At 44.3% G+C, this 144,179-nt stretch overlaps 1 protein-coding gene across 4 annotated transcripts; it reads left to right on the top strand.

Annotated features, from left to right (window-relative positions):
* The first annotated feature begins 22,342 nt into the window (after positions 1 to 22,342).
* Lrrc8d (leucine rich repeat containing 8 VRAC subunit D) lies at positions 22,343 to 115,622 on the top strand. 4 transcript variants are annotated; one of them, XM_070007613.1, is made up of 3 exons: positions 22,343 to 22,486; positions 43,777 to 43,918; positions 112,642 to 115,622. In XM_070007613.1, the coding sequence occupies exon 3, from the start codon at positions 112,644 to 112,646 to the stop codon at positions 115,218 to 115,220; it is 2,577 nt and encodes an 858-aa protein (XP_069863714.1). In that variant the 5' UTR covers positions 22,343 to 22,486; positions 43,777 to 43,918; positions 112,642 to 112,643; the 3' UTR covers positions 115,221 to 115,622. The 4 variants fall into 4 exon arrangements, with proteins under 4 accessions (XP_069863714.1, XP_069863713.1, XP_069863716.1 ...); XM_070007612.1 differs by lacking the exon at positions 22,343 to 22,486 and adding an exon at positions 23,061 to 23,362; XM_070007615.1 differs by lacking the exons at positions 22,343 to 22,486; positions 43,777 to 43,918 and adding an exon at positions 23,061 to 23,362.
* The last annotated feature ends 28,557 nt before the right edge of the window (positions 115,623 to 144,179 follow it).

Below are 144,179 nucleotides of genomic sequence, written 5' to 3' on the forward strand. Positions count from 1 at the left end.
CCTAGACAGCGACACAGGTGGAACTAACGCCAGCTCTGTGGACAACACAGAGCAGCAAGTGGAGAATCAAAGCCTCGAGAATCCAGCTACCCAGAGCTCTCAGTACACTCTTCCTGCTTCTAAAATCAATGCACTGAACTTCTGAGTCGGCTGCTCAAGTATACCTGAGTGGCTTCTCAAGCCACTTATGGGCCTTAGCCTGACACTGTCACACAGCAAAGCTCTTCTGATGGTTCTTCAGTTCATATATTCCTAGAATTAAACATGTAGGATACACAGAAGGCCAGTAAAGAATCCCATGCAAGGGTCTAAGAATCTTTGATGACATAAAAAAGTTGCACTTTTCTTTCTTGGCTTTTTCTTTCTTGGCTTCCTTACTCATTAAATGTTTTAACTAGAGAGAAATAATAGCACCCATGTATTGACCCTTGATATGTGTGAGACTGTGTAACTCTTCACTTCTGATTTTTGGAGAGAAGAGTCTCACAGACTTTCCAACACAAGCTGCTTTCAACCTGTGATCCTCAGATCTTAGCCTCCTGAGCAGCTAGGATTACAAGTGTGAGACACCAGTACCCACAACAATGTTGATCTAGTTGCCTGTGTTTTGTGTTCTGTCTACTGAAAAAAATTCAGATGTCTGTTTATCTGACCTACTTCATTAGAAAAAGTTGGTTGGTAAGGACTCTTTAAGGTGGAACCTTACATTGCTAGCACTTTGTAGTTTTCAAATTTTTTTGTCTCATAGGAACTGTGATTAAGACAGAGAAAGTCTTTTTCCATCTTGAAGATGAGAATCAAAGATCTTGACAGGTTAAACAACCAAGATTACAGTACCAATAAATCAGAAACAGCAGCAAGAATTGAGATCTCACAATTCCTACCCAAATAGTAATATGTACTCTCACATCTTGTCTCTATTTAGGCAAAAAAAAATCAGGTGCTAGAAAAGAAGAAAAGAATTTGAAGAAGGTAAGATTTAGAGGAGTTATTTAACTAATTCCAGTAATAATACAGCCCACCACCACTTCCAAAAAACTGAAGACACTGAATAAAATCATAACCATTAAAGAAACACTTTAAGGCTAAGAATGTGACTTAATGGTAGAGTGCGTGCCTAACATGTGTGAAGCCCTGGATTTGATTCCTCAGTAGCACATACACAGAAAAAGCCAGAAGTGGCACTGTGGCTCAAGTGGTAGAGAGGTTCAGGGACAGTGCCCAGGCCCTGAGTTCAAGCCCCAGGACTGGCAAAAACAAACAAAAATACAAAGAAACATTTGAAGAAATATTGTAAGTTGCCTTGGAAGTATGTAAAAGAAGCTTCAGGGAAATCTTCATGTCTCCAACCCACACAATATTTACTAAGCAATTTTACTTCAAGAATAAAATTGCTTGTTGTGGATGTTTGTGGCTATGAAATTACACAGCAATCTTTCTTGGTGTTAGTGTTCAGCTTTACTATCTAAAAATGTTATTTTGGGGGGGGGGTCCGGTCATGGGGTTTGAACTCTGGGCCTGGGCGCTGTCCCTCAGCTCTTCAGCTCAAGGCTAGCGCTCTACCACTTGAGCCACAGCACCACTTCCGGCTTTTTTCTTTTTGCTTATGTGGTGCTGAGGAATCAAACCCAGGGCCTCAGTCATGCAAGGCAAGCACTCTACCCCTGAGCCACCTTCCCAGCCCCAAAATGTTATTTTTATGTAAGTGTCTGGCATAGCTTCCATAAATAAGCTTCACATTGCTTCTCCAAAGGGACAGCTTAAGTCAGAAACCTAGTCCTCACTGTTGGGAGACAGGACGAGTCATGCTGCTCTGGTATTGGACACTAGAGGGCGTTCCATGAGAAGTCTAACTTCATAGATGCCCCCAGGAAGTCTCCAGGAACAGCTGAAAACCTGACAAAGGAAGACCAGACAAGAAGCATGTGGGGAAGCTGGGCACCCGTGGCGCATGCCTGCCATCCGAGCTCCTCAGGAGGCTGAGATCTGAGGACCGCAGTTCAAAGCCAGCCTGAGTAGGAAGTCTGTGAAATGCATCTTCAATTAACCACCAGAAAGCTGGAAGTGGAGTTGTGACTCAAGTGGTAAGAGTTCTATCCTTGAGCAAAAGAAGCTCAGGGATGGCACCCAGGCCCTGAGTTCAAGCCCCAAGACTGGCACCAAAAAAAATAAAATAAAAATAAAAAGGTACAGGTATCACCAGATCAGACTTCACAGGACATACAAAGACCTCTGTATCTCTATGAGGGTGAAGCTCTGTGTGTGTGTGTGTGTGTGTGTGTGTGTGTGTGTGTGTGTTTGATTTTATATATATTAAAACAAGGCTAAGTTTAATATATATATATGTATTATATATTACATATTATATATTTTATAAATATATTATATATATTAAACTTAGCCTTGGTTTAGAATAGGATTGACTTTATACATCCCATCCTCACAACCCTGAAAAGTAGATGTTAAATGATATGCCCATGATCATGAGTACAAAAAGCATTTTACAATTGACTTCCTTCAAATAAATAGCAGTTTCAAAGCAATACAGTTTTTATTGCTATTGCTTAAGTGCCTCTTGTTTGCAGAATTCCTTTCATTAAAACTTTATTATTCCATGGCCTTGCCCTTCTATTGTCTATCTGATATATCTGCCGTCCTGTAAACACACCACTCTGGATCTTCTTGTTGGTTTTGTTCCAGCCTCACTTATTGAAAGCATCCTCCTCCTTCTGCCTCCATGGCCGACACTACCAGGTTTCATGCCTAGTGTCTTTTTTTTTTTTTTTTGCCAGTCCTGGGGCTTGAATTCAGGGTCTGAGCACTGTCTCTGAGCTTCTTTTGCTCAAGGCTAGCATTCTACCACTTAAACCACAGCTTTACTTCCGGCTTTTCCTGTGTATATGGTACTGGGGAATCAAACGCAGGGTTTCATGCATGCTAGGCAAGCACTCTACCACTAAGCCGCATTCCCAGCTCACGCCTAGTGTCTTTATTGCCCTTTCCCAAGCTCTGTTGCCATTCTGACTACAGGGCCTACCTGATCCATAAGAAGCCCTTGATAAATACAGGCCCACAAGGACTCTCAAGTATACATCTGAATCTCCTATGGTGCTTGAACTTGTAGGTGCTCAGCCCCTACCCAACCACAGTGTGACCCCCAAGTCCACAGTCACGTCCTTGTGTATTTATCAGGCACCCCAGAAGATTCTGATGAATGACTGAGAACTTCCTTCTGACTAAATACCTTCCGCTGCATTCATTCAAATGTGTTCACACTCAAGTGTGACACCATCTAATGTGATGTGCGTTTGTCACTGCTGCTTCCAACCTTTTCTCAAGCTGCCTCAATTCTGCAAATGTTTTCCTTCTCAAGAGCGGGGGTTCTCAGAGGACAGAACCCTTCCCTTCTCATCCCTCCCACCCCCCTCTTCGGTAGCCCTAAAGGTGGGCAACTTCCCAACACCTCTCTATATGCAACATATTTTCCTTTCCTATCCCTTCATGAGTTGGGTGCGATGGCTCACACTGAACTTCCTGCCCACCTCCAGAGGAAGCACCACAGATTCCCAAAGCACCCTGGGAGGGAGAACTGCCCTGAGGGGAGAGGTCCCCCCAGAGCTGGGTTCACGGTGCATATCTTCTTATATTTCCTTAGGAACTTTATTCCAACGTTGTCTGCCAGGTACTGGCTGCAACTGGCCTTGTGAGTGCAGAACCATTGGTTTCCTTGTTCATTATTATTTTTGTATCCCAACTCTAAGCATGGAACCTGATAGATAGTTGGCATTTAATGATTATTTGTAGAATAAGGCAATGAATAAACTTATTTGCAAGTCGACTAAGAAAAGGAAACTCTAGGCGTGAGGACACTTGGTTGAGTCACTTCGATCCACACAAGCATGTGTCGTGTGAAGATGACCTCTCTGGGAAGGAGGGACAGCCGGAGGTCGCCCAGAGCCTGTGATGACCTAGTTACTCCACTAACAGCATTTTCTCTTTGGATCTAAGGCAGTTCAATTTCAGTACATGTTTTGGAGGACTGGGCACTGGTGGCTCACATCTGTAATCATAGCTACACACCAGTCTGAGATCTGAGGATTGCAGTTCGAAGCCAGCTGAAGCAGGAAAGTCTGTGAGACTCATCTCCAATTTGCTACCAAAATGCCAAAAATGGAACTCTGGCTCAGGTGATAAAGCACCAACCTTGAGCAAAGAAAGCTAAGAGTACAAGGCCCTGAGTTCAAGTACTGGTGCATACGTGTGCACACACACAGACACACAACACACACACACACACACACACACACACACACATATGTGACAAGTATTATCCTAGACACTAGAGAAACAAAGTGGGTAATAGGGGTTGGGGGATGTAGCATATTTGAGGTCCTAATTGGATCCCAGGACTGAAATATAGGACTGACTAGTGAATAAATAAGACAATACAGATAAAAATCCTGGGTGTGGGGGGAGGTGGCAAATAATAAGCCTTCACTAAATGTTTTCTCATATTCTTTTTTGTGCCAGTCCCAGGGCTTGAACTCAGAGCCTGGGAACTGTCCCTGGACTTTGTAAAACTAGTGCTCTACCACTTAAGCCACAGCTCCACTTCTGGCTTGTTGGTGGTTAATTGCAGATAAGAGTCTCACAGACTTTCTTGCCGTGGTTGGCTTTGAAGCCAACAGTTGCCAGCCTTCTGAGTGGCTAGGATGACAGGTGTGAGCCACTGATGCCCAGCTTACAGTCTTATATACTCCAAAGGTTCACCCCTGGGTTGTGGCTATAGGAAGCAGGTTGTCCTGCATCCATGGCACACACCAGAGACAAGAAAGGAGCCCACTCAGTCACCGGTGCTGCTGCAAGCCCTCTGGTGTGTGGCCTCAGGAGGCATCTACTGCTGGCCTCAACCTGGAGAGCCATAGCTTCATGGAGCTCTGGAGGCTCACAACCCTTCCCACCCCCCTCCACCCTCCACCCCCTACCCCGCTGCCCAGTCAGGCCTGGGGTGCACATCCCTCCTACCACTTCCCTGCCAATCCACTTTGATCTCCCTCTGAAATGTCCCCACCACCTGCTTGGCCTCTCTGCCTGACTTCCAGAAGTTCCCATTGGACACCACTGCTAAGTTCTGTCAGTCAGCCTGTTCAGCTCCACTTGGGGCCTGCCTAGAGTGGAGGTGAACAGCACATCACCCCCACTCTCATCTCTTTTATTTTGTCCCTCTAGGAGATGGGGAGAGGCAGGAAGGGCTTAGAGGTTTGTGAAGCCAACTTAAAGTCAGCAAGCAGGAGCGCCAGCCCCCTAGGCCTTGGGGGTACTGGTGTGGCTGGCATTGCCACATAATCTCAGATCATTGCTGTCAGAGGAGAGCTGACACACAAAGTTAGACATGTACCAACTCAGGCCCACTCAGCCCAAGTTTCCTGGGTTCAAGCTCCTACACAGCAAGAAAGAGAGAGTCTTTCTTGTTGCAGAGCAAAATGCCAAGGGTGTTGCATCCTGAAGGTTCTTTTTCTTGGCCTCAACAGGCCTGTGAATTATAATTGTGACCTCCCCCCCCCCTTAGGCCTCCATCATCATTTCTTCCTAACAGCTCTAAGCCTCTAAGACTTGTGCTTAGGCTATTTTTAACTTGTCTTTTCTTCAAAAAAAAAAAAAAGAAAGAAAAGGAAAAAAATTATACTAGAGGAACTTAATGAGCCCCATTTGGCTTTTTGTAGCAAAAGAAAAATCTATAGACATTAACCAATAATTGCTACAGAACCCTTTGGCTGGCTGGTCCATCTCTTAAATCTAGCTTTTTCCTCTTCCACACAATAGTTCCTTTTTGGGTGGCAGCTTCTGCGCGCGCGCGTGCGCGCGCGCGTGCGCGCGCGCGTGCGCACACACACACACACACACACACACGTGTGCCACATGGTGGCTAATTGTGAACATAGAAGGAGCTAATGGTGTTAGGTGAGAGAGTTGGGAAAAGCACATGGCCTTGAGGAATGCCAGGTGGGTTAGAAGGGAAGAGCACCTGCGTGCTGCGGAGTTGTGGCTGCCTGTGACTGCTGCTGGTCTCTCACCCCTGTGCATTCTTTAACTTTGCTTCCCACAGCCAGCAGCAGCAAAGGATGTAAGTAAGAGGGACTGGGAAGGTGGCTCAGTGGTAGAGTGCTTGCCTTGCATGCATGAGGCCCTGGGTTCAATTCCCCAGCACCACATAAGCAAAAAGGAAAAAGCCGGAAGTGGCACTGTGGCTCAAGTGGTAGAGCGCTAGCCTTGAGCTGAAGAACTGAGGGACAGCGCCCAGGCCCAGAGTTCAGGCTCCACAACAGGACGCCCCCCCCCAAAAAAAAAGGATGTAAGTAAGTGAGAAAAGGCAAATGGTGTTTTGGGTTCTTGCTTATTATCACATAAAACAAACATACCCAAACCACCACCACACCACCAACAAGAAATGAACAAGCCAGGCACCAGTGGCTCGTGCCAGTAATCCCAAATACTCAAGAGCCTGAGATCTGAGGATCAAGGTTCAAAAACAGTCTGGACAGGAAAGGCCATGAGAATCTTATCTCCAATTAGCAACCAAAACACTAGATGTGGAGCTGTAACATCAAGCAAAATAAATAAATAAATAAAAAGATAAAGAGCAACACCCAGACCCTGACTGAGTTCAACCTCTAGGACCAGAAGAAAGAAGGAAAGAAAGAAAGAAAGAAAGAAAGAAAGAAAGAAAGAAAGAAAGAAAGAAAGAAAGGAAGGAAGGAAGGAAGGAAGGAAGAAAGAAAGAAAGAAAGAAAGAAAGAAAGGAAGGAAGAGGAAGGAAGGAAGGTAGAAAAGAGAAAGAAAGAGAGAAAGAGAGAGAAGGAGAAAAGAAGGAAGAAAGAAATAGAACAGAAGAGAGAAAGAAAAGAAAGAAGCACATCAAAGCTCAAGTGTTCCTGCAGGGAAAAAGAAATTATGGCCATCCATTCAATCAAAGTCCAGGTTGAATCTAAGGATGGGTCTAAGTTGGCTCCTTTTCTACGGCCATCCATCCACCCCAGGTTCAGGAGTCAGCCTGGGTCAAAGTTGACCCAGAAAAGGTCCCAGCTGTTGCAACCGTTTCCAGCTGTTGTCTGCCACAAGGTCCGAGTCACAAATTGCTGCCCTCTTTCAGGAGTGCTGGAGCAGCCCGGCTTGCCCATGTGCTTTCTGAACTTTAGCCAAAGTACCCTAGATATCTTTCTAGGTGACAGGAAGGGCTCCCCATCAGCTGGGCTGGTTGTTCCGACATGGGCCATGCCGATGGCTTTATGGCATTTCCATTCTTAGCGAGGACTCAGCCTTGCCTTACTCAATGGAGTCAAAATCAAGGTTCCCTAGCCTACAGTCTCTGAGACAAGCAAATACACACTGCTCTCAGTGTGTCTAAGGTCAGAGGAAGAAGGAAGTATTGAATTTCATCAGAGGAAATGCTTCCTCCTTAGGTAAACAAGCCATTCTCTCTGAACTGTTAGTGTTTGAATGCACTAGGTTGCAGAATTTTCCTTCAGAATTCATGTCATTTTGAGCATTCCAGGCTTACTTAGAAGATAAAGATTCTCTTTCAGAGCAAGATGGAGTACTGTTGTGTTTTGTTTTGTTTTTCCAGAAAAAGAGACTGAGAGATAAAGGAAAAATGTGTAAGCCATAGGAATCATTTTTATAGTTATTACTATAAAAGATAACTGTGTAGTCAAAAGATGTAGAATATAGCTGGGTGTCGGTGGCTCACACCTGTAATCCTAGCTACTCAGGAGGCTGAGATCTGAGGATCTTGGTTCAAAATCAGCCCGGGCAGGAAAGTCCATGAGACTCTTATCTCCAATGAACCACCAGAAAAACAAATGTGGCGCTGTGGCTCAAGTGGTAGAGTGCTTGCCTTGAGCTGAAGAGCTCAGGGACAGGGCCCAGGCCCAGAGTTCAAGCCCCGCACCGACAAAAAAAAAAAAAAAAAGTGGAATATTTATTCCTGCTGTATACCACTTCCATTAATCAAAAGCAGATAGAAGGCTGGGATGTGGCTCAGTGGCAAAGGGCTTACCTAGCAAGTGCAATATCCTGGGTTCTATCCCCAGTATATAAAAAATAAATAAATAAATAAAAGCAGATACAGCAAGAAGAAGAATTGTTCTGAGCTGCCACTCAAATCTAGAGCTCATAATGAACAACAACAAAAAAAATGGTAAGAATCTTGTATTTAGATTTTTGGCAAGAGATTAAAAAGTCACCAAACCCTCATCAACAAAAGCAATTTTCTAAGGTCCTTTTTGTTAATTGTGGGGCTTGAACTCCCACAGTCTGGGCACTGTCTCTGAGCTTTTTTGCTCAAGGTGAGGGTTCTACCACTTTGAGTTACAGCTCTACTTCCAGTTTTCTGGTGGTTAATTGAAGATAAGTTTCACGGCCTTTCCTTTCCAGGCTAGCTTTGAACCACGATCTTTGTATCTCACCTTCCTGAGTAGCTAGGATTACAGGCATGAGCCACTGGTGCCCAGCAACATAGAAGATTTTTGTGATCTCAAATGGATATGGAGTTTCTCCCCACCAGGCAATAAGTGATTAGTCCTGTAAGAAACCCCAGCTAGCTAACTGAACTCAGTTCCCTTGTGACCCTTTTCCAGAATCCTGCAGGTTAGGGCTTAGACTACACTCTGTCTCTCCCCACTTCGGATGTCTCTAAGTTCCAATGTGTGGCCTGGGCTTTTAACTGAGCAACTATAAATTAGGGCTTTCCCAAACCCTTTCTTGGATCAATTAATTAATTTGTTTACAGCAGTTTACAGATCTCAGCAAATCACTTAGAGTAAAGGTAAAGGGATGCACAGAGCAAAGTATGAGATCAGAACCAGGGCATTACCCCACTTCAGGAACCTTCTGTCTTCAGCTCTCTGAACCCTGTCCTGTTAGGTTTTTATGGAGCCTTGATTAAATCATGAATCATCAGGGATCCATTTATAATCTTCTCCCTTCCCCAGAATATCTGCAGGGTTGGGATGAAAGTCCTACCTTGATCATCTCGATGAACAGCCGGCCTCCATCTTGAAGCTACTCAGTTAGGGACTGTCAACCATCTGCTAATACAGTAGCTGAGAAACCAACAGAACATGGATTACGTTGAAAGTCCCAGGGAGGGCTGGGAAGGTGGCTTAGTGGTAGAGCGCTTGCCTTGCATGCATGAGGCCCTGGGTTCGATTCCTCAGCACCACATAAGCAAAAAGAAAAAAGCCAGAAGTGGTGCTGTGGCTCAAGTGATAAAGCACTAGCTTTGAGCTGAAGAGCTGAGGGACAGCGCCCAGGCTCAGAGTTCAGGCCCCATGACCCCCCCCCCCAAAGAAAGTTCCAGGGAGTTGTATGCCAGAAAATGAGATCAAAGACCCAATGTGTGTTTTGACACAGTGGCTTGGAAGGGGCTATCTCACCCATGGATGAGTCAGACTCTCAGCCTGAGCTCTTTAGACAGAGATAGATACAGATATTAAGAACAGATTTCTTGTGGAAATTGGCACATGGAATTCGGGTGGCTGAGAAATCTCCCTGCCTGCCTTCTGCCAATGGAAAACCAGGGAAAACAGTGGTGTGAGTCTATCTGAGCCGAAGGTCTGCGGGCCATGGGGGTGCTGGTTTAAGGCCAAGGCTTGAGGCTGGAGAAATGGTTGTCTCCATCCCAGAAAAGAGCAAATTTCCCTTTTCCTTTCCTCTGAACCCCATGGATGGTGTCAGCCCATGCTGGGTGAAGAGCAGCTTTTCCTTACTCAGGCCATTAACTCAAATGCAAGTTTATTCGAGAAAGAGCCTCTAAGCCACGCCCAAAAATTCTTTCCCAGCTATCTGGGTATCCTTTAACCCAGTCAAGTTTGCCACTTAAAATGAGCCTTCAGACTTGCCCCTGAGGCTGAGGCTCCCTGCCTAACCTGAGCAAGGGCACCGGCTCCTGGAACAATCAGATGCAGGAGCTAGAGTAAAGCCTTGTGGGAGGCCCACGTTGCTGTAGGAGTGGGTCTCATGGAATGTTGATTTTTAATTCTGGGGCTAAACCTGCTTTCCATTTCTAGCTTGCATGGCTCTGAGGAACTGTCAGATGCAAGTTTCAAATCCTGCTCAGCCCCAATAATCCTTTCCACCCAGAAGGTTAGAATTTCACTCTGATGAAGCAAACCCCCAAGGGATGGCTTCACTCTTCCTGCTCCCTGCATTCTCTTTTCCCGCTCCAGCACTTTGCAGCCTCATCTTGACAGTTAAGGCTTCTGGCTGTGCCCATCCTCCCTCCCCTTCCTCCCTCCCCCCCCACCCCCCCAGCCATCCCAACAGAGTGAGTTACCCTGTGGCTTGTTAAACATCAGACTCATCATTTGCAAGCAGGAACTCTTCTCTCATACCATACCACTCAGATTTCTTTGGGAGGCTTTTTTTTTTCTCAAGAAAATTTCCAATTCTTTTTATGGTGATTTTTCTGAGGATTTTTTTTATGGGGGTGAGGACTAGCATTTCAATTTTCGGCTGGTAAAACTATAATTAAGATTCCTACTGGCTATTTTATGTCACATCTGTGTTCTTTCATTCACATGAAACCTTTTATTTGGCCTACATAGCAACCTCCCTGGACAACACGACCATTTGGAAGCAAATAATGTTAGGTGGGGGGAATAAATGTTGAATGTGTTCTAACTTATTCTTTTCACTCTGTGTTACTTTGCTTAGCTATTTTCCTTCGTAAGAATATAATTTAGGACAGTGGAACTTCTGCTTGGCTATTTTGTTTGCTTGTTAGCTCTCATTAGATTATTTTTGCCATCTAGGAGGCCAGCAATATGGTTCCAATCTCCACTAATTTCTCCCCTCACCATATAAAGTACTAGGTGCTAAGTTAGTAACAGGCATGATTTAGAAATTCTGAATATGAATGATTTTTCTCAATGATCAAATACTCAAGAATAGCATGATATGGAAAAATGTCTACTTGCCAAAATGCTTTCTGAGTTTCCTATTGATTAGAAATCTGAAAGAACCTGGGGACATAGCTCAAAATGGTGGAATGCTTGCCTAGCATGTACAAGGCCCTTGGTTCAATCCCAAACACTGCAAAAAAATTAACTTGGGGCTGGAAATGTTACTTAGTGGTACAGTGCTTGTTTAGCATGCGTGAAGCCCTGGGCTTAATTCCTTAGTACCACATAAACAGAGAAAGCCAGAAGTGGTGCTATGGCTCAAGTGGTAGAGTGCTAGCCTTGAGCAAAAGAAGCTCAGGGACAGTGCCCAGGCCCTGAGTAGGACTGGCAAAAAAAAAAAAAACCCAAAAAAACAAAAAACCTATTAACTTGTCCAATGATAAATGTTATAATTATTGAGTCTTTGCTATGTGCCAGATGCTATTCTGAAGACATGAGCTACATCAATGAGCAAAAGAGCTCAAATGTGCTGTGCACAAAGAGCTTACATATGATAGGAGGCAATAAACAATAAATATAGCAAATGACAGGTGGTAAAGGAAAAATAATAAAGCAAGGTCATGAGAGTTGAGGTATGTAGGAAGTAGTGTTCAGTTTGGGAAGCTGGCTGTCAGGGCATGCTTCCCTGTGCAAATGACTTTAGATGGGGTAATTGTGGGAGAACGCCACAAGTGAGTGGAGGCACACTGGCTTAACTCTGGGCAGAATGACAGCCTATCACAGGATTTGGGCAAAGGGGGGAGATATTCAGACTTCCATGTTAAAGGTCTCCTCTGGCAGCTGCTGAGAGAAGACTATAGGAGACAGGAGTAGAAGTGCATAGTTATTTAGGTGACTAAGGAGTTACCGAGATGGCAGCTACACAAGGGTACAAGCCTGTGTTGCCTAATGTTGAGATGCATCCAGAGAAATGAGAAGTTAAATCTAATGTGCCAGCATCAGAGTGTGCTTATGTGACGTGACTGTCTATATAATAATTGTATGGAGCTGCCACTGTTTACATGATCCACTGTTGACCAAAATATTATTATGCAGTGTAGACTGTGTTTGGAAGGTAGAGTAGTGGGGTGGGAAGGTGGCTTAGTGGTAGAGTGCTTGCCTAGCATGCATGAAGTCCTGGGTTCGATTCCTCAGTACCACATACACAGAAAAAGCCAGAAGTGGTGCTGTGGCTCAAGTGGTAGAGTACTAGCCTTGAGCAAAAGAAGCTTGGAAACAGGCCAAGTTCAAGCTCCAGGGTTGGGGGGGGGGAGAAAGAAAGAAAGAAAGAAAGAAAGAAAGAAAGAAAGAAAGAAAGAAAGAAAGAAAGAAAGAAAGAAAGAGGCAGAGAAGTGCCTGCTTTTTTGTTGTTGTTGTTGAGACAAATATCTCAAAGAAGCAATTTAAAGAAGGAAAGATTCCTTTTGGCTCATGGTTTCCCCCAAAGGTTCTAGGCTAGGATGGTTTGGGCCCCATCACTGCAGTCCTGTGGTGAGGCCAAGCATCATGTAGAAAGTGTGTAGAGGACCAGAACTGTTCATTTCACTGCCATGGGAGAAGGAGACTGAGACAGACAGACAGAGGAGAACCAAAAAGGAAGGGGCAAGATATATCCCAAAAGGCAAGCCCCCAGTGATCTTACAGCCCCACTAACCTACTTCCTCCAGCTAGGCTCCGCCTCTTAAAGTCTTCACTGCTTCTCCAAATCAGTGTAGAGTAAGCCTTCCTTCCACACAGGAGCCTTTACTTTAAACCCATCACAAGAACTAACCAGATTTCCTAACTGTTTAAATATGGATCATGAGAGAAAAAGTCAAAGATGACTTCAGAGCTCTTAAGGACAGAATTGCCATTTAGTTGAGGGAGGAAAATAAAAATCTCTGTAGGATACACAGGCTTGCAGGGGAAAGGCGAGAGAAGGGGAGGAAGGAACTGTGAGTTCAATTTTGGTCATTTTAAGTTTGAGATATCTATTCAATGTCCAAGTGGGCAAGCTCACAAGGCAGTTATAAACACAAATTGGGGCTCAAAGAGAAGACTGAGGGCTGCAAATATAAATACAGAGTTGGTGACCCAGAAGGAATTCAAAACCATTTGACAGGATGAGCTCATTGAAGGCCTGAGCTCAAACAGGGGAAGGCAGTATATTAAGAGGTGGGAGGATCCCATGGTGTTTGGTGCCTGTGGAGAGGTCAATTAAGCACCAAGAATGTGGCACTGTATTTAGCCACATGGAAGTCATTGGTTCTATGGCAAGAGCAGTTTCAATGATGTTGAGATGCTGTGGTAGCAAAACTTCTGACTTGACTGAGTTTAAGAGAAGGAATTGGTGACAATGAGTATAGACAATTCTTTTTTTTTCCCCTTCCTTCCTTCCTTCCTTCCTTCCTTCCTTCCTTCCTTCCTTCCTTCCTTCCTTCCTTCCTTCCTTCCTTCCTTCCTTCCTTCCTTCCTGTCTGTCTTTCTTTCCTTCTCCCCTTCTTTTTTTGTTTTTGGTCCGGTTGTGGGGCCTGAACTCTGGGCCTGGGCGCTGTCCCTCAGCTCTTCAGCTCAAGGCTAGCACTCTACCACTTGAGCCACAGCGCCATTTCCGGCTTTTTTTTCTGCTTATGTGGTGCTGAGGAATCGAACCCAGGGCCTCATGCATGCAAGGCAAGCGCTCTACCACTGAACCAACTTCCCAGCCTCTTCTTTCTCCCTTTTTTTCTTTCTTTCTTTCCTTTCTTTCTTTCTTTTTGCCAGTCTTGGGGATTGAACTCAGAGCCTGGGCTCTGACCCTAAGCTTCTTTTGCTCAAGGCTAGTGCTCTACCACTTGAGGCACAGCATCACTTCCAGCTTTTTTCTGAGTAGTTTTAGGACTGGCTTTGAACTGTGATCCTCAGATCTCAGCCTCCTGAGTAGCTAGGATTATAGGTGTGAGCCACCAGCGCCCAGCCTAGACAGTTCTTTTAAGATCTTTGGATGCAGGTGTGAGGAAAGAGATGGGGTAGAGAAATCAGGTACTGGTGGCTCATAAGGTGACAATGAGACTCAGTCTCCAAAATAACTAGCAAGAAAAAAAACAAACCAGGGCTGAAGGCGTGGCTCAAATGAGAGAGCATCAGTCAATAAGCATAAGGCCCAGAATTCAAATCACAAGACTAACTAGCTAACTAAATAAATGGGGTAGAGAGTGTAGACAAGAGAAATTTTATTCCTGAGACTGAGAAAAAATAATGTCATTTAAAAAAATGATGACGCAGCTGGACATCACAGTGGCTCATGTCTGTAATCCCAGCTATTCAGGAGGCTGAGATCTGAGGATCTCAGTTCAGAGTCAGCCTGGGCAGACAAATACATGAGACTCTTATCTCCAGGTATCTAGCAAAAAGTTAGAAGTAGAGGCCTGGTTGGAGTGGTAGAATGCCAGCTGAATAAGGTCAAGGCCCAGAGTGGACACTTCAGTACTGGGGGAAAGGCAACACTAGAGTGTACAGTGAAAAGGGGCAAATCCAAAATCTAGTAAAGAGATGGGCTTTCAATTGGAAGATGGAGGTTGCTCCACAGTGGCATCAGGCAGGAAGGCAGAGATGTGAGCACAGACCTGTAAGCATTTGAATTTGGGGCATCTATCCATTTTCTTATTTATTTATTTCTTGAGGCAATCTTGGATGCTGTTCTTTCAGTTTTTTGTTTTTCAGCTCAAGGCTGGTGCTCTAGCACGTGTGCCACACCTCTACTTCTGGCTTTTTGGTGGTTCATTGCAGATGAATATCATGGACTTTTCTGTCCAGGCTGGCTTCAAACTGAAATCCTCAGATCTCAGCCTCCTGAGTAGCTAGGATTACAAATATGAGCCACTGGTACCTGACTCCATTTAATTGTCTTAATTTGCAGTGAAGGGAATACTTTGTGGCTGTCAATTTAGAAACACTTGCTCACCTAGATAGGCTATGAAGTTTGCTACTCTATGAATCCATTTTAGGATAGGTATAGCTCTGCTTTTCTTTTCATTCCGGTTGATTTAGCCAAGGGCATGAGTTTCAATGCCACCATACCGTTTCTAACTCTAGCAGCCTAGCAATTTCCCTTCCTCTTTAGCCTTCATGGGAAGTTACCATATGGTACCCAATTCTGTTTCCTCCATTCTACTCTGTCAGTTCATTTATATTCTAGTGGCCATCATTTCAATAGCCTCTGCTGAAAGAAGGGAGACAACAGTCCATCTCTTCCTTCCAGGCCTCAGCATTCACACAAAGTCTAAGAAGTGAGACGATTGATATCATCCACAGGAAAGGGAAGGAAAATAGGAGGTTGCAAGGGTCGAAGATGAGAAGGCATCTGCTTTGCTGTTGGCCTAGGCTGAGACATTTAGATGTTTTGAGATGGTTAGATGTAAGAATCAAAATGAGGTAGAGAAATGGGGTACTGGGGGCTCACCGTGTGACTGTGAGACTTTGTCTACAAAAATAACCAGCAAAAAGCAGGGCTGGACGCATGGTACAAGTGGTCGAGTACCAGTGGAGTAAACAAAAGGCCCAGAGTTCAAAACTCAGTAGTACTTAAAGAAATACAGCAATTTAATCCAAAGCAGCCCATCTATAGAGTTCACGCCTCCTTAAACTATGGAGGAACTCTAAAGGTGTATATATTGGCATTGCTATTACAAGACCAAAACACTGAAAATAACTGGACATAATTACAGTAATGCTTAATTATCAATATCTATATTCCTAGGCACTTGGCAAAGCTCTTTGCATATACTGCCTTCCTATTACTGTCTCTATATCAGAAATACAGAGAGAGCCAGAAGCATGGTTCAAGTGAGAGTGGTACCCTTGACCTAAAAACCCAAGTGAGGGCTGGGAATGTGGCTAGTGGTAGACTGTTTGCCTAGCATGCATGAAGCCCTGGGTTCCATTCCTCCGTACCTCATACCAAGAAAAAGCCAGAAGTGGTGCTGTGGCTGAAGTGGTAGAGTGCTAGCCTTGATCAAAAGAAGCTCGGGGATAGTGCCCAGGCCCTAAGTTCAAGCCCCAGGACTGGTGTGCGTGTGGGGACACAGACAGACAGACAGATAGACAGACAGACAGACAGACAGACACACAAATATTATTAAAAAAAAAAAAAAAGCAACAACCCAAGTAAGGGCTTGAGGCCCTGAGTTCAAGTCAAGAGCTGGCAAAAAATAAAATAAATAAAACTAGTCCAGAGCTGGGGGGGGGGGGGGGAGGTAGAGAGAGGGAGGGAGAAGGAGAGAGGGGGGGGAGAACTTAAACCTTTCTTCATTACTGTTTTAAGGCAAATATATTCTGCATCATTTGTGGATAGTTAGACCCTTTCCTCAAGGCTATTTGTCAATTTATAAGGAATTCATCACAATATTATTCATAAACTATCCCAAGTGCATTTGGGGCCAATTTGTACAGTTTGATTTCTGTAACGTTTGTCAAAAATGTTTACAGATTATTGGGACTTACATTGCTTCTCATATGTCAGGCACTCTACGAGATGATGGATAAAGAATGCAAAATCACTCAGCCAAGGAGCTCTGGTTCTTCTCCAGTAGGAAAGTCAATTATTCATTTATTCATCAATAAGTATTTTTGAGAGTTTTCCAGCATGCTAAGTGCCATGGGTTAGGTGAATATAAATCAACATAGAATTAGAACAGTTGGTAAAAGAAGCACAAATAACAGTCCAAGCAGGATAGTTTGTTAAGACTTTTATCTCCAATTATTCAACAAAATGCTGGAAGTGGAGCTGTGACTCTAGTGGTAGAGCACCAGCCTTGAGTAAAAAAGCTAAGGGACAGTGCCCAGGTCCTGAGTTCAAGCCTTAGTGCCAGTACACACACAAACATACATTGTAAATAGTGGCCTTTACCTGGGACTACCTTTGGACAGTGGTCCTCCTATCCACATCTCCTGCTTAGCTGGGATTACTGGTATGTGCCATCACACCCAACAAATAATGACCCATGAACCACTAGAGCTGTTTAACTTAAAAAGGTTAGCCCAGCCACCTAAATGCTGTGTGAGTTTCAACTAGTGACTGAAACTATGAGACTGATAGTCTCATAGGGATACTGCAGACTAAGCGTAATGAGCAGTTTGTAGAGCCGGGCTCAGGTGTGAGTTGGGGAAGCACTAGGGAGCACTAGCTGATGTTATTATTCTGACTCAGATGTACCAAGAGCTGGAACAGTTACTGCTTCCTGCCTTTAACAATTCAGCAGAGGCAGTTAGCATGCTGTACATCTTCGAACAATTTCCTTGGAGCCTGTCTTCCCCATCTCATACCTGTAACACCCTTCTCCACATTTGTTCATTTTGACCCTCATATCAGATCAGTTGTTTCCCATTGCTTGTCCCTGTCCAGTTTTTGCATGGGGAAGGGGTGGGGGGAGGAAGTTGACAAGTTTTTCTATTTTCATTTTTGTTTATATATCCTAAACTAGGAAACTTTTTTTCATTAGTTTTTTTTTTCATTACATTTCAATAGTAGGGTTTTTTTTGCTTGTTTGTTTTTTGTCAGTTGTGGGGCTTGAACTCAGGGCCTGAGCACTGTTCCTGTGCTTTTTCACTCAAGTCTAGCATTCTACTACTTTGAGCCACAGCTCTGCTTCCGGTTTTCTGGTGGTTAATTGGAGATAAAGAGTCTTTGCAGAGCTGGGCACAGGTGGTTCACATCTGTAATCCTAGTTACTCAGGAAGCTGAGATCTGAGGATTGGGTAAACTACCCAGAAAAAGCTACAAGTGGTGCTGTGGCTCAAAGTGGTAAAGTGCTGGCCTTGAGCCTCTTTAGAGGCTCAGGGACAGTGCCTGGACCCTGAGTTCAAGCCCCAGGACTAGCCAAAAAAAAAAGTCTTACAGACTGTCTTTCCCTGGCTGGCTCTGAATCATGATCCCAAATCTCAGCCTCCTGTGTAGCCAGGATTATAGGCATGAGCCACCAGTGCCTGGACCAGTGGGAGTTTTACTGTTATTCTTTCAGCACTAGGGATTGAACTCAGGACCTCATGAATCCTAAACAAGCACTCTACCACTGAGCTATACCAACCCCATGGGTAGAATTCTTAATAATTTTACCTCTGATGTAGTCTAGGTGTTTAAGTACCACCCCTTTCCTGAATGCCTGTTGTATCGAGGGTGATGTATTATGGAAGGCAAGCTGCGATGAAAGGCATTGGGCCCTGGTGAGAGGTATTGAGTCTCTCTCCATCCTTTGATCTTATAAGGACACAGTGCGCTAGCACGTTCTATGAACCAGAGATCTTTACCAGACACTGCACCTACCGGTGCCTTAAGCTTGGATGGCCTAGTCTCCAGAACTGTATGAAACAAGTTTCTGTTTAGGATATTTCTTATAGCAAACTGAGTGGATGAAGACAATCATTTTATATTCTCATTATGCATACAAAATGTGCTCAGTAGAAAAAGAACTCAAACATAAACAACTTGGTAACATAATGAAAGGCTCTGGGCTATGGGTCTTGGCCAGGGCCCATACCCAGAGATATCCACCATTCTTCTAAGCATCAGAGTAAAAATATGTATATGTTTAGTACAAAACCAATGGGATCATAGTGGACATGTCTCCATGCAGATGCAAATGGATTTTATTTTTTGTTAATAATTGCTTAAACTCCCCTGCTGATCTAACATAACTTGCTTTTAGCCAGCTTCTTGTAGGGGTTTTATTATTAAACTTTTACAAAATTTTTTCACTACTATAAGTAGTTTCCATTATTATAAGTAGTACTTGAGTAAATATATATGTGGTGCTGGTCCTGGGGCTTGAACTCAGAGTCTGGGTAGGTATCATCCCTGAGCTGCTTTTTTGCTCAAGGCTAGCACCCTACCACTTGAGCCACAGCTTTACTTCCTTTATTTTGTTGTTGTTGGTGGTGGTTGTGGGGCTTGAACTCTGGTCCTGGGTGCTGTCCCTGAGCTCTCCAGCTTAAGGCAAGGGCTCTACCACTTGAGCTACAGCATCACTTCCGGTTTTCTGGTGGTTAACTGGAGATAAGAGTCTCATGGACTTTCCTGCCTGGGCTGGCTTTGAACCGTAATTCTCAGATCTCAGCTTCCTGAGTAGCTAGTATGACGGGCAGGAGCCACTGGTGCCTGGCTACTTCCACTTTTTGTTGATTAATTGGGTAAAAGTTGCATGGACTTTTCTGCTTATGCTGGCTTCAAACCTCAATATTCAGATCTCTTGAGTAGCTAGGACTATAGGCATGAGCCACTGGTGCCCAGCTTGTAACATACATATTTTTGTACATGTGCATAAATATTCTTGACATATAACATTGCCAAAATCTAAATTTCCAGATATGGAGTTGCCTTTCAAAAAGAATATACATACTTTATCCTAGCATCTCAGGAAACAGACCTGAGGTTTGAAGCAGCCCCAACAGACAAATCCAAGAAAGAGTGTGAATCGTCAAGTTCAAGCCCCAGTACTAGCAAACAAAAAACTTTCTAAATTGTCTTTCCTTATTTCCTTTCCTTTCTTTCTTTGTCAAGGGTCTAACGTTGTTACTCAGCCTCCTTTCTCAGCCTAGAGAGCAGCTGAGATTACAGGTGTGTACAGCAGCACCAGATATATTTGTTTTCTGAGTTATCAATTTTTTTAGTTTCTCAATTTGTACTAATCTCGAAGTCTTTTTTTTTTTTCTTAATCTGGAATCATCCTAAAACCAGGGAGAACTTTTTTTTTTGTCAGTTGTGGGGCTTGAACTCTGGGCCTGGGCACTGTCCCTCAGCTCTTCAACTCAAGGCTAGCACTCTACTTAATCAGGGTCTCTCAGCCTTTCCTGCCCAGGCTGGCTTTGAACTGTGATCCTCAGATCTCAGCCTCCAGAGTAGCTAAGATTACAGGTGTGAGCCACTACGTCCAGCTGCTAGATTTTTTAAAAGTGAAGTACAAGAGCTATTTGACAAAGTAAGCATTCTAAACTGTATGATGTTTTCAATCAAGATATCTTATCACAAGCTAATAGATTTAAAACTGCTCTAACCTCCCAGATCAGCAAACCTGAGACTGTAATTAGATCACTTGCCACACACGTGGTGCCCACACACTTCCTTGTTGGCAGGGCACACGTTATTGGAGAGGCTGCAGGCAGGAAGATTAGGGAAGGGAAGTGAGAAAGCAAGAGGAGAGCACGGGCTCCAAATCTCGCGTCACGTCACCTTGTAACCTGCCTATGGCAATGAGACGTGCATGTGTGTGGACTCTTTCTGCTCACACGCTCCCTGTGTAGGCTGTTTACTTCCAGCGCCTGGTATGGAGGCAGTTCTGTCATCTCTTTTCTGGAACTTTCCTAAAGCTTTAGAAAACATGCTTTATGTTGGGTGCTAGAGGCTCTAGTGATTCTAGCTACTCAGGAGGCTGAGTGCTGAGGATGGAGGTTGAAAGCCACGCCAGACAGGAAAGTTCATGAGACTTTTATCTCCAAATTAAACCAGCAAAAAGTGGGATAGGGCAGCACATAGGCCCTGAGTTCAAGTAGCAGTAAAGGTATGAGTGCCCATGTGTGTGCAAACACACACACACACACAATATAACATTCTTTTTTTTTTTTTTTGTCGGTCGTGGGGCTTGAACTCTGGGCCTGGGCACTGTCCCTCAGCTCTTCAGCTCAAGGCGAGTGCTTTACCACTTGAGCTACAGCGCCACTTCCGGTTTTCTGGTGGTTTATTGGAGATAGGAGTCTCACGGTCTCTCCTGCCCGGGCTGGCTTTGAACCGAGATCCTCAGATCTCAGCCTCCTGAGTAGCTAGGATTACAGGCGTGAGCCACCAGCGCCCGACCAACAATATAACATTCTTTATAAGGCCTTGTGACAAGGTCCCTTTCCTGGGTAGTTGGCGCACTGAGTATGGGTTGAACGTGTACCAACAGGGCGATTTCTTGCAGAAGAGACAAGAGACCCGCCACTGTTTCCCAGCAATAATGGATTCAGATAAGAGGGGGATATTGGAGTGTGGGGCAGGCTCATTTGTTTTGTTTGAAACAAATCATGGCGGAAATCCTGCATGGTTCTGTTTCTCGTCCCAGCCTCTTTTCTCCGGGGGCCAAAAGACTGCAAAGGCAGCTCCATCTTTCAGTGGGACTTCTACCACCTTGGAAAAATATCTTCACACGCAACAACTTTCTCCTCTGCCTGCTTGGTTGGGAAAGGCATCTTCTGTGAAAAGGAATGGTGTGTGTGTGTGTGGGGGGGAGAAGGGTCACATTTTGAAGAAAACAAAATTCTACCGTGCACAGCACAGCCTCCAGGGCAGACCAGCAGCAGCACGGGAACTGCAGCAAAGGCCCAGTGTGCGCCCCGAGTCCGCAGGATGCTCTCTTCCCAGAGCCGGAAGGCAATCTCACATCGCCCCCCCCCCCCAATTCTTAATATCCGACTTGTTCAGTCAGCCCCTGGACCTCTTCTGCAGGCAAGACGGGGCTCCGGGATCAGGACTCCATCCATACAGGCCACCGACGGCTGGGCCCCGGGCCCGTCCTCGTCCCCGTCCCCGTCCCGGGTCGGTGGATCGCTCGCGGCGATTTCTGGACGCCTGGTGCACCTGCTCCGCGTCGGGGTGGCGTCCCGCCACGGGTCCCCGGTCAGGAGCCGCCACACTCGGCCCAGAGCCCCCGGGGACTCCTCCCGGGACCCCTCTCTGCCCCTGCGCACCCCGCGCGGACGCAGCTGGGACCCCCGGCCTGTCCCGCGGGACCTCCGCCGCACTCCTGCCCGCCCTCCAGGACCCCTCTCCGCCCTCCCCCCCCCGCACCCCGGGCCAAGGCAGCTGGGACCCTCGTCCCGCCCCCAGGGACTCCCGCCGCGCCCCTGCCCACCCCCAGGACCCTGGCCCGCCCCCCGGGACCCCTCTCCGCCCCTGCGCACCCCGCGCAGCCGCAGCCCGGACCCCCCGTCCGCCCCCACCCCGACCTCCGCCGCGCCCCTGCCCACCCCCTAGGACCTCCGGCCCGCCCCCCAGGACCCCGGCCGCGCCCCTGCCCACCCCCTAGAGCCCCCGGCCCGCCCCCCCGGGACCCCTCTCCGCCCCTGCGCACCCCGCGCGGGCGCAGGCTGGACCTCCGCCGCGCCTCTGCCCACTCCTCCGGGACCCCCGGCTCGCCCCTGCCTGCCCCCCGCGGACGCCTCCGGGACCCCCGAGGGCGCGGCGGCGCCCGCCCCGCCGGGGCTCGCCGTCACATGGGGGCCCCGGCCCGCCCCATTGGCTGCAGCCGGGCCAGTGGCGGCGCTCGCAGGCGGCGGTTGGTCCCGGAGCGGCGGCGCCGGCTCGGGGCCCGGAGTCCATGTTCCGCTTTGTCTGATTCCCCTCGCTACAGCGTCATGTGCTGCTGCTCCCGCCGCCGCCGCCGCCGCTGCCGCCGCCCGTGGTGCCCCGGCTCCTCCGCCGCGCTCCGAGGTGGCCGCCGCGGGCGGGGCCGCGGGAACCGGGCCCAGGGCCCCGCGCGCCCTCGCCGCCCGCCGCGGGTGATGCCGCCACCCCCCGCCTCGGCCTAAGTCCCGGCTCGGTGGCCGAGCCGCCCCCCAAGGTGGGTGCGCGCCCCTCCGGGCCGGGTCGGAACCCGGGGAGGGGCGGCGGGGCCGGGGCGCAGGTGGAAGCCTCGCCCGGAACGTGCCATCCCGGCGCCCGCGGCCTGCCCGGCTGCGCGCCGCCCGGGGCTCGGGGAGGGCGGCTGGGGATGGGAGGGGGGCGGCCCGGCGGGCCCGGCTCCGGGCCGGGGCTCGGTGCCGCCTTCTGGGTCCGAGCGGCGTGGCGGCCGAGGTCCCCCCCCCCCTCCCCAATCCCCGGGGGCGTGCGCGCCGCGCCCGGCCTTCTCCCGCCCAGCCTGAGGGGGCGGGGAGAGCGGTCCCGGCTGCCCCGGCTTCCCCGGAGGTGGTGCCTGCCGGGCGTCCGGCCTGGGCGGCTCGGGGCCCGGAAGGTGAGCCCGCGAACTTGCCCGGGACCGCCTTCCCCCCCCCGCGCCGGGCGGGCGGCGCGCGGAGCCCGCGGGCCGGGACCGGGGCCGGGGCGGGGGCGGACGGGGAGGCCGCGCTCCGCCCCCCTCCCCGCGCCCGGGGAGGGGCCGGGGCCGCAGGTGCACCCGGGCGCCGCGGGCCATCTCCGGGTTGGGTACCGGTATAATCCGCTTCTAGCTTGTTTGGAAGCGTGGGCTCTTGGGAGCGGGACTTGTGCGCTTTGGATCTCGTGCGTGGGGCTCGGGAAGGAGGACGGTCCGGCGGAGTGCTTTACCGGAGAGCCGGCGCCTCCGTCCGCTGGAGGAGCCCATGGGGGCCGGCCCCGCGCTCCGGCCCCCTGTGATTGGGGGGTCCCTAGCAAGATAAAGACAGCAGGATTGTTTTTATTTGATTTAAAAAAAAAGCCATCCGCAGTGAAGAAGAATTGCCACGGGTCGTGGGGAGGAGAGGTAGGTCCCCGGGTTGAGCCCCCGTGGCCCGCCCGCACTTGTGTGTGTGTGTGTGTGTGTGTGTGTGTGTGTGTGGCCGGAAGAGATTTAAGATTTCGGGAAGAGATAGGATGAAAGACCGAGGTCAGCACGCAGGAGGCCAGGCGAAGAAATGAGGAACGGAGGGTGGGAGGATTCGAACCGATTTGATGGGTCCCACCCGAGCCGGCCCTCCGCTTGGCCCCCTGTTAACTTCAAAAATGTCCTCTCCCTTGACTTTGAAAAGGTTGTGGTCTTAAATTTTATTTTTATTTTATATTTACCCCTTTTGGCAAGCAAGCTGTGAAGCGATGTCTTTGGAAGAGCTAATTTCTGGAAACTTTGCCTTGGCAGCTTGCGTAATGAAATTCCATCTAGGCAGCATTTATTGAGCACCTAGTACATCTTCTGTGCTGGGTTGTTTGTTGGAGGAGTCTCGGCAGGCTGGGGATTCCCGTCCTCAGTAATGCTGAGGGCTTTTTTTTTTTTCCTCTTTCACAAATAATCTGGCCCAGGAAGGGGGTGCCATCCACGTGCCAAGAATGATAGTGATTCAGACCTCCCTCCCCAAAGCTTCTAGAGCCCCACAGACGTGTGGGCCGAATACTGCACCAAAAACTGGTAGACAGGGGTCTTCAGACGGCGTTTTTGTTTTTGTTTTTTTTAAACTGTTCATTAACTGACCCGACACTTTGAGTCAGCCGGGTTAGGATTAGAGTCCTTCTGTCTACACACCAATTGCGAGAACTCCGTTCAAAATCAGAGTGTGACACATTGAAAAATTTTAAGAGTGAGATTAGATAGTTAAAATAAGTCGATTTGACCACTTCCTATTCTTGAAAGGACCCTTCACCAAACGACTAGCTAGCTGTGGAGCTGGACTAGAAAGTTCCAAATTTATTTATACAACTCAACGTTTTACCTTAGATTTGTCCAGGTCTTTTTTTTTTTTTTCTTTCCTTTGAGGGTGTGTGTTTGTGGACTTTGTGGTTGATTAAAACTTAACAGATTAGCGGGTTGGAGAGGAAACTGTCCTCAGATGACCCCGTCCCCTCCCCTCCCCCTCTATTAGCATGCGGAGTATGATGCAACAATGTATTGAGCCATATCTGTATCCTTGCTCTTGGCTCTTTTTTTTCTTTCTTTCCAGCATTTAAAAACTTTGGTGACTACTTAGCCTTCTTGAAAAATTACTATTAAGTTGTACGTTGCATAGAGCTCTTTTATGAATTTCTTTGGAAGATTCTAGGGTGCCTCTTCATGTTCTCCTACTTGAAATGTTTTAGTACCTGTGGTGTTTTTGTTTTACTTTTGTGCCAGTACTGGGGCTTGTACTCAAGGCTTTGCACTCTCCCTTAGCTTTTTCACTTAAGGCTAGTGTTCTACTGTTTGAACCACACCTCCACTTCCAGCTTTTTGTTAGTTAATTGGAAACAAGAGACCCTTGGATTTGTCTGCTCAGGGAAGGCTTCAAACAGAGATCCTCAGATTTCAGCCTCCTGAGTTGCTAGGATTTACAGGCGTGAGCCACCAGCACCTGGCCTGGTACAGATGTGTTTTTGGAAATTAAACTTTCCCAGTACTATAGATAGATTGGCACTGGCCATGCAAAGATCAAAGTTATGTCAGAAGTTTTATTTGTGTGGTCACATGTGGTTTTGAAATGGTAGTTTGAAAGGGACTTCTTTGTAACTGGAGCTGGTGTTTGGCATTCTAAGAAACACCAGGTTAGTATTTATTGAGTGCCAACAGTAAGCAGGGAACTTGGAGTATGTGTTCCAGGACCTTACACAAGCAAGGAGAAGATTCTTAAACTCAGAGAGCAGATGAGACAGGCACATACGAAGACACCTGCAGAAACGAACAGTTACAGATGCTCAGGAGTTCTGGGTGTTTAGAGCTGGGGAAAAATGTATATGTGGGGGGAGGGGAGGGAGTCTGTCTGACTGGACCTCTGACAGTGGTTAGACAGTGGTGGCCATTGGAAGGAGAGAAGGAGTACCAGTAGGGAAAACTTTGAGGGGTGTTCTAGGTTAAGCATAATAAAAGGGCTTGCCCAGCCAGAACAGAATAGAGGACTTACCTAGTTACTGGAGAAGTTAACCACAAGTTAGTGACCATGTTAATCATTTGTCTCAAGACCAGTGTTTTTTTTTTTTTTTTTTTTTTTGCCTCCCAGCAGACACTTGGTATTATTGGGAAATTTTAGCCAGTGGACAGTTGCTATTGGCTTCTAGTGGGCAGAAATTCTGTTTAAACATTCACGTCCTGTCTAGGCTCCTGCTCCTAAAGAATAATACTGTTCACAGTCTTGAGTGCCAAAGTTAAGGAACACTGCTGTGGCCAGCAATTGTGAATGCCACTGTGTGTGTGACATTCTGAGAAGTGAAGTTACATTTCAAAGCAGACCTTTGAGCCCTGCCATAATCATGGTTGTCATCCAAGCTACTCGGGCAGCTGAGATCTGAAGATCAAGGTTCAAATATTGGAGGGAACCAACATAGCTGAGCGGGATCAACCCTTGAATTTTATAGATGAGAATCACCAGCCACAGGTATGAGGCGATAGGAGTTGATGAAGTGTACACATCCAATTACAGAGCAGGCCTTAGAATCTCTCCATCTTGAACACAGAGGCTGAGAGAGTGAAGATTTTTCCTCTGCTCTGAGGTGTGTAAACAGTGAGGTCCCTTGGGTCTTATTTACATAATTGGACCAAAAGAAGAGGCACACAGTGGAATTTCTAGGCTTAAAGACGACAGGAAGTGCTCTGGATTATGAAATACCTAGCCAATAGGGATTTGCTCCAGGGAAACGACAGACACTAGGATGTGTTAGTCATCAGAAGTTTGTACGTAGTTTTCTTTGTGGGCAAATAGGTTGAGTCTACCATAGATTGGTGTTTATTGGGAAAATCCTAGGAAAGGCTCTGAAAATAATTTTACAATGTGGTTCCAATTTACCATTGCTGATAAAAAGGACACCAACTTACTATTGCTGTATTTCATTAAAAAAAAAAAAAAAGGAGCCAGGTGCCGGTGACCCAGCCTGTAATGCTAGCTGCTCAGGAGGCTGAGATCTTAGGGTCTCGGTTCAAAGCCTGCCTGGGCAGGAAAGTCTCTGAGACTCTTATCTCCAATTTACCAGAAAACCAGAAGTGGTGCTGTGGCTCAAGAGTGCTAGCCTTGAGCTGAAGAGCTCAGGGACAGCGCCCAGGCCCAGAGTTCAAGCCCCATGACGATGGGGGGGGGGGGGAAGGAAAAAGGATGGAAAACAGTGTTTTTTTTACTTTATACTGGGTTTTGTTGTAAGTGGTGGTTGCCTCTCCCTAGAAGAGATGCTCCGTGAGGACGGCTCCTTCCTGTACCCATTTCTCTGAGTAAAAAAAAAATTGACATTTCCAGACTTGGAGAGAGATATTATGGAAGCCTGTGAATCCTCTAGAAGAAGCACATAGGAAATCTTTGTTAGTCCCTGGTCGCAGTCACCCTGAGTGTATTTTGGTTGCCTTTTTGTCTCTTTCCTCCTCACTCTGTCCACGTGATGATGGTAAGGATACTTTTTTTTTTTTTTGGTCGGTTGTGGGGCCTGAACTCTGGGCCTGGGCGCTGTCCCTCAGCTCTTCACCTCAAGGCTAGCACTCTACCACTTGAGCCACAGCACCACTTCTGGCTTTTTTTTCTTTTTGCTTATGTGGTGCTGAGGAATCGAATCCAGGGCCTCATGCATGCAAGGCAAGCACTCTACTACTAAGCCACCTTCCCAGCCCAAAACAAAACATTTTTATTTGTTGCCGCCTTTCCCAGTGTGGTGGCTCTGAATCGAGGTGGATTCAGTTTGATAAGTGTCTTTCCTGACCCCAGTGAGTCTGACTCAGAGCCACGGCTGTAAACATGCATCTCACAGAAGGTTGCTTACTGACGAGGACACCTTTGGAAAGGCGTTGAGACATTTGTGACTGACAGCCCTAAGTGGATTATTAGACCAATGAGCTTGAAGGAGACATCAGACTCCTTAAAAGGTGATGGTGATGACCAAGACTGCAGAATGCCACCTGGAGGCTGTTGGTGTGTCCCTGGCATAGGTGCCTGCACGGGAAGGTACCACACACTCTGCTTGAGTGTTTTTTTCCACAGTGGAAAAAAGATAATAAATATGAGCAGCACATGTTTCATTTTCAATATCAGTGTCAGCTTTGGTTGATTTCAAGAAGTTTCTTTTTTTTTTTTTTTTTGCCAGTCCTGGGGCTTGAACTCAGGGTCTGCACACTGTCCCTGAACTGCTTTTGCTCAAGACTAGTGCTCTACCACTCGAACCATAATGCTACTTCTAGCGTTTTCTGCTTATGTGGCACTGAGGAATCGAACCCAGGGCTTCATGCATGCTAGGCAAGCACTCTCCCACTGAGCCACCATCCCAGCCTCAAGAGTTGTTTTTTTTTTTTATTTTTTATTTTTGGTCGTTTTCTACTTACAGTGGATTTATTTTATTACTGTTTTCTTTTTGTTACTTTTGCTTTTGGGTGCTGTTCACTTTGTGGTTAGGTGGCTGGGTTTTATGTTGTTTCTGTTTTCACATAGGATGTTGCTGCCTAGCCGGGGCTGGCCCTGAACTCCTAATGGAATCTAGCATGGCCTCAAATTTGGGATTCTGGGAGCTGGGAAGGTGGCTCAGTTGTAGAGCGCTTGCCTTGCATGCCTGAGGCCCTGGGTTCGATTCCTCAGCACCACATAAGCAAAAAGAAAAAAGCCAGAAGTGGCGCTGTAGCTCAAGTGGTAGAGCGCTAGCCTTGAGCTGAAGAGCTGAGGGACAGTGCCCAGGCCCACAGTTCAGGCCCCACGACCGGACCCCCCCAAAAAAACCCATCAAATTTGGGATTCTGTCTCCCAAGTGCTCAAATGGCAGCTGTGTACCACCATGCCTGGCTCTTGGTCAGGTTTTACGTTGGTCATTTTCTGACAGTCTTTCTTTTGAGTTTTTACTGGCCTATGAAATCCAGTTAGAACTACAACTGCTCTGAAGTTTGAGGATGTTTACATCCTCCCTGAGACCTGGCTAGTCTCACATATGTGCTGTTAGTCCAGTAAGAGCACTTCTTTCTTGAAGATACTTTTCCCCCCTCCTGCTCTGTTTGCTGGTAATAGGAACATTGCCAGAAGTCTTCACTCCTCCAGCAATGCATAAATACCATTTGCTGAATCTTAACATCAGCAGATGAGCAGAGCCATGGTAAGTTCTGACAAGCAGGGAAATATGATGATAAGTAAGATGGCGTCTTCTGGAAAGGATCTGGCTGCCAGAAAGCTATTTCTCTCTACCTCCCTATGAACAACCCATGAGATGAGGTATGAACTTCACTGATGTTCTGTACCCACTTGCATTGGTGGCTCATGCCTGTAATCCTATCTACTTTTGAGGCTGAGATCTTAGGATAGAAGTTTGAAACCAGCCCACACAGAAAAGTCCATGAAACTCGTATCTCCAACTAACCAGCAAAAAACTGGAAGTGGAGGTGTGGCTCAAGTGGTCATCCATAAATGAAAGAGTTAAGGGACAGTAGTTCAAGCCCTAGTATTGGGACAAGAGAGAGACAGATAAACAATATTTTTTTTAAGTCACTGAATTGTTTTGGTATGTGACCCAGCTCTGTGTGTGTGTGTGTGTGTGTGTGTGTGTGTGTCCCAGCTCTGTGTGTGTGTGTGTGTGTGTGTGTGTGTGTGTGTAGTTTGAGCTGGGGTTTGTTCTGGTTTACCTTTTTTGCTCAAGGCAAGCACTCTACCACTTGAGCTACACCTCCACTTTGGGCTTTTTGCTGGTTAATTGGAGATAAGAGTCTCATGGACTTCCCTGTCTGGGCTGGCTTTGAACCAAAATCCTCAGATGTCAGTCTCTAAAGTAGCTAGGATTACAGGTGTGAGCCACTAGTGCTTGGCTTCTGGCCCTGGTCCACATTAAACACCTCCTGCTAAGTAGATCCAACTATGGTAACTATTGTTCATAAATACATTATGTAAAGATGCAGCCATTTGAATGCTATACCCAATCTTTGTTAAATAAATGCTGTAACAAATATATGTAGCAGAAACAGTTTCCTGTGTCCCCAAAGTTAAACATGAATAAATAAGTGCCAATGTATTTATTCTGCTCAAATCAAAATGTAATTTCAGTGCAGTGGATTCATTTGGTTAAATCCTAAACTTTTTTTTTTTTTTTTTTTTTTGGTCCGGTCGTGGGGCCTGAACTCTGGGCCTGGGCGCTATCCCTCAGCTCTTCAGCTCAAGGCTAGCGCTCTACCACTTGAGCCACAGCGCCACTTCCGGCTTTTTTCTTTTTGCTTATGTGGTGCTGAGGAATCGAACCCAGGGCCTCAGGCATGCAAGGCGAGCACTCTACCACTGAGCCACCTTCCCAGCTCAATCCTAAACTTTTAATGGGATTTTTTCCATATTAACATTCAGACAGTATGTAACTGTAATCCCTTTGTACATCACACTGACAATAAAATAAAATTAAAATTAAATTAAATTAAATTAAAAAAGATTAGCTGATAGTTAAGTAGAATTGGGAAGTGGGTTAGTTACACATCTTGCACAAAACACCCCCTTTCTGTACAGAAAGGGTGAACGAGAGACTTCCTCCTTAGCTTGTCTCTGAAAATATTTTCCTGTTGCAAAACATTTATTCTCTTTCGTAGTCCTAAATTATCTTCCTAGTAAATTATTTGTACCTGAGAAATTCTATAACAAACAGAAAGTTTATAATTACATCCACAATTGCTGTACTAATGAGAATGAGTGGGGAATGGAAAGAGACATAGACTAGTTCTAGCCCCTGGGAGAATCTCAGGCAATAGCAAACTGGGCCTGAAGTCAGAGCTTCACATAAGATTACTTATGGCAGCTATACTCAACCTCGGGGAAGGGGAAGGAATTGGAGGAAGTTGGAGTGGACTGGGCTGAAGTAGAAAATAGGCACTGTCTATAAAGAGGGTCTGTTTAGCAGCTGATTTTTGCCCTGTGGAAATGTGAGCCAGTTCTTCTGATTTTTTTTTTTCACTGCAAGCCAGGAATCTGGATTATTATGTAAAATCTAATTTTAAAAGGTTGGCCAATTCAACATTTTAAATAAGAACTTCCTGTAGACTAAACAAAATAGCCTTGTGAGCTGGATAACAGACTGAGCTCAGGCTTTTAGAGATAGATAGCCCTTCAATGGCCAGATAAATGGAAGCATAGAATTTGACTAAAAGTACAGAATACTTGTTAAAAAAAATCAGTTTAAGCTGTGTGTGCTGGTGACTCATACCTGTAATCCTAGTTACTCCAGAGGCTGAGATTTGAGGATTGAGGCTTAAAGCCAGCCTGGGCAGGAAAGTCTGTGAGACTCAACTACAATTAACTACTAGAAAACTGGAAGTGATGTTGTAGCTCAAAGTGGTAGAGTGCTAACCTTGAGCAAAACAGTTCAGGGATAGTGCCCAGGCCCTGAGTCCAAATCCCAGGACTAATAAGACAATCAGTTAAAATAGAATCTACCTAGAGCTTGGGATAGTTTTGTGTCCCCTGCTCCCAACAAACAGAATGAAACAAAACAAACCCTCCCACGTGCAATATTAACTTCTGACCTTTAAATCTGGGGTACTGCACATGTGTGTGAAGAGCCTGGCCTGCGCAGGGACCAGTAGATTCATGGAGAAATAGGTAAGAGGAGGAGATTGGCAGGAGGTGTGGGGAGGGGCAGGAGCTAGTAGACCTGGGAAGGCAAGGGAAGAAGATAGGCTCCTGCTCCTCCTGTCTTGAAGTCGATTTGGGGGCTGTGTGGAAGGAAGAGAGAAATGGGGACCTTTTACACAATGAAGGAAACATGAGTCAACTTTACAGTAACTGCAGTTCACAGTCTTGAACCAGCTAAGTAGGAGGGGCCATTCCTGGTGCATTCAAATTAGCTCTTGTTATGGTCTTGCAGACAAAAATGAGAAGAAAAAGGATTTTTCAGAAATGAGAATATAGAAGGAGGAACAGGGTGCACAGAACAACCAGTAAATGGTAGCAGGTAACCCACAATGCTGAGCATCCTAAAGTATAGCCCGTAGGGCAAGACGGCCTGGCACAGCCGCTTGCTTTGCTGGGGGAAGGGCTGGTGGACACAGTGCCTCTTAGACCAGCTCCTGCTCCCATGTGTGCTGTGCTGGCAGCAGGGTTGCTTCTGTGGGGTACACAGCTTAGAGAACAGCGTCCCAGGGTTTTTAACCTCCCTCTGCTGCTCAGGAAGCAACTTCAGACCCATGTTTTACCCAGCTGGTGCTCCTGTGCTCTGGTTTTAATCTGCTCTAGTGGAAGAGCAAACGTGGTTGAAGTGTAACTCGCCCGTGTGCCCACTTTGAACATAGCGCCAGTGTCTTCATGATCTCTACCACTGGGGTCAAATCGTAGCCTGAGGATGGAATGTTTTCTCTTTCTCAGTCATCTCGTGTACTGGGTGCTTGGGTTCTAGAAAGGCAAAAGTGTTTTCTGAGGAAGAACATTTTTGGATTCGTTGATACTGTTAGCACTGTGTGAAATGAACGGTATCTTTTCAACAGGTTTAAATACAAATACTTCAGTGATGTTTACTCTAAATGCATTTAAAGGGGCGCCCCACATTTGTTAGCTTGTTTAGTGTAGTATCATTCATTCTTCCTTCCTTCCTGTCTGTCTTCTTGTTTGTCTGTCTTTCTTTCCCTCTCTCTCTTTCTTTTCTTTTCTCCTTCCTTCCTTCCTTCCTTCCTTCCTTCCTTCCTTTCTTTCTTTCTTTCTTTCTTTCTTTCTTTCTTTCTTTCTTTCTTTCTTTCTTTCTCTTTCCTTTTTTCCATCCCTCCTTCCCTCTCTTTCTTTCCTTCTTTCTTTGTTTTTTGAGCTCCCGTTTGACTTTCTTGTTCACATCTGGTGCTGTCATACTTCTAGACCAGCATTTTGCTGGTTAACTGGAGATGAAGCTTCATTGATGAACTTAATTGCTAGGACTGGATTCACCCTGCAGTCCTCTAGATCTTAGCCTCCTGAGTAGTGAGGATTATGGGTCTGAGCCACCAACTAGTGCCTGGTGAGGATTCTTTTTTTTTTTGTCCCAGTCATGGGAACCAGCGTTGTGCTGAGAGAATGGGTGCAGGTTTCCTTCCACTGCTGTTAGGAAGAAGAAAATTCTTTAAATTCCACCACGTGGACTATAATCCATAGATGAACTGTTTGGAAGATCCTCTCAGGAAGTGAAACTTGCAGATAATCTTTGTACCAGCATTATGGATTAAAATGTTACACAAGGTGTCTTTTACTTTCTCATAAAGTGTAGTTTAAGAAGAAGAAGAAGAAGAAGAAGAGCCCAGTTCTAGTGCCTGTCTGGAAACGGTTAGAGGAAAAGCTTACCGGGTACGCCCTGTGTCCAGCCCTGGTTTGGAGCACTTGGTGTCTGTATTAGCTCATTGACTCCAAACAGTCCTGGTTTGTAGCAGAGGAAACCAAAGCTAGCTCTCTCATCCCTGTGAACCACTAAGTAATTCAAGGTCACATAGTTTGGTCCTTAAAGTGGCAGAGCTGTGACTGGATCATAAGCTTCTGGATCCAGATACTCTTGCAATAATCACAGATTGGCTTTAGAAATTTCTTGTGTTTTCCATGTCACTTTGTCTTGAAGTTAGCATCAGAGTGTGAATGAAAAAAGGAAAGTCACACACTTTCTTTCATATCTCCTCCCTGAAGGGATAACCAGATGATACCTTGGTGGCAGTCTCCATCTTGGATCAGTTGGAATGCTATCCTGAGATACTGCACCAGCTTGATGCAGGACAGAGAGAAGCCTTATGGCTCTGGCAGCCTTCATCCATGGGCATTGGGATTAGTTTCCAGAGCACAAAACTTGCCTTTTTTACCTTTGCCTTCACAGGTAAATTTGGTGAGCTTCCAAGAGCATTGTTGAAATTGCCTTTTGCAAATAGGAGGCTGTGAGCTGGTCCCAGCATTTCTCTTCCAGCCTGGTGTGATCTTGGTCTTGGGGTTCCTTTCCTGTACATGGGGGAGGGGATAATAATTTTGGCTATATGATTGGTTTGATGAAAATGAGTTATTACATTATTATTTTGGCGTGTGTACTATTTCTGGGGCTGAAACTCAGGCCCTAGGCACTGTTCCTTAGCTTTTTCACTGGACTAGCACTCTGCTCTACCACTTGAGCTACAGCTCCACTTATAGCCTTTTGAAGATTATTTGGAGTCTTGTAGACTTTTTTTTTTTTTGGTCCTGGCTGGCTTTGAACCACAATCTTCAGATTTCAGGCTCCTGAGTAGCTGGGATTACAGGTGTGAGCCACCAGTGCCTGGTGGTGGAGCTATTATTACATATAACAATTTTTTTTTGTTAAAACAGAAGGCACATGTATTGGGCACTGAGCTGACAAAATGTCCTTTGTGAGTCTTGGAATGCGTTTCCCTGGGTGGGAGGGGAAGGGCTGGGAACTCCATTCTTTCCTCTGCTTACCTGAGTTACAGCTTCGACCCTGGTGTGGGTGTGAACCCCATTTCTGGCCCCTTGTTTTTTCCCCCTCCTCCTTTGGGCTGGCCTCCAGTCTCTTGACAAAGTGCTGTTTGTTGTAAGGGTGAAGCAGGCAATTCTCTGGGCTGCGCCACTGGCTGCAGGCAAGGGGAAAAGCCAGGCTGGAGTGGGAGGGGATGCCGACCGGGCTTGTTCCTTAGAATTTTGTACATTGATTTTTGAAGGAAGGGAGGGAAAGGAAGAGATGGGTTCTTAATAAAAATCTTATAAAATGTCCTTCCTAGCAGAACAAAATTGAGTCAGGAGAAAGGGCTTTAAGAAGTCACTATTTATTACTTTGAGAGCAAATCCATTTTCTCTGGGAGGAAACAAGCACATTTTAAACATTTACTCTACAGTGCACTCTAGTAGAAAGTTAATTAGAAATAATAATAACAGCGATCATGTTAGTTCATTTTAGATGGTGTCCAGTCATGTACCATTCCAAAGGTTAGAGTTAAAGGTTGTGTTAAATTGTCCAGTGTCAGTCACGGTGCTAGTTAGTGCCTGGTAGAACCAGGCTTTGAACCTGTCACCTCTCATATACAATATGAAAGATGAGCCAGGGACCAGTGGCTCAGCCCTGTTGTAATCCTAGCTAACTAAAATTCTGAAGTATAAGGATCACAGTTCAAAGCCTGCTTAGGCAGAAAAAATCCACGAGACTCTTACCCTAATTAACCATCCAAAAGATGCAAGTAGAGTTGCGATAGAGTGCCAGCTTTGCGTGAAAAAGGTAAGGGATAGTGCCCAGGCCCTGAGTTCAAGCCCTAGCATCAGCACAAAAGAAAGAGGGGAGGGAAAGAGAGACTGGACACAGAGACAGGTGAGTAGATACAGCTCTGCATTGTGGGAACACCTGGCATGTGACATAGTTTAGTGCAGTCTAGCATCTGAGCCACGCTTTTGGATCATATTCTCAGAGAGATTGAGCTTGACTACAAAGACCAAGGATAGCTGGGTGCTAGTGGTTCATGCCTAGCTATGCAGGAGGCTGAGATCTGAGGATTGTGGTTCAAAGCCACCCTGAGCAATTCTATGAAACTTGTATCTCCAATTAACCATCCAAAAAGCTGAAGTGGAGCTGTGTCTCAAGAGGTAGAATGCTCACCTTAATCAAAAAAGCTAAGGGATGGTGCCCAGGCCCTGAGTTTAAACTCTAGTACTGGTACGTGCGCGCGCGCGCACGCGCGCGCACACACACACACACACACACACACGAAAGAAAGAAAGAAAGAAAGAAAGAAAGAAAGAAAGAAAGAAAGAAAGAAAGAAAGAAAGAGAAAGAAGAAAGAATAAAAAGAAAAAGACCAGGAATACTGAGCAGGGCCTTGAATGAAGAGAAAGATGGTGACAGGAAAAAGAAGGGGAAAGCTGAAGCAGACACAAAAGGAAATAACACATTTGTGTACCAGTGGTGTCAGAGTAAGGGATGGGGGGGCAGTCCCTGAGCTGTTTTGCTCAAGATTGACATTACCATTTGAGCCACACCTTCACTTCTGGATTTTTTTTTGTTGGTTCAGTGGAGACAGACCTCAGATCTCAGCCTCCTGAATAGCTAGGATACAGGAGTGAGTCACAGCTCCCTGTGCATTGTATGGAGGATTTCTAAACCAGGAGAGGAGATTGGTCAGCAAGCCTTGGAAAAAGGTCGGTCTATTTGGGTTTTATGGTTTGCTTTTCCTTCCCTGTAAATAAACAGTAATTGGCAGAAGTTTTTCACATGTGATTTCTCATTCCTCCATAGAGTGTCAAACGGCTCTGGTTATTGTGCTGTCTTTCCTTCTTTGTTTACTTAGGAGGAAATGGAAGATGCAGAGTTTATTGACTGTCTGTTTTCCTTAAGATGCACAGACCATGAGCTGTGGAGTGTGCTGCCTGGAGTTTTAATTCTGCTTGGCCACTGGTTAGGCACAAGACCATGGCTTAACTGGCTAAGATGCAGAGAGAACAGAATTAACCTGCTAGAGTTAGTGGTGAGGATAATTTATGTGAAATGCAGTAGACGAGAGTTCCTTGCATGTATTTAACAGTCAAATGTAGCTACTGCTGCCACTACTGCTGTAACTATACCTGACCAGAATTCCTTCCCAAAGATTGAAAGCTTTTCCTTTAAAAATGACTGTACAGACGGGCAGCCATGGCTCATGCCTGTAATCCTGGCTACTCAAGGAGGCTGAGATCTGAGGATCAAGGTTCAAAGCCAGCCTGGGCAGGAAAGTCCATGAGACTCTTATCTTCAGTAAACTACCAGAAAAGCAGAAGTGGCCCTATGGCTCAAGAGGTAGAGAACTTGCCTTGAGCTGAAGAGCTGAGGGAAAGCACCCAGGCCCAGAGTTCAAGCCCCTCAACACCTCCCCCCCCCAAAAAAAAAAGACTGTACAAATTGTGGTTGAGAGGAACATGGGTGCCTGGAGCAGTTTGAATTAGTGTCCCATTTTTCTCCCTGGGCTTTATGTTTTCTAGAAACATGTTTTTGTCCCAGAAAGAAATGTTAGGTCAGGTGGCTCATGCCTATAATCCTAGCTACTCAGGAGGCTGAGGTCTGAGGATCAAGGTTCAAAGCCAGTCTAGACAGGAAAGTCTGGGAGACTCCTATCTCCAGTTAACATCTGGCTGGTGTTCACTTGCTGGTGGGCACATTTCCTAGGACCCAGCCTGTAAACGGAGACTACTTTAGTCAAATGTTACAGACTTCTCTTGCTCCCAACTGCTAATAAAGTATAATTTTTGCTGGGAAGATAAACAGTTCTATCAAGGGAAAAGCCAGTTCTCAACATTAAAGAAATTAGAAATGATAATTTGTGCTTAGGAAAATAACGTTAGTCCAAGTTTTAGCTTCCCCCCCCTCCCTTTCAGCTGTTCCTTTACCCTACCATGCATTTGCAAACCATTCTCATGACCTTTGTGTATGCGTGCTTGTGTGCATGTGTGTGTGTATGTGTGTGTGATATTTATCATGGGGCCAGATTATACATACACAACTGACTTTGTCATTATATCTCCTCAGTTCAGTCTTTGAAACTTTTGTCTTTGGGTTTTGCTAACCAAGTCTTCATTTTTTTTTCTTGAAAGGGATATTTCCCACAGAACTTTACTGACAGAATATGGAATAATTGGGTTATGGTTTGTGAAGTTCAAATCTTAGATCCTAATGTTTGTTTGTTTTTTAAAATTTTATTGTATAGGGGCTGTACAGAAGGGTTACAATTATATGAGTAAGGCAATGAGTACATTTCTTCTCGAGCATTGTCTTTTTTTTTTTTTTTTGTCAGTCATGGGGCCTGAACTCTGGGCCTGGGCCTTGTCCCTCAGGTCTTCAGCTCAAGGCTAGCGCTCTACCACTTGAGCCATAGAGCCACTTCTGGCTTTTTCTGCTTATGTGGTGCTGAGGAATCAAACCCAGGGCCTCATGCATGCAAGGCAAGCACTGTACCACTGAACCACCCTTCCAGCCCCTATCTGAATGTTTTAAATATACCCAATTTTTCTTTTTTAATCACTACTTGGGCTTGAACTCAGGGCCTGGGCTCTGTCCCTTAATCTTTATGCTCAAGGCAAGCACTCTACCACTTTAGCCACAGCTCCACTTCTGGCTTTTTGGTGGTTAATTGGAGATGAGAGTTTCATGGACTTCCTGTCTGGTTGGCTGTGAACCTTGGTTCTCAGATCTCAGCCTCTTGAGTAGCTAGGATTACAGTGTAAGCCACCAATTTGCTTTTTGTTAGTTCAGTTTATTACTTCAAGTGTAGAGGTGGTTAATTTTGGGTATTCTCTGCCCTTTGTGCAAATTAAAGAGAACACAAAAATACTATTTCTTATTTTCCTTCAGTTCTCTGTAAATTTAACTTAGTCCATGGGCTTGCCATCATTTATCCTTTCCATACCTCCTGAATTGATGTCATGTGCAAATTTGATTATAACGGTGTGAATAATTTCTGAGTTACTTTTGAATACAGACTTAGTACTATTCCTAGTGGCTTTTTTTTCTTCCTCTGGCTGCTAAATGTATCTAGTGATTTTTTTTTTCCTCGCTGAGTAATTGCCATGTGGTTCTTCTCCTAGCCACAGAGTGTCAGTTGATTTAGCCATCCTGAATTCATGGAACACTGTATCAACTGCTTTACAAGATCAAAGTACATGAATTCATTGCATTCTTTCTGCTCCTAATCCAGTAGTTTACTAGCTGGGCCATCTTGTGGCCTGGAAAGCTAGGCTTCTGGTCAAGGCATAGGAAAAGCTCCGTCTCTCTGGTTTTTCCATTCTGCATATATCTTTCTATTCTGTTATTCATTTATTCAGCAGCTGACCTCCAGATTTCTTTCTAGAGCCTCTGTAGCCAGTAGTTACATCGTTAATACAAACAGGAAAATCTCTGAGCCTTTTACGGGACTCCTTTCCTTCTGCTGTATCTATGGCACTATACCCCATTAACTAGGGAGAACAGCCCTCACATACAGGTGTTCTGTTAGTAATGGGTTGTTAAAAAGTAGGCAGTGTGTAGGGTTAGAGGCATGGCTCAGTTGGTAGTGAGTTAGCCAATGAGTAAAAGTGACAGCAGGACCAGGTTCTAGCCCTAGTGTGGGACCCAGAAAAAAAAACAACCAAAACGAAAGTAAACAGTGTGTGGCTAGGTACTGTGGGCTTTACTAGCAGTGACTTTGGGCCAATCACTTAACTCACTTAACATCTCTGTGTCTATTTTCTAATCTGTAACGCTGTAAAATATCTAGGATGTTGTCAGCAGTAAATAAACTAATCCACGAAAAAGTGATAAGCATTTCTTGATCCACATTTTTTTTTTTTTGATACAGTATTCCATGAATTTAGGATGGCTAAATCAACTGACACTCTGTGGCTAGGAGAAGAACTACATGGTAATTACTCAGCCTAGGGGGGAAAAAACACTAGATACATTTAGCAGCCAGAGGAAGAAAAAAGCTACTAGGAATAGTACTAAGTCTGTATTTAAAAGTAACTCAGAAAGTAACTCAGAACTCAGGGCCTTGCTGTTTTTGCTTTATCAAACAAGGCTGGTGCTCTTCCACTTGAGCCAGCTCTACTTCCAGCTTTTTAGTGGTTAATTGGAGATAAGAGTCTCATGGACTTTCCTGGCCAGGCTAGCTTTGAATCTCGATCCTCAGATCTCAACCTCCTAAGAACTAGGATTACAGGTGTAAGCCTCTGGTACCTGGAGTCTTACTTTCTTTATTATGCGCACAAAATTAGCCAGTGTGGTTCACCTTACAAACATATATCTGCTTAACATGTATCAGTTGGCCAGTTCCAAAATATGGGTGTATATTTCACCCAGCTGTGGTTAAGCAGTGAGATAGCATGAGAGAGGCCATTACAAGATGTGTTTCATTTTGTTCTAGTACTAGGGTTTGAATTGGCCTGGACACTGTTCCTTAGCTTTATTGCTCAAGGCTGGCACTCTACCACTGGAGCTACAGCCCTACTTCTGGCTTTTTTGTGGTTAATTGGAGAAAAGAATCTCATAGATTTTCCTGCACAGGCTGGCTTTGAACTATGATCCTCAGAATCTCAGCCTCTGGAATAGCTAAGATTACAGGTATGAGCCACCAATGACTGGCAAAAGATGTGTTCAGAGTGAAGAAATTTTTCTGAGTAAAAGATATGTAGCACAAAATAATAAATCCGCAGCCAGAACACACCCACTCATTTCTGCCCAATTAAAGGAGGAAGTACAGACCCTGGGTGAGATTGAGCTCCATTACCCACTGCATTGTGAAAATAACATCTGTGAATGCCTCACTTCTGCTGTGAGGGGGGTGCTAATCACTCCTCCCTGATGGTTCTGGAGCTCAGTGGGGCAGGGCCTGGGGCCACAGTGTCCTGTGGAACTAGTAGTTCCATACAGGGTGAGTTGGTTCTTGAGCTGTGCTTGGAATCTAAGGCTGCAGAGGACTCTGCTTCTGCCTTGTGGCTGGGTCTTCCAAGTCAGGTGCCAGCACCTCAATAGTAGTGCTTTGCTTTTTGTTCGCTTAAACTCAGAACATTCTGCCTTCAAGGAAGCATCTTGCAAACAGATGTTTTGAAAAGGTGATTTGCAGCCCCTTATGAAATGCTACTCTCTGGCTCCTTGAAGATGGCCAGTACCCCTTTGTGGATAAATGCCAGTTCTCTCTGAGAAAGGCTTCCTTGAATGGCATGTACCAGGTTTTGCAGACGCTTTACAATGTGAGCTTGAGGGCCAGAGACCTTCCCAGAAAATCGGGGTGTGTGTGGTATTCCTGAAGTAAGGGCAGGCAGGGTGGACTGCAGTGAAGGCAATAGCCAAAGACCCCATCTTTAGGAACCACATAGCTGGTCCTTTTTCCTTGTCTTATTTGTAAAGCTCGCTCTGTAATAGTCACCAGGAGTCTTGGTTGGGTTTGAACAAAGATCCTCAGATCTCAGCCTCATGAGTAGCTAGGATTAAAGGTGTAAGTCTCAGGCACCTGGAGACTAGCTGCTTATTCTGATGAATAAGCATCTCAGTTACAGGGAGCCTAACAGGAGATGGGGTTATACTGAACCCCAGACCCTGGGTGAGGATGGGGCAGAGTATCACCCCTGTGTGTAGATATATTTTGTTACCTGTTAAACAATACAAACTGTGTATCATACAATTTTCACTCAGCATAGTACTAGGGAAAAATAGCTATGATTTAATATTGGCTGCTTTTACACTGCTGATTGAATTTTCTAGAGCTAGGAAAGGTTTTTTACATAGTCTAATCTCTATTCCCAAAGATGGCCAGGTCATTTAAACACATTTCTTTTGCTTCCTTTCCCAGTCCTCAAATCTCAGCCTTTCTTTCTTTAGATTCTTTTTCATATAGGGTCTTTGTCTGGCCTGGGTTAGTGGTGCAGCTGGGATTACTGGACCACCACTGGTTTCCTTGGTGAGATGGGTGGAGGTAGTGTATTTTGAGTTTCTAGGATTACAGGTATGTGCCATCACCCCTGGCTTTCCTTTGCCTTTCCTTTTTTTTTTGGTGGGTCATGGGGCCTGAACTCTGGGCCTGGGTGCTGTCCCTCAGCTCTTCAGCTCAAGACAAGCGTCTTGAGCCACAGCGCCACTTCTGGTTTTCTGGTGGTTTATTGGAGATAAGAGTCTTACGGCCTTTCCTGCCCTGGCTGGCTTTGAACTGTGATCCTCAGATCTCAGCCTCCTGAGTAGCTAGGATTACAGGCTTGAGACACTGGCACCTGGTGCTTTTTAAATTTTTATTTTGTCACAGATTATCCTTCTGGACTCTTGAAGTTATAATGAGTAACCGAAATGAAGGCAGGGATACCAAAAAGATAACTTCTAAATGGAATTATGCCTTTAGAAGGTGGTAATTATTGACAAAGCTTTTCAAATGAAAAGTTTTGAGCTGGATGCCTTCCTATGGGCTCCCTCTCTCAAGCTGGGCACCTTGTGGGGAAGAAGTAGTCACTTGGGTGAAGGAACGTTGTCAAGACAGGAGAAATGGACAGGCCCAAAGTAAGAAAGCCAGGGACTGAGAGAAGGTAGCTGGTGGACAGAGTAAGATCAAAAAGGATGTTAAGATTCTTATTACTAATAAGTCCTCATCAGTCTGAGTCTTTGAAAAGTAGGGATGCATGTCACTGATTCTTGGGGCTGCTCTTTCCAGCCAGATGCATGGAGCCCCTTCCCCAGCCTCGGTCACACTTGAAGGCTGTTATCCTTGCATTGATCTCTGTGTGTTGCAAGTCTGGTATGTACTTCTCTAGAGGATGCACTGTAAGGGGTTGGGCAGGTGAGCTCATGTCACTCACTTACTCTGTCTACAAGTATGTGCCGGTATCCTCATTGCCTAGACCCCAAATTGCCTGCTAATGCATGCTCTGTTTCTTAGCCTGTCTGGGCGCTAGTAACTACACGTTACTGCCACTGAGCACAGACTAAATAATGAAGCAAATGGAGAAATGGGAAATCGCCAGCATTTTCACTAAGGGTTGAGACCAGGCCTTTGATTTTGTGGACAACATCTGCCTTCTTTAAAGAGCCCCATTAGAGAATAATGAATTTAGTAAATAAATACAAGCTGGATTGGCTTCTGATCTGGACAGACTTTGTACCTTGGCATCGGAGTGGCTATCCCTGGAACCTCTTGAACTTTTGCCACCAAGTAATTCTGAAAAAGCTGACAGAGCCAGTAATAGATAATGGAAGGAGCATTGTGTCCCCATCACAGTACACGAGGAATTAGTTGGATGATGAAGAGCCTGGGTAGCCCATAAACACCGGTGGATTATGATGCAGGATTGTTCTGACATGGAACCCAGGTGGCCTCTGGGCTTGACTTTCCCTGAGAACTCACTATTGTTTTTAGGAATTTAGCACATGGAGGAAATGGCCCAGATTTTCTACTTAGCAAAGACGGGTATCTTAACTTTCCATTGGGTCGCATTCTAGCTAAGACATTGGGACAGCTGCTTAGCTTCTCTGACCCTGTTTCCTCGTTTTCAGATATGGGAACAGGATTTTGAACAAATCTGTTGGGAAATGTTAAATGTTAAAGGATATGGGATTTAAATGATATGCTTTCTAGCACTGAGCAGGAGTTGCCTGTGTCTCAGTTTCTTCCTACTTCAGTCAACATTTAGCTTTTTGTGTAGAATAGTCACTATGTTCTGTGCTTCCCAGCTGTTTGTAGCTGGGAGATGACCCTCTTGGTGTCTGTTACCTGATAACTTCTGGTGTCGGGACAGGCAGCTTACAAATGCCAACTCCAGGAGTTGGCCCATGTATCCACCAAATGGCAGTCTTTTTTGTGTTTTTGTTGTTGGTGGTGGTGGTCGTGGGGCCTGAACTCTGGGCCTGAAGCTGTCCCTCAGCTCTTCAGCTCAAGGCTAGCACTCTACCACTTGAGCCACAGCACCACTTCCGGCTTTTTCTGCTTATGTGGTGGTGAGGAATTGAACCCAGGGCCTCATGCATGCAAGGCAAGCACTCTACCACCGAGCCACCTTCCCTGCCCCCAACTGGCAGTCCTAAAACCAATGTTTACTTAAAAAAAAGAACAACAACACTTTGACGTTCAACTTAAGTCAGAATTCCGCAAAGATGAACGTGATCCTAGAACTGTGGAACTTGTGTATGATTAGTGTACACAGAAATGCATGCTTTTTTTTGGTTGTTATTTCTGGGACAATGTACCCTTAAGACTGAGCTTGGTGGGGGTTTCGAGGAGGAGGGATAGGTATGTCAGTGTTGGTGAGCTGAGGGGGGACTCTCAGAGGAGCCCAGAAAACCGTGTAGCTCCTCGGGGTGTCTGCCCCACCCCTGGTTGGTGACAGTTCTGCCTACAGCAGTTGCTAATACGCTCTCTTTCCCCCTTGAGTCAGCCAGGCACGAGACAAGTAATTTCCCACCTGGAGTGGATGTGGGGATGTGGTTGCTCACTTAGCGATTTGCATAATTCCAGCCTCCATTCCCCTTGGAAGTCTCTGGTCTCTTTACATCTTTCCCGTTCCCCCCCCCTCCCCGTAATTCCTGCCAGGGGGCTGAGGGGGGAGGGGAGGAGCCGCGGAGAAGGAAGGCAGACTCCTGGGGTCCCCACGATACCCACTGATGAAAGTACCCTGCAGTCGGGGAGAAGCCCGGAGGGGCGGAGCCGTCAGCAGCCCCCGGGCGGTCCGGGAGGCGGTCGGGTGGGTGCCAGGGTGCTGGTTCCCTGGAAGCGATCCCATCCTGTCCGGGTGGTGCAAGTTCGGAGCCTGGGTCCCGCCCGGCGGGGCCTCAGGGCTGCTCCGCGCCCCTCCCGCCATGGTTGGCCAACCCGGGCTGGTCGCCCCTCTCCCCGTGTTCCAACAGGAAGTGCACGGCCGCCCGCCCCGCGCCGGTCCCGGGATGGAGGAGTGAAGTCGCCGCGGTTCCAGCCTTGGAGCGGAGCCGCCCGTCGCCGACGCCACCGACTGTCCCAGCGCCTGAGGACGCGGGTAGCCGCCTGGCCCAGGTGCGCGGGGCGGGGGCGGGGGGCGGTGGATGGGGGACCCCCCTGGGCCGGGCCGGGCAGGAGCCCCAGGCCTTCTCTCCCTCCCTGGCGATCCGCAGTGCCGTCTCCAGGCCCGGCCACTGTCCCCCACGCGCTGCTGCCCGGTGTGCGACTGGCCCGGGCTCTGGGGCTCTGCTGGTCCCCAACTGTCCTCCTCCCCATCTGCTTCCTTCGCTCCCCTTGCTCCTCTCCCTCCCCTCCTCCTGCCCTGCCTGGACCTCTTTGTTCCTCATTCTCAGGGCTCAGTTGTGGGGGGTGCAGCGTGGGGTATGGTTGAGATTGGTGTGAGGGCGCTGCGCAGGGTAGGTGAAGTGGATGGGGTGCAGCCGAGCTCTGGGGGGGGGGCTCGCCTGGCTCTTCTATCACCAAGGAGGGGTGCAGATACCCTCAGTAAAGGTGGGGACCGCAGGTGCCCGGCTCTGCGTGCTGGGGTGTTTGGTCTGGGGTGCTTGCAGAGCAGGACCCTGGCCTGTCCGTGTGTGAAGTTATCTGTCACTAAAGGGACATGGAGAGTGGCTTTTCTCAACTTCAGCAGATGGATGGATGGTAACTTTGTATCCAGGTCTTGCACCATCTCGAATGCTAGAAGAACAAAATGATAGGAAGTGTGGCTGATGCTAGAGACCTTTTTTTTTTTTTTTTTTTTTGCTTCTTCCCGTCCCTGGCTGCTCTGCTGTCTGCACACTAAGTCATATTGACTTCTCCCCAAATAAAGGCCTGGCCTTTGTTTATCTACCTGGTGAAAGGCTGGTTTGGGGGGAGAGGGAAGGAAGTAGAATACACACACACACACACACACACACACACACACACACACACACACACACACACACACACACACACACACACACACACACACACACACACACACACACACACACACACACACACACACACACACACACACACACACACACACACACACACACACACACACACACACTCTCTCTCTCTCTCTCTCTCTCTCTCTCTCTCTCTCTCTCTCGGGCAGTATGCATTTCCTTACTTCTCTGTAGAATACACATACTCTCTCTCTCTCTCTCTCTCTCTCTCTCTCTCTCTCTTTTGGGCAGTATGCATTTCCTTACTTCTCTCTCTCTCTGGAGCAAGCAGGGTGAGGGAGTGAGCAGAGAGGAAGGGTCTTTTTTCTGTACCTACTCCTGTCCTTTACCTGCTTGGGCAGCTGTGATTTGTCTTATAATGAGGTGTACTTACTACTTGATTCATTTTGCTTTGAAAGGAAAATCTTTCCTACTCTGGAAAGCTGATAAATTCCTTCTTTTTGGAGTGAACTCTATGGAGGCAATTGGAGTGATAAGATCCCATTGTTCTGCTTTAGAACTTTAATCTCTTAAAAATGTAGGGGCTTTGAGCTTTGTGATAATATTGGTAATTGGTGTAATTATATTAGCAAAAAGTAGCCCAAGTGTTCTGAACAATTCATCTTATCCTTCCTTAGATAGGTTGATGGGGATTTAAGTTGGAATTTAATTGAGATGTCTGATTCTCTTGCCAAATACATCACAAGAATGGAACCCAGTCATCAAAGATGTGCTTTCTTATTTGAAATCTCCTTACTCTTTCCCTCTTCCCTCCTTTTGCTTCCTCTTCCCTCCATCCCTCTTTCCCTCCTTTAATCCCTCCCTCTCTCCTTTATGCTAGGCAAGTACTCTACACTAACTTCTACCTTCAGCCCCCAGGAGAGATTCTTATAAGACTACTACAGCCATAGTATCTTGTGTCTATTTTTATGTGCTCTATACATCTTGTCCTGGTTTATTAATTTGCTTTAGGACTTTCTTCAGCATTTGTCACTCCGACCTAAGGTCTAGTACAGTAGTTTTTGTGACACTCCAAACCTGTCCCCTGTTTGAGAACGGGGATAATAATGCTGGCCTCTCGATTGTCATTTTGCATTTATAGAGCACATTTCCTGCATCTTGTTTTTGTTGGTTGGTCGTGGGGCTTGAACTCTGGGCCTGAGTGCTGTCCCTCAGCTCTTCAGCTCAAGGATAGGGCCACAGTGCCACTTACCATTTTCTGAGTGGTTTATTGGAGATAAGATTATCACTGGCTTTCCTGCCCTGGCTGGCTTTTAACTAAGAATCTTAGATCTCAGGCTACTGAGAGCTAGGATTATGGGCGTGAGCCACTTGTGCCAGGCTTGTTTTTGTTTAGTAAGTCTGGAAATGGGATTCTTGTACTTCAGTTTGTGAAGACAGATAACTAAGGCTGGTCCAATGTGACTTGCGAAAGGCCAAATTAATAAATGGAGATGCTGGCCCTTATACATGGGTCTGTCCTTTCATGGTCTTCTGTTTCTCTGTCATCTGGGAAGTAGCTGCCTAAGGAAAAGAGCAGTGCCCATTTGAGTGGGCCTTTGCCATTCTGAAAGAGAGCTTGCCAGCAGGCTCGAATGCCCCCTGGTAAGTGTTTGCCCATGTCTCTCCAGGAAGACTTGGCCTGGAGCTCAGAGTTTATTTTTTTTTATTGTGTATGTATGTGTGTGTGTGTGTGTGTGTATGTGTTTGGAATTCACTCTTTTGTGTATAACTAGACTTGGTTGTGTTTGCATGAACATGACTTACTGTCTACCAGGATTCTAATAGCATGTTTTAAATTACAGGTATCTTCCATCATGGCTTAGTGAGAGTGTCTCTTTTCAAGGAAGATACTTTAACTTTTTTTAAAAAAAATATTATTTATTTTTTGCTTATATGGTACTGAAGGAATGGAACCCAGGGCCTCATGCATGCTAGGCAAGTAATCTACCACTAAGCCACATTCCCAGACCATACTTTAATAACTTTTTAATATAACAATAAACTCCCCTCTGGTTTATTCTTAGGAAGTTCATGTCCCAGGAACTAAGTTATCTTCTTGTATATGTATCTCTCTATTACTCCCTCCTCCCATTTCTGTGAGTTATTTTCCTTTCCCTCCCAGATGAGGATAACCAATTACAGAAAAGCGTGGACAGTCATATATAATTTTATGATACATATCTTTGAAATATCCCTTGCATGGCAGTTTCTGTTTTCTTATCTTTTTGCAATGCTTAAAATTGAGGCTCTCTTTAGGGATTTAATGTTGCATTCTGAAGAATATAAATTAAAATTTGGGATACAATTTCACTGGGGAATGCTAGGATGCTTATTTTCTGTCCAATAACCAGCATGTCATTAATGGTCTATGAATATGCTCCTGTATAATTCTGTGTCAGAATGTCATGGGGAAGAGAAGAGAAGAAAGGAGGGAAAGAGAAAATATGGTGTTTTTTTTTTTTTAATAAAAGAGGAACGAAATGATACGTGTATTTTTCCTTGTACCCAACACACTGCCATTTCTGTCTGTGCTGTGTGTTACAGTGCTTCTTACATAGCCATTGTTTCTTCCAGTGAAGAGCAAAAGGGTAAACTAGCTTTGATGTGAAATGCCAAGGAGAAGTTAATGGCCAAGAGAGGTCTAGGAGTGGAGATAAATGTGTGATAAATTTTTCATCTTTTTTTCAAAACCATCTTTTCTTCATGTATATGATAAAATAAAACTGATCTTCTCTATCAGAAAAGCAGTGGTTCTTAACTCACCAGTGGGGAAGCTTTTATTTAAGGCTAAAATATATCAAATATCTTTACTCATTTACAGTCATTTTATCTCTGTTGATTCCACACATTTTGTGGCAAAGGTACTTAATGTCACTTAGCTAGATGAATTATGTATATGATGTGTGTGTGTGCACGCCCGCATGTGTGTATGTGTGTGTATACATGTCTGCATGCTGGTACTGGGGCTTGAACTCGAGGCGTGGGTGCTGTCTCCTAGCTTTTTCACTCAAGGCTGTTGTTCTGCCACTTAAGTCGCAGCTCTCCTTCTGGCTTTTTGGTGGTTAATTAGCCATAAGAGTTTCTTTGACTTCCCTGTCTAGGCTGACTTTGAACCACAATCCTCAGACCTCAGCCTCCAAAGTAGCTAGGATTACAGGCATGAGCCATTGATGCTTGCCTTAGCCTTTTATATATTTTGTAAAGTAGTCGGGCAGGGGTTCTGTATACAAATCTCTCCTTGTTCCTCCAAAGTCTACAGGTTGTAAATAGAGGCTAACATAAAACAGACAGAATAGAATGTTTCTCCATCAGGTTATAAAGATTTTCCAATGGAGCTGGTCATGCTTGCAACATGCCTGTAACTCCCTTTATCCAGAGACAGAGGATCAAGAGTTCAAGTCCAGCCTAGGTTTCCTAGTAAGTTCCAGCCCAACTTGAAGATCTTGTTTCAAATAACATAACATATTCACAGGAGGAATTTTTTTCTTCTTTGTTTTATATTAAATTGATGTGCCAGAGTCCTGACTTTGGATCTCATCGTGTTCCCTGCCTGTTTTTCATGGTAGATTCTGAGGTCTTTACAGTTACTCAGTCATGGATAACAGGATTTCTTCTAAGAGTATCTCTCCTACAGTGCTTCTTCCCTTGCTTGTGTTTGCCAGGATTGTGACCGCAATTACAGACTCACACTGTCATAGCCACTGCTGCCACCACCAGAAAGCTAAAAGAGCTTTCTTCTTCTTCCACTTTGCAGTCTGTGGCGAGTGTGTGGAAGTGTGTTCTCAGTGGGAAAAGGCAAGGTGGAAGCTCATGTTCAGTGAGTCTTCCTGGTCATTGCGACGGCGCAGTGTGTTCTGCTTAGGATGGGCTAAGCTGGGCACTGCAACCTTCTTTCACCAAGTTCCAAAAATCACTTTGTGTTTATCTATAACATCTCAGATTTCCTAGGCACTTACATGGATCTTCTGAGACTCTCTTTGTATTGTTCAGAGTAGGTGATGATCCTGTTTTATCTATAAAACAACAACAACAAAAAAGAAAGTAAGCAGAGATTTAACTGAGGACTAAGTCAGAGAGCCGAGGTCCAGACTTAGATCTAGCTATGTGCGAACCTCAACCTTGAGTCATTTTCCTCCCTGTTTCTCTTGCTTTTCCCTGTCAATGTAACTGAAAAGAAGTATGCTTTATCCAGGTCCTGTGGCTCACCCCTATAATCCTGGCTACTCAGGAGACCGAGATCTGAGGATCTTGGTTCAAAGCCATCCCAGACAAACAAATCTGAGAAGCTCCTATCTAGTTAACCACCAAAATGCTGCAAGTGGAAATGTGGCTCAGGTCGTAGAGTGCCTATCTTGAGGGGAAAAGCTAGGGAAGAGTTCAAGGCCCAGAATTTAAGCCCCAGTACCAGCTCCTCTGTCCACACTTCCCTCCCCCCAAAAAGCCCCCCACAAAACTGATCATAATGTGTGTAGTCTTTTCTACCTTTTCAGCAAAGGGTAAGTTAAACGCATGTGGATATTAGGGGAAAGGAACATGAAAAAATCAAGTTGTTGTGTAAATAGTTCTGCCTTTCATGTAATATACATGTGTTTACTTTTTGATAAGGCACCTGGGGGTATGGAATTTATTGGTTTTCATGAGAGTTTCTTGTGATAGTTGCATATGGCAATATTGCTGGATGTCAGTATACATCAAGTATGTTGTACAGGTTGATCATGAGGTTTTTTATCTTCACCAATACTGCTTAATGACTTCTTTTTTATGAACAAATTTCCTGGCTGCTGCCCACTGGACAGATGTTAATGGAACCTCATAATTTAATTTTGCCTTTCTCTGATTACTGTTGAGGTTCAGAACTCTTCATTTATGTAATTTCCCTTTTCCCATGAATTGTCTCTTTGGACCTTTAGTCTACTGTTTTCTGTTGGTTCTCAATTCTTACCCTTTTTCCTGTAAGAAGTTCCTTGGAGGAATTCTTATGGAGTTCCTTGTATATTCTGTAAATTAGCCTTTTGTTGTTTTTAGTTACTGTGAATATTTTGCAGTGTCTTTCAATTGCAACAGCAGAAATTTTTAAAGTTGTTGAACACATCACCTTTTGCCATTACAGTTTATGCATTTGAGTCCTTTAAGAAATCTTTGCCTGTTACTAGACTTACTTTCTATTTAATAAGATTTCTAGGATTACTTGTATCACTTGGATTTTTAATTTGAGATATTCAGATTTCCAATAATGGTAGTAATTCTAGCACTTGGGAAGCTGAGGCAGGAGGATTGAAAGTGTGTATACCTCTTTATACCTACAAATATATTGACTAGAAATATATTGACTTTTCTGGAAACATTTTGTAATTACCATATTTGACAACAATTTACTTTTATTTATTTATTTATTTATTTATTTATTTATTTTGGGTCCGGTCGTGGGGCCTAAACTCTGGGCCTGGGCGCTGTCCCTCAGCTCTTCAGCTCAAGGCTAACGCTCTACCACTTGCCACAGTGCCACTTCCGGCTTTTTTCTTTATGTGGTGCTGAGGAATCGAACCCAGGGCCTCATGCATGCAAGGCAAGTGCTCTGCCACTGAGCCACCTTCCCAGCCCACAATTTACTTTTATTAACCTAGTATTTCTTTTTCTTTTCAGTACTGGGGCTTGAACTAGGCTCTAATCTTAAGCTTTTTTATTCAAGGCTGACACTCTACCACTTGAGCCACACCTCCATTTCTGACTTTCTGTGATTAATTGGACAGTAAAAAACTCAGGGACTTTACTGCTAGGGCTGGCTTGGAAACCCTTATCCTCAGATCTCAACCTCTTGAGTTGCTAAGAGTACAGGCATGAGCCACCAATGCCTGGCTTACATTCAGACCTCTCTGTAGGGGAGTGATCTTACTTCAAAGGCTCTTCTTTCATCTTCGATGCTCTATATGTGTTTATGTACTTATGATGTGCAATCCTGGTCTGGTTTATGAGGTGTAAGGGTGGAATACACAGGTGCATACTCTTGAACATCTGTTAATTCTTGATGTCTGTTATTGGGGGAAACATCATTAGTTTCAGCTTCATTTGTTTCAGATCTGCTTTAGTCTGGTCTGCTTTTAGTTCTTGGAATTTCATTCCTCCTTCAGACACCACTTGTTTTCATGAAGTGTGCACATATTTAGTGCCTGTGCAAAGTGCAGTATTTATTACAGGACTTTTTATTATAAATTGAGATGACCATGGGAAATGAACTATGGCCCCACAATAGGTATTGCATGATAAGATATGAATATAAGCTGAAGATGCTACCCCGTCTAGATGAAAGATGATAGGCTATAACTTTATTTTTCTTTTGAGTCAATCTTTTTTTTTTCTTTCCCTTTGTGTTGGTACTGGGGCTTGAACTCAGGGCCTGGGATCTCCCTTAGCGTTTTTGCTCGAGGCTTCAGCTTTAACACTTGAGCCACAGCTTCATTTCTGGCTTTTGGGTGGGCAATTGGAGATAAGAGTTTCACAGACTTTCCTGTTCAGGCCGGCTTCGAACCATGATCCTCAGGTCTCAGCCTCCTGAATAGCTAAGATTACAGGCGTGAGCCACTAGTGACTTAGTGTTAGTCTTAAGATGCCTTGTAGATATAAGAAGAGACAATTGTAAGTCTTCAGTTAACTGGAGATCTACTAAGCTTGCCCTAAGCCTGTTGAAATTATAATAGAATGTTCTGAAGTCCAAAACTTGCATAGACATGAAAATCTCTATAAGCTTAGGATTCTTTTTCTTACGTGCTTTAAACAGGGTTTATTAGGTATTTATCTGGGTTTGATTGTAACAGTCCCAGCTAGTGACCTGACAACTTACATACTTCCTGGAGGCCCTTGTGGGTGTGATGTTTTCTGTTTCTCATTCAGAGTCCTGTAGGCTCCCCTCCCCAGCTGCCAGGTTCACCTGTGCTGATGGACTTTTCTGGCTCAGTTATCCTAGTAGAATTGATGGCCACGCTGCCTGGTCCATTCTGTAGACGTTTGCCGAGCTCCAGCTATGAGTTTGTGTTCCCTTCTGTCCTTTACCCTGCCGGCACCAGTCGTGTCATGTTACAGTGCACCGAGCCATTCACTGCCACTTGGAAGTTAGAGCACTGTGTAGAGCTCCATTGGGATAAATAATAGAGAGTAGGGCACAAAGGCAAGAATAATTTGTTCTTTGTGAGGGAAGAATTCCTGAAGGAGGTGATTTTTATGCCGGATGATGAAGGGGTGAGGTTATTTACCAGGGTGGGCAGGAAAATGCATTTTAAGGGCTGGGAATGTGCTTAGTGGTAAGAGTGCTTGCCTAGTGTGTGTGAAGCCCTGGGTTCGATTCCTCAGTACCACATACACAGAAAAAGGAGTGGCGCTGTGGCTCAAGTGGTAGAGCGCTCCCCTTGAGCAAAAGAAGCTCGGAGACAGTGTCCAGGCCCTGAGTTCAAGCCCCAGGACTGGCAAAGAAAAAAGAGAGGAAAAAAAAAAGGAGGAAAACATATTCTAGATGGGCGATGCAGTACAGGTGTGGGGCAGAGGAAAGGAGGAGCGTGCCACTTCTGCGTCACCTGAGGAAAGGAACATGCCACTTCTGCGGCTGGACTCCACCCTGACTGCACTGTGGCATCATCGCAGGCAAAACAATGCCTCCAGTCTTTGTCTTTCGCTATGTGGAAAGAAGCCCAGGTTCTACTATAATCCAGGCAGAGATATGGATGACCTGAGCTAAAGTAATGATAGTGAGAGAACGGATTAGAGGAACATTTAGGAGAACCTAGAGTTCTTCAGATGAGGGAGAGAGTGGGAGGGCTTGGAAGAGGGAAGAGAAGGATGGCTGGAATTTTCTAGTTGGAAAATCACTGTCTGAAGATGTCTTTAGTAAGGCTGGAAAACAAAAGAGGAACAAATTGGGTGAGAGAATAATGATTTCAGCATGCAGTGAACCTGAGGTGTCGTGAGGGTATTAAGAACTGTGGGCCCAGCAGAGAATGCAGGGTATGTGCTGGGGAGTGACTAGAACCCATGAGTATAGCTAGGAATGTAGTTGAGATCCTAACAGACATGCCCAAATAATCAGAGCCTGAGCACCTGAAGAGGAGCTCAGGAGAGTCAAAATCTGGAAACAAAAAAGATTTTGTACATATCCATACCCATCTATGCACACAGATATGTGTGTGTTGTATAATATGTGTATATAGATATAGATGTGTATATATATATATATATATATATATATATATATATATATATACACACACACACACATTTATTTTGTTTCCATATATTATGTCATAAAATCCTTATATCAATCCTCCCTGAAAAGCTCAGGTAAGAAACTTGCCAGCTAGTAGACAGGGAACCATTGTGTCGGGGCAGAGGACAGGAGGGCACTTTAGGATGAAGCGAAAGGGAAAGTCTCTGGCTTTAGCAATCAGGCATTCGCGTGGCGGGTCAGATGAGTGGAAACTGTAAAGCTGGGTTGTCTCTGGTAAGGAAAGTAGGAGAAAGGTGTATACATGTTTGTGAAGGATTATTTTTGTGTGCTGAGAGTAGTGGACAGGAAATGATGAAAAGCGGAAGAACTACTGGAGAGGTTCCAGAAGAGATAAGAGGGCCAAACACGCGCAAAGGAGCTGTCTTAGACTCTTAGAAGGGACTCAGGACATTCATTCTATTGGGACAAAGAGAAGAAAAAGGTAGACATGACTTGTAGATCAATAAGCAGGGGAGGGGACAGATGGGGATGATGTTCATTCCCATCGGCTGGGATATTCCCAGTAAGGGAGAAGACGAAACCTGCTGCCAGTGAGGGGCCTTGAGGAAGGAGCCAGACATTCAGAACAGCTTTCCTAGGAAAGGGGCCTCCTGACTCAGGCTGAGCAAGAGCGGTACATTGTCGAGGGGGTGGGGGTGCGGGTTAGGCAGTGATGGTGGATTTTTGTTTTTATCTTGGTGGATAGATCTTGTGCAGAGTGTGGATAATCTTTGAAGGTACAACACAGGGGCCTTGCCTAAAATGTTTACATAATGACTGAAGGAAGCTTAAGGGTCTAGGGAGGGGAAGAAAAGGAAGACAGAAGGAACAGTCGGTTGATTAGTAGGGAACTTGAGTTTGGTTTTAGATATCTCTGAAGGCCTTTCAAGGCTTTCCTCATCTTCCTCTATCAGTTGGAAGCTAAGTTGTATGTCCTTTCGAGAAGTTCTGAGGACTGGTGCACCATTAGACAAACATATGCGTTCAGGATAATAACATGAGCTGTTTCTCTTCTGTGGGGTCTTCTGAGAGTGGCTCTTGGGCCGCCTCCTTTGGGGAGTTGAAAAAAGACCAAGACAGTCGTCAGATCCCTGTGCTCACATGTCTGCTTTCTGACTGCAGGGCAAGGGAGGGAGGTCACAAGTTGGCACAGGGTATAGATGGGAACAGGAGCTGTGAAGAGAGTTGCACAGGAGTAGCCTGGGGAACTCTGCCCTGCCCTGTATCCCTTCTGCCGTGGATGCAGTTCCCTGGTGAATCACTGTTTGTGGATAACCTGGTCATATCATAAGGGAAGGGATGGCTAGTACACATCTCTGTTGTTCCTTTCTGTAGTTTCTTTTCTTCTCTATCTCTTTGTGTTGGTACTGGTACTGGGCCTTGAACTCAGGGCTTCATGCTCTTGCTTGACTTTTTTATTCAAGGTTAGTGCTCTGCCACTTAAGCTACACCACCACTTCTGGCTTTTTGCTGGTTAATTGGGAAAAAGAGCCTCAGGGACTTTTCTGCCCAGGCAGGTTTTGAACTGTGATCCTCAGATCTCAGCCTCCTAAGTTGCTAGAATTACAGGTGTGAGCCACCAGCATCTGACTACATTTTCTTTTCACTGGGCTGCCCTTTAGTTAAAAATATGGCATCCCAGAAGAGAAATGTCTGGAGAAGTGACGTATGACACTCCCTTACCTTTCTTCATCATCGCCTTTACTGGACCTTGACTTTCTTAATCCATAAAAAAGTCAGATTTGGAAGAATTTTAACCCTTTTTAGTTGGTGTGGCTGACATTAAAAGGTGAATCCAGCCAGGTAAGTGGCTCCAGAGATTATTATAATAATTTAACAAGCCTAAGTAGGTGATAGGACACTCATTTTAAAATTAAGCCTAATCTTTCTCTAGGCTCTTAGAGATTTGAGAGAAACTTGAGCATTTCCTCTTATTCCATTATGCCATTACACAATTTAGTGCTTAGAAAATTGTTTACATGAAGAAAGAAAGAGTATGTTAGAATTAGAGTTTTTATAAAACTCTGTACAGAATTCATCCTTTTAGCTTGATCCTGAGGCTGTCCTCTCCCTCTTCCCTGCTTCTGTAGTTTCTTTCTGAAAAATCTTAAATTCTCCCCATAATTAAATATTCTTCGAAGTGAAACCTTGTTTAACATTAAAACCACTTAAATTTGAAGTTAAGACATAGTCTATAAATGTACCCTCATTTCCTGAGAAGCAACAGGAAGGATTTGCTTTTCCAAAATAAACATAAGGAGCTTGATTATGAACTCAGAACAGTAGAGATGAAAGATTCCAAGCCTTATTCTACAATGGGAAATTGTCCAGTCATTTTTTAACATCAGAAAATCAAGTATAATTTTAGGATTTTAAAAAGTATGTGTATATATACAATATATGTAAAAAGTGTACATACATATATATAATTTCCAAGATGTATTGGTTACTTATAGACATACAAAAATGGAAAAAAAATATCTTTCTCAGGCATTAAGTTTAGGAAGAATAGAGGAAGACTCTTTGACTTTCTGCCCCTTAGGTAGTGTTTAAACTTTGATTTCAAGCCCTCTAGATCAAGAAATTGCTTCAGAGCTGTTCCAGTAGGAAAAGTTTAGTAGCTCAAGCACTGCATTTAAAATGAAATCTGCTATAGTAATTGCACGTTGTTAGGTAGGAAGTACATTGACTAATACTTATCTATTCCAAAGCAAGTTTTGAAGAAAAAAGGTTAATTTAATTAATAATGGCTGGCAGATTCATATTTCTGGGATATAGACAAGATGAATATCATGCAGTCAGTATTCATCTATCACTAATTTGTGTTTAATAATATGAGTAAAATTGATCACAGTTTTGAAATATGATGGACAATAATACTGGAACAACTCTGTATTCAATGGCAATGCTGGAGAATTTTTCAATAGACTGCATATGATTTTGCCTGAATTTGCCGTTCAAGTAAAAAGTGAAGGGATAGAGGATATATAGCTCAGTGGTATGGATGAGTCCTTGGATTCAATCTGTAAACCATATGATCTAAGCCCTTATTTTAAAGTAGGTCTCTTGTAGATATAGGTTTGAGTCTTTTTATTATCCACTGTTGTAGTCTATTCCTTATAATTTGTGTAGTTAGATCATTTACATTTAATGTGATTATAGATAGAAAATTGAATTAATGTCTATCTTGTTTGCATTTGCTTTCTATTTGTTGCATTTGTTTCTGTTTTCCTCCTGTATTCTGTCTCCTATGGTTTTATCCTGATTTTTTTTTTCATTACTGGGATTGAACTCCAGTTGTAGGCAAGCATTCTAACACAGGAGCCACATGCTCAGCCCTTCTTCCTGTGGTTTTATGTAATTCCATTTTATCTTTTATTACATCAGTTATACTTTTTAAAAGCGTATAGTTGTTGCCCTTAGAGTTTACAACTGATAATCAGTTCTTAAAAGGAAATACAATTACGTATGTGTGTATATGTGTAGAAAAGAACTTGGAAGGCTGTACACTAAAGCATTCAGAGTAATAAAATTGAGAGTGATAGTTAGCTTGACTGGAGTACATTATATGCATGTATGGAAATGTCATCATAAACACTCTTCCCCTTGTACAGCTAATGTACGCTAGTAAAAAAAAATCTTAATTTAAAAAAGGAGTAGAAGCGGGCTGGGAAGTTGGCTCAGTGGTAGAGCGCTTGCCTTGCATGCCTGAGGCCCTGGGTTCAATTCCTCAGCACCACATAAGCAAAAAGAAAAAAGCCGGAAGTGGTGCTGTAGCTCAAGTGGTAGAGCGCTAGCCTTGAGCTGAAGAGCTGAGGGACAGCGCCCAGGCCCAGAGTTCAGGCCCCACGACCGGACCAAAAAAAAGGAGTAGAAGCCATAATCCTAGCCACACAGGAGGCTGAGATCTGAGGATCAAGGTTCAAAGCCAGCCCAGGCAGGAAAGTCCGTGAGACTCATCTCCAATAAACCACAAGAAAACTGGAAGTGGCTCTGTGGCTCAAGTGGTAGAGTGCTAGCCGTGAGCTAAAGAGCTGAGGGACAGTGCCCAGGCCCAGAGTTCAAGCCCCATGACTGACAAAGAACAAAAACAAAAAAAACAAAAAAAACAAAAAAACAAAGGAGTAGAAATTTTACATTTTACATTATTTTTACTCTTTTAAAATAACTTTCTGGGACTGGGAATATGGCTTAGTAGTAGTGCTTGCCTAGGATGGGTTCAAAGCCCTGGGTTTGAATCCTCAGTCCCATATAAACAGAAAAAGCCCAAAGTGGGGCTGTGGCTCAAGTGGTTGAGTGTTAACCTTGAGCAAAAAGAAGCTCAGGGACAGTGTGCAGGCCCTGAGTAATAGGGGGTTGAACTCAGAGCTTGAACACTGATGTTCTTACCACCTGAGCCATACCCCAATTTTAATTTTATAATCAGAAAAGATAAAGCTCTTTAAAGTGAAAATAAAACTTCTCTCATTGCTCTAAACTTTTTGCCCTGTCCCTAGTTTGGGGTGCGCACATACCTGCACCACCTGCACTCTATTGACAGGAATAAGACAAGGTTGGATGCTTTTTACCTGCACTGGAAAGATTGTCACCCCTGCCCTATTCCTTCTCAGGCTACACAGTGAGCATGAACACTAAGAATGACTTTGGAATCAGTCCACTTTGTAGTTTTCCATTAAAAAAAAAAGGTTTAACATAAAGTTCATTGGCCCTTTCTCTTCCTATGTATTTGAAGGTTTCTTTTAACCAGAACTTCTTTATATCTTTGTCTTGTCTTTCAAAACCAATAAGCTGAAGAAAAGCACTTAACTAACGTATAGCTTTTCACAGAGAATGTGTGACAATTTTTGAGTTTGTTGGAGAGATGTGAAGGGTGGGCCCTGTTGGAAAAGACAAGGATGATTCAGATGATCTTAAAATACTATTGGATGTTTACTGCTCGTAGTAAACAGAAGACTACTCAGTAACTATGGGAGACAGGGGAGGGAATTTCACTTCTGTTTCTGGGTACAGGGGGCAAGTGGGACGACATGGAAAAGGAGGGCACTGTTAGAGGGGCAGTGGTGGAGATTTGGGGACTGTAACTGTCCTAGCCTGCTTCCTTTGGTCTGTCTTTGACAGGCTGCCCTTGGTCTCTTCCCTGTGTCTTTAACTTGCAGAACTTTGCAGTGTCACATTCTGTCTGCCATATTGCTCCTCAGATACAGCTGTGGTGAACACCAGAAATGGTTTGGGGGCCAAGGACTGTAAATGGAGGAAGGAGGTAATCACCTCATTATTTTCAGTACAGGCAAAGAGGATTATCTGCATCTCCCCCAACCAAAGAACCCAGAGTATAACAGGTGATCTTTGCTTTTATAAATATAAACCATAATGCTTTAATAACTACTCTTAGGAAAGATCAGAAAAGCACTAATTTCAACTTGCCTTTTCATCCATTTGTGACACGAGGACTGGGCTGTGTGTCTACTTACTCATTTGCTCTTTGAAATGAGAAAGAGAATTTGTGCTCCCTCTTGCCACAAATAAATGCCCAGTATGAAATCTAGATATTAGAGAAATGCATTATAAAAAGTGAACTGAAAATTCTAAAATTACTCTGAAAAACAAAAATTACTTTGGCTGTGCCTTAAAGAATAGTGAGCAGCAAAGTGATGTCTACAATGGTTAAATGAATGTCCATTTAATCATTATTCAATGCCATATATAAAATGAGATAATTTAGATATTTGCATGTATAAATTTCTTTGCCTTTTTTACTGTATGTGCATGCACACACATGTACACTGGTACTGGGAATTGAACTCAGGGCCTCTCACTCCTGTTTGGCTTTTTTACTCAAGGCTTTACCACTTGAGCATACATGCACTTCCATCTTTTTTCAGGTTCTTTGGCGATGAGAGTCTCATGGACTTTTCTGCCTAAGCTGATTTTGAACTGTGATCCTCATATATCAGCCTCCTGAGCAGCTATGATTATAGGCATAAGCTACCAATGCCTGGCTTAGTGTTTAATGTTAGATGAGTAATTAGTGCATTTGGAGTACAGGTAGCAACAGCAAGACTCCAAACTACATTTTACAACAATTTCAAACTCCTATTGGCCAAATATTATTCTTCCCATTTTATGGTGCTCAGTAGTTTGAATGGAGGGTCAGTCACCCATTAGAATGACCTCTTGTTCCTGCCGCAGTGCTGGATCAGGAAGCCTGACAGTCTTCTCCTTAAGATAGGGGTCTGCCTTCGGCCATTTCCAGCCAAAAAAGATGTACAATGGAAGCTTCTGGAAGCCAAAAGCCTCTGCACTTGGCCCTCTCTAAGATCAATTCAAAATTTAATTCAAAATTAAAATTCTTATGCCAAGACCTAACAGAAATGTGAACATGCGTTATCCCCCATGAAATAACTAACCAAATGCAGGCTCGCCTTCATCTTCCTCCTTAGTCGCTTTACTCATCCTGGGGCTCTTACACTTCTCCTTACCATCCAGTTGGTGTTCTTTGCAGGATTTTTGTCTTGAGATTTTTCCTTAAGGTTCTTTGAGCATTCTCCATCCATCTCACTTTTTAAAAAACGTAGTCCTCAACGGCTTTGACAGGAAACCTCATTTGGTACAGACGTGGTGGTTTATTGGGGTGAAAGCAGCTAAAATTGCAGGGAGATGAATTTAGCACCGGGTGTCTGAGGACAGATTTCCTTCTGAGCTGGACAAAAGTGCACTTGACTGAAGGGTCCCTGCTGTTGTCTTTTGTTGTTGCTTTCTTTTGGTGATGCTGGGGGTGTGTCTGCTCTTGGGTCATAGTCTGCCTATTTTAGGTTGACTGTTGTAGTTAGGATGACAGGCGTATACCACTATGCTCCAACATCTTTCCATTAAGGTGAAATCTCCTGGGCTTCTCTGCTTGGGCTGGCTTGGAACCATGATCCTCCCATTCTCAGCCTCCTCCCACCTAGCTTTGGATGATAGGGGTGAACCATGTGCCCAACTATGGAATCAGAAGGGTGCACAAACTGTTCTGCCTCTACTAGTCTAGGAACTCAAATCTTCCTATTCTCAGCCTCCCAAATAATAAGGATTACATGCACAAGCCACATGTGCTCTGTATGTATGTATATATATGTGTGTGTGTGTGTGTATGTATGTATGTATGTGTGTATCTATCTTTAACTTGTAGATATCTATATCTATATCTTTAACATATATAATCTCAGGTCCAGATATGATAGGGTTAGAGAAAGCATTTCAGGTCCTTTACAGAGAACATTTAAAATAACTTTAGAAAATGGCTGTGGAGGGCTGGGAATATGGTTTAGTGGTAGAGTGCTTGCCTAGCCTGCATGAAGCCCTGTTTGGGCGATTTGTTTCTCCTGTGAGTATCACTTTTGACCTCTCACTCAGTGTCAGATAGGTTTGTGTTTCTAAGTGGCTTATGCAAGTTACCTCTAGGAGACAGGTCTGACTGGAGACATTTGTTGGGGGAGAAGGCACGCTTGCAATGTATAGCATTTCTCCCAGGTGACAGCTTATAAGGCAAAACTAGATTCCAAGCTGGGTTTTAAGAGCACTTATTGTTGCCACCCTCCATGTCCCCCGACCCCCTTACTCCTTACTGCATGTGTGGGGGGGTATAGGGTACGGGGCTGATGGTACTATTCAGACAGGTGAGCTGGCCAGCATCTGATCTGCTTCCTTGCCTTCCAGCAGATAAGGAGTTTTTTTTCTTCCCCACTATGAATTTGTGGATGAGGTATTTGAGCCCTTGTTTCTGTTTAAATTTGAGTGTGCTGTTGGCAAATCAAAATGGTCTTTTGCTTCTTTTATTACAAAATAAATCCTCACTTAATGAAAATACAAGAATAAAGGAGACAAGTAAAATCACCTTTATGGCTCCAGAGTCAGATGACAAAGAGTAGATTCAAATCTTCGCTGTGTCACTTAGGAGCTATTTGACTTAGGGCAATTTTGGAGCCTTTGCATGCTTCAGCTCCCTGTGTATAAAACAGGAGTCATGACAGTGCCTGCCTCATCTAGTTAGGCGCATTCAGTGGGCTTTTATTTGTGAAACATTTAGAACTTCACGTGGTGAGTATAAGGCAAGTATTGATTAAGACAAATGACCACCCTTGTAAATCGTCTTCTGGTCTATGGCCTTTGGAGAACAGTAGAGGCAGAAGCAGATGCTAGAGTAGATTGGGGTGGTGAGGGGTGCTGGGCTGCGTAGACACAGAGGTTCAAAACCTCTGTCCTGCTTGCTTCTTTAAGTCAATCTAATAGCTTGGGATATTAGTAAAGTTTTTTGTCTCTCATTTCCCCTTTTTCTACCCCTTGCATTTAGGTAGCCCTTAGGTTTTAAATTCTATTTGTTTGAGATTTTTTTCTGTTACAGACAAGGCCAGACATGATTCCTTTCATGTGTTGTTTTCTGTGGCCTGCGTTAGTTTAGCTCTTCTTTTGTTGCATTGTGCTTTGGTGTGAAGAAGATGCCTTGTTTATAAAGAAAGCTTTCCTGTCTTTCATGTGTAATGCATTCCTAAACTAAATCCAATGGCTCTGACCCTTTGAGATTTTAAAATTGCTTTGTTCCGGTTTTTTAAAACATTTCTGGAATATTAAACATGTTCTTGAAGGGTGGGTCATGGGAAAAATTTCCCAGGGTTGTTTGTTCTTAGAAAATGATGGATTTGGGGGAGGTTCTGTGCAGGGTTCAAGTCTGCCAGGTGCATTGTACACCTAAAACTTGAGTTATCTGTGTGTGTGGTAGTTAAATTCCTCTTAAATGTAAATGCCTACTACTCTTACAGCTGTTGCGTTGTCCCATCCAAGAAAGGTCTTAAGGAGTGCTTGCATGGCTTGCATCGGCGCACCATGTCAGTACTGAGGATCAAAGATTTGTCTGTTCTCTGTTTTTTTGTCTTTGAACCAAGACTTTCCAGAAAGAACAGAGACTTGTTTTGAATGCTGCCGCCTCTGGGTGTGAGGAATTAGGCAAGTCAGTAGTATTTTTGTGTTTTTCTGTATTCAAACATTATTCATAATCGATGCAGAGGTATAAAATGGTAAGAAAAACAAAACTTTTTCATGCGCCTCGCACAAAGCAGTCTTTGAGTGCAGGTGGTCCTCAATTTGCAAGGATCTGTAATTCTTCCATCCTGTGGAAGACACTTCCCATGATAAAGAGTCTGTTCATTTAACTCCTACCTAGAATGAATAGCCTAAGCTACTCCATTGCATTTATCTGTTATCTCTGCCTCTCTTCAGTGTGCTAAACTCTACCCTGACCACCATGACATCACGGCCATCCCTGCCTCTGACCTCCAGGGCTCTCTACACCTTAAAGTTTTAGAGGTTGTGATAAAATAGACATGCAGTATGATAGCCCATGGCAGTGACGACTCCTTTTCTTCACGGTTCCTGGATAAGGAGTTTAAACAATTCCATAAGAAAACCCAAAGGCTGTGCTTAAAGAAGCCCCTGCCACTGGCTGTATTCCAGAGCCATTGCTTCTTGTTCCCTGCCTCCCTGCCCTCTGCATGCACTCTGTATGTAGCCTACACAGCCTTTTTTTTCTATGCTTCTGATCTCCTGTGCTTCGTGACTACCAGCTGCGAGCAGGGTGTGTATCTCGTGCCTGGTACCTGTTTGGTTTCTCTGCTTCACTTTTAGCCACATAACTCATTTTTGTTTCTTCCTTTTGTCTTAAATGTCCTATGCTTCAGGAAGCCTTATTTAACCTCTAACCAAGACCTCATAGTGTGCCCTGCTATTTCCACAGTACCTTACACATCTCCCACATTGCAATGTACTATATTATGTTTACTTCTTTCTCCAGTAGATTCCAAGCCCTGGGAGAGGTTAAATATGTCTGTCATGTCCCCCACTGTATTCCAGAGCCTAGCATGCAGTCGGACCTCAATGAATGAACATAATCCAAATCACTCCCGTATTATTGCTTGTAGTAGTATTTTCCAGACAGCCTGTACATGTGTTTCTTTCCTTTAAAAGGAGTTTTTGGCAACCCCCCCTTTTTAAAATTTTGTTTGTTTGCTCGTCATGGGGCTTGAACTCTGAGCCTGAGCACTGTCCCTGAGCTCTTCAGCTCAAGGCAAGCGTTCTACCACTTAAGCCACAGCGCCACTTCTGGTTTTCTGGTGGTTAATTGGAGATAAGAGTCTCATGGACTTTCCTACCTGGGCTGGCTTTGAACTGTGATCCTCAGATCTCAGCCTCCTGAGTAGCTAGGATGGACTTAATACAACTTTAGTTCATTGTACCACATATGTACAAGCATGAAATAGATGTATACTTACAACAGTTTTGCAATACGTAAGAAATAATTGAAAAAAATCACAACTAATTGCAAATAATACTTGTAAAACTTAAATGAATGTAGAATGGTGAGTTCTTTTGCCAAAATGAAATCACTTATATTGGTTTTTTTTTTTTTTAAGATATAAAGTTGTTGCCTTGGTCCCAAACAAGTGTGTAAGACTTGTCTTTTGACCTTGATAATTCTAATGAAGAGAATACTTAAATGCAAAAGCACATTATGAGCAAAAGCTCAGTTAGGACTGCTAGGCTATCAGAGAACAGCTCTGCCAGTGAGCAGTAATTGAGTTACAGTTGTTTTTTGTTGTTGTTGTTGGTGGTGGTCATGGGGTTTGAATTCAGGGCCGGGGCACTGCCCTTGAATTCTTTTGCTCAAGGCTAGCACTCTACCACTTTGAGTCACAGTGCCACTTCAGGTTTTCTGGTGGTTAATTGGAGATAAGAGTCTCACAGGCTTTCCTGTCTGGGCTAGCTGAGATCCTGAGCTCTCAGCCTCCTGAGTAGCTAGGACTACAGGTATGAGCCACCAGCACCCAGCTTGAGTTACAGTTTTAATGTTAATGACTGCTAATTTTCTTGCTAGTGATCTAGTGGTCTTGTTCATCCAAAGATAAGATTAAAACTGGGTAAGGTAATTCCAAGTACTCAGGAGGAAGTTCAAATTCCAGGCCAGCCTGGGCAATTTAGTGAGACCTTATTTCAAAATGAAAGAAATAAAGGGATGGGTGAGGTAGGGGTGACATTGTGGTATAAATCTGTAATCGTAGGTACTTGGCAAGTAGAGATAAGAAAATCTTGATTGGTAGACTTTATCTGAAAAACAAAATAAAAAGCGAAAGGACTTGAAGGTGTGTCTCCAGGAATAGAATAGGCCCTGAGTTCAATCCTAGTTCTGCAAAAAGAACAAAAAAGAAAACATGACATTTTTTTCCCAAAGAAGGCTTGCCTAGCACACTCTGATTCAATCCCTAGTAAGCCCCCCCATATATGAAAGATGAGGTTAACGTTCCAAGGTTACTGCAGTCAGCTATATGTTTTAGCTATTGCTAAGACCAGCAACAGTAATATTGTTGCCTCTCAGTTTGTATGGATGTGGGAAAGTTTTAATGTTTTTGGCGTGCAGCTAAAGTATCAGACTGTTGAAGGAAGTCAATTGATGACAAAAATGACTCATTGACATTATTTTGAAAACAACTTGACATCCCCTTTCACTAGTCTTGTCGATCTGCTCAGCCCTCTTTGAACTGGTAAAACCCTCAGTGACGTCGCTTGACCTTGGTGGGGGTGTGGCTGTGTGGCCTGTGTGTCACCACTGCCTCCCTGTCGCCTTTTGTCCATGGAAGTGAGTGCAGTGGTCACTTCTTTGCTTGCCATGTCGTAGTGCTGTGGAGTCAAGGTTTTGCTTGATGAAGATGTCTTTGACTTTATCGTCATCACGTGTGACAGCCTGGCAGCGGAACAGTCTTCAACGCAGCCCTGAGCAGCATGGTTGGTTCACGTGTCCAGTGTGTATGTCATCAGGTTGTTCTAGGTTAACAGTGAAGTGAAAAGAGAAATGGAAAGGTCACCCTGAGAAGACCCTTGATTGAATGTGTCTTCTCAATCCCAATTTCACAGGTATACATGTACCACCAGATCAATTGTTTCTGGAAGATTCTGTATTACGTGATTCGTTTGTTTCTTTTTCTTTACTCTCCCCTGGTCTCCTTGCCTAGCCCGTCAGCTTTCAAAACCCTTTCTTGGTGAGAGGGGGTGAAGCTGCTTTCTGGTGTCACTGAGGGTACTCAGTTTCTATTGAAGTTTCTCTCTGGCTGTTTCTGGTTACCTAGGTAACCCAGCAGCCCTGCTCCCACAGTAGCATGGAGTCCCGGTGGAGAAAGGCGCACAGCCAGAGCCCTGACAAGCAGCCTGGTTGTATGTCAGCTGTGTCTAACCCTTGTACTTACCATCAAAAGGAAACATTGGTGCTGATGTAGACTCCAGAGCTGAAGGTGAACAGGACATCAGGACTTTGGCCTAAGGACCCACCAATTCAATTTTTTGTTTTTGTTTGTTTTATGTGCTAAACATTGAACTCAGAGCCATGTGCATGCTAGGCAAATGCTCTGCCTCTGAGCTCCATTCCCAGACTGTTATTTGAACCAACTGATTGATAATTCCTATTCCACACAACTGAACCCTGTAAAAGGTACACTTCAATGGTGCTTAATACATTCACCCAGTTGTGGAACAATCACTATAGTTTTAGTACAATCACTACGGTACGCATGGGTACTGATTCCCGGTTCTCCCAGTACCGTCCTTCCCTGGCAGACATTGGTCTTGGAAAATTTATTTTGGACATTTAATATAAGTGGAGTCATACAATTTATACACCTTTTTTTAAAAGTGCAGCAGTGTTGCAGAATGTGTCAATATTTTATTTCTTACAATTGCCATATACTATTCCACTATAAGCCAGGTATTGGTGGCTCACCCTTAGAATCCTAGCTAATTAGGAGGCTGTGTTCTGAAGGTTGAGGTTCAAAGCCAGCTCAGGCAATCAAATCTGAGAGACTCCAATCTCCATTTAACCAGCAAAAATCCAGAAGTGGAAGTGTAGCTAAGTGGTAGAGCACCAGCCTTGAGTAAAGAAAAACTGATCCATAGCACAAGGCCCTAAGTTCTAGCTGCAGTTATACATACATACATACACTTAACAACATCAATAATAATAGTCATATATATATATATATATATATATATATATATATATATATATATGACATTTTAAGCATGTTTTTCAGTAGTCTTGTATAATTCGAATAGGTGGGAAACATCTTCTTATATTGCAAAACATAACGTATCATTTTTATTGATCCATTTTCACTGGTCGGTGGGCACCTTGTGAATCTCACATTTGGCCATTGTGTATAAATATTAGTGCATACGTTTTGAAGAGGGCATGGGTTTTAATTTTTCTTGAATATCTACCAAGGACTAGAATTGATAGGTCACATCTTTAATTCTGTATTTAATGTTCTCAGGAACTATGAAACTATTTTCCAAAATGGCTGTGCCGTCTTACATCCCGCTAGCAATGTATGGCTTTTGTTTGTTCACACTCTTGCCAACACACAGTATCTTTTTGGTTGTAGTTGTATTAGTGGGTGTGAAATGCTATCTCCTTGTGGCTTTTGGTCTGCTTTTATCTAATGACTAAGGATATGGAGCATCTTAAAGCTTGGTTGTACAGTAAGAAGGAAAAAAATGTTTGGAATTTCTAAAGGACATAGCTTGTAGCCTAAGTTACTACAAGAGGATTCCTCAGAACTGAAGTTCATTGTAAGGAAAACAGACTGTTGGAGTCAAGAACCTCGGTTTCCCTCCCAGTTCATGTCATGAGTATTTGATTGATTTTACAGTAGAGCTAGTTTTATTTAGGCTGGACATTGTATTCTTGGAAGATTTAAGTATGAGCTGTTCTATAGGAGACTCCCTACATTTAGCCTAAGCCTAGACTTCAACTTTAAGTAATGCAACTTCAAAGTTGATGTCTGAGATGAGGAATGTAATAATCTAGCAGTGGAATGATACATGCCAAAGTTACTTCCTGTGTTTTCATCTATGCCTGAAGGTTGCAATGTTATGTAAGCTGTTTACAATAAAATACTAGTGAAGGCAAGTTTATTTGCCCATTGCTGGGAGGTACAGATCCAAGCACTGGGGGCGATGACTGTCTGGAGGCTTTTCCAGCAGCTGTCTTAGGTTTGCAAAGTCAACTTATCTTCTCTTTATCTAGGGTTAAGTATCACAGTTCCCTGGGTAATAGAATGTAAGAAAGTTTGTTTTTTGTGCTTTGTTCAAGAATGCCAGTGGATGATTACCTGAGGTTGAATTGGTATTTGGAATCTCATTAATGATTAATTGAAAACACACAGACATACTTTCCTCATGTGTGCTTCTCCATAGTAGTCTTTTGGGGTCCAAATATTCAGGAGACACCATTTTACCACAGTATCTTTTAAATAGATTAGAATAAATATATATGTATACATATATGCATGTATATGCACATTACATTCATGGATGCATATATAAGAATGAATACACAGGAATAGCATAAGAATATAAAGAGTATTGTAGTAAGATTAGTATACTTACTCAAATTGTACATTTAAACAGAATTCAAAGGTTATGATTCTTAGAATGTATTTGTATTAATGTAGATAGAGGAGTATAATTTCTTTATGATAGTGGTAGCGTTTCTTGATTTTCAGTTAACTCTTGATTTTGACAACTGGCAGGAATATTTACAAGGTAACTGAACAATCATCTCAAAAGTTATTGGTTTCTATAAATATATACCTTATTATAAAACTTCTTAGTGACTTATATACAGTTGGAAAATGTTGTCAACCCTTAATTTCCTATCATCCATGATTTAGTACAAGTGAATAAACTGAATATCTCTAGTGTCTTTTTGTTGTTGTTGTTAGTCTTGGGGCTTGAACTCAAGTCCTGGGCGCTATCTCTGAGCTCTTTTTGTTCAAGGCTAGCTCTACCACTTTTAGCCACAGCTCCACTTCTGGTTTTTTTTTTTTTTTTTGGTGGTTAATTGGAGATAATAGTCTCAGAGACTTTCCTGCCTAAGCTTGCTTTGAACCATGATTCTCACATTTCAGCTTCCTGAGTCTCTAGGATCTCAGACTTGAGCCAGCACCTGGCCTCCATTGGAAATCTGATAAAGTACTTTTTATGCTTTTGCCATCTTCTATTTGAACATTATACATTGGCATGTCACTTTCCTGAAAATATATTCTATCTCCAATTTACATGCAAGTTCTTCTGGGACCAGAGTCACGGTTAAATGTCCATTTGTACCACTGCATGGCCCAGACCATGTTGTGCCTTCTCAGGAAGTGCTCATTGGACTGAACTGCCTTGGATACACCATGTACCAACCTTATTAACTGGAAATGGGATGTAGAATGTTCTAGCTGTTGTTAGAAATGTTAACTAATCCAGCTCAGGTTCTACCACTCAGTGCCAAGACAATAAGCTCTAAAAGTAGCCAAAGAGGGAGTAAGAGTTTGGTTAGTGAGTTGTAAATTATTTTTATTTTACTTATTTTTTGTACTGGTTCTGGGACTTGAACTTAGGGCCTGGGTACTGTCTCTGAGCTTTTGTGCTCAAGCACTCTACCACTTGAGCTATATCTCCTTCTAGCTTTTTGCTGGTTAATTAGAGGAAAGAGTCTCACAGATTTTCCTGCTAAGGCTGGCTTTGAACTGTGAACCTCAGGTCTCAGCCCCCTGAGTAGCTGGGATTACAGGCATGAGCCACTGGCACACAGCTGTTAATGCTTTCTTTATGCCTTATGGAAGTCCTTTGGTGGCAACGATCGAGACTTTGCCCAGTTTTGCCACCGGGGAAATGAGGTGTGAACCAGTCCCAGCACATGAATTGTCTCTCGTGCATTGGTTTCTCAATTCCTGATCTTCTAGAGTTTCTTTAAGGATTAAGAAAAATGTCAGAAATAGATTTAATTGCTGACAAAGTACCCATGTTTAGCTATTTGACTTTGCTGCGGGTTCTGTCTGCATACTTCCTGCAGCTGCATTCCCGTAAAGTGAAATTTGGAAAACGAACATTGCAAATCCTACAGGAGATGATTCCAAACTCTGCTATTGGGTTCTTTTTTTTTTTTAACTCAGGGCCTGGGTGCTATCGCCAGCTTCTTTGGCTCAAGGCTAGCACTGTACCACTTGAGCCATAGCACCACGTCCAGCCTTTTCTGTTTATATGGTACTGAGGAATTGAACCCAGGGCTTCATGCATGCTAGTCAAGTGCTCTATACCTATAAGCCACCTTCCCAGCCCTAGCCACTGGGTTCTTAACCAGAGAGTGAGCATAAGCCAGTGAGGTGCACCCTCCACCCTCCCGTGCTGCTGCAGGTAGAGGTAAGTGCTCAGTAAGGCACAGGCAAGCTTCATAAATGAATTCTTTTTAAAAGATTTAGTGCTTAATATTTTGTTTCAATCTCCACAAGTGTGGGAGTGCATTTGAGTAGAATTGCGTTGAACTGATGGGAATAATCGTGACCCAAACTGAATGCTGATTTTTAATAAAAACAGGAAACTTAAAAGATCTCCTTCTTCTGTCCAGACTGTGAACAGTTGTCATGTTCTCTCTCACCAAAGGCAATTTTGCCAAAATGTCCTTAGAAACTGTGTGTAGAACCTTCTGTGATTGTAGAGGAGAGCGCTCATAGAGATCCAAGGGACATGAAGATACTCATTCAACCTGTCCTCTTTGAAAAATAGCCGACCATAGCCTCTGACTCAACACCAGCCTTTCAAACCGGTTGCAAAATCAGAAAGTTCTATGACATAGCCTACTGGAAAGAGGATTCTAGGAGGAAAAAAAATGTTGCTAAAAATAGAGAGTTGCATAGATGCTCTCCGTAGGCTCTTCTTTTGTATGTAAGGACCAAATGTTTGATAAGTTTAGCTCTTACAGACACACAGAACGACCAAACCCATGAAGACTAGTTCTGTATTGAGTCTGCTGGCTTCTTCTCAGGGGCTCCTTCTTAGTAGAAGGCTCCGTGTTCCTGTCCAAGTGGACTGACAGTATTATCATCTTCCAAATATGTTACGGAAATGGTAGACGAGAAACATTATCTATCGTCGTACAAAATAGGACCCTTCCATAAAGTCAAAACTAAACAGCTGAAGCATTAGAATATGACCTACATCTTTGCCATCAGATAGGATTGAAAGTTTCTATAACTTAAACCATTGAATTTGTGTCACAGTTCTCACAATCCTAAATCTTACAGTCCTATCTGTTAAGACTGCTAATAAAGCCCAAGTGGATTCCTTTATGTTCTTAAGATGCATTTTTAAGGTCAGAGTCTCAGCTATATTATGGCAGATGTAGAGTGCCTTTCAATGCTAAATGACTGAATCAGGGTTTGTTGTTTTTGGTTTTTTTTTCCCCCTATGTAGAAAGCTATTTTTCTCATCAGCTATCTAAACTGTTTGAGAAATCATATCTTGTGGGAGTTGTCGTTCACCAGGGAATGCTTGTTCACAGATGTAAGCCAGGCCACACAGAGCAGTAACTATTATTCATCACTATAGAAACCAAACATCACAAATAGGATAGTCTTGAGCATCTTGCTTCTTTTGTGGTAAGTCATAGTCAGATTTGATTTCGTTTGCTCAAATATTTATGGGGCACCTTTTGATCCAAAGGCCTGTGGGCACTTTGTTTAATGATATTTCTTCTACACAAAGCTAAAAAGATCATTAAAGGAAAAAGAAAGTGCTAGTTTACACGGATTCTCCAGCTTGTAAATGTAGACCCCTGAGTGCAAGGCTGAAGACTAGAATTGTTGGTCTGAACTAGACAGAAGCTAGCTGTGTAGTTTGGATAAATCCTATAACTTCTTTTCTTTTATAAAAATACAGTTGGAACCAAGTACTGGTGGCTCAAACCTATAATCCTTGCTACTCCAAAGGCTGAGATCTGAGAATCATGGTTTGAAGTCAGTCTGGGCAGGAAAACCCGTGAGACTTACCTCCAGTTAGTACCAAAATTCAGAAGTGGAGCTGTGGCTCAAGTGGTAGAGAGCTAGCCTTGACCAAAACAGCTCAGGGACAGCCCCCAGGCCCTGAGTTCAAGTAATGAGGTCAAATGAGAACTGCTTCTCTCTGCTAGGTATTCCAGCTTCTAAGGCTTGGGGAGGAGTTACCACTTCCTTCTCCATCTTTTCACTCAGGACGTAAAAGATAGCAGTTTCTAGTACTGTGCTGTACAAACCACCAGAGGTAAAATCCACCCCAGGGCTCTCTTACTATGCACCTTCCCAGGTGCCTCCTCAGCCCATCAAATCATTCTGTACAGATGGCACCCCAGAATTTGTTCTTAATCTTTTGAATGCATCTTTTAGATGATGAGTGTTTGCCCCTATGACAGGAAAGAGGTAAAATGGGAAGTGTTAATAGGAGAGAAATTTCTCTCCATAAGGTACAGGAAAATTCTCTAACTTGACTGGAATTCTTTTGTCTTCTGGTTGGGGAGAGGAAGACCAAATACTAAGAAGAAATACAAAGAAATACAAATACAGCCTCTAGAATTATCTAGAAGAGAGCGTCAGTAGACTGTGGCTCGTGGGAGATGGGAATGTAGTCAGAGTCATTTGTTGTAAAGACTGTTCTGCCTGAAAACATAATGTATGTGCTGCCTTTCCCTTACAGAGGCAATTTGTTACACAGCAGAGCTAGCTGATAGAGCTTTCATCAAAGGTTCATTCTATCTGTTCTCTCCAATATGGTAGCCACTGGCACCGGAAGTTTGACTGTTGAGTAACTGAATTATGGATGATATGACTCTGTAACTGAAATGTTCATATTACTCAGCTTTAATGATTATAGAAGTTAATTTAAAGTCTTCTAACCACATCTCATTGGTGGCTGCCATTCGATTAGGGTTGGGTGTAAAGTGTCACATTCTCACAGTAGTCTACTTAGGCCTTTGGGGAGAAGGAGCCTAGGAAATGGAACTTCTAGAAGAAATGTTAAACAATTCTCTTTTCTCCCTCCATGGTTAGTTTCCTTTCTTGCCCGGTGCCAGTGGCTCACGCCACTGAGGATCACGGTTCACTAACCTGGGCAGAAAGGTCATTATGAGGCTCTTATTGCCAATTAACCACTCAAAAACTGCAAATAAAGCTGTGGATCAAAGTGATAGAGTGCTAGCCTTGAGCAAAAAGAACTCAAGGACAATGCCTAGGCCCTGAGTTCAAGCCCCATGACTGATAGGAAAAAAAGAAATTAGCCTTTTTCTTTTGCCTTTTTTTTGGGGGGGGGGTCTGGTCGTGGGGCCTGAACTCTGGGCCTGGAAGCTGTCCCTCTCAGCTCTTCAGCTCAAGGCTAGCGCTCTACCACTTGAGCCACAGCGCCACTTCCAGCTTTATTCTTTTTTGCTTATGTGGTGCTGAGGAATCGAACCCAGGGCCTCAGGCATGCAAGGCAAGTGTTCTACCACTGAGCCACCTTCCCAGCCCCATTTTTTTTTTTTTTTGTCAGTTGTGGGGCTTGAACTCTGGGCCTGGGCGCTGTCCCTGTGCTCATCAGCTCAAGGTTAGCTCTCTACCACTTGAGCCACAGCGCCACTTCTGGTTTTCTAGTGGTTTTTATTGGAGAGTCTCATGGACTTTCTTGCCCGGGTTGACTTTGAACCGTGATCCTCAGATCTCAGCCTCCTGAGTAGCTAGGATTACAGGCGTGAGCCACTGGTGCCCAGCTAAATTAGCCTTTTTCTATTTCCGTTTCCATCTATTTTCTTTGTTTTCTTTTCTTTTTCTTTTGTTGTTGTTGGTCATGGGGCCTGAACTCGGCATGGGCACTGTCCCTCAGCTCTTCAGCTCAAGGCTAGGGCTCTACCACTTGAGCCATAGCACCACTTATGGCCTTTTCTACTTATGTGGTGCTGAGGAATCGAACCCAGGGCCTCATGCATGAAAGGCAAGCGCTCTACCACTGAGCCACCTTCCCAGCCCCTCCACCTATTTTCATAAACCTACCTGCAAAGACTGTTATGAGGTATATGTGTGCAAGTGCTTTAAAGTGACTCATAGCAAAAGCTATGTAAATGTTCAGTGCTCTTACTATTCTAGAAGTTTTTTTGTGTGACCTTGTATAGAAGACTAATTCTTACCCACTCACTACACTCCCTTTTCTCTGTGTTAAGGAGAGGGATTTTTGAATTGCAGGCTGATATGTAATTAACCTGGTCAATGTTATCTGTCCCCAATTTGGAGTCCTGCTGTGCTTAGCCTCCTTCCTTTAGGGTTGTGACCAGCATGTGACAGAGGCCAGGTGGTATGGTCTGGATTTTCCTGGTGGTTACTGTATGCATGGATAGATGGCTAGATTATTCTTCAGAAATCCTTCGAACTAAACTAGGCGTATTTAATTAGAAACAGAACATTTCTATGCTGAAGAGAGCCTAATAATATTTGAAAGGCAGACTTGTCTGAGTCTTCTAACATGAGTAAGCTTGATGAATTCTTCCCATTTATAATGTGAGCAGGGCTGGCAGGTGGGTGGTTCAAGTATTTGTGTAAGTGATCACAGCGATAGAAATGTAAAAGTGAAAAAAGTTCAAAGCCCTATTATTATGTTTTGGCTCTTTTGTGTTCATATTAGGGCTTAAACTCTGGGCCTATGGACTCACTTAGCTTTTCTGCTCAAGGGGGCACTCTACCACTTGAACTACCCCTCTACTTCCAGTTTCCACCCTCTACCCCCACCCTGGGTAATTGGGACTTAAGAGTCTCCCAGACTTTTCTGCCCAGACTGGCTTCAAACTTCAATCCTCAGATCTCAGCCTCCTGAAGAGCTAGGAGTACAGGTGCCACCAGCATGTAGCTACTGTGGATTTTTTTCTTCTCCCTCCCTCCCTCCCTCCCTCCTTCCCTCCCTCCCTCCCTCCCTTCCTCCCTCCCTCCCTCCCTCCCTTCCTCCCTCCCTCCCTCCCTCCCTCCCTTCCTCCCTCCCTTCCTCCCTCCCTCCCTTCCTACCTTCCTACCTTCCTTTTTATGTTTGCCAGTCCTGGGGCTTGAATTCAGGACTTGGGCATGGTCCCTGAACTTCTTTTGCTCAAGGTTAACACTCTACCACTTGAGCCACAGCATCACTTCTGGATTTTTTTCTGTCTGTGGTACTGAGGAATTGAACCCAGGGCTTCATGCATGCTAAGCAAGCACTCTACCACTAATCCACATTCCCAGCCTATGGGTTTTTTAATTGAATGATGACTTGTTAGCTTTCTTATGTACTAATAATCAGTGCCTGTGTATGTGCCGTGGATAAACAATACCCCACAAGGACTTCACAAGCTCCGTGGATAAACAGTACCTCTCAAAGACTTTACAAGCCAATGGCTGCAGCCCCTCTAAAACCAGCTCCTAGGCTTTCTCTGAGACAGCATTGTTGCTACTTCTTAGTCCTCAGAAGCCGTAGGCAGCATGTGCCAGGTTCCTTTCTTGCTCTGTAAACCATCATACAAGACTCCTAGATAGGATATGCTAATAATACCAAGAAGAAAGCCTTGCCTAGGTGACTAGGTAAGTAGCCCCATTTTTTTTAAGGCCATGGTGCTGTTTGTTTTCTGTTTTCCCTAGCTAAGTATCTGGGCTGCACTGAACCTGCTGAGAGTTTTCCTGAGTTTATTTTGCGGAGCAGAGAAAAAAAAAATAATGAAAAAGAAAAAAGGCTATTAATATCCTTGGGCTTGAAACCATGAGAGGCCCAAAACTTGGTCCATTCTGCCGAGGGAAGACAGGGCAGCTCTGGGGTGATGTAGCCCACAGGGCATTTGGCTGTGAACAGGCACAGCTGTTTGGCTTCAGGATCCGTATTTTCTTGGGCAGCCCTCTACCTCCCTGCTCAGTGTCCCTTGGCTCCATTTGCCTGCTAGACATGATCTTTTGCCCACTCACCTCCCCAGCCATTGACACCCATGTACATCACTTCAGCTGAAAGACCATAAGCAATTTCTTTTTCTTCTGTTCTAATTTCCTTCCCCCCCTTCTTTTGTTTGATATGTGTGTGTGTGTGTGTGTGTGTGTGTGTGTGTGTGTGTGTGTGTGTGTGTGTGTGTGTGTGTGTGTGTGTGTGTGTGTGTGTGTGTGTGTGTGTGTGTGTGTGTGTGTGTGTGTGTGTGTGTGTGTGTGTGTGTGTGTGTAGCTTGCTGTTTAGAAGTCTATGGTTCCAATTACCAATTTCCTGGGGGTTATAAACCTTATAAATTACAGAGCTAGAATTAATCAGTAGATGTTGCAAGAAGACTGACTTAAGCTCAGTATGCAGGAACATTTGTTAAAAATTAGAGTGGGTGCCTAGCCTATTGGGAGACCTTGGACATGTCAATCAGATGGCTGTCAGAATAGGAAGCTGTCAGAATGATCTTATATGCTGACCTATTGTGCACTTTGTAGGTATTATAATGAAGGTAAAACAAAATCCCTATTAAATCATATGTGGCATTATTAAAGTATCTGTCTTTGTTCTAGTGATGCCTGTCAAATAAATCACATTAAATTCATCTTAAAATTAATAATTTACTGATTTTAGTATAGTTGCATGTATTCAGCAGTTATTGATATGGGATTTCCTGTAGCTGTCACTCTGCTAGATTCATGGGGGATATGCTGACTGGAGAGTGAGCCAGGGTAGAAATTCCAACTGCGCATGAATGAAGTATAACTGAGAGTGTGAAAAGCATTCTAATAAATTTTGTTAGCCAGGTGGCACTGGCTCAGGCCTGTGATCTTAGCTACTCAGGAGGCTGAGATCTGAGGATCATGATTTGAAGCCAGCCTGGGCAGGAAATTCCCTGAGAATCTTCACTTAACTACCAAAGCCAGAAGATGAGGTGGGGCTCAAGTAGTAGAGCACCAGCCTTGAGAAAAAAAATCAGGGGCAGTGCCCAGGCCTTGAATTCAAGCCCTAGGACTGGCATACCCCCCCCCCCATACACACACACACAAAAGGTCAAGTGTAGCATATATCACATGATCTCCACTTTGAGGATCTTTGCAAACACTTTGTGTCAGACAGATTCTTACCCTACCTGCTCTGATGGCTCTGTTAATTTCTCACCTGAATGTGTCTTCTCATTTCCAGTTCCAGACTGTCTCTTAACTTCCTAAACCAATTGCTCTATCCTTTTTTGCTCTTTCATCTCCTGTGATGCTTTGCATCCTGTCATGTATTTAACCAATATCTGGCAGTCATTTGTTGCCTGTTCTGTGTGTCCCACACTTAGTCATTTTACGTGCTGGGTGTTATTTCCAGTATACTGACCTTATGTCTTCTTCCGGACCCTATTACATGTTTACAGCTGTCAGCATAGCACTTGATACTGTGCGTTTGTGACATCTAAATGCATGATAAATAAACGGTTGAGATCTTGACTAAAATTCTAGATGTACTGTGGAAATATCAGTAATGCAATGAATCGCTTGCTCTGCCATTGCCTTTGTAAAACAAGTATATAGTTCCTTTCTTGCCCAGGAAAAAGAACTCCCTGGATAGTAAAGAAAATAGTAGTGTTTCGGATTCCTCCTAGAGAAAAAGTGGCATTGATACATATTCTAAATGTCATTCAGTCTGTTGAAAGAGGTAATATTTTAAGATGTCTGTTATCTTCTATCTATATGTTCCATCTTTTTTATTTTTTCAGATAAAGATCTGGCCTCAAACACATGATTTTCAAACTCCTGTCTCTGCCTCCTGAGTACTATGATCACAGAGATGTGCCACTGTATAGGCTGTGTATATGTGTATGTGTGTGTGTATACACATGCATGTACACCTATGTGCTCTGGTACTAGGCTTTGAACTCAGGGCCTTACAGCATTGCTTGGCTTTTTTGTTCATAGCTGTCACTTTACCACATGAACCATGCCTTCAGCTTGGTTTTTTGCTTATGGGAAATTGAGTCTTGCAACCTTTTCTGCCTTGGCTGGCTTCAAGCTAATCCTCAGATCAGCCTTCTGAAAAGCTAGGATTTTAGGTGTGGACCACTGGCACCTGGTTTAGACATAATGTTTGTACAAAAATCTAAATTACTTGAAAATTAAAACATACCCATCAAGTATGAATTTTGTCTTACACTAAAGGAGTTGAGAATGAGTAGAACTTTGAAAAGGGATGTAGGCTCAGATATCAAGATATAATATTTGATTACAATGAGACTTTTGTATAATTCATTTATGATAATGGGGGGTAAAAAGAGCCAGATGCAGTTCTTTACAAAATAGAGCATGCCATGGAACCTTTTTATGTGAATATATATTTGTCAAAATTGTATTTTCTGAATTTAAAATTTTTAGCTGCATGTTGTAGTGTGAAATTTAACAGCAATGTGGTTATTACCACATTGGGAGTGGCTATGTAATATTCCATTTGGTGGGCACAGTTGTTTAACTGTGGTTGTGGGGGTAGTGTTTTCCTGTTATACAGAGTGTTGTGCCTATAAGCATGTGCTGTTGCTGTGTGGGTCTGGGCCTATGTCCTCAGGTGAGATTTCCCTAGTGACTTTTCCCCTTATAAGGATACAGCAGAAACATGTGATGGAATTGTTTTCTCAAAATGCAATACTTGTTTTCTCCATGTTTACCCCCTGGCAGAACAGACAATGAGTAAAGATGTCATTGCTGTATCAACAGTATATTGAATGTACAACACTGTCTACAGTGTGTGATTTGTGCCTATTCCACCAATTGGTGTTAGCATTTGAATGATTGTGATATTGTCTTTTTTTTTTTTTTGTATCAGAACTGGGCTAGAACTTGGGGCCTGGGTTTTGTCCCTTAGCTTTTTACTCAAGGCTGGCCTTCTACCACTTGGACCATAGCCTTTTTGGTGGCTAATAGCCTCCTGCATCGCTAGGATTACAGGTGTATGCCACTGGTGCCTTGCTGATTGAAAATAATCATGAAAGTATTGCTGACAAGCATCTGATCAACTGGAGTCTTATGCCCAATGCAGACTTCTCTTTCCTGATTTGCTAAATGGCAAGTGGATGCTCATTGCATCAAGCTGTGTGAAGAGTTGTGTGGAGCCGGTGTTTGCTTTGTGGAATGATACATCTGAAATGCTGCACACCCCTTTTACAGGAAAGAGACCACTAAGAAATGCATTTATCAGCCTTGGGACAGTCAGGAGGCATTCAGTATATGTAGATGACTATCAGTCACATAGAATTTTTATTTTTATTTATTTTTTTTTGGGGGGGGGTCTGGTTGTGGGGCCTGAACTCTGGGCCTGGGCGCTGTCCCTCAGCTCTTCAGCTCAAGGCTAGCGCTCTACCACTATGAGCCACAGCGCCACTTCCGGCTTTTTTCTTTTTTCTTATGTGGTGCTGAAGAATCGAACCCAGGGCCTCATGCATGCAAGGCAAGCGCTCTACCACTGAGCCACCTTCCCAGCCCTACATAGAATTTTTTAAAAACATGATATTTATAATCTTACTAATTAAAAAGCAGAGAGAGAAGGGGGAGATGGATAACACCCAAATAAACAAATGTCCTGTAGTGTAGGTAACATGGAGGAAGAGCAGTCTCAGGAAGGGAGACTGGGAGAGCCACTGTAGGGGTGAGAAGTGACAAGAGCAATGACATGAGCCGGAGCAGCTACTTCTGGGGAAAGAGGCCCAGTAGGTTGGTCTCTCCATGGACTCCCAGGCCGAGGGATCAGCACGGACCTGGATAGCTTGGGGTACTCTGGATGTGCAGAAGGAGTGAGATCCTCAGATTGCTTTTCTCAAATGGGAATGAGGAAAGTCATCTCCTTTGAAGAATTTTCCTATCAAGGACCAGTAAGGCCCAACTTGGAAGAGGATCTGAAGGGAGTGACCCAGTGGAGGGAGGAAGATGGTAATGTGGAGAAGAGAGACCTGGCTGGAGGATGAGGGCTTGTTTGCAGTAGAGATACAGGAATCGGTGTATAAATGTGAGCATTGCTTTAGATCAGGGCGATAGCTCACCCACAAAATAGAAGGAAAGAGTGTGGGCATGAATGCAGAAAGGCTGAGAAAAATGAAAATAGGGACTTGGAAGTTTCCCTCTGTGTGTTTTGTCAGGGAGACACCAAATGCAGGGTTCTGGCTGAATTTGGATGAGGGAATGGAAGGGTGGTAAGCCAGGAGAGATACCAAGATTGCCAGGCTGGGTGAACACCAGGTGAGCACAGAGGTCACAGATTCAGCATAGGACTTGTCAGCCTTCCCTCTCCATCCTTGTTCATAGACTAGGGGCAGGTGCCAAGCAGGCAGGGATTTAGATTGCCACAAGAGAGGGGTATTGGTCTGCTTTCTGCAACTGTCACAAAATGCCTGAGATGATTAAAAAGGGGAGAGGCAAGGGTTTCAGTCCATGTCTGGTAGGGCTCATTGCTATGAGCCTGTGTTCACACCTCCTCCCATCATGGAGGAGCACATGGAAAAGGTAATCCACTTATATCTGAGAACAAAAGAGAGAGGAAAAGAGGCTGGGAAGGTGGCTCAATGGTAGAATGCTTGCCTTGCATGCATGAGGCCCTGGGTTCGATTCCTCAGCACCACATAAGCAAAAAGAAAATAGCTGGAAGTCTTGAGCTGAAGAGCTGAGTGACAGCGCCCAGGCCCAGAGCTCAGGCCCCATGACCAGACCCCCCCCCTCAAAAAAAAAAAAAAAAGAGTGAGGAAGAGAAGGAGTCAGGGTTCAAGGGAAATGACTGGAAGATCGCCCACCAAAAATGGCTGGACTGCTCAGGAAGGCCAGCCTGGGGTTGTTTGAGGATGTCCAGAGCACACAGGGGGAGAAAGGAAGAGGAAGGAGGAAGAGGTAAAGGGAGAATGGGACAGGTAACAGGAAGAGCTTTGACTGCCAACTAAGTAAGTTGAAATGTTGTGTAGTAAATAGAGGTCGTTTGTTGTAGGTTTGAGGCGGAATCTCACTCTGTAGCCAGGCTGGCCTCAAACTCTTGATCCTCCTTGAGTGCTGGGATTACAGGCCTGTGCCAGCTTGCTCCGTAGCAGTGACGTTCTTAAAGGACTATTTCAGAAACTGCTTTTGATGGGACTGGAAAGGGTGTAGAATCAAGATAAGCTTTTTAGGTTTTAGAATGCAGAACAGACCCAAGCATGAGTGACAGCTGAGAGGAAGAGACCCATGGACCTTTCTGATGGGACAGGCTATTATAAGACGGTCCAGGACACTCTCGGAGAAGCTGGCCCAAGGCATGAATTCTGGGTCCCGGGGGCAGCTGTTAAAATGACTATTTATTGGGGTTTCAGCTGTGTGGGATACAAGAAAGGGAAAACCAGAGGGGCTAATGGTAGACCCCTGTATTTTCCATCACATCACATCGTAGTATAGCTGTGTTGATGATGAGTGGGCAAAAAATGCCAAATCCTTAGTGTTCATCTCTTGGGACCTTCTTAATTTCCTTTGAGACATAATCTCCCTGGTTCTTTTCAGCACTTGAAATCTGAGTGTCCATGGAGACACTGGGACTTTTGAAAAGCAGAGTGGCTTTTGTTTTTTAAACTCAAGACTGCTGCTGCTCTACTACTTGAGCCACAGCTCCACTTCTGGCTTTTAGGTGGTTATGGGAGATAAGAGTCTCATGGACTTTCCTTCCATGGGCTGGCTTTGAACCCTGATCTTCAGATCTCAGTCTCCTGAGTAGTTTGGATTACAGGCGTGAGCCAGGAATGTCACAGGAAAACAAAGCTGAGGAAAGTGGGGCACAGCGATGTGCAGCAGTGCCCGTTCTTGAATCTACAGATGGGCCTTTTTGCAAGGCCCCAAATGTGTGAACACAGATCCCACATTTGTTCAGTGTATCTTTGTATAAAGGGAAATGATCTCACAGTGAGCCTTTGTAAGTTCATCTTCAAGGTGTGCTGTAGACAAGGGCCCTTTCTATTTCCTGAAATTAGTCACCGAGGGAAAACACCCACTTAATAATAAAAATAATACCTAACATCTGCTCAGCACACCAGAGCTCCTAAGAGCTATAGATTCTCACATCACAACACCAGACACTATGTTTGGGGGTGTTATTATTTTGGGGGTGTTATCAACTAAAGATGTCAGGTCAGGGGAGTGCATTTATTTAGGGACTGATTGGTGATGAAGACTGCTTCTGTTTTTTTTTTTTTTTTCTGCCTGATACTGGGGAGGCCTAGAGAAAGGGGCTAACAACTGTGGAGTTTGTAAGACATAAGTTCAAATCCCAAGGCTTTCAGCTAGTGCCCTTCAGCAAGCTGCTGATGTCTCCTCATAAACTAAAAGGGTAATCATTCTCAGATTGCAGTGGAAAGAACACTTCTCAACCATGGCCTGAGGCAGAGAATAACGTCTAGGACTTTTCCTTGCCTTCATGTCCGTTCCCAGATGCTCATAGTCTCCACACACATGGCTCCTTCGGTCCTCTGTGCCTCCATCCTCTAGCTTAGCATCCACCACCGCTAGTGTCTGGGTCTCCATCCACACCACCATGTAGCTTACATAGCCCAGTGAGAATTCACTTTCTACAGGTCTTTCATTTGCTCTGTCTCAGTTGTCTGGTAAAGCAAATGCCTTCTGCTTTTCCACTTTCTTGGAAATCTAGCAAAGCCTCAGCCTTTCACATTATTCCTGGTGACTACTCAGCCCTAAGCCTTTGCTCTGGTCACACCTGGATCTTAGCCCTAGGCAAAGAGTGTGTTCAATTTGCCTCTGTGCCTTGCTCTTGCAGTTCTTTCTGCCTAGCATGCTGCATGTGTACGTGTGTGGATTATAGGTCAGGCTAGAAGCCCGAAGGCCCAGAAGAATGTCTTCCTTCTCAAGAATGATGAGGAAATTCACATCTTGACATATATTCTTTTGCCTACACCCCATGACCTCCCTCCTTTTTTGGTGGGCTTGGAAATTGAACCTAAGGTGTTGTGCCTGCTTGGCCTGTGCTTCACCAGTGAACTTTGTCTCCAGTCCTGCCTTCCATTTTGTTTCTGCCTGGGCAGTTGCTTGACAGCCTTGACTTTTATGTCATTGATACAGCCCAGTGAGGACAGTTCTTGAGTATCACTACCAGGGGAAAGATGAGGTCAGGATGTCAGGCCCTTTGGAAACAGCAGAAAAGCAGTGGTAACTTTCCTATTTGTGGCATTCAAATGACAACTAATACTTTTTAAACCATTTTTGCTCTTCTTTTAATGGGTGAAGGTCATACCTTGTCTATGACAAATCGCATTAATCACTGGAATTCTCTCGCCATCTTTTTAGAGTGTAGTGTCTCTTCCATGGCCGCCCCCTCATGCTGGTCTGGTTTCCTCTGCAGATAGGAGAGGAGGAAGAACCCCAAAGATGGAGGTCACAAGCAGGATTTCCATTTCCTCTAAGTCTCTAGTGGAAGGAGGACTGAATAACTCCTGCGGTCTAGCTCACTCACTAGGGCAAGTGCTATTAAATTATAGTAACAAATAAGAGACTGACTTTTCCTTTTAACATTCATTTATAAGGACAAGGACATTTTTTTAAAGTTTTAAAGCAGTTAGTAATAAAGGATTAAAATGGGATGGGTGCGTGGAAACATTTTGTCTTAAAAGTCATGGTATATGCTGAGCTGCTAAGCTGTCACAAAGCCTATTAAATGAGGTTAACCAGGTCTTGCAAACAGGTATGTGCATTATAACTTGCATTGTAAAAGGAAAATCATATTTTATGTGTAGCAGAGCTATGATTGTTAATGATAAATAGAAACTTACCTAATTTGTTTTTCCTTTATTCCTACCTTTCTGTAATTTCCTTTGTTGAGTATTTAAACTTTATTTTTTAAGAGATTAAAATGATGGGGGGGGTGAAGGGGGTACCCACCATGTTCAACATAGGCGAATAAGTGATTGACTACAGTTTCTTGAATGGTCATATCCTCTTGGGAAAGACCTGAAGACCTCAGGGATCTGGAAGGCTTGCCCAACAGCAATTTGCTTGATTACATGAACACATAGGAAGTGCATGGAGCTGTGTTTGGGTAGAAGCTGTTTATTTGCATTATTGTACATTTACTAATATCTTGTACAAGCATATTTATAGTAGTAGTATTCAGTAAATGCATGTTTTATTAGGCTTTCTAACCACAACTCTGGCTTGTCTAGTTCCATCACATGAGACTTTGATGCTTAGAACTGAACCCCTAGTGACAGACATGATCTGACAGGTGCAAAAACTGTAGGACCGCTCCAACCCTCTCCTGGCCATTGTCCTGGAATTTGACTTTCTTTGGGTATCAAGACCCATTGCTCGTGGGCTGGGATGTAGCTCAGTGGCAGAGGGCTTGCCTAGCAAGTGCAATGTCCTGGGTTCGATCCCCAGTACCAAAAAAAGAAAAGACAAAAAAAAAAAAAAACCAGACCCATTGCTACCTTGTACTGAACAGCAAATCTCTGAAAACACTGATGTCTCTGTCAAAGAGACAGAAGCTGTGAAGCCGGTTCTCTGGCTTTGATTAGTCCTTATGAATCCTCTCCTCTCCTCTCCCCTCTTCTCCCCACCACTCTCTTCTACTCTCCTCTCCCTTCTCCTCTCCCCCCTCCCTTCTCCCTCCCCTCTCCTCTTCCCCCTCCCCTCCTCCTCCCCTCTTCCTCCCCTCTCCTCTTCCCCTCTCCCCTCTCCCCTCCTCTCCTCTCCTTTCCTGTCCTCTGCTCTGCTCTGCTCTCCTCTCCTCTCCTCTCTTTTCCTCTCTTTTCCTTTCTTTTCTTTCTTTATTGTCCTGGGGCTTGAACCCAGGTCCTAGGCACTGTCCCTTAGCTTTTTTGCTCAAAGGTAGTACTCTACCACTTGAGCCACAGCTCCACTTCTGGCTTCTTTTTTTGTGGTTAAGTATATCTCACAAACTTTAAAAATGAAATTGTGTGACTGAATTTCCTGCTCATCTAACCTTTGCTTATTTTTTCAGTCTGTTAAGGTGCTTTTATTGCTCATTTCCTTTTTTATCATATTCGCTCTCTTTTTCAGCTTTGTGTAATTAAAACTCCTCCTGAAACAATAACCTAGCTGTAAGATGGGAGACAGGACCTAGAGCCAATGGTGTGACATTTGAAGCGTTCAATCACAATGTGCCTAGTTCTATTTTCTCTGTAATATTACAGAGAAATTTTCTCGGTATTACTCAATTCTTTGGCTAATGACAGACTAGAGAACAACAGGATTTCTTAGAGAAAGGTGGATAGGAACTGTAAAGGCAGTGGAATTGGACTTAAGTACTGTACTCTAGTTGATAAAAGTTGTTTTCCCTGGGGCTGTGTATAGATTAATGATTATGAAACTACTCTCCATGTGTTTTGGAAGTGATAATTAAATAAATAGATAACAAGTGATGGATGAATTAGAGACATCAGTATGAATTCATGTTCAGCTTGATAATAGATATAAGTGTATACAAACAGATATAAATATGCACATATTCTGGGCTACACACACACGCACACACACACACTGGGCTACACACACACACACACACACTTCTTTGCTCTGTTAGCTCAAAGGATCTAAAAAGGAAAAATGCCCAGGTAGCCACAAGTATATCTAGTACTCCATCATAATTCCTTTTTTTTCTTTTTTCTTTTTTGGTGCTGGTCCTGAGGTATAAACTTAGTGTCTAGGCACTGTCCCTGATCTTTTTTGCTAAAGGCTAGTGCTCTCCTACTTTCGCCACAGCTCCACTTCTAGCCTTGTTTGGGCTACTAGCATCTGGCTTCATGAGACTTTTTTTTTTGGCCAGTCCTGGGGCTTGACCTCAAGGCCTGAGCAGTGTCCCTGAGCTTCTTTTGCTCAGGACTTGTACTTTACCACTTGAGCCACAGCACCACCTCTGGCTTTTTCTGCTTATGTGGTATTGAGGAATCAAACCCCAGGTTTCATGCATGCTAGGCAGGCACTCTACCACTAAGCCACATTCCCAGCCCTCCATGAAACTCCAATTAGCTACCAAAAAAGTTAGAAGAGGAGTTGTGGCTCAAGTCATAGAGCACTAGCCTTGAGTGAAAAAGCTCAGGGAGGTGGCCAGGCCTTGAGTTCAAGCCCCAGGGCCAGCACAAAAGGAAAACAACAACAACAAAAAGATTAAAACGTGCTAAGTCCTGACCTTAAACTCTTCTTGGGACACTATATTCCGAACATGGGGGGCTGCCGTTATGCCCCCCACAAAACATGCATGGAAACCCTGCTGTCAGTAGGGGAGGCCAGGGAATTTTGGAGCGTCCAGATCGGGTAGATTATTGCCCTTACATAGAAGGGCTCCAGCAAGCTTTGGTGATGAAACCATGTAGGTTTCAGGGGAAGTCAGCTGCCTGCACCTGGGAAGATGGCCCACACCAAAACACAACCACACTGCCACAGTTGTCTCAGACTTCTGGCCTCCAGAGCCATGAGGAATATTTAAGCACCCAGCGTGAGTCTCCTTGTCAGCACTCAGCTTTTCTCTTGTCTCAGAGCAAGCCCAGTGTGCTGCATTCTTGGCATCAATAAAACAGGGGGTAAGAGGACATGTTTGGAAGATTGCTGCAATGTCCAATCAAATGTGACTCTTGCTTCTCTGTCTCCTTTCTCTCTGTCTCTCTCTCTCTCTGTCTCTCTCTCTCTCTGTCTCTCTCTCTCTCTGTCTCTCAACTCAGTCTTGGTTTCCAATGCTTTTGAGTATGCACTAGTGTTCTTCCACCTGAGCCACACCTCTAACCCCCTCACCTTTGCTGGTGATCCTATACTTGCTTGTCTGAGCATAGACAGATTGCTGATTAGTAATATGTATGTGAATATGGTGAATATCTGTGAGAAATAAAATGACCCTATATTCCTACTCATATAATATTCTTGGAGTTCACATGGGACTTTCCTATCCCTACAAAAGAAGATAAACCTACTATAGTATAGAAATATGCCAGTTGTGAGATGGTATTTAAATTTAATTTGTTTCATATTTAACATCCCTACATATGTACAATCCTGGAAGCCTTGGTATGCTTTCTGCAAGCTATCATTGTAAATGAAAGATTTCCAAGTAGATGATTTTATTCCACATATCTAATTAGTTTCGAAAGTAACATAAGCTAACTCTAAGCAAGCCATAGATGTAATAAAAAAAATTTTTATTAGTACGTGTATCTTCAAAGTAATAGTGTTGATTTGAAATTTTTTAGTTCTAATTTTCTATGTGAACAGATTTGACTTACATAATTAAAATTTTTAATTATAAAAATACATTGATATCTGCAAGTTTCTATTTATATGTGACATTGTTTCATTTCAGGCAGTAATTGAGCTACTGAAAAGCTGTTGAAACCTTGAACTTTTTTTTTTTTTCCTTCGGTCATAAAGCTTAAACTCAAGACCTGGTCTCCGTCCCTGAGTTTTTTGCTCTAGGTTAGTGCTCTATCATTTGGAGCCACAGCACTACTTCTGGCTTTCTGGGGGTTAACTGGAGATTAGAGTCTCTCATAGATGTTCCTGTCTGGGCTAGCTTTGAACTGCTATGCTCAAATCTCAGCCTCCTGAGCCACTGATGCCCCACTAAAACCTTGAACTTTTGAAGACCAAGTCATTTTTAGATGTCTTGACAAAGCTCCACAAAAAAGGAAAAGTCACATCTCATTCTTTTATGATTCTAGCAATCTCTTTTTATCATGTTCTCTTAAAGCAGCATACATAGGTGTGTAACCTGTAAGGCTCAGAGGCAGAATGTCATTAAGTCTGATACTCCAGAATATCATAGCCAGTCTTTGGAAGGGTGGGGGGAAAACCTCTCTGTAAGAAACCTCAGGAAAAGAAAGATAGGACAGCCATATGTATGTATTAAGTCTTTTACACAGTGTGGACATTCCCTCTCCTGACAAGTGTGTGTTGGAAGCATTATTAGACATCCTAGTCATCATGTGATAAAGTTTCAGTGTCTTTTACAAATATGTTCGTTTCATATCCAAATGGTAACAGTAAGTTTTAGGCTCCCAGACTAAACTTCTAAAATTCACGTCTCACACGGCCCCATAACTGTGTGGCCATCATTCCCATGGCTTGGGAGAGAGGTCAGAGTGTGGGGACAGCGTCAGTACAGCAGCAGAACTCCCCTGAGGGTGAGCAGGAAAGCTAGGGAGGAGGGATGGGGGAAGGGGGGACGGGGAGAGGATGAGGAGGGAGGGGTCATTCCCATCAGAAGACCTTAGGAATTGTGCGGTCTCTGCCATCGTCCCGCAGAAGGGAAAGCCAAGAGCCAAAATGTTGTTTCCGGTCCAGAGTCACATACCCAGTGACCCAACTGCATCTAGAATGCAGGCCAGGACTCTCGGCATACTTTATTCACTGGTGGGTGCTCTCAGGAACTGAACAATACTCTGGGGCAGGGTTGGGACTCACAGATGAGACTGTCAACAGTGCAGGGAGCTTGGGGTAAGGGATTCTTCTGCATAAAGGTCAGGCTTACCTTCCCTGGAGGACAGATGGTAGGAGCTAAGCTGGAAGATCAGAGACTAGTCATCTGAATTCTCTTAGATCTTTATATTATCTGTATGTCTCTATCTCTATCTATCTATCTATTTATCTAATATGACTGTTATATGGTCATGTAATTTTAAAAGGTGTTCCGTAGCGGTTACCATCTTTCGTATCAATCAGACAAGTTACTTTGGACATACCAGGCCTTTCCTTCTGCCTATGAATCTGGAGATAATAACCAACTCAGATATCTGTGCCCGGGCCACACCCCAAGCCGGCTAAGGCAATGCCTTGACTGGGGTGGGACCTTCCGTTCACTGCTTTGGAGCGTTTGCTCCATAACTAGTCTAGAGGGCATCTGCCTCCAAGCCACTTTTCTAGGCTGAGAGGCTCACATGCCCTAGAGGGTCATGGAGGGTCAGAGGCCTCCGCTGACCCCTTACTGTCAGTTGCCACAGTGCCCGCCTGTTGCTGTGTCTCTGGTCCTTACGGGGAATCACCACAGCCAAGTTACTTCTCATTTGGCAGCCAGCGCAGCTGTGGCACGTCCAGCTCTTTCAAGACATCTGAAGCAATGTTGGCAGTTCACCAGAGACAGTTTGTTTCATGACCTTATAACCAGATCGACTTTGTTCCTATCTCATTCATGTCTAGCAGACATTTCTGCGGAGCTCTGGGACCAAAAGGTTCTTGAGAAAAGAATTAATGTAAACAGCTCTGCTTTCAGAACAATTATTCTCCCCCACATTAAAAAGCCTTATGTATTTGTTCTTCATGTGTACGGGTCATGCCACATGTGCCTGGGTGTGTCGCGTATGTAGTTCACTGCTTGTATTGTGGTCTGTGAAAATTCAGTCTGGGAGCCAGTGATGTCAGAACTAATGTTTTGGGGGGTTCTCTGCAAAGACCTGAGCTTCACTTTCTTTGCAAATTGAAACCAATAGCCCCTGACCTCAGGGCCTGCTAAGAAGCCAGTGAAACAATGTGGGACTCCTTTTGCTGGTGTTCACTGTCCTGTGTGCTGAGCGCACCGTGCTGATCCCTAGAAAAGCAACATGAAGTTTAGGGTCCCTGCCCTGGGAAGCTTACAGCTTAGGAGAAGAGACTAAAACCAGGATAATGGAGCAGTAAGGAGGTGGAGAGGCAGCCATTCATAGGAGACTTGGGGAATGTTCATAAAGAAGGATTAGAAGGATGGAGTTACTGGCATTGAGGTTTGAGGAACTGATAGCAGACAATGACAGGGAAATCTGAGAAAGTTAGAGACTACCCCATGGGAACAGAGGAAGAAAGACATTGAAATGTTAATACTGGTGGATTTTTAAAAATTTATTTATTTTGCTTTCCCTTGGGAGAAATGAGCTTTTACTGGAGCCAAATCAAAGAGAAAAGAAGGCAGGATATACATATTAAACCAGTCATCTCCTTAGTTGTTCATTTTTGTGTTAAGTATTTTGGATACAGAAGAGGAGTGAAGTTGAATGATTTATGGACATCATCCAAATCCACGGTTAAGGTGGTTCACACCTGTAATCCTAGCTACTCAGTAGATGGAGATCTGAGGATTGCAGTTCAAAGCTAGCCTCGGTAGGAAAGTCTGTGCGGCTTCCATCTTTAGATAGCCAACAAAAAGACAGAAGTGGAGCTGTGGCTCAAGTGATAAGAGCCTTGAGCGAAAAAAATCTCAGAGACAGTGCCTAGGACTAGCAAACAACAACAACAAATGATGGTTAAAAATAAGCCTTTGGGGCTGGGAAGGTGGCTTAGTGGTAGAGTGCTTGCTTAGCATGCATGAAGCCTCAGTACCACATACACAAGAAAAAGCCAGAAATGGCACTGTGGCTCAAGTGCTAGAGTGCTTGTCTTGAGCAAAAAGAAGCTCAGGGTCTGAGTTCAAACCCCAGAACACACACACACACACACACACACACACACACACACACACACACACACACACACACACACACACACACACACACACACACACACACACACACACACACACACACACACACACACACACACACACACACACACACACACACACACACACACACACACACACACACACACACACACACACACACACACACACACACACACACACACACACACACACACACACCCAGAACACACACACACACAGAGCCTTTGGCCTGGTCAGGTTTCACATATGTTGAGTGCTTGGACAATGAAGCCTTGGGGTACTGAATGGGAAGTATCTATTCAAGAAAGGAGGCTGGCTCATCAAGAAAGCCTTTATTTACATCAGGAGTTCTAGATTGCACAGGTCATTCAGAGGCTGCTCTCTGTTGATCCCTGTGGTATTGGGTTTGTATCTGTCCCAATCTTCCAACCTGCAGAACTACAGCATCGTTTCAAGATGCTCCTTAATGAGGCTGCCTTGGTGGAGAGGGTCCGACCTTTCCCTGTCCCTTTGCAGTCCTTGGAGTTCAAGAATCATAGCCCCAGCTATCCAGTAGTGGCTTCAAGGGGGAGGGAGAGCAGGATGGGTCCAGGGAACAAGAGGATTCACGATATGCTAGAGGCTTGCATCCTGCAGAGTCAAATATCCTCTTCCAGCTGATGTCTTCCACTCCCACACGTTTCTCATCCAGCAAAGTGTCCGAAGACTCTGTGGCTTTATCAAAAAGAGTGTGATAACCAGGGCTGTTCTCTTGGGCAGGCCAAGCCTGGAAGGCTTTTTCATGGCCCTTTTCAGTTGTGAGCAGTTTGTCAAAGCTACATCTTGGAATCGGGAAGAGATAGGCAGGCTAAGCAGAAGACACTCTTAAGAAGATAATGTGGGGAGCTGGGGTTCAGCCCCTGCCCTGCCTCTGCTTACCACCCGGCCTTTGGTCACTCAGTGGGCTGGAGTATCCATCCTAGGGAAGCAGACTGGGTGCCAGTCGCATCCAGAATGCCCTGTGCTTGGATGCATTGGTGGAAATAGAAGCCACTGCCCTTACTAACTGTAACTGCTTCACTCTGGTCCCCACTGCCCCTCTTGTCCATCCAACTGTCCATGTCCTGCTTCCGCATCCACCGGGCCTGCTCCCACTCGTAATGCCTGCCCCTAGGGATCGGAAGGGAACTCTGGACGCCAGTCAAGGCTCAAGGACCAGGGAGGTGGTTCTAAACATGTTGGAGGCACCTACGAAAATGGGGCTACTAACTAGAATTATTTCTAAGAATTTACTATTCACTGCCTTGCAGGCCATCCAGTCATCCTGGGGAAAAGCTGACTTTTGCTGGACTTCCTGATGCTATGTCGTGGTTTATCAGTTTCCTTTGATTTATATTTGGAGAAACATATCATCTCTGCAGCACTGAGGGCCTTGGATGGCTTTTTCTTCCTCTCCCCCCCCCCCCCCCATTGTATCAGATGCATCCTTCCATTGAAATGTCACAGAGGTGTTGGCCAAGCCTGCCCACGCTCACTCACTCTGGTCTTCCACTTTATTGTGAGCATCTCCATGCTGGGGGCTGGGCTTTGGGGCAGAGGCAGATCAGAAGGTGACAGGTGTGTGGCACACATTCCTTCTCCCCGAGTTTACACATGAGTTAAGACCAATGTTTTCTCCACAATAAAATAACAGTGTCGGTAAGCATTCAGCACTGTGCTGTCACGGAGAGGTAGCACAGTCCCTGGAAGATGCTTCTACAGGTCTCAGCAAGGAAAGGCTGTAGGAAGTTTGCATTAACAAGATGTGTGCATCTGACTGGTTTATGATTTCCAAACCCCATGATTTTTGCCTGCTTCATTCTTAGTGCTGCTCCATATTGGTTCCTCCCAGACTCGGGCATTCTGTCTAGCATCTCCCTATCTTGCCAGGCCTTGGCTTTGTCTTGAAAATCTGCCCTTGGTTAAGCTGCTGGAGCCACAGAAGAATGACCTAACTGTGGCCCCCTGAGCTCCAGAATAAGAAGACTTTCCCAAGGGGCTCTGTGTGCTTACATAGAGGAACTGTGAGCTCCCACAAGTGACCCCAAGTTCCTTATTTTCACAGACTGCTTAAACCTTGTGTTGTTCTTGTTAAAGTCAAATGGTGCTGAGTGTTTATTATGTGCCAGGCACTGAGCTAAATGTGTGCTGGTGTGGATGCATACATTTTCATCTGGAGTTCTTTTCTCCCTTGTATTGATAAGAAAATAGAATAGCTGAACACTGGAGGTTCATGCCTGTAATACCACCTACTCAGGAGGCTGAAATCTGAGGATCGCGGTTCTAAACCAGCCTAGGCAGGAAAAATCCATGAGACACTTACCTCCAATTAACTAGCAAAAAGCTGGACATAGAGATGTGGCTCAAGTGGTAGAGGACTACTAGCCTTGAGTAACAAAGCTGAATGAGATCTTGTTCAAAGGCTAGTATTGACAAAAAGAAAGACAGAGGTGTGACCGAGCTGAAGCCACATGGCAAATCCACAATTCTTCCTCTGGCCAGTGTGGCACCATTACAGTATACTATGAATTCAAGGAGGAGGAGCAGGAAGTGGTATGGAGAGTGAAATAGTGTAGCTGAAACTAAGTTCCAGTTTCTATGATGATGAAAGTTGTTCGAATCATTAACTAGAGATTTCAAGAACTGTATACCCTTGAATAAAGATGGTAACATCTTTTCTCCCTAATGCCGTCTTTCAGTTCTCTGCATTTTTTTGATCCTTTGAGCCAGGATCTTGCTATGTTGCCTAGGTAGGCTTCAAACTTATGGTCCTCCTTGCCTCAGCTTCTAGAGTAGCTGGGATTATAGGCATGTACCACTGCACCTGGCTTTCTTTATCACTTTGTTACCCCGTATTTGACCAAAAGTTAGTCTGTGATGGATTATCTTTTCAAAAAGCCAGGTGTACAAGTATTACATTTCCATGTGTACTTTCTACACAGGCGACACTGTTCTCACTGCAGAGAGCAATGACAGGATTCGCAGAAGGAAGATATTACTTTTCTCTCCCTACTCCACAAGCAAGCATAGCTACATGCACTTGGGTCTTTTCAGAATTCTGGTTGAAATTCAGCTGGTTGGTTTGAGAGAGAGGGTTTCCTTTAGGAAATTAAACATTATTTCTTCTGCTACTTTACCATGCTTGCTTTTGAGGATGTTTGCTCTTCTTCATAACTATTAATTCTAACCATGATTCATGAAAAATAATCTCCTAAGAACATTTCAATCTGCTATGTCCCTTGATGAGTCTTTAAGACTAATGGAGTGTCTTGTGTTGATCTCCAAAACTTGATAGCCAGCTCTGACTGAATTGATTTCTTCCAGAACCTAAGTATGTTTTTATGATTCTCTTAATAACTTTTAGAATTTAATATCAACCTGTTCTTTTATTTATTGGTTGTGTTGACTTGGAGGCTTCCTTTTACTCATAGTTTTTGCCCTTATTATTATCATCATGGGATTTCTGTTTGGCCTGTGACCCCCCCCCCTTTCCCTTTCTCTGATTCAGGCCTGTTGCTGTGACTACAAAGACCAACCAAAGAAGGTGAGGCCTAAAGAACTAGCATAAATAGAATGGGATGGAAGACTTAGCATAGTAGAGAGTGTGTGTGTGAAGACTTAGCATAGGAGAGAGAGAGAGAGAGAGAGAGAGAGAGAGAGAGAGAGAGAGAGAGAGAGAGAGAGAGAGAGAGAGAGAGAGAGAGAGAGAGCGTGCCAGCAACAGGGCTTGAATGTAGGGTTTTCCAGGTCTTACCTGACTTTTTTTGCTCAAGGCTGATACTCTGTCACAAAACAAAGAATCTTACCTTTTGAGGATCCACTGAGAAGCCATCCCCTACTCAAATCCAGCTAGAAAGATAAAGGCGTCCGGTTGATATGTAGCAAAGTATTGTGTTTTGCACTGAGAATGCTTTTTTGGTGTGTTTGTGTGCAGAATGTAACTTTGGTCTGCAGCCTCGTGAGCTTCCTGAAGTTTCAGCCCTGAGTTAGGTAGACTTCCCCAGCCCTTTCCCCCGGCAAGCAAGGCATCAGCAGCTGGCAGCCAGCAGCTGAGACCCACCTGCCATGTGCCACCAGTAGGATTGGAAATCACAATTCAATTCATCAGGGGTACAGGCAAGGAGAATAAAGGAAGGAACAGGAAGGAACAAAAGGGGAGAAAAAAGGGTCAGGAGAACCAGTTTGTCTAGGGACCCCCTCTGGTGATGTAACAAGAGGAGAATGAACAAATGTCACCTCAATCATTACCTGCCCTGGTGTTCAACATCAGGGAAGAGCTGGCTCCTGCTTACCAGGTACCTGGAGAGAGGAGGGAAGAAGGCATCTCTCCAGCTGGGATGGAATGCCAGCTTGCTGGTCTCACAGTATGGAGTGGGCGCTAGCATTAGGCAAAAGTCCCCTTATTCCCTACTATTTTACCGATTGTTGTTTACTTTTTTTCTTATTTTTGTGTATGTGTGCCGGTCCTCAGGCTTAACTCAGGGACTGGTCCCTGTCTGGTCCTGAGCTTTTATGCTCAAGGCTAGCCCTCTACTTGAGCCACAGTTCCATTTCCAGCTTTTTTTTGTAGCTCACTGGACATCATGGGTCTTATGGACTTTACTGCTGGGGCTGGTTTTGAACTGCAGTCCTCAGATCTCAGCCTTCTGAGTAGCTTAGATCACAGGCCTGAGCCATTGGCTCCCTGCTGAAGCTTCATTGAAATGAACCTTTAAGCGAATCCTCATTTGACTAAACAAAAGGAGAGCAACAATTTCTCTTCATTAAGTGCGAGATTGGATTGCCTGCCAGACATCTGGTGGTAAACACAACCCATCTCAAAGGTGAATCTTACCCTGAATCCAAGCAGAATAGACGGCATGCCACAGTTAGTACGTGAGGAACGGGGGCGTCGATGCCCCAGAGAGGAGACACAAGTGGATCCGCCATCATGGCTGCAGGGAGAATGTTATTATTACGAGTGACTGCTTAGCTAGGGATGGTTTTTGCTTAGCCCCCAGAACCCCACAAACTCACCCAACCCTGCTTGTGCTCTTCTGTTTTTTTCCAACATCATAACTCTGTCTGAAGTTCCGAGGTCTACAGAATTTCAAGTACACCATCATAATGGGCCTCATGTCTGCTCACGCACACAAGGTCTCCCCCTTCCCCTTTTCTTTTTGGCCAGTCATGGGGTTTGAACCCAGGGTCTATGTGTTGTCCCTGAGCTCTTTTTGCTCAAAGGCTAGTAGTGCTCTACCACTTTGAGCCACAGCTTCACTTCTGGTTTTCTAGTGGTTAATCAAAAAGTCCTTCGGACTTTCCTGCCTGGGCTCTGCTGGGCTTTGAACCGTGATTCTCAGCCTCCTGACTAGCTCCAATTACAGACTTGAGCCACCAGTGCCTAGCTCAAAGTCCTAAGTTGAGGTTCACAGCCAAATTTGGGGAAGCTGATGGTACCCAGGACTATGACTTTTCTTTCCAAAAGCTCACCTGTATGCTGGGCCAAGTTGTGTTGGGCCATGGTCAGACCAGCCTGGGCTGGGGTACTGGGTGAAGAGCTGGAATGACCTGTTGGGTCACCTCTGCTCAGCCTGACAGCCACAGGCTCCCAAGCTGCCTTTCCTGCTTATTGCATTCCAGCCCCTCAGCCGCCCTCCGTGCAGGTCTGGAAGCTCAGGTAGAAAGGGAATTGGTCTGAGCATGTGTCCCAGTTCACCAAAATTCAGGTGTTAGCTCATGAGAAACATCAGAGTGTTGACTCAGGCTCCAGATGAACCTGTGAGCATTTATCCATACAGGGAGGCGTTTGTGACTTGTCACAAAGGGTCCCCAAGGGCACTCCAGTCTCTTCGAGCTCCCCCACCCTGCATGTGACTGTGCTGGAGAGCCAGCAGCCCTAGCCCCTTGGATGTGCATGGACAAGAAAGAGAAATAATATAGGACAAAAAAGGGCTACATGAAATTTTGTTCTGGAACCTGGAAGCTCAAACACTTCCAGGCCAAAAAAGATACCTCTGGTTGAAATTTTTTATTAACTTTCTCCAAGCTTTGTTCCTTTTCCCTCCCTTCTTTTCCAGGTCTGAATCAGACTACGTTTAGGAATTTACTTTTCCTTGTGAATAGTTGTTTGGAACGAAGGTTTCTTTTTTTAATTTTATGCTTTATTTTAATTCATGTGTTTGCTTTAGTTTTAAAAGACACGTTCTAAACCAAGTGTATCTTTTTACTTTTCTTTTTGTGCTGGGTTTGGGGCTTAAACTCAGAGCCCGGGTACTGTCTGTTGAGCTTCTTTTTACTCAAGGCTATCACTCTACCATTTGATCAATACTCATTTCTATCTAACTTTTTGGTGGTTAATTGGAGGTGAGCATTCTATGGACTTTTCTGCCCAGGCTGGCTCTGAACTGCGATCCTCAGATCTCAGCCTCCTGAGTAGCTAGGATTTCAGGCATGAGCCACCCATGCCCAGGTGGAAACGAGTTTTTAAAACTGTATTTCTTGGGTTACATTTCCAGACTTCTACTTAAGTATGTTTCTGAAGCAGGAAACCTACATTTTATTTCTGACTAAAATGGACCTTCTGTAAATTCCTAAAACATGGAAATTATGGGATAAGGCCAAATCTGAAACGTTGAACCTTCAGAGTATTTTCTTTTGATAGTGAGCAAAACCATATGAATTACTGTACTTTTGCAGTTTTATTACAAACCAGCTACCTCGGGTCACCTTCATTTTGTGCCAGGAAATGCCCTGCGCGCTTCTATGTATTCATTCATTTCATCCTTATCACCTATCTGGCAGGCGGCCACCAACATGGTGACCTTTGAAGTGAGGAAAACGAAGCACCCGAGATCCGAGTGCATTGTCCAAGCCCAGCCAGAAACCAGCAAAATCTGATGGGCGCAGGTAGCTCACTCCTATTATTCCTAGCCAATCTGGAGGCTGAGATCTGAAGCCAGCCTGGGCAGAAAAATCTTTGGGACTCTTATCTCCAATTAACCAGGGAGTGGGGGGCGGGGAACAAATGTGGAGCTGTGGTTTACAGTGGTAGAAAGTAACAAGTGAGAGTACCTTGGCCCTGAGTTCAAGTCCCAGTCCCAGTACAAAAGAAGGCAAGGAGGGAGACAGGGATGGATGGACAGACAGATGACAGACAGCCTAACTAGCAAATCCTAGTTTTTGCTAATGTGGTTCTAGGATATTTAGTTTCAGTAGCCACACATAGAGTCAGACATAGACCTAGCTTCCAGGCTTCTACAGACACCTTGGTATGTTGTGTACTTAAGTATTACTCTGGAAAACATGTTATCTTTTAGAATTTTGTAGCATCCAGTTTTCTAGCTCTTTAAAGATATCTACATTATTTTATTTGCTATATTCATTGGCTATGAGCAGAGGAATTGTCCTGAGTGTACTGACATGACTGCCTAGTTTTCTTAGAATTTTAACCCCAAGTCAAATGTTGATGAATTTGTCATCTGATTTCCTTCCCCCCCTCCATTTATAAATCAATGAAATTCTTCCATGAGCCTCTGGACACAGTCATTTCCTGTTCTGTGATTCCCAAAGCATTTTGTTCAGACTCTGTTTTTAAGTAAAGAGCATTTTCTAATTTGTCTGTTTGTATGTCACTTCTTTCCTTACCTCCCCCGCCCCCGCCTTGTGAATTCTTCAGGAGTGGAAACCAGGTCTTAATTTACTTTTGTCCTCCACCAGCCTGGTGACAAGGCAATGAATCACCGTGCCCAGGAGGCAAAGGGACTTGCCCCGAGCAGCACCTGGTGTGCAAGAGGCATCTCCTGTGTGTAGCTCATACGTGACCAGAAATGTTTTCAAATGCTTGGAATGTTTGCTGAGATACCAGGGCTCCCTCTCAACTATTTATAAAACAATAATAGCAATAATGCTGATAACGGTGATAATGGCATTGCCACCCATCCCGCTGTATCATTTTGAGCTCAAAGGAAATGGTATTTGTGAGACTTTGGAACTGGGAAACCACCTACATGGATGCATTTATTCATTGCTGTTAGCACTCTGGTCTCTTGTTACTTTTGTGTTATTTACATGGTATTTCCCAGCCATTGCCTCATCCATTTATGTTTTATTTCTGGTCTCATGACCATTTCATGGATGAGAGAACTGTGGCCTGCAATTCAGGGCTTCACCTATCATCACAAGTGGCTAAAAGAAGTCTCAGCCCACCCAGCCCCCTTTGTTTCTTCCCAGCAGAGTCCCTGGGGGTGCATAGTGAGCCCCAAAGATGAGCCTTTGTGGAGATGGGAGCCAGGCTCCACTCAGACCCATTGTAAGTGTATGGATGCTACCCAGACTTCTTGTTTTCTCAGGGTGGCTTGAACCCGGCTGTGGCGGGGGGGGGGGGGGGGGGGGGGCTGTAAATGTCCACAGCCCTGAGCGTGGAATCTCGTTGGGGAGTCTGGGTTCCACAGGAGGAGCTCACCCCTGCAAGGCTTTTGTCTCAGTGGGGAGTTCCTTACTGTGGCTCTCAGAGGAAATGAAGGCTGATAAATCCAGCTGCTGCTTCCGGTTCCTATAATTCTGAAATTTATTATTTTTTTTTAAAGAATAGAATGTTTTATTTTTAAGCCAGTGGAAAATACCCTTAACCTGTTCCTTATTACTATTCCTTCGAAACTGGATGTGCTCCCTGGAGCTTTTAAAGAGACTCTGTGTATGTGTGTGTATGCAAAAGAAAGTCCCATGATGCTCTCTGGGTGGCTTGAGCTCACTATTTTTTCAACAACAACAGAATGAAAACCAATTAAGGCCGATTTGCCTGGGCAGGAAGTTCTGTGAGGCCGATGACAGCACTGATTTAGGGGAAGCCTGTAATTTCTCTCTGTGGTCTCTCTGTCCCGCAGGCCATGTGTGTGCAGTTCGGGTCTGCTTTTTCTTCTGCTTGTGCTAGTGCTGTTCAACAGCAGGGTTTTTTAAGCACCTGTCTCCTCACACACCACAGCTTACCCCAGTAGTTAGGAGCAGGTATTACTAGGATGCAACCTGGTAGGTTTGATGGTATAGCCAATCACTGTAACTATAAGTATTAGGTAGGAATATTTTCTCTAATACCACAGGTTTTTTGTTGTCGTTGTTGTTCTACTTCCTGATTTATGAGGCAGAATGTGTATGGACTCAATGGTGGTCTTCAGAATTGCTAAAGGAAATGTACTTTGTAAAGTAGAATTATAAGAGTATAGTACTTTCATCATGTCCTCTCCCTGAGTAATCTTAGTTCTGATGTAAGCCCCTTATCCTTTCATTTGTAAAATCATAAATCATAGCAAAGTACTCACTGCTCAACTGAGGGACTGTCAATCTATATTTTGAATTTATGAACAAGATGGCCGAAGTGAGTTGACTGTTTAACAATAATAATTAAAGTTATAGTTGATATTAAATGAACTTAGCATAAAAGGGAAATCTTCACCAGCCACTGGTGGCTCATGCCTGTAATCCTAGCTACACAGGAGGCTGAGATCTGAGGATCATGGTTCTAAGCCAGTATGTGACATTCTTATCTCCAACTAGTCACTAAGAAATCAGTAAGTGGCACTCTGGCTCAAGTGGTAGAGTGCTATCCTTGAGCAAAAACCATCAGAGACAGTGCTTGAGTCCAAGCCCAGGACTACCACCAAAAACAAAGAAATTGTCATAACCTAACTTTAAAGAAGAACTCAAACTCAGTATTTGCTCTGGCTTTGTGAGACTGATGATGAATGGAGATCATTTTATCAGACTCAGTGTTGACAGGATGCTCCAGCTGTCATCTTCATTCTGCATCTTCTTGTTACAACAGGTTCTTGGAATCATGTAGATGTGCTTTTTTGAAAGTTAAGGTGATGATAAAGAAATTAAGTGCCCATTGAATCACCATTGGGCGTAAGTTGTTGTTTCTTTTGTCAGACTTTGTTCCTGATGTCCGGCAGTGGCCTGTAAGTACTAGTGAGCTGTCTCTCCTTCACTTGCAGGTTCCTTCTTCTTGATTGTGAAGTCTAAGAAACTAATTTGTGCTAGTTTTTAACTTAATCTGAAGGGGTTAGCTAAGGCTTGGTAGAGTTGGTCAGATCTGAATCTGAATTGTGTTCACTAATATGTTAGCTCTGTGATTATCTTAGTCATTCAGATTTTTTAAATCCTAATTTCCTTTCAGTAAAATGGAAAACATAATCCTACTGCTTAGGGTGAATGTGCCAGATTTTTCTTTTTCTTTTTGATAGTACTGAGGTTGCACCTCAGGACACCTGCATGTGCTGAGCAGAGGACTCTATACCACTTGTGTCCCTCTGCCAACCATTTTTCGTGTTGGCTATTTTTTGGGGGGGGAGGGGGGTCCTGTCATGGGGCCTGAACTCTGGGCCTGGGCACTGTCCCTCAGCTCTTCAGCTCAAGGCTAGCGCTCTACTACTTGAGCCACAGAGCCACTTCTGGCTTTTTTCTTATGTGGTGCTGAGGAATCGAACCCAGGGCCTCATGCATGCAAGGCAAGTGCTCTACCACTGAGCCACCTTCCCAGCCCCTGTGATGGCTATTTTTAAGAGAGAGGGTCTAGCTAAGATTACAGGCTTGAGGCACTTTGTGTGGCTTGGATATGCCAATTTAACAAGCTCAAGGATGTGAGTCCTTAGTTCCCCAAGAACATAGCTTTCTTCTGTCTTCCTGCATGATTGGAGGGTCTTGGTGTTGACTGGTAAGACAGCCTGGGCCTGAGGGGTGAAGTCACCAGCAGTGCACAGCCCCTCTCCCAGGCCACGTCCTTCCCACTCACTCCCTGCATGGCCAAGGCAATGAGAAGAAAATGAAGCTGTGTGGGTCACCGACACGCTCCTTAGGAGGAGTAATCAGTAGTTCTCTTCCCTCCTTCTTCCTTGCAGATGGTCCGGCTTGAGTCTTGCTAGGGACTTGGAGCAAGTCTGACATTTTGCAGAACTGAATGTACATAGAGCTAGGGGTCATGTGGCTATGTAGTATGCAGGGGTGCCTTATGAGTGTGGGTTCATCCTACAAGGTTACTCTTTTTCCAAACAAAGGGCATTTGAAAATGTTACGACTGACTGAATAAAGTGGTGGCGGGCAAGGTTAATGTTTACCGGTGCCCAAAGAAAAGCAAGCCCTGTAGATGGATGGAAGGCTGAAGCACTTTCATAGAACTGGAATTCTACAATCTTGATGACTTCATAAAGATCATAAATACCTTCAGAAGCAGGTACGGATTAAACTGCGACATATTTGAGTTGTCATTCTGAGCTAAAATTTGTTTACCGTGCATGATTTGACTTTACACTTAAAATAAGAAACACGTCTCTGCATTTTGTTACCCTGCTTTTTTCAACTTCCACCTCTGGACTCCTGTCTCATCCTGAAAATCACATCCTTCTATCTGTCTGTCTGTCTTACCTTCTTTCATTCTCGCAGTTATCCAGGTATTATTTTCCCCCTAATTTCCATACGTTTGTAGAATGAGGGGGGATTTTATTCTGGCTTTTCTAAACACACAGCACTTTGACAAATCCCAAGCAAGTTTTGTGTGAGTGTGTGTGTATGCCTGCCAGTACTGGATCTTGAACTCAGGGCCTACATGTTTTTCATTACCTTTTTTGCTCAAAGCTGACGTTGCCATTTGAACCACCTGTGCACCTTCGGCTTTTTGCTGGTTCATTGGAGATAAGAGTCCCACTGACTTTCTTGCCTGGGCTAGCTTTAGATGTTGACCCTTAGCGCTCAGCCTCCTGGGGAGCTAGGATTAGAGGCGCGAGCCACCAGCACCTGGCAAGTTTGAGAAGTGAATATTCAATTTCTCACTGGAGCCTTTCTCACGTGAAACCGACTTCTCTGAATGAGCTCTGCAGGGTCTCGGGTATCACACGTTGTCCCCTCCAGCCTCACTGCAGCCTCCGTGCCTGGCTGAGATGAGGGCCACTCATCGCTCTCTTCCCGAGGGCTTTCCTGTTTTGGCTCCCAGGCCATCCTTCTCTTCCTACTTTCCTCCTTCCCCCCTGTTTTGCTGATCCCTTTCCTTCTGCCTGTTCCCCAAGTGTTACTAATTTCAGGGATTCTGCCTTTGGCCCTTTTTCTCTCCTTGGTTGATCTCAGCTTCCTTATCTTAAGAAATTCACAAATCTAATTCTATCCCAGATCCTTCTCCTGATACTCAGGTCTGCACAGTATCCCTACTTAATGCTGTCCTAACAGGCCCAGCGGGGCAGACAAGATTTAAGTTTATCTAGACAACCTCTTCATTAAATTGCTTTCTTATTTACTGCTCTTCTAGTCTTTTCTCTCCCCAGTCCCACTTCCACACTCTGAGTAGAATCCTTTCTCAAATGTACCACCAGCTTGCTAAAACCTTTCAAGGGTTTTTATTATCCACCCCCCCCCCGCCCTGCTTTTAATTTTGATCTGGCCATGTCAAAGTTTCCCTGGAAAATGCCCCCATCCTTGAATTTTTTTCCAGCAGCTCCTCCTTACTCTTTTGTGGTCTTCAATCACCAAGGACCACCTTACTCTCAAGTATTCTGAGATATGACTCTTCCCTCTTCTTCCTCCTAACTTCTATGGTGTGTCTTGTGATAGATACCATCCTTTACCTGCCTCTGTATTACTCCAGATCCTGTCCATTTCTCTGAGGTCACTGTCATTCATGAATGTTTTATTACAACAGCCTGAATTAATTCAACTCCTTACTTGTCCCAAGCATTTTTGTCTCTCACAGGTTTTATCTCTAATAACTTCATTATAGTTTTTTTTATTTTCATAGCATTTATTATTTCAGTATGATTTCATATTATACTATTTTATGTATAATAAATTATAATGTATTTACACATTATTTACTTAACAGGGAAGGTGGCTCAGTGGTAGAGTGCTTGCCTCCCATGCATGAGGTGCTAGCCTTGAGCTGAAGAGCTGAGGGACAGCGCCCAGGCCCAGAGTTCAGGCCCCATGACTGGCAAAAAAAAAAAAAAAAAAAACTTTATTCATTTAAAAGTGATGTTTATATCTTCTACTCTGAGTCCTTCAGTGGTCTTTATGCATTATGGGTAAGGAATTACTCTGAATCTGTCTAGATCTTTCTATTTCTAGGTGCTTTTGCTTAAGAAGCACTTTTTTTTCAATAGTCAAAGATTTTATTAAACTACTGTAAGAAAGAGACCCCAGATCGAATGTCTTAAGTGCATTTGATTATTATTTCTTTTACACATAGCATGTGAGCAGTCAAGGAAGGGCCCTACACTGGTTCTGCTACACTTTGCACAGTCTTTGAGCTTGTGCTGGCTCTCCCTCTTTCCAGTCAGCAGGACAAAAGAAGGGTCAGGTCAAGTAGCCTTGCCAGGAAGTTGAACTTAAACTTCTTGTATCTTGTTTTTTTTTTGGTGTTCCTGCATGGTCCTATCTCATTGTAGACAGGACCAGAAAATGTTATCTCTAGATGGAGCCCAACGCCCCCTGCTACTCTGAGTACTGATGGGGGTTGGTGTCTGTTACCACACAGAGAGTGAAGATGGTTTCTGGGGGAACCCTTCATGTCTTTTATTTTATTATATTATTTTTGCAGTGCTGGGGAATTGAACCCTGAGCTCATGCTTGCTAGGCACCTGTTCTTCCTCTGAGCTATGTCCATTTTTGTGATCACTATACAAGAGTGAAGAAGTATTTCAACTGAGAAGAAATAAGTCTGTCAGTCTGCCTGCCTGCCTGCCTGCCTGCCTGCCTGTCTGTCTGTCTGTCTGTCTGTCTCCTTCTCTCTCTCTTTTTTCACTCTTTCTCCCCTTGACTCCCTTTCTCCCTTCCTCTCTTTTCAACCTATCTGGACTTTCCTGCCACATCATCCACTCATTGAAGGTAGGATGTTTCCCTAAAAAAGAGTGTAGACCTAAGTTTTCATGTGTCAGCCTTACCTAAGGCATCAGGCATGTTAGCACACATGGGTTACAAATAATGCCTGCCTGCCTGCCTTTGACAAGTCCTTGTTTATATATGACCATGAGATCACATCTTGGTTCACATTGAGTGATGGAGTCCAGAGCCTCGAACATGCTAGGCAAGTGTTGTACCACTATGTTATATCCCAGCTTGGGTTTCAGCCCTCCCCCAGTATTTTGTTTGTTTGTTTTGTTGGTAGTGGGGCTTGACCTCTGGGCCTGGGCGCTGTCTCTGAGCCCTTCTGCTCAAGGCTAGCACTCTACCACTTGAGCCACAGTGGCACTCCGGTTTTCTGGTGTTTAATGGGAGATAAGAGTCTCACAGACTTTCCTGCCTGGGCTGGCTTTGAACCATGATACTTCTGAGTAGCTAGGATTACAGGGGTGAGGCACCATGCCGGGCTTCCTCCCTGACTTTTTGAGACAAGTTCTTCACAAGCTACACAGGCTAGTCCTTTTTTTTTTTGCCAGTCCTGGGGCTTAAACTCTGGGTTTTGGTGCTGTCCTTGAGCTCCTTTTCACTCAGGTAGCGTCATTGGCGCCCGCTCTCAGGCTAGTCTTACATGTGCAATCCTTTCTGCCTTAATCTCCTTAGTGGCTGAGATTATGGATGAGCATTACCAGGCCTAGTGTGCTTATTTTATGGCATATTTCTGATTTTAGTTATATTTTCTTGACATTCATATACTTCGTTGTCATTTTCCATATGAGAAGTGTTTATTCTAAATAATACCAGGCACTCTGGTGGTTCTATCATTTCCAGATTATTTAGGACAAGCATGGAAAGATCTTTAAGCTCTGAGAAGGCAGAGATGATATCTATCCTACAGTACAGTCTACAAATGTCTGACATGGAATATATTACCCAAGCCAAGCCTTGTGAGAAATGTGGATGGCTAAGGAGCTTGATGGCTTAGTGGAAAGGAGTTACGTAGGGTGTAGGATGGCCAAGATAAATTGTCACCATTACAAATCCAGTATTTGTGACTGATAAGTGAATCATCACCCTTAATTTATATGTTTCTCAGTCTCTAATTATTTTGGTCTATCATGACATTAGACATTAATACAATTCACAAGTCTTACTATATTAACATACAAGTTGTACAATTTGCTCCTTGGCTATAATTATCTATTTATTCTGTTATGCTCTTATAAGGAACACAAAGAAGGTAACATTTAATCACTGTACAATGACCACATTTGCTAGGTGCCGGTGGCTCATGCCTATAGTCCTAGCTACTCAGCAGGCTGAGATCTGAGGATCACAGTTTGAGGCCAGCCTAGACAAGAAAGTTCATGAAACTCTTATCTCTGGTTAAACACAAAAAATCTGGAAGTAGAGCTATGGCTCAATGTGTAGAGTGCCTATCTTGAAGGAAAAAGCCAAGAGTGCCGAGACCCTGATCAAGCCCCTGTGCTGGCACACATACAAAACAATGACCACACTTTAAATGAGTATATTTTCATCATTTATGAGATTAGACCCTAGTCTCTGATACTTTAGGCTGGAGTTCATAATGAACATGTCAGAAATGGATGCCAGATAACCAAAAGAGCATTTCACTGGAGTAGGTTACACTGACCTCGTGCCTCAGTTTACCCAGAATGTGTGAATATATGTAGTCCTTCTGTCTGTGAACCATGGAATGAGTAGTTTGGATCTCTATAATGAAAAAAGCAGAAACCTAAATAAATAACTTAGCATGGCATGATATACACAATAGTGTTTTAGAAAATGTTATGTTGGGTCCTTCTTTCAGTGTTAAACAGATATGCTTTATTAGAAAGTAAATATTTAAACTTACCCAAAGTCAAAGACCTTCATGTAAATTTCAAGAAGCAACTTATCTAAAATTAAATCACAGCATGCTGAATTAGACATTATGCTTGTCTCTATATTTTTTACCTTCCCACTGTTAGGTTGAAGTTTTTATGAACTGTAGGTTGCCCATTTGTGATTCAGTGTTACAACTCCACTCATCTGTTACAAATGGGAGAAATGTTGGAAATGACAGTGTTCCAGCTGTGGCTGTCTTATTAATCTCTACTAGCTGGGGCTCCAGGGCTCATTCCTATAATCTTAGCCACTTGAGAGTCAGATCTGAGGATCCATGGTTTGAAGCCAGTCTGGGCAGACAAACCAACTAACCAGTAAAAAGCCAGAAGTAGAAATATGGCCTATGTGATAGAGTGACAGCCTTGAGTAAAAAAGCAAGGATGTAAGACCCTGAGTTCAAGAACCAGAACTGGCACACAAAAAAAAGGAAAGCAGAGCTGGGAAGGTGGCTTAGTGGTAGAGCGCTTGTCTAGCATGCACAAAGCCCTGGGTTTGATTCCTCAGCACCACATAAACAGAAAAAGTCAGAAGTGGCACTGTGGCTCAAGTGGTAGAGTGCTAGCCTTGAGCAAAAGAACTCAGGATAGTGCCCAGATCCTGAGTTTAAGCCCTAGGACTATGATAGATAGATAGAGAGATAGAGAGATAGATAGATAGATAGATAGATAGATAGATAGATAGATAGGGAATATCCATATACACATACTTAATTCTAAGTATACCTTAGTAAAGGGCTGCTAGTAAATGTCCTCTCAGATCTGCTTCTCTGAAGACTATTTGTCATTTTCACAAGAGTTGTACAAATAGATGCTAAATGCTTAGAAGCAAGAATAAAACATTTATTTGTTTTATTAAATCCTTTGAAAGAGGACAAAAGTTTACCAGTTTATCATGAATTCTAAAATAAGGCTTTGTTTGTGTTACTTTCAAAAGGCCAAGGCTTTGGAGGAATTTTCAGTTAACTCTGAGATGGTTTCTAATGTCAACAGCGAGTTCTACTATAATAGAAATTATATGTCAAAGGTCTTTAATGATTTTTTTAAAGTCTTCTTTGTTCTTAATTTCTGCATCATTTGGCTGATTTATAACTTGGCTCTTTTAAGAGTCCTTTCTCTTATCTATTGGATTTCTTAATTTTCTTTTTTCTTCATAGATTGTATTTTTCCCCCTTCCCCAGAGCTTTCATGATCTTATGTGTTTCCCTCTGAATACCACCACATTCCAAATGCGGGCTTTCATTATTTCCTCTGCTGCATATTCCCACCCCAAGATGTTTCTGGGTGTCTTTTTTTTTTTTTGGTGGGCGGGGGGGGGGTCTGGTCATGGGGCCTGAACTCTGGGCCTGGGCGCTGTCCCTCAGCTCTTCAGCTCAAGGCTAGCGCTCTACCACTTGAGCCACAGCGCCACTTCCATCTTTTTTTTTCCTGCTTATGTGGTGCTGAGGAATCGAACCCAGGGCCTCATGCATGCAAGGCAAGCGCTCTACCACTGAGCTACCTTCCCAGCCCAGTTTCTGGGTGTCTTGATCCAATTCCAGAGTGTGTAGCTGTGTGTGCTTTGTCACAAGTGTGTTTATCTTCATTTCATTGGCAAGAAAAATGAAGGTCCAGGCTTACACAAGTGAAACCTTGTGTTTGTTCCCACTTTGCAGATGAGCTTACAAGAACTGGGGACTAAAATAAGCCAGGCAAACACTGCCTGAAGCTACTTTATTATCCACTGTGCTATCAACTTAGGAATTGAAATTGTCAGCAGGTGCTGATGGCTCACACCTGTAATCCTAAGGCTAAGAGGCTAAGATCTAAGGCTCACAGTTTGAAGCCAGCCAGGAGGGCAGAAAAGTCTGTGAGCCTCTTATAGCAAGAAGCCAGAAGTGGAGCTTGACTCTAGTGGTAGAGCACCAGCCTTGAGCCAAAAAGCCAACTGGGAAATGCAAGGACCTGGGTTCAAGACCCAGTACTGGCACCAAAAAAAAAAAAAAATCATGAGGAAGAAAGCTAGCTTGTCTTAGCCAATCTTACTAAAAATCAGACAAATGGCTTGAATTTTGAGCTAGCACATAGCATAATGTACATAATCATAGTATTAATATAAATAATTAGTAACAAATATTACCATCCATGCCTTTTTATGTCTATTACTTGGGCTTGTGAGTAAGAAGTGGTATCTGTATTGGTACTGTGCATACAGTAGACTACCAAAGGGAATGATCAGAATAATTGGTAGTTTCTCTTAACATGAAGTTCCTTCCTTCCCTCCTTCCCCTCTTCCCTCACTCCTTCTTTCCTTCCTTCCTTCAGTCCTTCCTTCCTTCCTTCCCTCTCTCCCTCCCTTCCTCCTCCTCTCCCCCTCTCCCTTTCTTCCATCTAAAACTTGAACTCAGTGTCTAATACTTTCACTCATTGGCAGGTACCCTACCACCTGAGCCATGCCTCCAACCCCCATAATGTCATGCCTTTGCACTTATCATTTCTTCAGTAAACATGGTACTCTCTGCCCTCAACCCTCCATTCCATCTCATCAGCGAAGGAGTCCCTGTCCTAGATGCACTGGGGGCCTTGTTCTGGATGCTCTTACGCTGTGCATTAACCAAGGCAGAGCAGTTTTCTTTCCTTGTCATTGTTTATCATCTGTCAGGGAGTTGGCTGCTCCACAGCGTTACTTTACAATATCTCTGTATCCCCACCCTTCTCCTCTACACCCATGGTGCCTGGAACTGGGCTGGTGATTTCCCTGAATTCTGAGTGAAGGTCACAAAAGATGGCCTTACGGGCAGTTGTGATTACATAATTTTGTTGCTGTATCTCCTCAAAGCCAAGGGCAACAGAGAGAAATTCGTCTCCTTATCCATCATCCCTTCACTAACAACCTAGACATGGTCAGAGAAAAGATTACAGAGATGAAAGATGCTGTGTGTGCTCTCAATTCATTAGCTTAGGCAGGTCATGCAAGCTTCTTGTGTGCCTCAGGTTTCCGCATACCATCCGGCAATAGTAATGCCCAAATCACTGAGTTATTGTGAGAATTGGTGCAGAGCCTGTATAGGAGAGCAGTTTGAAAACTGTGAAGCATTGCAAACATGAGAAATCAGAGAGACAAGGCAATCTGGTAGAAAGAACGTGAGTTTTGGCCTCAGGTGGGATTTTAACAAAACTCCAGGTTCCATTCCTGATCACTTAACTTCTACAAGGTAAATTCAGAGAACCTGCTAAGATGGGTGAATCCATCTTAGCCCAGAGTCTACTGGAATGTTAGGGTTCAGGCACTGCTACTCTTATGTTCTGTTTATACACGTGCTAGCAGAGCTTTTGCACATTGTGTACACTCTGTTCCCAGCTTCAGTCCTCTGTACTCTGAGGAGAGCTGTCTCTGCCCCTCGGGGCAGGAAAGGAGAAGTGAGGAGAGCTAGTAGAAGGAGGGATGAGACTTTGCCCTCAGAAAGCCCGGATGTGCCTTGAGGTGGCTTTGGCCCAGTCCACTGCCCCAGTGTTAGCTCCAGAGCACCTGTTTGTGCTGCAACTCCCTGTCCCATTTCATCTTGAAACTTCTGATGGAAACCAAAGCATACCTTCCAAAAAGAAGATAGTGTGCAGTCGTATCTTATGAACTGAACATGCTCCTCTACCTAAATCATTCCTCTCACCGCTGTGAGACCCTGTTTGTTGAATATATGATGTTTTATTGTTGCATTCTGCTATTGAAAGGCATTTGGATAGCATCCACTTAGAGGCTGTTATGAATCATGTTGCTCTGAGAATTCTTGTGCATGCCTTTGAGGAATATATATTTCTGCTCCGGATGTAAACTGAGCAGGGTAATTGCTAGCTCCTAGAACAGGAATGTGTACACTCCAGTGTACATATGCAAATTCCTAACTCCCAACAGCACTTCCCACATCCTCAACAGAACTTTGTGTTCATACACTCTTGATTTTAGGAATTCCGACGGATGTGTAAAACCATATAGAATTTCTTAAAACGAGCCACTTTCTGAGCTCCCAAAACCTAATCTTTGTGAAACTCTAATCTTCATGGTTCATTTGAAGAATGCATTCTGTACAAAAACAGAGGAGAGCCAGGTACTGACAGCTCACACATATAATCCTAGCTACTCAGGAGGCGGCTGAGATCCGAGGATCGCAGTTCAAAACTGGCTTGGGCAGGAAAGTATATGATATTCTTATCTCAAGATAACTACCAAAATGCCGGAAGTAGACCTGTGGCTTAAATGGTAAGCCATTAGCCTTGAGTGCCCAAGCCCTAAGTTCAAGCCCCAATATACACACACACACACACACACACACACACACACACACACACACACACACACACACACACACACACACACACACACACACACACACACACACACACACACACACACACACACACACACACACACACACACAGAGCAGAGGATTATATAATATTTGAAGCTTCTAAGACAGTATTTGTAAGTGGCGCTGTAGCCCAAGTGGTAGAGCACTAACCTTGAGCTGAAGAGCTGAGGGACAGCACTCAGGCCCAGAGTTCAAGCCCCACAAACGACCAAAAAAAAAAACCCCGGGGCTGGGAAGGTGGCTCTATGGAAGGTGGCTCAGTGGTAGAGCGCTTGCCTTGCATGCCTGAGGCCCTGGGTTCGATTCCTCAGCACCACATAAGAAAAAAGCCAGAAGTGGCACTGTGGCTCAAGTGGTAGAGCGCTAGCCTTGAGCTGAAGAGCTGAGGGACAGCGCCCAGGCCCAGAGTTCAGGCCCCACGACCGGACCAAAAAAAAACAAAAAACAAAAAACCCAAAAACTAAGACAGTATTTGGAAGGAAGATGGCAAATGATAACTGTTATTACTATCATTACTGTTGTTGCCAGATGCCTGTGTGTTCATTCAGGGGTGGGAATAGGACATGTTGGCTAAATAGTGAATTTCACAAGAGCCAACTGAAGAAACCAGAATTAGAAATGAGACTTCTATGCAGGCCCTGGTGGCTCACACCTGTAATCCTAGCTACTCAGGAGGCTGAGATCTGAGGATCATGGTTCAAAGCCAGCAGAGGCAGGAAAGTCCAAAAGACTCTTTTTTTTTGTTTGTTTGTTTGTTTTAATTGTGAAAATACTGTACAGAGGGGTTACAATTACATGGGCAAGATAATGAGTACATTTCTTATCAAACATTGTAGCCTCCTCCTTTGTTTCCCCTTCCCATCCCTTCCCATCCTCCCCCCCCCCACTCTTATCTCCAATTAACCACCATAAATCAGAAGTGGTACTGTGGCTCAAAGTGGTAGAGCACTTGAGCAAAAGAGCTCAGGGACAGCTGCCAGTCCCTCAGTTCAAGCCCCATGACCACCACCACCAACAACAAAAAACTGTGTGAGGTGTATTTCTGTGTATATGACGTCAAAGTTAAGAGTCATTTGTAAATTATGACTCAATGTGGTGTTTTGTACATTTTATACAGAGACGGAAGAGCTCAAATGTCATGAGGTTGAGTTGTTTATCTTGGGAGTTTTGCTTAGTTTGATGCCAGTAGTCTTTCTTCCTGTTTCTATTCTCAAGCCAGTCACGAAAGCAAAACCACACACAAGATAAAGGGTGTTCAGTGGGTACAGCCATGTAAAGATGCCGAGATTTCCTTTTTGTGTCCCTGCTTCCTTGGTAAATGAATAGTTAGTAGATAGCATACATTTTATACTCAATCTCTGAAGCCTGGGAATGCGACTTCTAATAATTTTCACAAAGCATAAGTACAACTAATTTATCAGATAGATACTTGAAATTCTCAGCTTTGTGTTTTCCCACTTACTTAATTGATATTCCATGTAGAAAATAAGCTATAAAGGTGAGCATTGCTATCAGTGATTAAAGAAACCATTGTTAATATTTTGTGAAGAAACAATCATTTCACCTGCCTTGGGTTTTACTAGTTATGTGGAAGTGTTTCAGAAAAAAAAAATATGCATGGTCCTTCCTTTCAGAAATTTAAGCTGGGCGCCGGTGTTTCATGCCTGTAATCCTAGCTACTCAGGACGCTGAGATCTGAGGATCACAGTTCAAAGTCTGCCTGGACAGGAAAGTGCATGAGACTCTTATCTCTAGTTTACCACCAGAAAACCAGAAGTGGGGCTGTGGCTCAAGTGGTAGAGTGCTGGCCTTGAGCTGAAGAGCTGAGGGACAGCCTCCAGGCCCAGAGTTCAAGCCCCTCGACCAACCAAAAAAAAAAAAGCAAATTTAATCTAAAACAGAGGGTAGAGTCCAAGTTCCGCTGGACTCTATTGTGTCGCCCAGGACAGGCAGTCAGAACATTTTCTCCTGAAAACTATAAGAGCCCTTTCCACACAGCAGTAAAGGCCGCTCACATCAGCAGATTAAACTCCAGCTCCTATCCTTCATTTCAGTAATAAATGTGTTCCCAAAGATCTGAGTGTTCATTGTTTTGTCTTTTACCAGTTTTTTTTTAAAGAGAAACAGTGATTTATTCATTGGAATCTAAGAACCTCTTGGAAAAGCAAAATATGATGCTGGTTTTCAAGATGTCAAACTTTCCAAATTCAAGAAGATACACCTATAATTTCAGAACCCCATTCCCATTACCTGCCACTAGAACAGAGTGTGTTTCTTGGTTATTTCGAGAAGGACTGTCCTTGGCATCTTATCATTTGTATAAACGTGTCAGGCTGCCAGCTGATAGTGAACAGGGACTCTGCCACCCGCTCCCCCCTCTCCCCCATTGCTGGGAGGGTCAACTGCTTGACTAAGATTAAAGCTTACACCAGTCCTGATTTAGTGGAATTATCACAGATTATTTCACGACTACCTGGGTCTCCTCTCCTCTGCTTACTCCATATGCTTTTCATAGGCTCAGTATCAAATATCAGTTCCAGCTTTAGTTAGTGAATAAATCCCAACTGTGTACACGAAGCCCCTTCATTTCAACTGTCCATGGCTACTTCCAGCAGAGTAGTAAGTGCTAACATAAACAGGTAATGGGTATATATGGCCAAGGGGTTGACTAAGCTTTGTAGTCATTACTTAATTTAACCTTTCCAACATCCTTGAAAATTTTCGTCGATTTTATACAGGTGCTGTACGTACAAGGTTTCGAGAATTATACCTTCAGTCAATGGTAGGACTCAGGGTGGAGTTGATACTACCCAAAGCTGAACTGTACTTACAGACCCTTCATTTTTGGGTTATACAAATCACTCTAGCGCCTCCCTGAAACCTTCGATCTTAGCTTTAAATCAGTCTAGTCAATGAGTGCTTCCTGCTCTGCCCTTCAAAGTCCAGGAAGCACTAGAGACATTGCCCAAGCTGCCATTACATCATTGCCTCTTACTAACAAGGCTACCTACCTTTTTCCCCCCTCTTCTCTTGCACTGGGAGAGAAACTGGAAACAAGTTAGCCATTTTCCTTACATATGTTACTTTGGGTCATTTTCTACTATACCTTCTCCTGAATTTAAAAAATGGGAGCTGGATGAGAAAACTGGAAGCAGGTGTAGAGGTCTTTTCCTCATTTACTCTTGATACTTGCCTGTCTGAAATACTGTCTTGTTTTCTGCTCTTCTAGGAATGTTTACCCTTGCAGAAGTTGCTTCGCTTAATGACATTCAGCCAACTTACCGAATCCTGAAACCATGGTGGGACGTGTTTATGGATTACCTGGCTGTTGTTATGTTGATGGTAGCCATCTTTGCAGGAACCATGCAACTTACCAAAGATCAGGTGGTCTGCTTGCCAGTATTGCCATCTCCTGTAAATTCAAAGGTACACACACCACCAGGGAATGCTGAGGTCACCACCGAAATCTCCAAGACAGATGTAGCCCCTCACCGAGAGCAAGAAGGGCAGATGACAAGTGATGTGTCCCTTGGCACACCTGCGGTGACCCCCGACGTACCTCTCAGAGCCTCGCATCCTCACACAGAAGCCACAGCTCCAAGTCCCGAGGCAAAGAAAGAGAAGAGAGACCCAACGGGCCGAAAAACCAACTTAGATTTTCAGCAATATGTATTTATTAATCAGATGTGTTACCATCTGGCCCTCCCGTGGTATTCTAAGTACTTCCCATACCTGGCCCTCATACACACCATAATCCTCATGGTCAGTAGCAACTTTTGGTTCAAATATCCCAAAACGTGTTCCAAAGTAGAGCATTTTGTATCGATCTTGGGGAAATGCTTTGAATCTCCTTGGACCACAAAAGCGTTATCTGAGACGGCCTGTGAAGACTCAGAGGAGAACAAGCAGAGGATAACAGGTGCCCAGACGCTACCGAAGCACGTGTCCACCAGCAGCGACGAGGGGAGCCCCAGTGCCAGCACCCCCATGATCAACAAAACCGGTTTCAAATTCTCCGCTGAGAAGCCTGTTGTCGAAGTCCCCAGCATGACCATCCTGGATAAAAAAGATGGGGAGCAGGCCAAGGCCCTGTTTGAGAAAGTAAGGAAGTTCCGGGCTCACGTAGAGGACAGCGACTTGATCTATAAACTCTATGTGGTCCAGACGGTGATCAAAACTGCCAAGTTCATTTTCATTCTCTGCTACACAGCCAACTTTGTGAACGCCATCAGCTTCGAGCACGTGTGCAAGCCAAAGGTCGAGCACCTGACTGGTTATGAGGTATTTGAGTGCACCCACAACATGGCTTACATGTTAAAAAAGCTTCTCATCAGCTATATTTCCATCATCTGTGTGTATGGTTTCATCTGCCTCTACACTCTCTTCTGGCTCTTCAGGATCCCTCTGAAGGAGTATTCCTTCGAGAAAGTTCGAGAAGAGAGCAGCTTCAGTGACATTCCTGATGTCAAAAACGATTTCGCCTTTCTTCTCCACATGGTGGACCAGTACGACCAGCTGTACTCGAAGCGCTTCGGGGTGTTCCTCTCGGAAGTCAGTGAGAACAAACTGAGGGAAATCAGTTTGAACCACGAGTGGACCTTTGAAAAACTCCGACAGCACGTGTCCCGCAATGCGCAGGACAAGCAGGAGCTGCATCTGTTCATGCTGTCGGGCGTGCCCGACGCCGTCTTTGACCTCACAGACCTGGATGTGCTCAAGCTCGAACTGATTCCTGAAGCTAAAATTCCCGCCAAGATTTCCCAGATGACCAACCTCCAAGAGCTCCACCTCTGCCACTGCCCCGCGAAGGTGGAGCAGACGGCTTTCAGCTTTCTGCGGGATCACTTGCGTTGCCTCCATGTGAAGTTCACCGACGTGGCTGAAATTCCCGCCTGGGTGTATTTGCTCAAAAACCTCCGCGAGTTGTACTTGATAGGCAATTTGAACTCCGAAAACAATAAGATGATTGGACTCGAATCTCTTCGGGAATTACGGCACCTTAAGATCCTCCACGTGAAGAGTAATTTGACCAAAGTCCCCTCCAACATCACGGATGTGGCGCCACATCTGACCAAGCTAGTCATTCATAATGACGGCACGAAGCTCTTGGTACTGAACAGCCTTAAGAAAATGATGAATGTCGCCGAGCTGGAGCTCCAGAACTGCGAGCTAGAGAGAATCCCCCACGCCATCTTCAGCCTCTCTAATTTACAGGAACTGGACTTAAAGTCGAATAACATACGCACAATCGAGGAGATCATCAGTTTCCAGCACTTGAAACGACTGACTTGTTTAAAGTTGTGGCATAATAAAATTGCCACCATCCCTCCCTCCATCACCCACGTCAAAAACCTGGAGTCACTTTATTTCTCTAACAACAAGCTCGAGTCCTTACCGGTGGCAGTGTTTAGTTTACAGAAACTCAGATGCTTAGATGTCAGCTACAACAACATTTCCATGATTCCCATAGAAATAGGATTGCTTCAGAACCTGCAGCATTTGCATATCACTGGCAATAAAGTAGACGTACTGCCAAAGCAATTGTTCAAATGCGTGAAGTTGAGGACTTTGAATCTGGGACAAAACTGCATCACCTCTCTCCCGGAGAAAATCGGTCAGCTCTCCCAGCTCACCCAGCTGGAGCTCAAGGGGAACTGTTTGGACCGCCTGCCAGCCCAGCTGGGTCAGTGTCGGCTGCTCAAGAAAAGTGGGCTTGTTGTGGAAGACCACCTTTTTGACACGCTGCCACCGGAAGTCAAAGAAGCATTGAATCAAGACATGAGTGTGCCCTTTGCAAATGGGATTTGAACAGGGCCGGTGACACACGCACGCACAGCAACAGCTTCCTGGATTGCAGTTGTTCACCTACCACTTACTGCGAGATGAGAAGTTTTAAGCGTAGATCCATCATTTCAGACCAAACACAGAGAGGAGGCGTAGAAGGGCTGGTAGTAGAAGACATCACTGAATGTTCAATGTCCATAGTGTTTTCAGTCATTCATTTCCAAATCTTGTTCTTTTTTTTTTTTCTTTTTTCTTTTTTTTTTTTTTTTGTCTTCTGGGGCCAGGGAAGGAAAAATTATAATCACTAATCTTGGTTCTTTTTTAAATTGTTTGTAACTTGGATGCTGCCGCTACTGAATGTTTACAAATTGCTTGCCTGCTAAAAAGTAAATGATTAAATTGACTTTTTCTTACTCCACTACCTTTTATGAGGTGTCCTAATCTCTTTTTGCTTCACGGGTACTGTAGTAGTGAATGCTCTAACTCAGATCACTAAAGACCACAGTGGGTCCAAACTAATTTTAGATTTGCTGAAATAATGATTTCTCCCTTCCTGTTTTCATTTTCAGTACTTATTTGACAAGTGCTCTGTAGATTTTACAATCTTGCAGATCTGGAAAACAGTAAAAGTGTGTAGATTGTGGGGGCTTTTGGTTTGTTTCTTATGAATAAATAATAAGAAAAAAAATAAAAGAACATATCCTTAATAGTAACTTTTCCCCAGTGGCCTGGAGTTTTGATTGATTATATGGTGCACTTTTGAATTGATACTATAAAATTTTCAATAAAAATAAATTTCTCCATAGAAACTACAGATTTTTAAATAAAAATCTAGTAAAACCCAAAGTAATTCTAGTAATTTACTAATTTACAACTTGCCAGTATCAACATTTGGAAGACAGCACAAAATCAAGGCAAGTGTTGCTTAATTTTCTTTTCATGGTGGTTTAGTGGTAGTAGTGGTAGTGTTGGTGGTGTTTAAAAATGAGACTTAAGCTCAGCAACGGTGGCTCATACCTGTGGTTCTGGCTACTCAGAAGGTGGAGAAGATCTGGAGGGTTGAGGTTCAAAGCCAGCCGGGGCAGAAAGTTCTAAGACCTCATCTCCAATTAGCCAGCAAAATGCCAGGCTGAAAGCATGGATCAAGTGGTCGAGTGCCAGGCTAGCAAGCAAGCCAAGTGAGCTTGAGGCCCCTGAGTCCAAACCCTCCATCTAATCCCTGCCAAATAAAATAGAATATGTATTTCATTGAGATGGAAAAGTCTTGGCTTTCCCATTCATTTCAGTGACAAGCTGTATTTCCTGTGTTTGTCTACAGGGAGGAGGGGCTATGTCTGGGGAAGTACTGGCTGAATGTACTTTTTTAGATAATGGTTTTCTTTCTGGAACTTACAGTCTCAAAGTCAGGTGCAGAAGAAGACAATTCCTTGTCCCTCCTTTAAATAGGAACACGCAAGTTTCTCACAGCCTTTCTACAAGAATATTTTTTTCAAGGGAAAAGAAGTGTTTGGCATTCCAACTAACAAAATAACACCCCTCTATAAGATTCAGTGAAACTCTGGGCATCTTTTTGGCCTTCCTAAACAACAGCTTGAAGGATTACATGAGACTGGAAAAAGATGGACACCTACCCTTCACCCTACATCATTCTGCAGGTGCTACCCTCCAGCCAGTGAAGGTGGCTCTTTGCCTGCTGAACAACTCATAAACACTGTGACAAGTATTGTCCCCCATAGGAAAGGCTGAAGCCATAGTCACTGAATGAGGAACTGACCTCCATCTCCAGCTTCTTGGCCATTCCTTTTCATTCCAGTTTATCATAAGCCAAGTTTGGGAAATCAGAAGACAATGGTGAATTTTGCATTTTTATAAAAGCAATTTTTTTCCTACCTATGTTATCTTCCCATTTCTTTCAGCTTTCACTAATGCTGGTATCAATCCTGCACCTGCTGCCTGCCTTGCCTGCTGTTTGTGAACACAGCCAGATAGGAGAGAGAAAAGTAATGTGTAAATAAATGTATCATAGGAAGAAGTACAGAACCTATGTGAATAAAACAGTGGTTGAAGTAGAGGAACTAGTGCACACATATGTGTGTGTGCCACTAGTACTGGGACTTGAAAATTCAGGACTTGGGAACTATCCCTTTTTCACTCAAGGCTAGCACTCTACTACTTGAGCCTACCTCCATTTCTAGCTTCTTAATGGTAATTGGAGATAGGAGTCTCACAGATTTCCCTGCTGGGTCTGGCTTCACATCTTGATCCCCAATCTCAGCCTCCTGAGTAGATAGGATTATAGATGTGAGCCACCAGCAAACATTTTCCCCCCACTTGTATGCAGTTGGTTCCTCAGAAGGGACTGGCTTTCTCAAAGGCTTCTAAAGGCCAGGCTGTGGTAGCTCATGCCTGTAATCTCAGCTACTTAGGAAGCTGAGATCTCAGGATCACAGTTCAAAGCCAGCCTGGGCAGGAAAGTTGGTGAGACTCTTATCTTCAATGAACACTGAAAAACCAGAAGTGGCACTGTGGCTCAAATGGTAGAGCGCTAGCCTTGAGCTGAAGAGCTCAGGGACAGCACCCAGGTCCAGAGTTCAAGCCCCATGACCAACCCAAAAAAAAGGCTCCTAAAGTGGAGTTTGAAATCATTAGTAACCCCCATTCTTTTAGTCGCTTCCTCATAGATTCCATTCTGTATAACTTCTGACTAGCAGGCTCCAACCCTTTAACTTTTTTTTTTTTTAATGTGTAAAGGAAAGTTTTATGTGCTATAAATCTTGGGTACTTTCTGTGTCTCCTCTGGTTTCTACATTAACCAGTAAGCAAACTCCAGAGTGCCCTTGAGACCAACGCCCCACAGTGGCTTCCATTCACCTGGCTAAGTGAGGGCCCAGGTTACTGTCCTCGTGCAGAGATTGCTGGCAGCGCCTGCGTCAGTAATTCATTCCAATAAAATGGTCCTTTTATTAACTGAATCCCCAAACAAAGGCAGTGCAAACAAAAAGCCCCTTTCATGAAAAGAAGGGAAACAAAGAACAAACCTCTGGAAACAAGTTTTCAAATGTCCTCTTGACGTGCAGCTGTGACACAAAATGGTCCCCTCTGGTTCTAGCCAGCTGTGGCTCTAGGGTCTAGGTCACAAGCATTCAGGGCTGGTGTCTCCTGGAGGCAGAGACAGGCTAAAGCAAGATCAGCCAGACGCTGGTGGCTCACATCTGTAATCTTGCTACTCAGGAGAACTGAGGATTGTGGTTCAAAGCCAGTCTGGGCAGGAAAGACTTATCTCCAGTTAGCCACCAAAAAAGTGGAAGTGGAGGCATGACTCAGAGTACTAGCATTGAGTGGAAAGAACTAAGGCACAGTACCCAGGCCCTGAGTTCAAGCCCTGTACTGGCACTGGCACACACACCACACCCCCCTCACACACACACAGGAGAACTCAAACCATTCCTCAATGCAAGTTTAATTTGGAATGAAACACATCACTTACATTTTTTTTTCCTGACCTTGAGGATTGAACCTACAACCTTAGCTCTATCTCTAATCTATGCCATCCATGCCTTTTGCATTTGGTTTTCTGGGGCTACGCCATGCATGCCTTTAGGATCTGGTTTTCTGGGGGTTGTTTTGAGATGGTCTCACCATGTAGCCCAGGCTGACCTCAAGCTTGCAGTTCTTGCCTCAGCCAAGCAAGTGCTGGGATTACAGACAAGCATCACCATGTCTGGCTCCTCTTTTTTTTTCCTCTGGAAAATACACTGCACCTACACTGTCCCAGTATTTGGAAATCATGAGGCTCTTTATGTAGTGTCAGTCCTGGAAAGTGTCACTTCTGAGTCACATTCACCACCTTTACACTGCTAAGGGGCCCGGATGGCAGCCGCCACCTTTATGTGCTGTTTTTCTGTTAAGATTCCAGCCCTGGGCTGGGAAGGTGGCTCAGTGGTAGAATGCTTGCCTAGCATTCATGAAGCCCTGGGTTTGATTCCTCAGTACCACACATGCAGAAAAAGCCAGAAGTGGCGCTGTGGCTCAAGTGGTAGAGTGCTAGCCTTGAGAAAAAGAAACTCGGGGACAGTGCCCAGGCCCTGAGTTCAAGCCCCAGGACTGGCAAAAAAAAAAAAAAAATTCCAGCCCTTGGAGTGTCTGGATTTGACTCCTTCCTCTTGGCTGCAGGATGGTGAACAATATTGACAATGAGAATACCACTATATGGTAGTAGTGCCTGTCATGTAGGTTTGGGGGTATTATATTTTGGGGTTTTTTGTGGCATGTGTGCATGTGAGAAAGAGACCACAGATGATTTGTTTATGGTATTGTGGCTGGCAGATCAATAATGACACAGTATTTATATCTCCCAGCTCTTAAGAAGTACTGCTAATTTTCCTTAATATTCTCTTTGTTAGTAGACTTTGTAGTGGGCACTTCAGTATAGAATAAGATGTGGGCACTTCTATACTTCAGTATAGAATAACATGTGTATGGAAGAATGAAAAGGTATAAATAAAATCCTTTCCTAAAGTTAAAAAAATACAATATGTATGAAATAAATCATTTCCCAGCCTTATTTGGGGCTGACTGGCCATCTGATTGAGTGGGAAAGGAGCTGGATTTGCTTTTGGAAGGCATCTCTGCTCGTCAAAGTACTGCCAATGCTGGAACTGCATTTGAATGTGGTCCTCGCAGGAAAGGGTCTGCCATCCACTTTCCCCATTGCTGCTGCCTCATCTACAGGTTAGAAATGTGTCCAGAGCAACTATGGATGGGGTACACACAGAAGCTGCCTTGGCTCCCGGCAGTGTTGGGACCCAGGTAGGATAAAGAAGAAAGAAGCCTCTGCCTTGTTTAAATCATTATTAGTCAGGGTCTGCTGTGATGCAAGCAGTACATCCTAAAAACCTTGCTATTCTAAACCACGCTAGCAGTAGTGTCGGGAGCTGGTTGGCAATGCACAATCTCAGACTGGCTCAGTCAATCTAGATCTTAACCACATGAACTCCAGGCGATCTGTGAGCATGGCAAACGTTTGAGAAGTATTGTCCAATGTAACACATGTATCCAAAGTGCGGGAATGAGTCATCAAGGAGCAGTGGTGACTGACAGCCCAGTGTGCTCCCTTACCACAGCTTAGCACGCTCCTTTCCTAGGCAACACTAGGCCCATGTAGCAAAGGCAGTAAATAATCAGCCTCCAGGCTGGGAAGGTGGCTCAGTGGTAGAGTGCTTGTCTTGCATGCAGGAGGTCCTGGGTTCCATTCCTCAGCACCACATAAGCAGAAAAAGCCAGAAGTGATGCTGTGGCTCAAGTGGTAAAGCACTCACCTTGAGCTGAAGAGCTGAGGGAAAGCGCACAGGCCCAGAGTTCAGGTCCTATGACCAATCCAAAACAAAAAAATCAGCCTCCAACCCCCCTTTACCTTGGGATGGCACTCTCTGGGGCAGCTACCACCATATAATGCAACAAGAGCCCCTTAGAGTAACCTTAGCTCTGGGCAGCTGCAGCGCCCCTTATCTACTTACTACCTGGGCAGCAGCCATCCTAGTCCACCATGATGTAGCCCCTGGCCCTCACGTCCACACTGGGGGTCTCCACCTCCTACCCCCTTGTAGCCCCTCCTAGCCTCAGCAGGTTATATAGGTCACCTCAGACAATAGCTGGTGCTGCTTCAACCTCCTCTCTTGTGAGAAGGGGTCTTGCTGGTCCCTTTGCTGACAATAAACCTTTTCTTTGTTCTTTGTACCTGGATGTCGGTGTGGTTTTCTGGCAAGGTCTAATATGCTCTAACACTGGTGTTTCCACTGCTTCTGTCTTTCCCATCAGCCTCCTTGCTCTCTGTCCATACCCATTCACTCCCGCCAGCAGCTGTATCACCAGAACAACAGTGGGATGGACAGATGGTAGACAGCCACTGGGGACCACTTGCCAAGGGGAGGGCAACATGCATGGCCTTCCCAGAGTGTGAGGTGTTGAAGGGAGGTCTTGTAACTGTCTCAGTGATAAGCACTAGTGCTAAGTCCTTCATCCACTGACCCTCCCTCATGCTCAAATTGGTGCCTTGCCCCTTTCCATGGTGTAGCCTCAGGCCTCGTCTAGATTAGCTACTACAAGCTCAGGCCACCTGGAGCCTTTTCAGCATGCGGCCCAGGAAAGTGCTGGCCAGCCCAGCAGAAAGGCTGAGGGGAGTGAGCTCAGATCTGTGCAACAGAATGTTGCACAGATGTTAACCCTGGCAGTAGAAAGAAATGAAAACTTTCACCAGGTGCTGGTGGCTCACGCCTGTAATCCTAGCTACTCAGGAGGCTGAGATCTGAGGATCATGGTTCAAAGCCAGTGTGAGCAGGAAAGTCGGCGAGACTCTTATCTCCAATTAACCATCAGAAGACTGGCAATGGTGCTGTGGCTCCAAGTGGCAGAGCGCTAGCCTTGAGCAAAAGAGGTCAGGGACAGTGCCCAGGCCCTGAGTTCAAGCCCCACAACCAACCAAAAAGAAAAGAAATGAAAACTCTCTAAAAGGAACCACACAAATTCAGCCCTTGGAAATGAGGCACAGCCTGGATGGGGACCTCCTCCAGGTACATTGCCAAGACTTCAACACAGCTTCTTTGGGTCCGCTGAGGCCTCCTGACTCTGGCACCAGCTGTAGGGGCAACCATTCTCATGAAACCCTTCATCTTCTGGCGGCAGTGATTAAATCACTCATCTCCTCTTCCCCAGGATACAGCAGAGATTATGTCAGCCTAGTGCCTGCCACACCCTGGAGATAAACTACCTAAGAACAGAGTGCTGTTGAGTTATACTCAGAGCAGGCAAGACATTCAGTTAAAGACATGCTCATCTGAGCTTGAGAATTAACCCACACACAGCCACACCTCTACACCTTCCAGCCTCCATACCAAGTCCTGCCAGGCTTTAGGGATTCTGTGTTAGAAATGACATTAAGGCCAGCCACCAGTAGCTCACACCTGTAATCCTAGCTATTCAGAAGGCTGCGATCTGAGGATCACAGTTCATGGAAAGTTTGTGATAGGAGTCTCTTATCACCAATTTAACCACCAAAAGGGCAAAAGTAAAGGTGTGACTCTAGAGGTAGAGTGCTAACCTTGAGTGAAAAAGCTCACATACACACATAATGGGATCACTCCTCACTGCAGACCAGAGGGGTATGAACGGTCCCTATTTTACAGATGGGAAACCTGGGGTTAGGCAATCACCCACCTATTGAGGGGTGCTGACAGGTGAGGCACCAGCACGCCCCCAACTCAACTAAGCAGAGGATGGCTGGTGTTCTGTCAGCAATCCCAAAAGATCTTTTGAAAGCCATGTTGACATCCAGATTATATAAAATCTGCCTGGAGCTAGGATTTTCCTTCATTCTTTGGTATTAGGGGCAAGTTTTTGGATGTGTCTCAGTGCTGGTCCTTAGCGTTATAACTCTTTGCTCGTCTGTTGATGGTCCTGAAAGGCCTGTCCACCCAAGGTAATGCAATTCTTTTCCCTTGCTAAATGTTAAATGCCTGACCATCTTAACTCATTCTCCCTTACTCAGAAATGAGAAAGCCCTGACTTGGTTGTTTGAGTCTGAGTCACTGTGGAGAGTGACATTCAACAGATCAACGGGAAAAGGAGGCTGCAGGCGCCCTCTGGGCAGAGGTGACTTTTCTTTCCAGAGTGGCATTTCAAATGCAGATTCTCATTTCAAACGCAGATTCTCAGGCTGCCACAACCCCGGTGTACCAGGCTCCTGTGCGGTCCTGATCTTTATTTTCACTACATTTTTCTATTTCTGTGACCACTGTGCTTGCATCTAGGTGAGGACAACGCAGATATTTGTGGTCTGTGGGGAGGAAGGAATCGGTTTTTGTATTGAAGAAAATGCCTGGAACAGAAGGGGAAAAGGAAACCTCAGGGCACTAACTTTATACTCTCACCTCAGCAGGACCAAGTATCACCCCGCCCCCCCACTAGATTTGCATTTCAAAGCCTCCAGGATATTTTTACTTTTTTTTTCCCCTTCCCATCCTGGGGCTTGAACTCAGGGCATGGGCTCTGTCCCTGAGCCTCTCTGTGCTCAAGGTTAGTGCTCTACCACTTGAGCCGCAGTGCCACTTTTGGCTTTTTCTGAGTAGTTTATTGGACAGTTTCATGGACATTCCTGCCAGGGCTGGCTTTGAACTTTGATCTTTAGATCTCAGCCTCCCGAGGAGCTAGGGTTACAGTCATGAACCAATGTAGGTTTTGGGAGCTGTCCTTGAGCTCTTTTGCTCAAGGCTAATAATGCTTTACCATTTTGAACCACAACTCCACTTCCAGTTTTGTGGTGGTTAAGTGGACATAAGAGTCTCATAGACTTTCCTGCCCAGGCTGGCTTTGGACTGCAATCCTCAGATCTCAACCCCTGAGTAGCTAGATGTGAGTCACCACTTTTGGCTTTTTTTCTTTTTTAATTTTAACTCTTTCCATATTCAATGTATTTTGTTTTAATGCCTTCCTTCAAACTCAGTTTGGTGGAATGAATTTTAACTAAAACACCAGTTGTCATTTGAGTCAATTTGTGTGTGTTTTGTCTTTGGCCCCTTTACAAAAGTAAGAACAGGGGCTGGGAAGATGGCTCAGTGATAGAGCGCTTGCCTTGCATGCCTGAGGCCCTGGGTTCGATTCCTCAGCACCACATAAGCAAAATGAAAAAAGCCGTAAGTGGCACTGTGGCTCAAGTGGTAGAGTGCTAGCCTTGAGCTGAAGAGCTGAGGGACAGCCCCCAGGCCCAGAGTTCAGGCCCCATAACCAGACCCCCCCCCCAAAAAAAAACAAAACAAAAAATAAAAGTGAGAATAGCTTTTACAAGTTAATACAACTTATATATCTCAATATTAGCAGGAAATCTCATTCATCGGGGATAAAGTCAGTAGTGACCAAGAAAGGGATAAAAAGGAACTTTTTGGAAGCCAGGAAAAGGGTTGTAGATGTTAAAAAAAAAAAAAAAACTAAACAAAAACTAAACAGTTATTCTATTATTTACAGAATAAAATTAGCCCAATGACACATTCTAAGTTCGGCCTCAATTCTTCCGACAGAGTTAATAACATGTTCAGTTGAAAAAATGTGTTGCGGGACTAGGAAGGTGGCTCAGTGGTAGAGCACTTGCCTTGCAGGTATGAGGCCCTGGGTTCAATTCCTCAGCACCACATAAGCAAAAAGAAAAAGCCGGAAGTGGGGCTGTGGCTCAAGTGGTAGAGCGCTAGCCTTGAGCTGAAGAGCTGCGGGACAGTGCCCAGGCCCAGAGTTCAGGCCCCACGACCGGACCCCCCAAAAAAAAATGTGTTGCTGTACCAGAAAGTGTACACTCATCTACTCAGAAGGCTGAGATCTGGGAATCACAGTTGGAAGTCAGCCAGGTTAGGAAAGTCCTAGCGACTCCAATCTCCAATTGACCAGCAAAAAACTAGAACTGGAATTGTGGCTGAAATTGTAGAGCACTATCCTGAAAGAGAAAAAGCTAATGAGAGAGCACAAAACCTTGAGTTCAAGCCCCAGAACCAGCAAATACATAGAAATTCTTTGGAACTCACACAGTTGCATTGGAGAATGCAATCCGTCCTAACATAACCATGTTCTTCTGAGTTACAGTCCTAATTGGATGAAGCAGAGCTAATTTTCTTGGCCTCAGGCTTCACTGCCTGTGAGTAAACAGAGCCTCGGGCCAGCCGCAGCTTAACCCCCTGCTTCCTGAAAGGTTGCAGGTGTGGTTGGTTCAGGCTTCAGCTGCAGAATAGCCTCCTGGAAGTCAAGCTGCCCCCTGCAGGCAAATTTCATTTCATCAAGTGTGAAATGTACTTCTTGATGCCTTTACCTGGGAGCTTTCTTGGGCTGATATATAGGATGTCCTTGGCAGTATTATTTAATACATTTAGTGCTTAATTAATGTTTTTAGTGGGTTTTCTCTAAGAATGTTCTGTATCCATCAGCAAAAAATACAAATGAGCCAGGCACTGGTAGCTCATGCTTGTATTCCTAGCTATTCAGGAAGATGAGATATGAGGATCATGGTGTAAAGCCAACTAGGGCAGGAAAGGCCTTGAGATTCTGATCGCCAATAAACTACTCAGAAGAAACTCAGGGACAGTGCTCAGACCCTGAGTTCAAGCCCCAGGACTGGCAAAAAATAAAAATAAAGCCGGGTGCTGGTGGCTCACACCTGTAATCCTAGCTACTCAGGAGGCTGAGATCTGAGGATCGTGGTTCAAAGCCAGCCCGGGCAGGAAAGACCGTGAGACTCTTATCTCCAATAAACCACAAGAAAACTGGAAATGGCGCTGTAGCTCAAGTGGTAGAGCACTTACCTTGAGCTGAAGAGCTGAGGGACAGCTCCTAAGTCCAGAATTCAAGCCCCATGACCGACAAAAATAAATAAATAAAAATGAAACCTGGAACACAAGGGCTATGCCAACGTAAGATGATACTAATGCCGAGGAAATACAAGGCACAGTATAGTCATGTGGCCCCCTTCCTTTCAAAAGTCAGCAAGGGGCTGACAGATTAAGCTCAGTGGCAAATAGCAAGTGCAACGTCCTAGGTTTGATCCCCAGTACCAAAAAAGACAAAAAACAAATGCAAAACAACTTTTCAAAAGTGAACAGTCAGCAAGGACATGTGATTAGTGACTTAGCGTCTCACCAGCAGTTCTTCTCTTCACATATCTATTAATTTGTTTATTTTGCTTAGCAGATCAGGGTAATCAGACATTATAATGTTAAGAACCCTCTTTGGATGGTTATGATTGTGTCTAAGTAGTACTCTAAACTTGGATGAGGTCCAATAATCCATCTGGCAAAGGGCCTCAAGACAGATTTCTGACAAGTAGCGGCAAAGAACCGTACCTTGGGCCGGAGTGTTGGGTCTCTAGTCAAAAATACTGCTTATAGTAAGACTTGGTTATTGAGACTTAAAGCATTGAACTTTCTTAGTGTATTCAAAATAACAAGTCTCCTCTGTCACCACAGATGATTGTTGATCTACTTGTTCTCAGAAATAAATTTCAATGAAGAAACACAAGCCAGACACTGGTGGTTCATGCCTGTAATCCTAGCTTCTCAGGAGGCTAAGATCTTAGAATGAAGATTACGAGCCAGCCCCCAGAAAAGTCCATGAGACTTATCTCCATTTAACGACCAAAAAGCTGGAAGAAGAGGTGTGGCTCAAATTATGGAGTGCCAGCATTGAGTAAAAAAGCCAAGCAAGAGAGCAAGCCTTGATTTTAAGCCCCAGCATATACACACACACACACACACACACACACACACACACACACACACACACACACACACACACACACACACACACACACACACACACACACACACACACACACACACACACACACACACCAAAAGGAAATGTATCTGTTACTTACTGTGAAGCATAATTACACTGTATATAGGCTTGCATTGAGCATTCCTATATCTTTCTCCGCCTTACCTGCCTCTAGCTAAGAAGGGAGAAAATAGTAAATGTCTTTACAAGATAACACAACAACACCAATCTTTCTAGTCCCTTTGACCTCTCACACCTAGAAACAATGATCAGATGAGAGAATTCTGAGAAGCTGTGAGATCTCAACCTTCCTTGAAGATTCAGTCAAACTTGCTATATTTTCATAACTATAAACAGCCCTGAGATTTCAAGCTCTACTACAGAGCCATAATAACAAAAACAGCTTGGTATTGGCACAAGTAGATCTGAAGATCAATCAAATAAATTAGAAGACCCAGAAATAAAACCACATGCTTAGCTGGGCACTAGTGGCTCATGCCTGTAATCCTAGTTACTCAGGAGGCTGAGATCTGAGGATCACGGTTCAAAGCTAGCAAGGCAGGAAAGTCCATGAGACTCTTATTTCCAATAAACCACTCAGAAAATCGGAAGTGGTGCAGAGGCTCAAGTGATAGAGCGCTAGCCTGGAGCTGAAGAGCTGAGGGACCACGTTCAGGCCCAGAGTTCAAGCCCCACGACTGACAAAACAAAAACACACATTTACAAATACAGTGTGAAAAGCAGAGCCTCTTCAACTATTGGTGCTGGGAAAACTGGGCAACCACATGCAGAAAACTCTGCTTGTCACCATGCACTAACAGCAACTCAAAGTGGATCAAAGACCTCAACGTCAGACCTGAAACTCTAAAACTACGGCAAGAGAGAGTAGGGGGGACATTGAACTTATAATTACAGGTAGGACCTTCCTGAATAGAATCCCAGGAGCACAACAGATGGGAGAGAGACTCAATAAATGGGACTATATTAAATAAAAAGTTTCTGCACAGCTAAGGACATAGTTACTAAACTAGAAAGACAGCCAACCAACTGGGAAAAGATCGTTACCAGCAATACATCATACAAAGTCCTAATATGCAATATATACAAGGAGCTCAAGAAACTAACACTTCCTAAATACACTTCCTAAATTTAAACAACCCTAAAGTAAGAATGGCTTCAATACAGCACACTTTTGTTGTTCCACTATTATGTGTAATAGCAAGCTTCCACTACTTGCTCTCCTGCTCTTTTTTAGTGTGTGTGTGGGGGGGTCTGGTTGTGGTGCCTGAACTCTGGGCCTGGGCGCTGTCCCTCAGCTCTTCAGCTCAAGGCTAGCGCTCTACCACTTGAGCCACAGTGTCACTTCCGGCTTTTTTCTTTTTGCTTATGTGGTGCTGAGGAATCGAACCCAGGACCTCAGGCATGCAAGGCAAGTGCTCTACCACTGAGCCACCTTCCCAGCCCCTCCTGCTCTGTTTTAAAGACACCTTTCCCACCTTTAAAATTCAGTTGTAAGAGTGTTTGTGGGGGGAATAAAATAAAATAAAATTCAGTTGTACAACAAAAGAGGAACAGGGCTGGGAAGGTGGCTCAGTGGTAGAGCGCTTGCCTTGCATGCCTGAGGCCCTGGGTTTGATTCCTCAGCACCACATAAGCAAAAAGAAAAAAGCTGGAAGTGGCGCTGTGGCTCAAGTGGTAGAGCACTAGCCTTGAGCTGAAGAGCTGAGGGACTGTGCCCAGGCCCGGAGTTCAGGCCCACGACTGGACCCCACCCCCCCAAAAAAAGAGGAACAAACAAAGAGAGTAATTTTTTGTTGTTGTTGTTGGTCCTGGGCTTTGAACTCAGGGCCTGAGTGTTGTCCCTGAGCTCTTCAGCTCAAGGTGAGTGCTCTACCTCTTGAACCACAGTGCCACTTCTGGTTTTCTGATGGTTAACTGGAGATAAGACTTTCCTGCCTGAGCTGGTTTTGAAGCAAGATCCTCAGATCTCAGCCTCCTGAGTAGCTAGGATTACAGGTGTAAGCCACTGGCTCCTGGCTCTGTGAGTATTTTTTTTTTTTTTTTTGCTCGTAACAAGGTTTGAGCTCAAGAACTGGTCCCCATTTGGTTTGCATGTCTGGTGCTCTCCCAATGGAGCATCTCTCCAGCCCAGCATTTTGCTGATTAAAATGGAGTCTCCTGGACTTTTCTGCCCAGGCTGGGCTTCGAACCACAATCCTTAAAGGTCTGTCTTTTGAGTCGCTAGGCTTATAGACACGAGCCACCAAAACCCAGCTCTGAGTTGGCACTGCAAATCAGCTTTAATCCATCCTCTCTACCCCTTTATTCTTCTCCTTCTTCACCCCCTTCTTCTGCACCCACGTGTGTGCATTAAAGGGCACAGCTTGTACTTGTTTGTGTCTTATGTAGTCTCCTAAGTGTTCTGACATCTTTTTTCCTGATTACAAAAGTCACACATGTTCGTGGTTACACAAAAGTCAAATATTACAGAAATGCCGGTCCCATGAAAGCCTTTCACTCCACCCTCCAAACTTGGTACCAATCTTTCCTTTGAACTCACAGTAAAAGGCAAGGTCATCATGTGGCTGCTCATATGCATCCTCCTCCCTCCTCCCTACACCACCCCCCCCCCCCCCCGCTTCCAGTCTGTTCCCCACCTCCCCAGCCTGTCTGGTGTGCTCTCCTCCATATCTGCATGGTCTCTTATTCTTGGCCAGCCCATGTTGCCATGACAAAATACCATAGACTGTGGTTTAAGTTTTCTCTCGCTATCCTGCAGGCTAAATGTTCAACATGAAGGTTCTTGCCTATTCAATTTCTAGAGCAGGCTCTCTTCCCGACAAAGTTAGCTGCCTTCTTGCTCTATCCCCTGTGTGTCCTTGAGTTCTTTCCTAGGTATATGCTTTGGTTTGGGGGTGCAGGAATTCTCTACCACCACCACCACCCCCTCCCTACCAAGTGGTCTACCACTTGAGCCACAGGGTCACTTCCCACTTCCAGCTTTTTTGAGTGGTTTATTGGAGATAAGAGTCTCCTGGACTTTCCTGCCCAGGCTGGCTTCAAACTGAGATCCTCAGAATTTAGCCTCCTGAGTAGCTAGAATTAAAGGTATGAGCCACTAGCTTCTGGCTCAGTACTGGAGATTGTACTCTGTGCTAGGAAAACACTCCATTTCCTGTCCCACACCCCAGTCCTTTCCTTTCCTTTCCTTCCTTCCTTCCTTCCTTCCTTCCTTCCTTCCTTCCTTCCTTCCTTCCTTCCTTCCTTCCTTCCTTCCTTCCTTCCTCCCTTCCCTTCCCTTCCCTTCCTTCCCTTCCCTTCCTTCCTCCCTTCCTTCCTATCTTTCCTTCCTTCCTCCCTCCCTTCCTTCCTACCTTCCTTCCTTTTTTCCTTCCTTCCTCTTTTTGTGTCAGTATTTGGGCTTAAACTCAGATCCTAGATGCTATTCTTTAGCTTTTTTGCTTGGCTTCCAGTCCTTTTTTACTGTTTTTTCAGCTAGTGACTAATGCTAACTTTGTCCCATCTGACCTGGAACTATACTTCTACTTCTACCTTCTTGACTAGTTAGGATTATGTTTCCAACCATGACCGGCCAGAGTCTCTGGTTAAAGGACACTAACCCTAGATCAATTCCTCATTTACTTATCTTTTGGTGTTGGGGTTTGACCCTACACCCTCAGGCTTGCTAGGTAGGAACTCCATCACTTGAGTTGTATACCCAGCCCCAGCCCTATTTACTTATCATCTCATTTAAACTTAATTACTTCCTTAGAGGCCCATCTTCAAATACAGCTTTGGGGAAGAGCATACACACAGCCTCCTCCCAGCTATTGTTGAAATATCTCCCCAGAGAAGTTTTCTTTGGTTTTCTCTTAAAAATACTGCCTTCTTATTGCTCACAGTTCTGTAGACCAGCTAGGGCAGGCCTGTTGCTGTTGGCAGGCCTCTCTGCTTCACCTGGCATTGTGTCCTTACACAACAACATGAATGCTTCATAAGGGTAAAGTGGCCACTTCAAGGTCCTTCAGAGTCTCGGCTCCTGAGTGGTCAGTTAGGAACAGCAGAGTCAATTGCAAAGGAGGTATGGTCTGAGGAATGCACCATTTACCTATCAGAGGCCACAGTTTTAACAGCTTGCCACACCATCCTGTATAAAATTGTACCTAGTTTTACCCTTGGCTAACAGCTTACAAAGGAGACATGTCTGGTGTTGTTCCCTGATTTTCTCCATTGCCTATACTAGAGCCTGGCCCCTGCGAGGTACCTAAAGCTGTTAAATGAATAAATACATTAATTTGTAAATGTTTTCTAGAACACATTATCATTAGCCACTGTATCTTTGGGCTTGTATTTACTGTGAAAAAGTACTTGCTCATAAAAGACCACATTTTAGGCTGGATGCTGGTGGTTCATACTTTTAATTCTAGCTACTCAGGAGGCTGAGCTCTAAAGATGGTGGTTCAAAGCCATCCTGGGCAGGTAAGTCTGTGAGACTCTTATCTCCAATTAATCAGCAAAAATCTAGGAGCGAAGCTACGGTTCAAGCAATAATGAAAAAGGCTGAAGGACAATTTCTAGGTCTTGAGTACCCTAGTACTGGTGCCCACACGCATGCACATACACACATAATATATATATATATATATATTATGTGTGTGTGTATATATATACATATATAAGCAAAACGTGATATATACACACACATATATATCTATGTGTGTATGTGTGTGTGTGATATATATATATATATATATATATATATATATGTATATCACATTTTGTTTTTGTAACAATTTCAATGTGTAGGTAGGACCAATGCCTACCAGGGAAAGTTAGGCTAGACTGGGAGAGTGTCAGCAATAAGAAGTAAGCCACTGGCTTCCTGGCTTTGTACCAGCCAGTGTACAAGCTGCTGGTGAAGTGACTTTTCAGCAGCCTTTGATTCTCTCCGCTGATGTGGGGCTGAGGGAGCTCTGTAAATAGTTCTAGTTGGGCAAGCTGCTGTGCACCAGAGGACTGAAGCTTCTGTTTTGCTGAGCATTTCCTCAGAGGGGCAGAGCCATGGAGACACGAAAAGATAAAGGTGTCCTTTCTTCATGGACTTCGCCCCTGCACAGCATGGAATTGTTTGTGTAAAGTTACACATGTGACCTGCAGTGGCGTGGGTTGGTCAGCTCCGTAGCAAACAGAGAACCATCTTCACTCAAGCCCTGTAGCTGCTACTGCACCCCAACGGGAGTTGGTTAAAGAGTCCCATCTTAATATTCAAGAAGAGGGAAGGTACTCATCTGGTAGATTCAAACTGTGCTTTAGTCTAATGGAGGTTCATTGTCTGCATACACGGACATGTCAAAATGAAACATGATGCTAGTAAAAAAAATGATGCTAGTAAAAAAAAAAATATATATATATATATATATATGGGGCCAGGCCCTGGTAGCTATGCAGGAGACTGAGATCTGAGGATCATGGTTCAAAGCCAGCCCAGGCAGATAAGTCCCTGAGACACTTACCTCCAATTAACCACCAGAAAACCAAAGTAAAGATGTGGCTCAAGTGGTAGAGCACCAGGCCTTGAAAGCCCAAGTCCTATGTTCAAGCCCCACAACCAACAAAAATAAATAAAGTGGAGGGAAATGTGCCTTGGTATTTGAGGAGCAAAAAGATCTGGATTCTTTAAGACAAGTCTGCTAAGCTGGGCACTGGTATCTCAGGCCTGTAATCCTAGCTACTCAGAAAGCTGAGATCTGCGGATCACAGTTTGAATTAGGAACCTGAGAGCTGAAGATCAAAGTTTGAAGCCAGCCCAGGCAGACAACTCTGCTGACTCTTGAACTCTGGGCTTGGGCACTGTCCCTGAGCTTTTCAGTTCAAGGCAAACACTCTACCACTTGAGACACAGCATCACTTCTAGTTTTCTGGTGGTTTCTTGGAGATATGAGTCTCACGGACTTTCTTGCCTGGGCTGGCTTTGAATTGTGATCCTCAGATCTTGGCCTCCTGAGTAGCCAGGATTACAGGCGTGAGCCACCTGCACCTGGCTCTGCTGACTCTTATCTCCAATCAACCAGCAAAAAGCTGGAAATGGATGTGTGGCTCAAATGGTAGTGTAGCAGCATTGAGGGAGAAAGTTAATAGACAATACACAGGCCCTGAGTACAAGCCCCAGTACTAGCACAAACACACACATCCCCCAAAGTGACGTTATTTCCTTAGATGTGAAAACAAAACCAAGCAAAACCAACCAGTTTGTTTCTATATTTAGTAAACAGAAAAGGAAAAATCAACAAGAATGACTTAGCTCTGAAGAGTCTTGTTTGTATGTGTGCTGATGCAAATCCTATTTGGAGTTTGACATTAAGACGTAGGTAGAGGGAGAGCACAGGTGTGTGGGAGTTTATATGAGTGGTAATAATGTGTCATATAAATATAAAAGGCTGTCTGGATAAGCTGTGGAAATACTCCGGCAAGTGATGTTTTGCATTATAATACAAATTAATTTGCCTATGTCTGGAATTTTCCATGGGAGGTAGGTGATTTCTTACATTGGGGCTGAGTGGAAAATTAGGGTATTTCTGAAGACCCACTAATAAAATACCAGGATTTCTCGCTCAGAAATTGTTCCCTTTTAGATGCCCATAAATTGATTTCTCTGCTTTGAAGTAGTTTTAGGAAAAGTTATATTTTCCCTATCACGTCTCTAAACACATTTTTCTGGCAACTGTGGAGAGGCTCACATTTCCGGTTGAAATATGGTTAAGCTTGAATTATTGTTCAAAATCTCTTTTTCCTTTCCACATTGTTTTTCCTTGAATAAGTTTCTTTGTCATTGTCAAGGTTAAGCAAAGTCACTACTGACAGAAACAGCAGAAGGAATTTGGAATACTTTTCCATAAACTTTTTTTTGTTGTTGTTGGTTGTAGGGCTTGAACTCTGGGCCTGGGCGCTGTCCCTCAGCTCTTCAGCTCAAGGCTAGCGCTCTACCACTTGAGCCACAGTACCACTTAGGGCTTTTTCTGTCTATGTGGTGCTAAGGAATTGAACCCAGGGTCTCATGCATACGAGGCAAGTACTCTACCACTCTGCCACCTTCCCAGCCCCTCCATAAACATCTGAACCCCAACAATCTATCCCCTGAGAATCCCTAATAAGCTTTTTAGATAAATTTTTGGGGAAACATGTTTTCTTCCCTGGATGTGAGGCTGTTGTGGCCCAAGAAATAATACTCTGTGTCAACCTTTGCTTAGCCTTGTTATTTCTCAATGTAACTTTGTTGAAATCATAAGAATTTCCCTTTGTATGATACAAAATTACATATTTACCTCAAATACTGTGCATAACAGACACTCCATAGTTGATTTACATTGAGTTCCAAAATTCTTCTAGAAATGTCACACTGGTTCCTTTCATGTTGCAGATAGTAAGTTGGAAAAAGAGGTCTTTAGGTCATACAGAAAAAGACTCATTTTAAAATCTTACTATGTCCTTTGAAATGGAAGATATATATATTTTTTTTCTTTTAAGCATATTGTAGATTCAGGCCTTGAATTTACAAACATAACCTTTACAATGATCGTGTTAATTTCATATATAAACTATAAATTTCTATTTACTGTTTATGACAGGATTAGCCAGACCCTCCCCATTTCTACTCCCATCTGCGGATAGATGGGGGGGATGGAAGTGGGGGGGCATCAATTTTTTCTATAGTTGGAAGTAAATGAGTATTCTGAACGAATGAGAGATTTCACATTGAAATAGGTCCAGAAAGAAAATAAAAACTGCTTTACCATGAAACTATAGGAATTTTAACAACAGCCAGGTGTCAGTGGCTCATGCCTGTCATCCTAGCTATACAGGAGGCTGAGATCTGAGGACAGAAATTCCAAACCAGCCGAGCAGAAGAGTCTGTGAGATTCTTATCTCAAATTAAGCAGCCAAAAGCTGGAAGTGGAGCAGTGGCTCAAGTGGTAGAGTATCAGCATTGAGTGAAAAAGCCAAGCAAAAGAGCAAGGTATTGAGTTCAAGCCCTAGTCACGGCATACACATAGACACAGACACACACACACACACACACACACACAATTTTAATTATAAGAGTAGAGAAAGAAAATATTGATAAGCTGAAAATGGCTTTGCTCTGTTGGCCTGCATTATCCTTAAAAAAAACAAAAACAAAACTGTATTAATGGTTATGGGAAGATATTTCTCCTTAGGCAATACGGAAAGAAACTTGCCAGGGCCAACAGCCTTCATGGCCCCAGTTAAAAGCACTTAAAGCAGCTCCACGACAAGACCAGCCCACATTCTTCCTGCCTGAGTGGCCAAGGCAGGGTGAAACAATCCTTCTCTAGTCACTCCACAGAGGCTCTCATAGAAACCTTGGCCCTTTACAGAAGAGATAGCAGCCCTGGAGCACTTCCTCTTAGGGGGGTGGGGTGGAGTGCAGCAGATCTCTGTGCAAAGGAATGGGGGCCCTGGGCTGGGACGGTGGCTCAGTGGTAGAGCGCTTGCCTACATGCATGATAAGCTGGGTTCGATTCCTCAGCACCACATAAGCAGATAAAGCCAGAGGTGGTGCTGTGGCTCAAGTAGTAGAGTGCTAGCCTTGAGCAAAAGCAGCTTAGGGACAGTGCCCAGGCCCTGAGTTCAGCCCCAGGACTGGCAAAAATTAAAAAAAGTGAAGGAATGGGGGCCCTAAGAAAGGCTTTTGGGGATGGCCAGCAGTGGTCTGGCAGGAAGGAGAACAAGGAAGCAGTAGCTGGTGTAGACTCCTGAAGGCCTAAATTGCTGTGTGCAAATAGGAACAAGGCAATTACTCAGCTGGGGTCCTTTTGTTCGGACTGGTGTGGTGGGAGGGTGTGTGTGTGTGTGTGTGTGTGTGTGTGTGTGTGTGTGTGTGTGTGTGTGTGTGTGTGTGTGTGTGTGTGTGTGTGTGTGTGTGTGTGTGTGTGTGTGTGTGTGTGTGTGTGTGTGTGTGTGTGTGTGTGTGTGTGTGTGTGTGTGTGTGTGTGTGTGTGTGTGTGTGGCTTTGAACCGTGGTGATCCTCAGATCTCAGCCTCTGCAGTAGCTAGGATTACAGATGTGAGGAGGGTGTGTGTGTGTGTGTGTGTGTGTGTGTGTGTGTGTGTGTGTGTGTGTGGCTTTGAACCGTGGTGATCCTCAGATCTCAGCCTCTGCAGTAGCTAGGATTACAGATGTGAGCCGCCAGCCACGGGCTTCTTTGAGCTTCTTATTTACAGTTATTTTATTACAAAGCCTTCCATTTATTACACTTATTATTTCATTAATTACAAAGTCTGTACACTGTGGGAAAGTTATGTGTGTGTGTGTGTGTGTGTGTGACTATTTCTTCTATAAATGCTAATTAAATGCTTTTATTTTTCTTTTTGTCACTACTGAGGCTTGAACTCAGGGCCTCACACACTCCCCCTCTAACTCCTTACCCCATCACAAAGCTGGTGCTCTATCACTTGAGCCATACCTCCACTTCTGGCTTTTTGATGGTTAACTGGAGTTTGAAATCTCTTGGATATGTCAGCCTCGGCTGGCTTCGAACTATGATCCTAAGATCTCAGGCTTCTGAGTAGCTAGGATTACAGGTATGAGCTGCTAGCACCCAGCTAAATGCTTTAGATGTCAGGCTTTAAGCTAGGCTCTGAGGAAATTGTTTTTGGTCCTTGACCTTAGGGATCTCAGAACCCATGGTGGAATTCAACTCACCTAGAGGGAAGAAAAGGCTGAGCAATAAGATCAGTTAAGATCAGCTAAGATCACCTAAGATCTGAGAGGTATCGATGCAAAGGTAGACTGGGAGGAGAGTGGAGCACAATGTCTGGAGTGGATTCAGTTCGATTTGGCAGGCAGTTGGATGAGGTGGGCTGGCAGCAGAGTGAGGAAGGACAGCATACCTCAGAACTCATGCAGGGCAGGGCTGGGAAGGTGGCTCAGTGGTAGAGCGCTTGCCTTGCATGCCTGAGGCCCTGGGTTTGATTCCTCAGGACCACATAAGAAAAAAGCCAGAAGTGGCGCTGTGGCTCAAGTGGTAGAGCGCTAGTCTTGAGCTGAAGAGCTGAGGGACAGTGCCCAAGCCCAGAGTTCAGGCCCCATGACCAGACCCAAAAGAAAAAAGAACTCCTGCAGGGTTATTCTGACCTTACTTATTTAAAAAAAAAACAATAAAGTTGGCTTCTAAACATCAGTATGGTCAAAGGGAAGAGAACTGAGAAACTACTCACTTGATGAGACTAGGTTTGATTGAATTGACAATTGCATTCTTTTTAAACTTTCATGTGGCTTCCAAGGCAAGCCACGGAGTGAAATTCACTTGCCATGAGTGTCAGAGCTGTCTCTTGAGTTCAAAGCCCAGAACAGCCTCAGTAGAGTTCTGGTGAGGTGAGAGTCAAGGAGAAGCTCCAGTGTGGCATCAGGGCTTTTAGTCCTCAGTCATGAATGAGGGTTATGTTTGGCGGTTTTGGATGAGTACATGTGTGTGTTGGAGAGTTTGTAGATTCTGGCAGTTCCTAGAAAGGGTGGAGCAGGGAACAGAGAACATAGGCAGAGTAATGCATCCAAGACCAACAGCAGCTACACCATGTTCCCGATGCTAAGAAGCAAGTGTCAAGCTGAGAAATATTCTATAGGCGGGGAACCGGTAGAACAAAGGAGCCAGATTTGCCCCTTGAGATCCTAAGCTGCTTTCCCAAGCAATCCGGACTCCCAACAAGAGCCTGGCACCCACCCAGGACACAGTAAATATTAGCTTCTACTGTCCTAAGTAGTTTGGGGTAGGAAAAGGTTAGCTATTTTTTTTCCAAGTCTGAACAAGAAGACTAAGGGAAAAATTAAGTGCTTTCAAAACAGATATTAAGGCTGGGTGCTGGTGGCTTAAGTCTGTAATCCTAGCTACTCAGAAAGCTGAGGCCTGGAAGATCATGATTCATAGCAAGTCAAGTCTAAAAGACTCCATCTCCATCTAGCCATCAAAAAAAGCAGGCTGGAAGGTATGGTTCTGGTGCTAGAGAATCAGTTGTGAGCGAGCGAGTTGAGGGATCTGGAGAGGCCTTGAGTTCAAGTCCCAGTATGTATACAGAGTTCTTTTTTGTTGTTGTTGGTGGTGGTGGTCGTGGGGCTTGAACTCTGGGCCTGGGTGCTGTCCACAAGCTCTTTAGGTCAAGCAAGGTGAACGCTCTACCACTTGGAACCACAGTGCCACTTTTGGTTTTCTGGTGGTTCATTGGAGATAAGAATCTCATGGACTTTCCTGCCCTGGCTGGCTTTGAAAGGTGATCCTCAGATCTCAGCCTCATAAGTAGCTAGGATTACAGGCTTCCAAACAGCATTCTAAGGGAAGACTGGGCTGTCACTTAGTGGAGGAACACAAGCTTAGCCTTTGCAGGACCATGGGTTTGATACCTAATGCTACAACAAATCAAAGCCATCATTAGAAAAGTAAATGCAACCAAAGGGGAAAAATAAATAAATCAGATGTCATCACAACTAAAAACTTGGTAACTTACAGAACCTCATGAAGAAAGTGCAAAGAGTCTGGCAAAGGTGACTTAATCCTATAATCCTACCTACTTCCTGTTTGATCCAAAAGGAAAAAAATAACTTGTTTGACTCCATTTCTTTTTTTTTTTTTTTGTCAGTCATGGGGCTTGAACTCTGGGCTTAGGCGCTGTCCCTCAGCTCTTCAGCTCAAGGTGAGCGCTCTACCACTTGAGCTACAGTACCACTTCCGGTTTTCTAGTGGTTTATTGGAGATAGGAGTCTCACGGTCTTTCCTGCCCGGGCTGGCTTTGAACCGCGATTCTCAGATCTCAGCCTCCTGAGTAGCTAGGATTACAGGCGTGAGCCACCGGCGCCCGGCTTGACTCCATTTCTTCTAGCACCTGTCATCCCATCAACTTCGGGATCCAGAGCCTGATTCCATCAATTTAGGGAAGTACAAATACAAGGACTGCAAAGAACAAAGCAAGAAGCTATCTCAGAAACACAGCCTGAGTACTGTCCCTGAGCTCTTCAGCTCAAGGTGAGCGCTCTACCGCTTGAGCCACAGTGCCACTTCTGTTTTGCTGGTGGTTAATTGGAGATAAGAGTCTTAAAGACTTTTCTGCCTGGGCTGGCTTTGAACTGTGATCCTCAGATCTCAGTCTCCTGAGTAGCTAGGATTACAGGCATGAGCCACCAGCACCTGGCTTCTAGCTTCTTTTAATAGGCCAGATCCCACTGCCCTCTTGCCTGATTATGCAGGAGCCCAGCCACTGGTCATCTATTAGCATACAAGAGAACATGTATCACTTCAGAGTTCCCAAGGGATTCAGGAACTATGTGCCAGGAACTAGGGACAGAAACCACACACACACACACACACACACACACACACACACACACACACACACAATTCTATTTTGATATCACAGAAGCCAAACACAAAAGACCGTATTTTGTGAAATTCTATTTATAGGAAATATTTAGAACAGACACATCTATAGAGACAGAAAACAGATTACTGGTTGCCAGGGATTGGAGGCGTTGAATGGGGACCAGGAGTGAATGATAATGAGTGTGGTGTTTCTTTTGGATAATGAAAACCTTCTAAAATCGATTGCTGGGCTGGCTGCATCAGTCTGTGAATACATCAAAATCCACTGATTTGTACAATATAAAGGGGAGAATTGTTTCACAATACAATTACAGTGTACAGGGGTCAAATATAGGGATTCATATATTGTAATGAGTGAATTACATTTCACTACAGGAAAAAAGAAGTCATCCTTCGTAGAGAATGTAGAATACTTTTTCTGGCTACGATGTATCATATGGATGGTGTGTTTCAGATTAATGGGTCAATATCAAATGGGTCAATATCTTCAGTGCTGTGCTAATGATTTTGTTTCTTGGTCTTGGATGTTCTACATCTTAATTAGTGGCCATGAAGTCCACTTCCTTCCCCAGATCCACAGCCAGCATTCTTGGGGAAGGAGACTGACTTATGTGAATTGTGCCATGGCTCCCCAGCTCACAGTGGGGATTGGTTGTAGGACTCCAGGGAGAGATCTAATGGAGAGAGGGAGGGGGAACAGCCCCTCCTGTGGGTCAGTGATTCTTATCCTGGGAGACAAGAAAGCTAGTCTCTTTGCTCATCATTCTTCCAGCACAGCTCTTCCACAGTGACTAGTCTAGCCCTATCCCTGGGGGCTTTGCTGAACTCTGGCCAGTTTCCTGTTGGGATGCAAACCAAAACACAATCTGTGCATAAACAACAGGTCCAAAGGGATGAGAAGAACCATGAGATGAATCTAACAAGATGATAGAGATCACACATGAAAATATAGCTGCTACTCCACAAAGCCTTGATTATCAACTTACGTGATTCTAGAGTTGACATGGTATAATCCCCTTAAAATTTTTTTTAGCTGTTTTTTCCCCCCAGTGCTGGGCATCAAACTCAGAGTCTTTGTGTGTGCTTGACATACAGTCTCTCAGTGAGCTATATCCTTAGCGTCCCCAGAATTGTGTGTGTGCACGTGTGTGCATGTGCGTGCGCACACACACGCATGCTGGTATTGGGAGTTGAACTGAGTGCCTGGGTGCTGTCCCTGCATTTTTTGCCCAAGGCTAGAGCTGCACTACTTGAACTGTTGTTTTACTTCTGGCTTTTTAGTGGTTTATTGGAGATGAGAGTCTCAAGGACTTCCATTTTTCTTTTTTCTTTTTGCCAGTCCTAGGGCTTGAAATCAGAGCCTGGGCACTGTCCCTGAGCTTCTTTTGCTGAAGGCCAGGACTCTACCACTTGAGCCACAGCACCACTTCCAGCTTTATTCTGTTTATGTGGTATTGAGGAATGGAACCCAGGGCTTCATGCATGCTAGGCAAGCATTTTATCACTAAGCCACATTCCCAGCCCTCAGGACTTTCTTATCTGGGTTGGCTTCAAACATTGATCCTCAGATCTCAGCTTCCTGACTAATTTAGGATTATAGACAAGAGTCACTGGTGCTCAGCTCCAAAACAGAATCTTAACTCCCCAGTTTTGAAATAAAAAAGTGTTTACATTCTCTTCCTCTGGCTACACCCCTTTTTGAGGACAATGTTCAGCTCTAGGTGACTTATGGGAAAAGCTCTCTGGATCATTATTGTAAATTTCACCACATCTATTTTATGTCCAGTCCCATTTCATGAGTTCTCAGACATGAGAAAATGACACCTATAAAATAAGATAATTTGATAGGAAGATACAGGCTATTTTTTAAAATTACCTTTCTCTTCCAATTTTTGAGATACAATTTTTGAACCAAACTTCCACTAAATTCTTTCCTAGGGTGATTCTGGACTCTTAATATCTATAAACTCAGTGACAGACTGAAATAAACCCAGCCCTATGCATATACTTTATCTTCAAGCCTGGTGATTGGAAAGAATTACCTAATAAATAAAGCAGAATAGAAATAGTGTCTTATAAGTCTAGTTTAAAGTGCATGGTGAAGTTCAAGTTGCAGTTAAATAAAAAAATACAAGAGGCTCATTTGGTATCTTTTATCTCTGTAGACTGAGGTCCAGATGAGTTGTAATTTGCCCACATTCACCATTCTAATTAATAGTGAACCCTGGACAACAATTTCACTTCTTCTATGTGTATTTACTGTATTACATTGCCTACCTAATACAATCAAATTCCAAAAGCTGATGTGTGTTTGAGCTAGTCTTGAAGGGACTTGATAAGGCTGATTATATTATCATTATTTTGGTGCTACTACTAGGACTTGAACTCAGGGCCTTGTACCCTTGCTTGGCTTTTTCTGCTCAAGACTGATGTTCTACCACTTGTGCTACACCTCTACTTCCAGTTTTCTGGTTAATTGGAGATAGGAGTCACATGGACTTTTCTACCTGGGCTAGACTCAATCTTCAGGTCTCAGCCTCCTGAGTAGCTAGGATTACAGGTGTGAGCCATGAGCACCTGGCTTTAATGGGTCTTATTATTTTCTCAATGGATGTTGGGCACTTATGAGATGATAAATCACTGGACACCATGTTCCCAAGGCATTTGTTTGCATAATTTGATACTGAACAAACCAGAGTATGTCTAACGTTTTAGAGAATTTTTAGAACAATTGTTCTACTTTTTCTTATTTTTGTGGTGAGGACATTTATTGGGGCTCTATATTATGTACTAGGTAATGTCTAAACTATAAAGCCATGAATGGACACATATAAAAACACATAAAATCCTTGCCTTTATAGACCTTACCTTGCTGTTCTCCTTTTGGGGGGGTTGATCCCTGAACTCTTTTGCTCAAGGCTAGAGCCCTATCACTTTGAGCCACAGCTCTACTTCTGTTTTTTTTTATTATTATTATTTTTAATTTCTTTTTTTATTGTGAAAATACTGTACAGAGGGGTTACAATTACATGGGCAAGGTAATAAGTACATTTCTTATCAAGCATTGTTGCCTCCTCCTTTGTTTCCCCTTCCTTCCCTTCCCATTTCCCCCCCCCCCACACACACACACTTCTGGTTTTCTGGAGATCAGAGTCCAGGCTGGCTTTGAACCATGATCCTCACATCTCAGCCTCCTGAATAGCTAGGATGACAGGTGTGAGCCACTGGTGCCTGGCTTGTTCTTACTTTTATAGCTCAGGTGGGACTTCAAGTGAATTGAGAGAATTTCTGCCTCACTCCTGGGTAACTGGCATCTCCAGAGACCCTTGGGGCCTGGTGTTCACTTTTGTTTTTCTTTTTTTTTTTTTAATTTAATTTTATTTTATTTGTGAACATACTGTACAGAGGGGTTACAATTACATGGGCAGGATAATGCGTACATTTCTTACCAAGCATTGCACCCTCCTCCTTTGGTTTACCCTTCACATCCCTTCCCAGCCTCCCCCCTCCCCCCTAATCCCAATCCTTCTCCTTCCCCCCCTTCCCCCCCTCCCCCCCCCTCACTTTTGTTTTTCTTTGACAGTCCTGGGGCTTGAACTCAGGGCCTGGGCACTGTCCCTGAGCTTCTTTTCCTCAAAGCTAGCACTCTACCACTTGAATCATAGTGCCACTTCTGGTCTTTTCTGTTTACATGGTGTGGAGGAATCGAACCCAGAGCCTCATGCATGCTAGGCAAGCACTCTACCACTGAGCCACCTTCCCAGTCCCTGGTATTCACTTTTCTGATGAATACCTTCCTACACTGTCCTGTCTGAGCAATAACCCACCAAGGAAGTAACAGTAACAATGTGTACTTTTGAGTTTCAGTCCTAAAAAAAACCCCAAACAACAAAAACAACATTGCAGATCTGTCTTTGCCTGTCCTAGATTACTTCCACAGCAGGAGGGCCCCTCAAACAGCCCTGCAGAGAGGTGCCAACACTGCAGGAGGAACGGAGACTGCTGGTCAGCAGTCAGCCCTAACTTTCTAGTTTGTCATCTATGCAAGTTCACCTCCTAGCTTTATCTGCAGACTGGTGGGAGACCCTAAGCCAAAATCACTCACCAGGTGAGCTGCACCAGCATACCTGATTCATAGAAACAGTATACTCTATTGTTGTTTTATATTCTCTGGGATTGAACCTAGGGCCTTGAGCATACCAGGCAAAGCACTCTACCACTGAGCTACACTCCTAGCCTGCCTATTGGCTACTGGTATTTTATAGCACTAAGTGTTATGGTAGATCTGAGAAGTAACTGCATGTTAAGGATTAGTAAGTAGGTAACATTATCCTATTCTTCTGGGTTACCAGGGACAACTCTGTGGGAAAAGTACATGAAAACAGGGACCATTTCAAATCCATAGTTTGTTTGTTTTTGGCGGCTGTGGGGTCTGGGCCTGCGTGCTGTCCCTGAGCTCTTCAGCTTAAGGCGAGTGCTCTACCACTTGAGCCACAGTGCCACTTCCAGTTTTCTGGTGGTTAATTGGAGATAAGAGTTTCATGGACTTTCCTGCCCTGGCTGGCTTTGAAGTGCGATCCTCAGATCTCAGCCTCCTCAGTAGCTAGGATTGCAGGCATGAGCCACTGACATCCAGCTCCAAACCCATTGTTTTTGATGAAGCATCTCATGTTTTGGGTGGTGTTATAGAGTTGGGGTTTCAAAGCACAGCTTTCTGACCCTGGAGTAGGGAGACGAAGAGCTTTGCAGAAGAGAAGGCAGGGGTCTGGGAAGGTGGCTCAGTGGTAGAGTGCTTGCCTTGCATGCCTGAGGCCCTGGGTTCGATTCCTCAGCACCACATAAGCAAAAAGAAAAAAGCCGGAAGTGGCGTTGTGGCTCAAGTGGTAGAGTGCTAGCCTTGAGCTGAAGAGCTGAGAGACAGCGCCCAGGCCCAGAGTTCAGGCCCCACGACCGGACCCCCCCCCCAAAAAAAAGAAGAGAAGGCAGTGTTCATACTAAAGAAAGCAACAGCCATTAAGTTCGGCTAGCTAAACTCAGCAGTTGGTATGGCAACAGAAAACATTGCAAAAAGTGCAACCGACACAGCAAGAGTTTTTGCTAATAATTTATTTTCATCAAGAATAGAAACAACATATCCTTGGTAACGTGCCAATTCTCAGCAAGCTAATTCATGGCAAGTCTTTCTCTGGGAAAAGAGATAATTAATTCTTTCTGAAATCTTTGCTCCCATAGTCATTAGGGTTGTTCACAGATACTGATTGCTTCTCTTCCTGACCTATAGAGTGCATTG

The sequence above is a fragment of the Dipodomys merriami genome, unplaced genomic scaffold (genome assembly GCF_024711535.1).
Source record: "Dipodomys merriami isolate MVZ:Mamm:240054 unplaced genomic scaffold, mDipMer1.0.p SCAF_7, whole genome shotgun sequence".
Taxonomy (NCBI): domain Eukaryota; kingdom Metazoa; phylum Chordata; class Mammalia; order Rodentia; family Heteromyidae; genus Dipodomys; species Dipodomys merriami.

Excerpts from the sequence above, each read along its gene's own strand:
- Lrrc8d (XM_070007613.1), top strand. The coding sequence starts at position 112,644 with ATGTTTACCCTTGCAGAAGTTGCTTCGCTTAATGACATTCAGCCAACT.